The 144,179-nt window shown below is 38.7% G+C and overlaps 4 protein-coding genes and 2 long non-coding RNA genes across 7 annotated transcripts; 2 read left to right on the forward strand and 4 right to left on the reverse strand.

Annotated features, from left to right (window-relative positions):
- Nucleotides 1-1,039: 1,039 nt before the first annotated feature.
- On the forward strand, nucleotides 1,040-25,931 carry DIPK1C (divergent protein kinase domain 1C). The gene is made up of 4 exons (XM_081950130.1): nucleotides 1,040-2,280; nucleotides 13,633-14,307; nucleotides 21,077-21,241; nucleotides 24,162-25,931. The coding sequence occupies exons 1-4, from the start codon at nucleotides 2,092-2,094 to the stop codon at nucleotides 24,414-24,416; spliced, it is 1,284 nt and encodes a 427-aa protein (XP_081806256.1). The 5' UTR covers nucleotides 1,040-2,091; the 3' UTR covers nucleotides 24,417-25,931.
- A 35,684-nt stretch (nucleotides 25,932-61,615) lies between these two features.
- On the reverse strand, nucleotides 61,616-90,760 carry LOC309392259 (uncharacterized protein C18orf63; the record flags this gene model as incomplete). Its single annotated transcript, XM_081953302.1, has 13 exons — nucleotides 61,616-62,675; nucleotides 66,056-66,834; nucleotides 66,941-67,019; nucleotides 68,820-69,003; nucleotides 70,777-70,853; nucleotides 70,958-71,054; nucleotides 72,165-72,274; nucleotides 73,481-73,557; nucleotides 74,096-74,137; nucleotides 76,179-76,290; nucleotides 86,434-86,490; nucleotides 88,850-88,928; nucleotides 90,627-90,760. 13 exons carry the CDS (start codon nucleotides 90,758-90,760, stop codon nucleotides 62,616-62,618), a joined length of 1,887 nt encoding a protein of 628 aa, XP_081809428.1. The 3' UTR covers nucleotides 61,616-62,615.
- A 5,862-nt stretch (nucleotides 90,761-96,622) lies between these two features.
- Nucleotides 96,623-115,995, forward strand: CYB5A (cytochrome b5 type A). Of its 2 annotated transcripts, XM_081951559.1 has the most exons (5): nucleotides 96,623-96,903; nucleotides 110,270-110,398; nucleotides 111,699-111,728; nucleotides 114,070-114,101; nucleotides 115,255-115,995. In XM_081951559.1, exons 1-5 carry the CDS (start codon nucleotides 96,754-96,756, stop codon nucleotides 115,331-115,333), a joined length of 420 nt encoding a protein of 139 aa, XP_081807685.1. In that variant the 5' UTR covers nucleotides 96,623-96,753; the 3' UTR covers nucleotides 115,334-115,995. The 2 variants fall into 2 exon arrangements, with proteins under 2 accessions (XP_081807685.1, XP_081807686.1); XM_081951560.1 differs by lacking the exon at nucleotides 111,699-111,728.
- Nucleotides 100,669-102,352, reverse strand: LOC309391861. The gene is made up of 2 exons (XR_014175346.1): nucleotides 102,086-102,352; nucleotides 100,669-101,324 (listed from the first exon to the last, which is right to left on the reverse strand). It is a non-coding gene; the product is annotated as an uncharacterized lncRNA (long non-coding RNA).
- LOC309391276 lies at nucleotides 115,750-120,463 on the reverse strand. Its single transcript, XR_014175252.1, has 2 exons — nucleotides 118,400-120,463; nucleotides 115,750-116,861 (listed from the first exon to the last, which is right to left on the reverse strand). It is a non-coding gene; the product is annotated as an uncharacterized lncRNA (long non-coding RNA).
- A 13,109-nt stretch (nucleotides 120,464-133,572) lies between these two features.
- On the reverse strand, nucleotides 133,573-140,216 carry TIMM21 (translocase of inner mitochondrial membrane 21). The gene is made up of 6 exons (XM_081950274.1): nucleotides 139,864-140,216; nucleotides 137,041-137,103; nucleotides 136,842-136,939; nucleotides 136,105-136,178; nucleotides 134,477-134,582; nucleotides 133,573-134,084 (listed from the first exon to the last, which is right to left on the reverse strand). The coding sequence occupies exons 1-6, from the start codon at nucleotides 140,150-140,152 to the stop codon at nucleotides 133,992-133,994; spliced, it is 723 nt and encodes a 240-aa protein (XP_081806400.1). The 5' UTR covers nucleotides 140,153-140,216; the 3' UTR covers nucleotides 133,573-133,991.
- Nucleotides 140,217-144,179: the final 3,963 nt, after the last annotated feature.

Raw genomic sequence — 144,179 nt, forward strand, 5'->3', positions numbered from 1 at the left:
TAACTCATTTGTCATGCACCTAATTTTCTAGTCTCATTATTTTAAGGGTATTCAAATAAAAGTTCTAGTAATTTTGTGGCTGTTTTGGTGAAGATCATTTCAATATCTGCTATGTTTTTATCAAATGGGACATTTCTTTTTTTAAAAAAAAACGTTTTATTGGTTTTTTTAAAATTTTACAAGGAAAAAGGTAGTGGATAAATACAAATTTTGATGGTTGCAATGTGTGCAAATGGGACATTTCTTAAGGGCTGGGTAGCGCACTTTTGAAAGGAAACTAAAAGCAGATATATGCAAGAGTAATACATTATTCAACTTATTAGTTATTTATTTTAATTTCCCAAATCATATCACTCAAATAAGAAAGCTGTGGTAGCTCAAGATAGTATCCCCTACTCCCTCCCCAAAAAATACAGACAAGTGAGGCTACTCTAAGGTTTTTGTTATGAAGCCAGTTTTAGGAATACATGGCTTTTTTCAGAGCAATGGGAACAACAGCTCCCGGCCACATCAATGGAAAAAGCAACATCTAAAGCAGAGGTGTTCAACCTTGGCAACTCCAGCCAGCCATTGGGCATGCTGTCTGGAGAATTCTGGGAGTTGAGGTCCACAAGTCTTAAAGTTGCCAAGTTTGGGGACCCCCCTAGCCGAACACCACGAAGGGGAAGGCTGTTCCCATAATATATGACATACAAGGCACCTGTCAGGGCTTTTCTTCCCTGAGGTGTGATCAGTCCATTTGTTTATTCATTATATTGGTCAACTAATGTGCAGGAACTGCTTTGAAGGAGAATGCATTGACAAGCTAGCTGGGGTCCTTAAAAGCAAGCCTATGAAACTGCAGCTAACTAACCTCTGTTTGAGAGGCAGTGTGGTATAGTGGTTAAGGTGCTGGACTGGAAGCCACCACTGGAAACGGGGCTGAATGACTTTCAGCCAATTACTTTCTCTGAGTCATAGACAGGGAAGTGGGATATTTCTACCAGCTCACATTAGACAGAGATGGTCTAATTATAGTCTGTGATCTTCAGTGACAAGTCCTTCATCTTGCTTTGGATTATTTCAGGTTGATGAGAAAAAATTACATGTTTGTGTAGGTGCACTAAGAGAGTCCTTACAGGTAGTATCTACACTAAAATACAGACAGTCCTTACTTGGCAACCACTTGTTCAGTTTGCCATTCAAAGTTATGACAGAAAAGACTCCACAAGAATTCAGGATTTAGCCATTTCAGGATCATTTAACTTTAACCCATTGTCAGCATAGCTTGCTGGAGAATTCTGGGAGTTGAAGTCCACAAGTCTTAAAGTTGCCAAGTTTGTGGAGCCCTGCTTTTACATTGATATAGGATCCAGCGAGAAGAACCTCAACTCGCAATACAAAAGGCAGAGCAGTGATCCCGTTTCTTTCAGATACACATCGGGATGTCTGTTTAACGAAACCAAGGCACATTTGGCCGCTAATTTAAAGAGAAGCCGCCCGCCCTACCGGACGCGCAGGTCGGACGCGTCTCTTTAAAGGGGTCGCTCAGCCGGTCTGAATTCCCAGAGGCAGATCTGCCTTCCTTCTCTCTCCCCCCCTCCCCCAGCAATCTTCCCCGGCACGTGAAAACTTTGTCGGGCGAGAGGAGCCGCCGGAGAAAAAACTGTCCGAGAGCCGCAGCAGACAAAAGGAGGAGGAGGAGAGGAGGCACGACGTGGCTGGGACTGGAGAAGAAGGCTGCGTTTTCCCCGAGCCCTCCCAGGTCTCCACCGCGGCGGCTCGCCGGCACTGCACGTCGTGGGCGACTGGAGCCGCAGGGAGTGGAACCTCGCAGGCAGGCGGGCGTTCGCCCGGGAAATGTGCGAGCGTCCGCCGTCCGCGGCTCCGGCTCTTGCCCCTTCGGGGACGTCGGTTTGCAGGCAGCCGAACTGCAGACTTTCGCCTTTTGCTCCGAGTGATCCGAGGGGCGCCTTCACAAGCGGCTGGGAATCCGACCGAGGTGGGCTGATGGATGCCGGCTGCTGCTGCTGCTGCTGCTGCTGCTGCTGCTACCGGTGTCGAGGCGCGGGTTAAAGCGAGAAGCTCGAGCGACTGTCGTCGGTGCGAAGGATGCCCGGGTTGAAGCGGCTGCTGAGAGCCAGGCTGGGCTGCCGCCGCCGCCCCGCCGCGCAGTGCCTCTTCTGGGGAGCGTGCTGGGCGGCAGGGGGCGGCCTCTTCGCCTTCTTCTTCTTGGCGCACGGGGGCGTCTTCTCCGGCCGGTGCACGGACGAGCAGAGTCGCCGGATCCTGGCCAAGCTGGTAGGTGGCAGCAACGGGAGTGGCGGGTGCTGGCCACCAAATGGGGCCGGTGACCTTTAAGGGCTGCCCTGGCAAAGGACGCCGCCTAGAACCAGCTGTTCTCCAGCTGTTCAGGGCCACCGAGATGCGCCTTAAAGATCATCCCCCAGCGACTTGCATTGGCAATGGGTCCTTCCCTCCCCCCCCCCCGAGTTCGGTGAGAAATTACTCACCAGATGGGAGAATCATTTTCTGAGGCAGTAACACAGGTTGTTAAATAAGGGGGAACCCCAACGACTGGCCTCCAGAAGTTGTGGGGGGCTCCAACACTGGAGGATTGGACCGCCATTTGTCTGGCATGGCGCAGGGTCTCCTCCTTGAGCACGGGGTTGGACTAGATGACCACCAAGGCCCCTTCCAACTCTGTTGTTCTGTAAGGGTGTTCTGCTTGAGCACGGAGTTGGACTAGATGAGCTCTGAGTTTCAAGCTGGTAAAGGCTGAAATATACTGTAACTGGGAAAGTCTGGACTGAAGTTTTCATTCAACCATGCAGTTCATTCTCTTAATTCTCTTAATATTTGTAGCTCAGGTTTGACATGAGGAGTCCTTCGGGTTCTCTGAGCTTGCTTGTTCTCTTGCAGATGTTTCATTACCCAAACTAGGTAGCATCATCAATGCTCGCAAGGAGTGTAGTTTGCTGTGAGTTTATATTCTCATGGCCACCAACACTGACAGTATATAAATTGACAGCAAACTACACTCCTTATTAGCACTGATGATGTTACCTAGTTTGGATAATGCGATTGCTGCAAGAAATAAAGCAAGCTCAGAAGCACCACTGATCCTTCAGTTCATTCACTCCATAGCCATCCTTAATTCTGAACCCAGAGCACTTTACTGGATTGATGTGAAATTGAAATAGGGAAATGGTTTGACAGTCATATGTCCTTCCATGAGAATTAGACATGACAAAAATGATAATGCATTAAATAAATGACACATATTGCATTAATTGAGTGCTGCTGCATAGTCTAAATCAGGGGTGTCCAATCTTGACAACTTTAAGACTTGTGGACTTCAGCTCCCAGAATTCCCCATCTTGGCTGGGCATTTTGGGAGTTGACATTCACGCATCTAGCTGGGGAATTCTGGGAGCTGAAGTCCACAAGTCTTAAAGTTGCCACGGTTGGACACCTGGGTCTAAATAACTGTTCTTGGATAAGGATATTTAGGATATCTGAATAGGATAAGGTATGCAGCATGACAAGAATGGGGTGGGGCTCGTGTGGATTTTCTCCATGGAAAACTCCGACCCAGAGCTATTAACTCTAAGAGGTAGGGTGTTAATTCTACAGTTAAGAAAGGTTATGGGCAGAAATGTATATTCATCAGCATTGCAAGAGAAATGAAGACGACAGAACTATCAGGGATGGCAAAATTAACTTGTTTGTTTAGAGAAGAATTGAAGCCATTTGCGTAAAAACGAAAAAGTGATATTGTGTTCTATGATTCTTATGATTAGACAGGGTAGATTATAGAAAGAAAAGCTATACAAACTAACTTTAGAGAAAGAGCTTAAAATATATTTGTACTTACAACTGATGTGTAAAATATTGGAAGTCTTCTTTATATATATTTTTTACGGTATCTTTTCTTGCACTTTCTGCTTTCTTTTTCTTTTTTCTTCCTTATTTTATATTAGTTTGCCGTAGCTTTTTATCTACTTGTTCAAAAGTTTTAATAAAAATTATGTTAAAAGCAATTGCATTATTAGTGATCAGAAACCCCTTATGGACTTTTTGCTTAAGGGTTGCTTATGGAAACAAGGAAATTATGATGTAACCTTAGAGGGCAAAATATAAATGTAACTGCTGCTAAGAAGATTGGAAGCTACTTCTTTCTTACTATTTTTTTTTCTTTTCCCTATTTCTTCTGCTTTATTTCTTTTTCGCGTTCTTTTCTTTATTCTTCTCTTCAATTCAAAATGTCTTTTGTTTTTGTTCTGTTGGAAAATAGACATTTTGTAAATCATATTGAGGACTGGGTTAGAGAGAGCTTATACATTTGATAATGAGATAAAATATTGATAATAAGTCAGTAAGATAGGTAGTCCTCATTTAACAACTGGTCATGTAGTGACTGTTAAGTTATGACAATCCTCCAAAAATGAACTGATTAACTGATTACAAAGTTATTGTGATGGGTACACATCTTCATGGTCACATGATCGCATTGTGTGTGCTTGGTAACTGGCTTGCATTTATGGCTGTGTGAAGCATCCCATGGTGACATGACCATAATTTTCAGCATTTTTTGCTAGTTTCCAGCATTTATTTCTGGTTTCCGGCAAAACCGTCCATTGCATATAATGGATTTGTTTAACAACCACTGTGTTTGTTTAATGACTGCAGCATTCTTTAATGATCATGGCATTCACTTAATGATCGTCACGATAAAGGTTGTAAAATCGGGTGCAGTCATGTGATGATCTGCTTAACGACTGCCACAACTTACAACCATAATTACATTATCGAGCGCTTCCTTTAATCATTTAATTGTTTAAAAATCCAAACCTTGTGCAGTGGCTCTCTCACTACTTTGAGCTCAACCCTGTAGCAGTGGTGGGTTCTGGATCCCTGTGCAACTGGTACAGTGCAACGGGGTCCGGCGTCCACCACATGAACGCGTGCAGCGCATGCATGCATCCTTCTTGCGACGCTCCAGCTGCTTGGCGGAGTGTCGCTCAGTCGCCGTGTGCTCCGTGCGAAGAAGCGCAGAAGAGCTCAAATACAGATAAGGAACTCGGGCGGGTGGGCCCTCTGGAGCACCATACCGGAATGGTTCCCGGTACTCCGGGCAGGCACCGATACGCCCGTACTGGGGCACACCACCTGCAACCCACCACTGCCCCGTAGCCAGCGGAAAAGTTGAACCCTTTTTCACTGCTTTTGTTTTTTTTAAAAAAAAAAAAGTCAGACTTGTGTTGCCAGAAAGAAGGCATGTGCATATTAAAACAAATACAACAGGTTCCAATAAATGGCTCTCTACTATCTGCTTCCTCTGCTTTATGGTATGCAGGTCCTTCCCCTCCACTCCAGTCTGCCAAATGTAACTGATTACTTTTTCACAATGCTAAATGGTGACCCAAATACGATCAGGAATGAATCTTTTGAGCAGAGGCTGGCTAAGAACTCCCGAAAGCTTGATGCTCTGAATAGGAGGCTTGTGAATATATTGCCATGAAAAGAGACAAGGACTGTAGTCCATGCTGATGAAGTTTTGCCTGGATTTTGAAAGGAAAAGGGGAGAGGAAGGAAAGGAGTCAGGCTGCTGATTAAGGACTGAAAAGCCTTTGCCAGTATGATGACATTTTTAGCCTTCTAAGCCAGGGGTCTCCAACCTTGGCAACTTTAATCCTGGCGGACTTCAACTCCCAGAATTCCCCAGCCAGCAAAGGAATTCTGCGAGTTGAAGTCCACCAGGTTTAGAGTTGCCAAGGTTGGAGATCCCTGCTTAGTGTCAATTAAACAAATCAGAATACTCAGCTGATGGATCATACTGATAAAACTTACTCAAACAGACAAGAATTTACATTTCCTAACGGGATGTAAAATCCACTTTGGATGTAGATAAAAGGATGGCTTTCAGTGCACTTATTTTCCTTTTTTAACTGTAATCTATTTCAATGAGATATATCAGATTTGTGGCAATAGAATAATTTGGTAACTGTGGAGATGGAACGGGTTCCATTTCTGTGTTGTGATAAAAGAAGCAAGATTGTTCTGTATTATCTATAATACATCATGATATAATATACGGCAACATAGTGATAAAGTCAAAAAGTTATTCCATTATTTCTGTTTCTTTCCACACTGAATTATTTTGTTCCTAAACAGGATGTTAAAATGAATGTTAAATTGAATTTGCTGGATCGGTTATACCCATAATTTATTACACTCGTATGCCACCTGACTCTCAATGACTCTGGATAGCTCACAACAATCAAAGAAATTACAATAAAAGCAATAAAAGATGGGAAGCATGACGGTCCAGATGAGGGGGGGGGGGCTCACTCTCCCTCACCAGAGGCCTGGGTGAAGAGCCAGATCTTCACAGATCTTTTAAACAACAGTAGAGTTGGGGGTGGGATTGTCATCTAGATCTGTAGGAAACCTTTTCCAGAGGTACTCATTGCTAAGGAGAAGGTGCACTTTTGGGATCCTGAGAGATCACATTGTTTAATCAAAGGAACTTGGAGTATGCCATGAACCAAATTGGCTAGGCAGATATTATGGGAGATGGGTGGTCCCTCAAGTAACCAGGCCATGGACCTTTGCCACTGTAAACATTTTTATCAGTAAAATGTTATCTGCTCACAATTGTTCCATTACACATTCCCCCAAAATAAAATTATGTTAAAGTCATGTGTTGTTGTTCATCTGAGGTTGTATTTAGATGGGTAAAATGAGGACCCAAATTGTTGGGGGCAATATGCTAACTCTGTAAACCACTTAGAGAGGACTGTAAAGTACTGTGAAGTGGTATATAAGTCTAAGTGCTATTTCTATTTATCTAATTTTAAGAACTGCAAGAGTGTTAAGGTGTAAAGTCAAGTAGCTTTGTTTCTTGTTTTCTTCATCAAATGGAAAACTAACTTTAAGAGATATAATTCTGTTATGGTAACTACCAATTGATGACTATAAATGTTCCCTGTGTGATACATAACAAATGACAGCAAATAGTATGCTGTGGCAGCAGCTTTGCTGATTTTGTGGAAATGGAACAACATTGATGATGTTACCTAGTTGGGTATTGAAACATTTGCAAGAAAACAATCTAGAGCACCAAGGACCCCCAGTTCAACCCTGAGTTATAAATACCTTTTTTCTATTGGCAACAGTACTGCATATTTTTCTTCTGACAGGCAGATGGGAAATTTTGAAAGTTCTGAGATACTGTATGGGATATTTGCCATTTCCCACAGAGCTGCATTATTATCCCCAATGGATTTGGAGCGATTGGGCCTGATTTGAGAATTGCATTTTGCATTCATCCTTGAGCCTGCCTCTGTACTGATTTTCGAAGGAGAAAAGTTATTTATGCTTATCCAAAAGCCAGATAAGATGGTACTCTGCTTGGGTTTAAGCCAGTTGTTTTATTGCCCTTGAAGAAACCAAATTGTCTTTATAAGCGAACATTATAATTTTAGTAATTTCTTTTTTTTTTGTAAAAAGTTTTTATTGGTTTTAAAACATTTATGGAAAAAGGGTGATAGGGTACATAAAAAAAATTGGTAGCTCCCATGTTAGTAGTAGAAATCCCCCCAATTGTCACATTTCTACAATTTTAAAAATAACATATAAAGGATAAGCATATACAGAATTCTTACTTTATATCAGCCATATGTTCAATCCTCTCTTTCTTTGTCACTTTCTAGTATATCAACAATTACAATACTGAAAAACCAGTACCTTTGGATTCACAGCTCTAGCACCACTTCCTATTGATTTATGCACCAATCCACAACTCCCATGCCCTTTCAAAGGCTTTTGGGACTACTTCAGAACAAGGGCTTAGAAAGTATATCCGTATCTTTTTTTTTTTTTTGTAAAAAGTTTTATTGGTTTTAAAAACGTTTATGGGAAAAGGGTAATAGGGTACATAGAAAATTTTAGTAGCTTCCATGTTGGCAGTAGACCCCCCCCCCCAATCTCACACTTTTACAATTTTAAAAATAACATGTAAATGATAGCATAAACAGAATTCTTACTTTGTGCCAACAACATGTTCAATCAACTCTTCCTTTGTCACTTTCTAGTATATCAACAATTGCAATAATATTTCAGATGTTTTGTGACCTGAGCCTTTTCGATATTGCTCCCTCCTCCCTGCCTCCAGGTGGAGCCATGCTCCCCCCCTTCCCCATGTCTTGTACATTGCTGCCTTTCCCCCCACCTCCGCTATCTTCATCGTCTGGGAGAGAAAAATGTTTTTTAAGAAAGGCCTCTGCCTCGTCCACCGTCTTAATTCTGACTCGGCTTCCCTCCCAGAAAATCAGCAAACCTTCTGGCAATAACCATCTAAACCAAATTCCGCTATTATATAATTTCTTTGATAAGGAAGAAAATTTTTTCTCTTTTTTTCTCTAATCTTTTTTGGAATTTGCTTTAGAATGGTAATTTCTTTATCTTGATATTTTAAAGGTCCCTCCCTTTGGGCCCCTAGCACCTCATCTCTCGTGGTCCTCCTGAGGAATTTAACATGTACCTCTCTTGGGACATTATGGGTTCTGGCATATGCTGAATTAATTCTATAAACCAGGTCCATGTCCGACCACATCTGCTCTTTATTTCTTTTAAGGTATTCTGCTAAAATTGTGCTCATAATATCATTAAGGTCTTCATTTTCTGTCTCTGGTAGATTCTGGAACCTGAGAAAAAAAGACATTCTTTCAAATTCTATTTTGGTCATAAAATTTTCCAATTCTAAATTCAGCTTTCGGACCTCCTTAATCTTCTCCTCCATCCCGGCTGCCCCTTCCTCCAGCACCACAATTTTCTGTTTATTTTCTGTTGTATTATGTTGTACCCCTCTGAGTTCGTCTTTGAGGTCTGCCACTTCTTTCCTCAGTTCGTTTTGACCTCTCATAATTTCCTGAAACATTTCTTTGACAGATAATTCTTTTGAACTCTCTCCAGCCACTTCTTTTTGTAGCAATGAAGTAATCTTTGGCTGCTGGGTACTTGGACTGGAAGCAGCTGAGACAGGAGCCGAAAGTGACTTGCCCGTTGGAGGTTTCTTAGGTCCCATTGTCTAAATTCAGAAACGGTAAATCTTTGACAAAGAAAATGGGGTCGCTGGAGTGCGCAGCCGGGGCAATCCAAGGTGGCAGGCGAATCCGAAAGTAAAAAGTTAGTTCTCCTTCACTGTTCCAACACACAGAGGTACACCAGGAAGGGAAAAACCAAGTTTCCTCCTGATCAACTGGGACTTGGAAGGCAGAGAATAGATGGGGACAGGGCCAATCAGAGGTGGTATTTATCGGTTGCCTGAACTACTCAAAATTTCTGCTACTGTTTCTCCAGAACTGGTCAGAACTGGCTGAATACCATTTCTGGAACTCACCTTCCCCCAAAGTTGAAAAAGTTGTTTCATAATTTTCTATTAATTAACTTTTGACTTACTTCGAGTAAGTCAAAAGGACTTACGAGGAAGATACTAGCAGAACTCCTCTTCATATAATACTACCCGTATTTTTCGGAGTATAAGACACACCTTTTTTCCTCAAAAAAGAGGCTGAAAATCTGGGTGCGTCTTATACATCGAATACAGCATTTTTTGCCTCCTGAAGCCCTGCCCCTTCACCAAAATGGCCGTGCATACCCTTATGGAGGCTTTCAGAAAGCTCCTGGGGGCTGGGGAGGGCAGAAATGAGCAAAAGGCAGGCTGTGTCCCCCCCCCAGTCCCCAGCAGCATTCTATAAGCCTCCATAATGCTATGCATTTGCTCATTTTTGCCCCCCCCCCACAGGAGCACTCTTCAAGCCCCTCCCCAAGGTATTCATGCCTTTAAAAAAACGGGCCCGTTTTCGCGAAAAACGGGCCGTTTTGGGGAGGTTTGCAAACTTTTTTTTCCCTTTGTAAAGCTCTTTAACTGATTGATGAGAATTACATTGATCAAGTGCTGTGCCAGCAGAAACAAAGTCTTAGGTGCTGCAGATTGTCAGCGATTTCCTTCTCCAGCACATGGATAAATACACCTGGAAACATCTACCTACTGTATCTCTCTCTCTCTCCCTCTCTCTCTCTCTCTCTCTCTCTCTCTCTCTCTCCCTACCTACCTACCTACCTACTCTCTCTCTCTCCCTAACTACCTATTGTATTTCTCTCTCTCCATCTACCTACCTACCTACTCTCTCTATCCCTACCTATCTACTGAATTTCTCTCTCTGTCTCTTTCTATTTCTCTCTCTCTCTCTAGCCCTCTACCTACCTACCTACACTGTCTCTCCCCCCTACCTACCTACTGTATTTCTCTCTCTCTCTCTCTCTCTCTCTCTCTCTCTCTCTCTCTCTCTCTCTCTCTCTCTCTCTCTCTCTCTCTCTCTCTCTCTCATCTATATATGTGTGTGTGTGTGTGTGTGTGTTGTATTTGTGCTGATAAATAAATAAAGGGAGACTAGTATAGATCTATTTCAAGCTATTTAGCTCTCATCAGCTAGCCATACCCTTACTGGGATTTGAACCTGGGCTGTATTACATATTAGGCAGATACATTAGCCACTAAGCCACAGGCTCTCCTCCTTATCAGCTGAGCCAGGGAAATAGGTATGTATTTGTGTTACAACCCCTGGTATGCCCAAATATGGGAGGGAGCTCACTACTCCCCCTTTCTGTCCTTCGGCTCATTACAGAAGACCATCCAGGCAGAAAACCATATTTTTATTTTTAATGTTGCCTTTTTATATTTGTGTTGTATTCGTGCTGATAAATAAATAAAGTGAGCTCCCTCCCATATTTGGGCATACCAGGGGTTGTAACACAAATACATACATACATACATACATACATACATACATACATACATACATACATACATACGTGTGTGTGTGTGTGTGTGTGTGTGTTTTGTAATTATGCTGATAAATAAATAAATACAACACAAACATAGCAAAGGCAACATTAAAAATAAAAATATGGTTTTCTGCCTGGATGGTCTTCTGTAATGAGCCGAAGGACAGAAAGGGGGAGTAGTGAGCTCCCTCCCATATTTGGGCATACCAGGGGTTGTAACACAAATACTCTGAAAAATATGGTACTTGCATGAATGTATATCTTCATGCAAAATCAAGGTTATTATATAGATACAATTTTAGAATGCTTGCGTGATGTAAATATGAAACTTTTAAACTTTAGATGTTATAAAAATTTTCCTTTTGAAGTGTTTTAATATGTACATTATTTTCCTTTATTGCACTATGCTTTATTAAGCCATTTTTTAAAAATCTGTGTGCTACATTATTCACAACCTTTGGATCTGGTTACAGGGTTTCCAGACCTTTCAACTTATTTGACTCTAGAGAGTGGTGAGGTATGTGGATTTGTTCTTGGAATAATCTGGGGTCATGTCTTCCAATTTGCATACTTCGGAAAATGCACTTAAGTAGTGTATTTTCAGATAGTTTACAGCCCATTTACAGATAGTTCCATCTGTAAATGGGCTGGAGAAGTTTGAAAAGGTCTGGGAAGGGTTATATAGAAAATATTCCAGAAATGTATAGAAAAGCCTGATACTCCTTTGGAAATGTTGACTGAAAGTAAAAAAGGAAGGTCAGAGAAAAACAGGGAGGAAGTTGGTATAAGGTCTCTATCTGACTGTTTAGTTTTTGGCATCTTCTTAGTGTCTCCTTCGGAGGTGTGCCCATAATAAACTTTTGCAGCTGCATTTTCTCGAAGGACTGAATGGATGTGGTTATACAGGCTACCTATGCCTATTTAGAAATGAAAGGATGGAAACAATTATGAGTGGAAGAAGGGACCGGCAGGGGAAATCCTCTTTGTTTCTTCCATGCATTTGAAATGACCACATAACTACAGACTTTCAATCTCCTTTTAAGCTTTGCAATCATGAATTATGGAATATATAAACCGCACAAATATATTCAGCTTCCATTCCCTTTGTTCAGGAATGTGAAGTTAGCTTAATAATGCAGTAAAGAAAGAGGCTGGTGCTGTGATCTAAACTTTTTTTTAATCATTGGTTTCTGCATTTACTGGGCTTTGTAACCTATAGTAGATTGAATGCCGTGTTTTATATGGAACAAACACTAATGGTAGCTCACACTCACTTTTTATCATGTGAAATTTGTATTGAATGTCATGAAATAATTAGAATTGTGTTCCCTGACTTTTATGACTTCAACTTCATCCCACTGAGCATCTTCGCCAGTGGTGGGTTTCAAAATTTTTTAGAACCTCTTCTGTAGGTGTGGCCTGCTTTGTGGGAGTGGCTTGCCAGTCATGTGACCAGGTGGGAGTGACTTGCCGGCCATGTGACTGGATGGGCATGGCCAACTTGTAAAATGTGGTGAAACTCACTTAACAACGCTCTTTCTTAGCAACCAAACTCTGGCATTTGAAACACACAAGTCTTAAAGCTGTCAGGTTACAAGACCTTTGCCCCCCCTAACCCTTTAGAAAAAAAAAAACCCCAGGGGTGTTCAAACTTGACAGCCTTAAGACTTGTGGACTTCAGCTCCCAGAATTCCTCCTCTCGCTCTTCATCTTGATGATGTGCGGACGGGCAGGGGGAGGGAGCTGGAACCAATTCTAAATAGCACGGTAGATTTGTGGAACCTCGTCTATAGAAGAGGTTAGAACTGGCAGGAACCCACCCCTGATCTTCGCACAATATTAGGTAACCAGCATCCACTGCTCTGGATAGAAGAATGTTGGATTGCAACATACCTCTTTGGAGTTAATCGAGATTCAACAATATCTAGAAGGCCACATCTTGCCCTTATTTTCATTCATGTCTTACTAATATTTATATATTAAATCACTGGTTTTCAACATCATGTACCCAAAAGGGATACATTTTAACAATTTTAAATATGATGAAAATATGTTTCTGAAGAGGTTGTTTTAGTTTATTCCCCCTATGGGATTTGAACTCTTAATTACATGGTGATTAGCTAAGAGGCCAGCTCTAAGCTACAGAGGTCTAGAACTGGTCTTTCACCATGGGACAGAGAAGCAACTAAAGTTACGATTTACTGTAAAACGGACATGGTTATAATCAGGGGTGGTTTGCACTTACCTTCCTTACGGTTCGCAAATGTGTGTGTGTGCACACGCTAACTTTGCTCGAATGCACCCCATCCATGCATGCATCTGGCCTTCTGCGCATATGCTTTGCTAAAAAAAAAGTCCCTAACTAGGATGAAATAGAGCCAGGTGGGTGGGCTGGCGCATAAACGATTTCCGCTACCGGTTCGGGCGAACTGGTCCAATCCGGTAGAATACCACCTCTGGTTATAATTTACCATGAGAAACAACTTATTATTTACTGTGGGCAAAGCTTGTTATCACAGCACTAGCCTTAAATGAGGCAACCATAGCTTTCTATGCTTATTTCTTTTATAGTTATTTCATAGTTTTCTTGCTTATTGCTCAGCCAGTTTTTCAGAACAGGCAAACAGAAAGGGTTTAAAATATGCATCATTTGGCCCCATCATCTTGTTTGCATTTTTGCTTCCTATAGGATGAAAAATATACTTTCAAGATAAGAATCAATGATTTTCAAAGTGCTTGGAAATTTTTACTTTCCTATCATTAGCCTTTTGTTGTTTGTTTCCTTCCATTTTTCTGCAGTGTTTTGACTACGGGACGGGCATGTTGACTGGGGATCTTTGTGAAGACTTATGTGTGGCCCAGACTTTGACCTATAAACGCTGCCTTTATTATGACCAGGGGAAGAAGGTCATACAAGCTGACTGGAGAGGCCGCCCTGTGATCCTAAAATCAAAAAACGAAATATTCTCTAGCTACCGTGGTCTTGGCTTTTTGGAAGAAATGGAATCACAGGAAATTCCGGAAACAGAGCTGCTTCTGATGGTTGCCTTGGAAGTCAAGAACACTTTGGGTTTGGAACTTCCTAACAAAACTGTGGGACCTTTGTGGAAGAAAAGAGGCCCACATTGGAAAGCACAGCTGGCTAGTTTGTGGTCTTTACTCCAACAGGAAGAGTACATTTATTTTAGTGTTTTGCAGGACATCAGTAAACACGTTCTAAGGGTTATCGGTTCTTGTGGCCACTTTTATGCGGTGGAATATCTGACAGCTGGACACGCCTGGCACAGTACCCTTTTCTCCGTGGAAGATGCTGTTGGTGCTTCCCTCTCTGGGATTAAACACAAGGCCAAAGCCATAATCCAAATTGCAATCAGCTTTTTGGATATGGTGAATCATTTTGACAACGACTTTTCTTATCCTCTTCATCTCTGTGATATTAAGCCAGAAAATTTTGCCATCCGGAATGATCTGACGGTAAGTTAGGACCCAACTTTTCAGAATTTATTGTCATACTAAAGTTGTGAGTACCAGTGGGTTGACTGGGTATCTTTGTGAAGACTTATGCGTGGCACAGACTTTGACCTGTATTATGATCAGGATAATAAGGTCATTTAACAAGGAAATCTTGTTAATTGTTAAATCTCTTTGTTGGGAGCAAGGCAACAGTTTTCTAGATATTGCCAGCGTAATATATTAGACCAGACTATGAAATTTTGCTATTTAAAACTCTGCCCTTTACATTTGTGCTGTTCTAATATTCTGCATTTGTTAAGAGTCTCTTTTCCTATGTGCTGTTCTACAGTGTCAGCAAGAATTTTCTTGAATATATAAGCTATTTGCAAAAAATACTGATGGCAGGTTGAATAAGTAGAAGCTATGCAAAAATGTTGATCTGCTTCTGTTTCAGATTGCAAGAGACCAGACTTGCCTTCTACCTGAATATCTGACCACACTTATTCTTCTCCTTGCCCCCACTACACCAAACACACACTTTCAGCCTTACATAGTCATTAAAGTTTCTGACTGGGTTCCCACCGTACCTATATATGTTTTTACTTATATTTTCAAAATGCATAAGTATTTCGAATAGAAGCTATCACCTTGTGCAAAGGTAATACTGGTTTGGTTTTATAAGAAATAATTATTTGGAGCTCCAACATCAGAAGTATGTAATTATGAAAGTGAAAAAGAGTGAAGGTTCTCACTTATAGATTCCATCTCCTTGGAGATAGAAATCTCAGTCTCCAACATTTTCCAAAGGTATTATAAATGTATAGCCTGGATGGCAATTGGGGAATGTGTGTTATAGTCACATTCCTACAGGTGACAGGGGCTGAAGCCTGCCTAGTAGGGATGGATAATGCTAGTGTTAATTCCACAAATGGATGAAATCAAAATCAAGAGTGGATGAAGGCACTGACTCTTCTTTTTCCTCATTTATTTGTTCTGTAACAAAACATTTTTTTACATGCACTGATCCATTTTCACAAATATTAGCCACCTCTCCATTAATTGTGGATAACAGCAAAGTGGTTGAGATTGCTTCCTTTTCTCGTGCTGTTTCCCATTCTACCTTTTTCACACCCACACAATCAGGCAAATACACATACAAAAAAGAATGGAGATAAACCCATTAGTGTATCTCCATTCTGACACTTTCCATCGATCAATACGTAAGATTGATACAATCTCCTTTGCCTCATTCCTATACGTTCATACTTTCATCCATTCATACAGGATTCATACATTAATGTTTAATCCACATCTCCTCTTTTGGCCAGCATACCAGGAAAGGTAAATGAAATACCAGGAAGCAGGAAAATTCAGTAGAGTTTGGTATTTGCTGAGGGCCACCCTGGAGGCAAAACCAGGAAACTGCCCTCCTGTGCCAGAGATGAGTGGGAGAGATTTGTTTTCTATTGCATTTCCTAACAGTCTTGAAATACACTGAGTAGTTAGTAGGAAAGCTTGTTATTGATTTAACCCATCAAGAGCTTTTGGGGAAGGTGGAATAGATATTCAACTGAGTTCTGATCTCAGCATTAGTTTTATAAGGACTGAAAGGTCTATAAAAGTGCTTTCAAGTCATGTTTTCAACTTTAAGAAAATGAATTTATTTTTGTGGTGTGAAAGCTAGCACAGCTGCGATCAGAATCGGTATTTATTTATAGCAATAGCACTTAGACTTATATACCGCTTCACAGTGCTTACAGCCCTCTCTAAACGGTTTACAGAGTCAGCATATTGCTGAGTCCTCATTTTACCAACCTCAGAAGGATGGAAGGCTGAGTCAACTTTGAGCCTGGTGAGACTCGAAATGCCAAACTACTGGCGATCGGAAGTCAGCCCAATTAGCCTATTCTAACTACTGCGCCACCACGGCTCAGGTACCTATCCAGGTAGTCCTTGACCTATGACTGGTTGCTCAATGACTAGCTGAAGTTACAACAGACCCTCAAAAGCTACTGATGATCATTTTGAAGATGGCCATACAGCAGCTCCTCCCTTGACAGTATTTGGGGTATTTGGCCAGTTCACTTTTATGGCTTTTTTCACCATCCTGCAGCCATGTGTTTGCTCTTTATGATGGTGGGGTTTTTTTGGCCAATTTCTGGCATTGACTTCCAGTAAGGGGTCCTTGGTGCTGTCTGAGCTTGGGTAAAGAAACATCTGCAAGAAAACATCTGCAAGAAAAGCTCCGAGAGCATCAAGGACCTTTTATTCCAATCCTGAGCTATATCATCCTTTATTAGTTTACTTCCAGTTTTCGGCAAAAATGAGAAAAATTAATTCTCTTAATGACCATTGGAAAAAAAATGTTGAAAAATCGGCTCAAGTTACATGATGCTTGATACCTATTTGCAGCAACTTACGGCTGTCATTCTGAGCTCAATTACAATTATAAGTCAAGGATTACCTATATAGAATTCCACACTGGAAAGCCCGATGCTAAGGTGACTTAAAGGCATAGAGATAATTCGATTTTCTATTTCTTAGCCCATAAGACAGTCTGAATTATTAAGTGGTGAACAGATTAATTTTCTTGGATTAATTATGCTTAGATGTTTATTCAAATTCAGCACAATCATTGCAGAATGCCCTTTTATGCATGCAGGACTCTTTCCAGCTGACTGGAAGACATTAGCTCCTGCCACTGTCGGCACTGCTAGCCATTGCTCAACGTCATAGACACACAGTGCTGACTCGGCTGCAATAGCATTGGTTTTCATCTCACTTGTTAATCATGCATATCTATCCAAGCAACACATGTGCAACTGCAATGCAATATGGCAATAGTGACTTACTTCAAGAGAAGAATCAAGTCCTCCCCAAAGTTTGAAATGATCAGATTTTACAGTTCATTGCAAATACTAGAAAAGAGGTACCGAGAGTAAGTGCACAAAATGACTGCGGAAGGTGGAAGAAGAGAAAGAAAATACAGTAAAACTTCAGCTTAACCAGAGTTCCACTTTGCAGACTTCAGATGCAAAGGAGAAAATCTCTACTTCACCTCTTGGAAATAATTGACAAGATTTTATGTCCAAAGAGGTGTAGGTGAAACAATTGAATTTGTCTTTTATGTACTAAGATCATTTGTACTAACTGGCATGATTTGTTTATTGAGATCTTCATGTAAATTGATGCAAATAAGGTAATCTGTGTCAGTTGCATAATGACACAATGCAAATAATGTAGGCCACAAATAACATATTTGGGGATGTATTGAACATTAAAAGACACCTCTCACTCAAGTTATTCTATTTAATAGAAAATGTATGTATTATTATTCCCACTAGTATTAAAAGTATATCTAATTCCACTTAGTAACCGGAATTCTCCAGGCACGGGCAAGTTACAGTGCTAGTTAAAACATTAAATGATTCTGTGCATATAATCCAAGCAAAATTGTACTGTAGTGTAATCACACAATACATTTAATGAATAGTGCAAGAGACCAAAAATGCCTTTCTTTTAAAATTAAACCAAATGGAAAGTGATAGAAATGTCAGAGAGAACAGGAATGTCTTTGACTCATTGGGAGGTGCGTGGCATTCATATCAATTTAATTTATTGTTGTTGCTGTTGGTGTTATTAATTGCTTGGTGTCAAAATGATACTGAGGTAGAGGATGAAATAACAGATTTAAAAAAAAAAACAATCCCTGTACTGGCATTTGGGATAGGGAAGAGCAAAATAAGTCATTTTCAGATTTTAAAAAAAGAAAGTAGGAAAATGCATGGGATTTGACTGGGGAAGAAGAATCTGAGAAAGAAATGACAATCTGCCTGGCATTTTGAATAGTCAAATTCCTATTCATATTTTTTGTTGAGGGCTTCCTGTAATTTTGTTCCAAACGCTGCCCTGAGAGGAGACTCTGACCAATCTGCCAGTTTTGCTAATACAAATTAATGAAGTGGCCAGCACATGATACCAAGAGAGAGAGAAAGGTTATTTTATTAATGCTGCCTATAATTGCTTTTTGAATACGAAAGAAATCTCTGTGAAGCTTCTGAGTTACAGCTTAGCCTTCTCTTAATATTTGGACCACAATCTAAATGTGGCCCGCTTACTTGCTTGCATTCCAATAAATATATGAAACAAAAGGCAATGAACCGGAAATGTTTTCCATTAGAAGTTCTTAATGAAAGAGAAACTCAAAAGAACTTGCAAACATAAGAGGCGATGTCAAGAATTACGATATTCTTGATAGTGCCTGCATCAACCTGTGAAAAGCCCAGGACTGTTTTCAAAGAAGGGAAGGGAATGGGAATCTGTAGTTTCTCTTGGAGTTCAGGAAAATTAGAAGAAAGTTTCAAATTCAGAAATATCACCCTGTCACTCGGACTAATGTAATTTTATATCTGTTTTCTTCATCTGCTGTCTGTCTTTTTCTTTTTTTGACATGGATCATTGAAAGGCACAAATTCACAGAGTACGTCATTTAAAAATAAATATGAATCGGCTTTGGAATTATTTTTAATCACATGGAGGGCTGGAAATGATTGAAATGCAATAAATATGGGAAACCAGCAATATTTGGAAAAGCCTCAGTCAGGCTTTATTTTTAAAGCTCTCCTTGGCCTTATTCATACAACATGCTTAACTGGATCAGTGGAGAAAGTGAATCAATATGTTGCTGGAACTTCCAGAAGAGGTGAAATGATCTCATCAACTAATTTCTAGGGCAGTCATTTGCAAACATTGTATTTCCATGACTCTCTGAAATGATAAAAGTGTTTGTGTGACCTCTCCTGCCATGGCTAAAACCCACGATTTCATTGGTGTTAGGGATGAGCGAGTCTTTTTTGGGAGAAAAAAAAAGAGCAACAAAAGACTGACATGGCTGTCCTGGGTTATGTGCTGCCAGTGAATAATACCAGGAAAAGAGACAGCCCATTTTCCAACTTCCGTTTTGCATGTTGGGCTGTTTTTCGCCCTCCAGAGGGCAAATAAACAGCCCAACACGCAAAACGGAAGCTCGGGAATGGACTTCCCTGAAGCCTCCAGAGGGTAAAAAAACAGCCCAAAGTGCAAACCGGAAGTCCGTTCCTGAACTTCCGGTTTGTGTGTTGGGCTGCTTTTCGGCTTCAGGAGGCTTCCCTGAAACCTCCAGAGGGCAAAAAACAGCTGAAAACCATGGTCAAAATCAGCTGACCAGTGCGTGCATGCGCACCAGAGCTGACAGGGCAATGACTTACGTGCCCTCAGAAAAGGCTCCATGTGCCACCTGTGGCACACGTGCCATAGGTTCACCATCATGGCATTAGAAGCTGTGATTATGTTTTATAGTTTAATCTGTTATAGGTCACAAACAAATCCTGTTTAATCAAACCATGATTTAAGAAGGCGTGAAGAATAAGAATAATACTTTGGATCAAGGATAAGAAATTCAAATTAGCTTGAGAATTCTCTAGTCTAGAACCTAACGTGAAAGGTATTGTTCATCAGTGGCTAGATTCAAATTGAGTAATTGTATAAACGAGGTTGTGTCCTATAGATTAACATTAAGTCCACAACCCAGTTGCATCCTTCAGATCCTCAAATAAGTCCTATTGGATTCGGATGTGCAGCCATATGGGCACTGAGCTTCCAATTCTGAGCCTTAGCCCAACACTTTCAAGTACAGGTAGTCCTTGATTTTCAACACTTCATTTAATGACTGTTCAAAGTTACTGTGGCAATGAAAAAAGTGACAGTTTTTCATACTTATGACCATTGCAGATCATGTGATCCAAATTCAGATGATTGGCAAAAGACTCATCTTGTATTTATGAGAGCTGCTGTGTCCCGGGAATCTCGTGATCTTTACGACCTTCTGGCAAGCAAAGTCAATGGGGAAGCCAGATTCACTTAACAACTGTGTTAGTAACTTAACAACCGCAGTGATTCATTTAACAGCCATGGCAAGAAAAGCCCTAAAATGAGATTCACTTAACAAGAGAAGTCGTAAAACGAGGCAAAACTCACATAACAAATGTTTCATTTAGCAACAGAAATGTTGGGCTCAATTGTCATAAGTCGAGGGCTCCCTGGAGTCAAAATTTTGTCTTTTTCAGTACTGAAGCTGATTGAATGGAGAAAACCTCCAGAGTTCATCAGCAACTTTTAACTCATTCTGACCATTGCATTTACTGGGTATCCATCAAACAAAGAAATACTTTTTTAAAAAAAATGTGGGTTGCAATAGGATGCTCGTGGTTTCATCCAGTTCTGGAAAATAGTGGGACAATTTAAAAAGGGTACCCAGGAATCTCTGTATGAAAAGGTGAGTTCTATCACTGAGAAGGGATATGCTGGTCCTTTTGCAAAAGTACCTAAAAGTACTTTTATTTCATTGATGAAATAAAAGAAGGATATGCCTTTCAGTGGCATTTGCAGCAAGTTCTGACAAAATGATAACAAGTGCACTTGGCTGTCAATACACGAATTCAGGTGGTGAATTTCCGCACATTTGTCAGTGTCTTCTCCCCAGCTGCAGAAGCCCAGCGTGTCCTTAAAGAATTGTAATAATTGCAAGGCTCACATTTTCTCCACGATTTCCAAGGAAAGCTTACATTTTCTTTTATAGAGTAGTCAGTTTGCGTTTCAGAGGTAGTGAGCAACACAGGTCTCGTGTGTTCTTTCTCATTTTCTCTTGAATTTATCCTGCATTGCTTTCTCTCAGAACTCAGAATGTCCTAAAACCGTATGGGGGTTTTGACGCAAGAGTAAATCAGCCTAAATGCATTTGCTCTCATTGCAGGTGGTTGCCATTGATGTAGACATGGCCTTTTTTGAACCTAAAATGAGAGACATCCTCGAACAAAACTGCTCAGGAGATGAAGACTGCGTTTTTTTCGATTGCTTTTCCAAATGCGATCTGAAGAATGGAAAATGTGGAGCAGAAAGAGCCAACACTAACCTTCAGGTGAGAGGCTAAGTAGAAATATTGTTATTCAAGTGGCTGTGTGCCTCTGCTTTAAAATTCTAATTACTGTACTGATTAAAACAAATGTATCCATGACACATACACCACGATAATTACGAGGTGCGTGAAGTCCCAAGTAGTGACTTCAAGATATAGCTATAAATGAGCCCAGAGACACCGGCCACAGACAGATCATGCAGTGTCATATCATGTCATACTTTTTAGGGAAGGCAACAGGTTCTGTTAGTATTCTAGACTCTGCAGTGACATCTGTACTGTCAACATCTGGTGTAGCATCCCTCCACCACAGAGCCAGTGGTAGAGAATGATGCCGAACACAGAGCAAGGCATTTCATAATGCGATAACATCATATAACTTGGCAAGTTGTTCTAAAGTAGTGTTTCTCAACCTTGACCGCTTTAAGATGTGTGGACTTCAACTCCCAGAATTCCATGCTGGCCAAGGAATTCTAGGAGTTGAAGTCCACATATCGTAAAGCTGCCAAGGTTGAGAAACACTGTCCCAGATATTACAATATGGAAGAAGAAGAATTTGCCACAGGAGCAGAGCTGGTGTTCAGCAGCTTCTGACCAGTTCTGGAGAACCGGTAGTGGAGATTTTGAGTAGTTAGAGAACCGGTATAAATACCACCTCTGACTGGCCCTGTCCCCATCTATTCTCTGCCTCCCTGATCAGGAAGAAATGGGGATTTTGCAGTAACCTTTGCCTAAAGTGGGGAGGGAATGGAGATTTTACAGTATCCTTCCCATGCCACACCTACCAAGCCATGCCATGCTCACCAAGCCATGTCCACAGAACCGGTAGTGAAAAAAAATTGAATCCCACCACTGCACAGGAGTGATGTTAGAAGCATTTCCCCAAAAGGGTAAAACATACACTCTTAATAAGGAGTCAGACTATGTGTATGTGGTAAAAATTGGCCGTTGCTACTATTGCTTGCGAATACTACTATGACTATGCACAGTATTTGCATAGGTAAAACAACAGCAATTTATGTCCATAATACTGAATTTGAATACTGTTCAAATACAAAAGAGCTAGAGCAGGGGTCTCCAATCTTGGTCACTTTAAGACTTGTGGACTTCAATTCACAGAGCCAACATATCTGGCTGAGGAACTCTGAGAGTTGAAGTCCACAAGTCTTAAAGTTGCCAAGGTTTGAGAGCCCTGAACTACAGGACTTTATTATCACGTAACTTATTCTAACTTCCAGTTCTTATATTGTATAACTGGTTGCTGTGTTTTTCTTCTGTGAATGGACTCACTTCATATGGAGTTGTTGCTCTGAATGGTTGATGGTCAAAATGGTTCTCTGTCTCCCATTTTACAATCAGTGTAAAGGTCAAATATATTAATCTGATCGTGTTCTTATTCATTTTATTGGAAACCATTTCTATGCTTTCCTCAGAGCAATTCTTGAAGTTGGATTAAGTGTTTACCCAAGAGAGGAGTAGGCAGAATAAAATTTTATTGAGTTTTTATTCCTATGGTTGGGTAGAGAACTGTTTTTACTGCTTTGTGCATCACCCAGGGTTAGAATTACAATATGGGCAGCTATATGAGTCTTTTAAAATAAATGATAAATAAAACAGTGGGGAAATTTGTTAGCAGTCAGAAGAGAGGAAAGACATAAAGCATAACCTGCCTCTAGTGCAGAGCGATGCAAACTTAGATGCCACAAATCAGACTTTTGGGCCAGATGGGATGTGTATGAGTTTGCATTGATTTATTTAATGAAAAATGGGCTGGGGAACTCTTCTGCCTGGGGATAAATTTTTGTCTCTGGGTCTCATCAGGGGGCATTATAACATCAACATTGGACCCAACAGATTTTGAACGTTTTGGTCTAGGAGAGGGGGGGAGTTAAAAAGTGTCCTTAAGTCTCCACAGCAGGGGTGAAATCCTCCCTGTTTGGCCTGGTTTAGCCTGGTTAGGCTAAACAGGTAGGGACGATTGTCGTTGGTTCTGTAAACCACTGGTAAAAAACAAAGCTTTCGAGGATCGCGCGGATCGGCTGTGAGCCACGCGATTGTTGGAAGCTTCCCCCACCCCCACTTTTTAAAGAATTTTTTTCCTGCCTATTCACCCAAACCAGCAGGAAAAAATGCTTTAAAAAGTGGGGGAAAGGATCCATGACAATCAGCTATGCTGTGCGATCGTGGGAACCTTCCCCCCTCCACTTTTTAAAGAATTTTTTTACTACCTATTTGCTTGAACCGGCATTTTTAAAAATGGAAAAACGGCATAGCTGAACCTTTCCCCCCACTTCTTAAAGCATTTTTTACTACCAGTTTGGGTGAATAGATAGTAAAAAAAATGCTTTAAAAATTAAAAAAAAGTTGCCCATGCCCACCCATTCACATGAAACCCCTCCCCCAGCAAGCCACGCCCAGAGAACTGGTGGCAAACAAATTTACATTTCACCACTGCTCCACAGCTTTAAGGTGCCCATGAAACCTCCAAGTCCCCAGTAAAGCAAAACAAAAAAAACAAAAAACCCCAAACCCTGAGACTGATCACATTGGCCACCAATGGGGCAGGGAGCCACAACCAAATCCTTGGGTGGAGGGCTGGTTGCTGCTTATTCCCTTTGCCACACAGTGCATAGATTTTTCTCTGCCCAAGCAGAGTGAGTCACTTGTATAAAAATTTCTCTGAGCCAAGATCTCATTACAGAATGGCCCTGCCATGGTCTGTGTAGTGTTTATGTGTCAGATTTTTATTTTATAGCCCTTATTGTGAAGCTCTTTGAGCCATATAGAGCCAATGGGAATTTAGCAGCATAGGAGCCTTAATAAATAAATAAAAAAACACATCCATAAATTACAAAGTGCAACAGGACTGAACAACTCATGTGATTCTTCAGTACAAGACTCTGTTTTCCTTCTTTTTCAATAGGTCATCTGTGATAAAGTATTTCGCCCCTGGTTCACTCCAAACCTCGGAGGATCAGCCGTTTCCTTTCCCATGCAGCTGCAGTTACAGGAGGCTGTGCATGATTGTGCACAACCAAGGATCAAGGATATTTCCAACATCCAGAGCAATTCTGCAAATTCTCTTTCTCAGCTGTACTACTTGCTCCAAGTCAGTCAAAAGGAACTTCAGAAATCTAGTCTAGCACATTCATCAGTTATGGTTACCCAGGAAACATAGCTTTTTTTCTCATTGCTGTTGCTGAATTAAATTATTTTGTACTTATTTTTTATTTTACTATATTTTGGAAACCACAACTGAGCTTGTTGTGTGTGTGTGTATACATACAACACACACACGCGCGCACACACACACACACACGAATGGGATGAATGAATGAATGAAATCCTGATTTAACAGACTTACATTCAGTAGACTTTGGACACAGTGGACCAAATTTCTATTTGGACAGTTCCCCTGAAATAACAGAAGTCTATTGCACATAGATTTGTTTGCTTTAATTTACACGAATTTTATCCTAATTTTTATGATGCAACACTTTATGTCATTTGCATAATGATGTCATTATGTAAGTGATGCCAATCACTGTGAAGATGTACTTTTGTATCTATCAGGCATTGGGAGGAACAAATATATCCTCCTTTCCTCAAATGGTCATTAAATTGAGGTTTAGCTGTATTAATTCTTTCTGAAATGGGGAAAGCAGTAATATCAGCCAAACTAATACAAGACTCAATCATTTGCATTTCAAAGTGTTTTAAGGGAGGAGAAAAATAGAACATCTTAGTAATTTAATTTTACTTCTAAAATGAATAGTTGGGGGAATGGCTGGGTGTTTAATAAACATTTTTAATGAAGATCTTTGCAAAGATAGTGGATCATATTTTAACTAAACAGCTGTTTTTAAATAAATTTATCAGTTACAGCCTCCTTGTTGCTCATAATTAGGTCAAATTATTTTATATTAACCAAGTTTATTGATGGAAGTGGAATAGAGAATAAATGCAATGTCATATTGTTGTTATATCTGGACCCGCAAGTTATGTTCTCTTGAGTGATGCTGTAACACTGATGGAATTAACTAGCAATTTATGAAGGACAAATGCATATATTTGACACTGTTTATTAGATTGTAATCCAAGGATAGCTTTAAATCAGGACCGACTTTTTTATGGCTGCAGACTCTTACGGTTAACAGGATGGCATGACATTGGTTGGGACCAAAACTCAGTGCTAATACCCAATGATAAAACACTGGATTTTCTCTCTAACATCCCTGCCAATTTCTTATTTTCTTCAACATCATCGTTCTTTCCCAGTTTGCAGGCTATAACTGAAATAACAGCAGAAATCTGACAAATCTTTTTCAAGTGGTTTTTAAAATTAACTCCTGTGATGAAGTTGGATCCTCCTTATTCATGATTCTCCCACTTATATTTTTCCTCTTATTTGAACCCATTCCTTTTTGGAATTGCATATTCCACAAAAGCAATGTCCACCCAATGTGTTAAACTACAGTGTGACTGAATTGAATGAATTGCAAATAGCAGGGTTGACATATCCCGGAAATTAAAAACCATCATTAAAAGAGCAACTAGAAAGACATCCGCAAGGATGCAAACCACATTTTAACTTTATTCTGTTGCCCTAAAATCTACAGTTTGCAGATGACCAAAAGGAGGGACAATGGAAATTATATTGGAGAAAGTGTAACCGTGAAATATTCACTTAGAGCAGGGGTGTCAACTCAAGGCCCGTGTGCCGGATCCATCCTGCAGGATGCTTGAATCCGTCCTCCGGGACTGGCCTGGAAGCATCAAAGGACCGGCCTCTGGTGCCTCTATTGGCTAAAATGAGCTGGGTGCTACACACACACTCTCTGTGCCTCGTTTTCACACTCCATGGCCTCCTGCAGCACTCGGGCCAAAACCGGACAGAAAACAGGTGAAAAAATGGGCAACAAAGTGCTGCAGGAGGTCATGGAGGGTGAAAATGAGGCGCAGGGGGGCCTTGCATGGAACCCTGTGCCCTGTTTTGTCCTGCCCCGCCCCCCCAGCCTGCAGAGGAGAACTACAATGCCCTCAAAGAAATCCAGTTTAACACCCTTGACTTAAAGGATTGTGTCAGCAAAATGAACTGCAGCTTGATACCTATCTTTCAGACTAATTGTAACTGCTTTCTTGCTTCACAGCAGTTTTTCACAGATCTGGGCTGCAAAAGTCCTGATGATCAATAGAGACCATTGAGAATGTTTGTCTAGTTTTTGCATCCCTAATCTGATAGCTCTGTTAAGGAATGCTGAAGATGAATCAACCCAGACTCCATAGTATGCTACTATCTTTCATTTTTGGCATGGCACCACCATGTGGTATATTGACCATATATGCAGTATATTGATAATAAGGATGGTGAAGCATCATTGCTCCTCTGCTCTTCTTGTGTCCACATCTTGTGACCCTCTTTGTCACCCAAAGCTTTTCTGGGTAAGGATGGATCAGAGAACCTTTTGTAGAGGCGTGTGGAAAACATTTCCCAACATTGTCGATGAAATTGCTCAGATTCATTCTCCAATCAACACTGGGTTTGTTGCAGATCTGATGGAGAAGACTTGGGAGGAGCCTTGGGAATGGTATGAACCTACTGGACCTGTGGAAGTGGACTAGGTCCTTAGGGCTGTGAGCCCAGCCATCTGGTGTATAGATCCATGTGCTTCCTTGTTGACTAAAGTGGGGGAAATCTACTCACAATCGCTCTTGCCCTAGTCACCTTCCTCTTGGATTTCCATAATGCGCTCTACAAGGGGCTGCTCTTGAAGAGTATCTGGAAACTTCACCAGATGCAAATTACAGTAGTGGGAGCAATTATACAGTAAGAGCAGTAAAATTACACCTCTGCTTCATTAGTTGCCAGTCTACTTCTACATCCAATTCAAGGTGCTTGTTTTGATCTTAAAAGCCTTTCCTGGCATGGGGACCGCTTTTCTTTGAATGCACCTGCTCACCCTGTCAGATCTGGCATAGAAGCCATGCCATGGGTCCATCTGCCAGGGATTTATATCTGGCGGGCCAAGGAGGTGGACCTTCTCTCCCAATGCACCTGCCTTATGGGATTCTATCGACCAGAAATAAAATTAACTCCCTCTCAACAAATCCCCCAAGATCTGGTTTTCTTATAAGGAATGGTCATCTCCTCTTGTTTATGTGCCTTTTTATAGTTATTATTTTTTAAAAGTGTGACTCTTAGATGTATTTTTTAATTAAGTGTTGTACATTGCCCAAAGTCCCTTTCATGTAAGATGGGCAGCTACACAAATATGATAAATAAATGAAGAAATGATAAGATTGGATTATGGTTCTGTGCCTGAAGCAACTTGGACTTTTAGCAGCTCTGAAGGAAGGTACACCATACTTTTTTTTTAAAAAAGAAACTGTTTACAACACAGACTGTCCTATTAAGAGAGGGGGAAGGGCATGATGGGATTCTGATCACTATCTTACAATCGAAATAAACATAATTCACGATGACTGACCCCAGAGGTTTGGTTGTAATTTATTGCAGTTGTAAGTTGATTCACCATGTGAGTGCACTCAATTTTATGACCATTTTTATGAGAGCCATTAAGCAAATCATGCTAGTGAATCTGACTCTAATCCAAAGGGGTTGTGTGGCAAAAAGTCACACAATATAATTACCATAATTTTCAGAGTATAAGACCCACCAAGATTTTGAAGAGGCAAATTTAAAAAATAAAGTTTTGCACTCCATAGACCTCCAAAAACAGGCTGTTTTTCGTGAAAATGGTCCGTTTTTTGTCAAAAAAAAGGGAATGAATAGCCTTTAGGAGGCTTGTAGAGTGCTCCTGGAAGCTAGGGAGGGAGCAAAAATGAGCACAAACCAGCCCGTTTTTCATGAAAACTGGCCCGTTTTTTGTCAAAAAAGGGCATACATAGCCTTTAGGAGGCGGGGGGGGGGGGAAATGAGCAAAAAACAGCTTTTGCCCCCGCTCATTTCTGCCTTCCCCAGCCCCCAGGAGCACCCTGGAAGCCGCCTACAAGCTATGCACAGCCATTTTGGTGAAGGGGGCAAGGTTTCAGGAGGCAAAAAATGCTGTATTCAGTGTATAAGACGCACCCAGATTTTCACTTATAGTCTGAAATATACAGTATGTGACCTTGCAACTGGTTGTAAATGCGAGTCAGTCACCAAAGAAGCATGAAATGCAATCACATGGCTGTGGAGGGTGTGTGTGTCTTACAGCCATAATTTCAAGGATGAGTCATAAGTAACTTTTAAGTCTATTTTAACTTTGAATGGCCGTTAAGTGAGTGGTCGTAAGTCAAGGTCTACCTGTACAGGTAGTCCTCGACTTAAATTGAGCCCAAAATTTCTGGTTGCTAAGTAAGACATTTATTAAGTGAGCTTTGCCCCCTTTTTATGACCTTTCTTGCCACATTTGTTAAATGAATCACTGCAGATGTTAAATTAGTAATATGGTTGTTAAGTGATTCTGGCTTCCCCATTGACTTTCCTTGCAAGAAGGTCAGAAAAGGTGATCCACCTGATCCCGGGACACTTCAACTGTCATAAATATGAGTTAGTTGACAAGTGTCTGAATTTTGATCACATGACCACAGGAATGCTGCAATGGTCATAAGTGTGAAAAATAGTCACAAGTCATTTTTCAGTTCCATTATAACTTCAAATGGTTCCTAAATGAATCGTTGTAAGTCAAGGACTACCTGTGTGTCACAAAACATGCTTCACCTAGTTCAGGAGTGTCAAACTCATATTGTCACGGCAGCATCACTTGATACATCGGGACTTTTTGCCCCCCTTCGCTAAGCTGGGCGCGGGTGTGGCCAGCGTGTGACGCATCTGACCCATGGGCCATGAGTTTGACAGCTCTGACCTGGTTACTGGGTTAGCCTGTTTGGTGGGGTTTGTATCATGCTTTGATATGCAAACAAAACTCAAGTACTTTCAGATAAATATGGACAGGATTGCAGCAGTGGTGAAATTCAATTTTTTTACTACCGGTTCTGTGGGTGTGGCTTGGTGGGTGTGGCAGGGGAAGGATACTGCAAAATCTCCATTCTCACCCCATTCCTGGGGGAAGAATATTGCAAAATCTCCATTCCCATCCAATTCTGGGACCAGCCAGAGGTGGTATTTGCTGGTTCTCCGAACTACTCAAAATTTCCGCTACCGGTTCTCCAGAACCTGTCAAAACCTGCTGGATTTCACCCCTGGATTGCAGCCTGAAAAAAAAATACTTAAGTCAAGTGGAGCTTCCTTTTTTTCTTTCCATAACATCATCATAAATGAAATGAAACAAATGTTTTTTTTTTCCCTAGTTCCGAAGCTTTAAACCAAACTTTTAAAAGAGCAAATGATAGTTCTGTGCCATTACTTAGGAGGCTGCAATCCTAGCTGATTTATCTGTAAGTCAAAATGAGATATATTTATGAGGACATAGGCAATAAAAATACTGGAACATGTTTTCCTCCTTGCTTCATCGTAAGTAAAAGCTTAGAATACCTTCCTTGGATAACTGTCTATGGCAAAGTGAATGAATAATGTGCATTTCAAAGAAAAGGAGTGGAAATCATTAATAATGTTCTGAAATATACTTAATGTTGTTTACAGATGATCCAATGAAACTTTGAAAAAAGTATGGCTGGTGAGAGATCCACTTTGACACGAAGGGTAAAGATGCTGAATTAAAAAGTGAGCAATCATAAATTCTAGTCCTGCCGTAGATACAAAGCCAACTGGATGACCCTGGGCCAGTCATTCTCTCTCTGCACTAGGAAGGTGACAATGGCAAACCACTCCTGAAATTGTTGCCAAGGAAACCGCAGGGTTTTGTCAAGGCATTTGCAAGAGTCACAGTTGACTTGACAACAACAATAAAGTTATTTGCAAACAAATAAAAATTGCCAGTTATGTTTAGTCTGCTGTCGGCTATCATGTTATCATAGCTCAGAAATAAAAGTGTTACACCTTACATTTTTTAATAGTAAGTTTAAGTTTAAAAGGTTGTATACAGTCTGATTTGAGAAAACAAAACCCCAGAATTTTCTGTTGCTAACCTATTGCCTAATGGAAAATTAACAAGCGACTGCAGGCACCTCGGGGGCACATTTGGCTGAGGAAAGGACATTTATCACACTTTTCACACAGTTGGAATTATTTCTTGAAATGGGATTAGTTTCCCTGGCACTGCACCCATTTTTGGGCAAAGAAAGACCTAATAGCTGCCAGAACTAGGTTCTGAGCCAGATTCACACTCTCCCGTTTCTTTCTGCTAAAGAAAAAATGAGCTGAAATATCCCAAATAATATAGTGTTGAGGTTCTAACTTCCTTAAATGATGTCCTACCTTCCTCTCATCTTCTTTAATCTCTGAAGGTGAGGATAATGAATTAATTCAAGGGGCCGAACTGTTAGAGGTCTTTACCTCCCTTGGACTTTGAGCACACTGTAACTACAGTTACTAGAATTCAGTGTTATCGTTTTTTCCATTTCAAATTGGAAAACACATCAATCATAAGTTTAAGTGCCCTCCCCCTTTAATTTTTTTTAAATTTTCCTCATTTTATTCTCCAAATCCTAGCTTTTGTATCATCACCTCACCTACTTGTGATCCTTGGCCCTTTCAGAAGCCTTACATGTGGCTTCTGAAAAGTTGCCTTCCTTCCTTTCTCCATTCATTCATTTTCTAGAGTCACCCATCTTGGTCAAGGACTTTGGGTGGCTTACCATTCAAAACATATATTACAATGAAAGTACTAAAAATATTTTAAAACAATAAAAACAGTAGACACATCCAAAATACATAGTAATCTAGACACATGGTCAGTTTGCATAGCAGCCAGGAAACAGGATCCTTAATACATTCAGCACCCTAGGCTCAGGGACCTCATAGCCAGGCTTTTCAGATCTTACAAAAGATTAACCCTGGGAGTTGAAGTCCACAAGTCTTAAAGTTCCCAGGTTTGGACACCCCTGGGTTAATAGATTTGGGGCCATTCCAATCTTTGAAGAGACAATGTTCCATAGATCAGGGGCTACTGCAAAAAAGGGCTGTCTTCTACTCCCTGCCAGCCAACACTTTTTGGCTGACAGGATCTCTAACATGTCCATGCTGTTAGAACTGGTTGGATCAGTAGCAGAGGTGAGTTTCACAGAAATCTACCACCGATTCACCACACATGCGCACACTCTCTTTGTGAACATGGGTTCCTTCTGTGTATGTGTGCAGCCTTCCGTGTGTGTGCTTTGCTCACGCACGCTATTTGCACGCATCTGCGCGGTTTTGAAAACGTGGCTACATAGGACGTCATAGAGCCAGGACAGTTGGATCACCACTATTGGTTTGCTCAAACCAGTCCAAGCCAGCTGAATATCACCTCTGATCAATAGAGACTCTTGGAAAAAGTTGATCCCACAGGTATTCTAGTCTCAAGCATGTTGGCCTTTAAAGGAAACCACCAATACTTTGAATCGCACCCAGAAACAAATCGGTAACCAATGAAGGTCGCACAGAAGTAGTGTTACATCTGCTGTATATCTGGCATAAAGTTTTGTGCAAACCCAGGCAACTGTAATTTATTCAATAACTCGGGTTTAGCTCTATGGCATATAGAACTAATATCAAAGTAAGTCAACAATCCTTTATCTCACTATAATCCCTTAGAAAGTTTCAGGCTTGAGCCAGCAATGGTCAGATTTTTTTCCCCAGATCATAGAAGCTGTATAAATATGAATTAGAGGAGATGCCCAGCTAGGAGTGGAGTGGAGGGAACTGGTAGAGAAGAATGTCCACACTTTATTTTTAACATCCAAGGCTATCCATTTCCTTGTTTTCTGTTCCTGCTATCTCGTCAGGCCAGAGCCAATTTTTTTTTCCTTCTCCGCTTGAGTTTTCCTATGCATGTGTTTACCTCTGCTAATACAACAGCTGTGGCTTTTCAGATGAAGCATGAAGAAATCAATTGCATTTCTCAAAAGAAAAAATCCCAGGCTATTTCCCTATTACAGTAGGTCCCACTCAGATGTATACAGAGTTACTGATGAACCAATTGTGGAAATACAGTTGTATCTTTGGGAACAAATAATCAGATTTGGGCATCAAGCTGTAAACAAAGCAGAGGTGGGTCTCTGCCAGTTTGCCCTGGATTAAGCAAACTGGTAGTGGTGGGGGCAGGAGGCTTCACTCATCTGCCTGGACACTTTTGTGCAAGCATGCACGCGTGAGCGAACCAGTAGTAAAATAAATTGAAACCCACCACTGAAACAAAGGTAAGTCCTTCCATTTCTTGCAGGGAATGACTTCACATGGTGGGACTGGCTGTCCTTTTACATCTGGTCTGCCAGTTATTTATTGTGCAGAGAATATATTTTTTAAAAATTATTTTTAGGGAATTTTTATTTTTTTATTGTTTATAAAATATATTTACTACAAGAAATGTTATTCCTTTTTGCAAATGTTTTCTTTGTGATGCAATATGTTGCTTTTAAATGCTCAGACCAGGCTTATGTGTCTCAAAGTGGCTGCTTTTCTATGGGCAGGCCAGGTTGGTGCAAGGCATCTTTGCCAGATTTAGTGTGTTTCACACTGGTTGTTTAGGTAATTCTGAGGTGGTTGCTGGTTCTGTGAGCTTCCTGGCACTGTCCTTTATAATTTCCCACAATGCCTTGATGGTTTTTATTCCAGTGGCTTTGTCTTTCCTGTCTTAGGGTTAGGGAAAAAAACTGGTTTCATTTGAAGTCTTTGGGGGAGGGGGATTCTTATTTTTTGGTGTTTCCCTGACACTGTCATAGTTTGTGTGGGTGTGGGTGTGTAATGTCCCTATCTACACATTAATAATGATCAAGAACTAATAATATTTCCTTATACATTTTAGTGACCTTTCTTTCATAATTGGTGTTTTCTTTCATACTTTTAGATTTCTAATTTCTGTTTCTGTTAGTTAGCAATTGCTAAAATAAATCCCACGTGAAAAAATATTCAAAGCCTTCTTGATTTTAATTGTCAAATTATTTATTCCTGCACATTGTAATATTTATTCATTTTCATATCTCTGTTTTTCCACTGTTGTGCAAACACAATTCCAGCAGCTGCTAACATGTGTAAAATTAAATATATATTGTACTCCCTTTCAAATAGCCAACAAAATATTTCTGGTTTTAATTCCATATCTTGCTTTACCATTGCTTCTAACCATTAACTTCTGAATAGCTACTTGGATCGACCTAAGTGGTGTGCAGAAGACCGGCAAGCCAGTGATCTTTCCTCTGTAAGTAGCTGTCTTTATTGCTGGGTGTGCTCTGTGCTGGGTTCATCCTTGAGATAGTAAAGTGCAAGCAATTAAAGTCTTGCTTCCTGTGTCTCTCCTTTGTGCAGGTTATTGGAGCAAGGTGGTGAGGTGGAGGTGCAGAAGACCAGCAAGGCAGTAATCTTCCCTCTGTAAGTAGCTGTCTATTGTTTTGTGTGCTGGTTTCATCCCAATGCAGTGCATGCAATGGAAGAGTTCATTTCTGTGTCTCTTCTTTGTGCAGCCCAGTCAGTGATACTGAAGACTGGCAAGAACAGTCATCTTCCTTCTGTAAGTAGTACTTTTATTGTTTTTGTACTTATTTTAATCTTATTGTAGTTCATCCATTGAGGCAAAGAATTCAGTGACATCATCTTGGCCACTCCAACCCAGTCACATGACTGCCATGCCATTCCCACCCAGTCACATGGCCAGCAAGCCACTCCCACCCAGTCACATGGCTGGCAAGCCACTCCCACCCGGTCACATGGCCGGCAAGCCACTCCCACCCAGTCACATGGCCGGCAAGCCACTTTCACAAAGCAGGCCACACCCACAGAGTAGGTTCCAAAATTTTTTGAAAACCACCACTGCCTCCTCCCCACACTTATCTCATTTGGATGCACATAAGTGGATTACGCAACCTGATCTTGTTGCAAAATCCCACCCACGTTATTTTCATAATTACTGGGTTGCTGAAGTTCCATAGTTGACATTTAAAATCTGAGTGATTGGCAGGAGAAAACAATGCTCGTCTAAAACTAATGTGATTTTTGATAGCAGGGAATCATTGTTGTGGCTGAAGAAAACAGCCTTTTTTTTGAAAGAAAAGATGTTTCAAATCAGAGTATGTATATCATTATTGTCCTCCAAAATGAGCTTATGTGACATCTTTCTGAATAATAGCCCACTCTTAATATGAAAGCTGTCAAAAGATTGGCTGAAAGACTTTTGTTCAATTCCCCTGGGATTAATCATTTCTTATGCTCCCTTGCTCTCACACAGCTGTATAAAATATGACATTCATTCCCCATAAATTTAATTTCCTCTCAAGTGGCTTTTGATTTGTTTCCTTTTGAAAGGAAAAATATGGCAAACTCACAGCTTCCTTTGTTATGGGATTGTTAAAACCAATTCGTATTTGATGATTGAGGATAGGCTTGCTTCCTACATTGACACTGTAGACACCAAGGACACAAAGACATGTAAAGAACACCCATACCTTGCATTGTGCTATCCTCAGCCAGGTTGGGTCAGAGGTTCCTTTAGATCAGAGGTCTTCAAACTTGGCAACTTTAAGACTTGTGCACTTCAACTCCCAGAATTCTTCAGCTGGCTGGAGAATTCTGGGAGTTGAAGTCCACAAGTTGCCAGGTTTGGGAACCTCTGCTTTAGATTCAGAAGCAATGAAAGCACCAGTATGAGTACCTAAGGCAGGGGTGTCAAACTCATGTCATCGTCACATGATGTATCACGATTCCCTTCCCTTTGGCCAGCGCATGACATATCTGGCTCTCAGGCCACAAGTTTGGCAGCCCTAACCTCAAGCTTTATTTCAAGGCAGCAAAAGAATATAATATAAAATAGCAATTAAAGAATATTAAAGAAAACAATAACTAAAACAAAGATCTCACATCCCTTCTATCAGTCAGGAAACCCCAAAGAAATGATTGCTGGTAGACCACTTCAAAGCCAGCAAATATGCACCATCTACCCAGTTAGGGTGCATTGGAGTGCATTTCTATCAGGGAGTTGCTCAGCCCGTGTCCAAATGAAGGCAGCGATGCTCACATGAACTTGTAGTTTTATATAAATGTATTTCACATCTATATTGCAGCAAATAAGATAGTCAGGAGCATCACAGAACATACAGGGCACATGGAAGCAAAAAAGGGGAGAAGCAGTGGTGGGTTCCTACCAGTTTGGACCACTTCAGCTGAACCGGTAGTGGTTTGGCGGCCTGGGACGCTGGAACCGGCAGCAACCCAGGTCTGCCACGCCCACAACCCAGTTCTCCAGGCAGTGCCATCTGTTCGCCTGAACTGGTAGTAAAAAAAATGCTACCAGTTTTTGGCAAACCAGTTTTTTCGACAATCAGCTGTGTCGTGCAATTTATAAATCCTGCTTTCTAGCTAATTTAAATTGTGCCCCCTTGCTGTTCAAGTCACCTTTGTAGGCGCGCTCAGTAGCAGGTTCCACCCACCTGTCCCGATGTCATTTTGATGCACTGCGCATGCTACTTACATTGCTACTGAACTGGTAGCAAAGGTAAGTGGATTTCAACCCTGGCTTTACAATAAAAGTAGTATTGAACTATTGGCATTGGTTTCATAGCCTGATTTACTTTGAAAGACTGATGCGCATGGAAGCTTCTGACTAGCTAAGACTGGCTCTGAACTATAATTAAGCATCCTGTTTTCAAAGGTCTCATCCCACTGGAGTTTGCCAAGGACAAGAAGGATAAGTCTATCTTGCAGTTAGAATGCTTCACCTATTCCTGGCTAGAACGAGAGTTCAGGATTAAGAAGCATTTCTTTATATTAGTTAGTGATAAGATTATGGAGCAGTTGTTTTCTAAAATTGTTGGATTGAAATGAGGACGATTACCCTACACTACACGTCTCCTACCAAGCCCAGAGAAAAACAAAACCTAACCCAAATATCACTATATTTCTTCACACATTGCCTTTTATTATTCTATTCTTCAATATAGATTAATGAGTGGTGTTTTCATCAGAACTAATGAAAACAGCATTTCTTCAGAACTCTTTATTATGCATAGTGTTACAGAAATAAGAATGTTTAATCCTACTTTGGGTCAAATATTTAAACTGTGACATTTCAGAGTCGAAATCTGTCCCAAGAGGAAAATTATGCACTTGAAAGGGAAGACTAAGTGTTAGGTGCCAATCATAAGAGTTAAATGATTTCCTTCCCTGTCCTGAAACATTAAATAAAATGATTGCAAGAATATTCAGTCTGGTTCTTTCCCAGTCATGTAAAAGATATGGTAGTCTATTTTTACACAGCTAAAGGATCTGCAGGTGGGACATGTATGGCTGGTATCAGCATTTGCCAACATTTAGGCTGTTACTGTTGCCTGAGCTCCCCAGTACAACTTTCTGGTGATGACAGTTATGCCTCTTGTGCTTGCCTACAGCTTTGGCACCTAGATCTATGAAAGAGGAATGCCACTGTCCCTTTAAATTTTGCACAATAACCCAGGTGATGTAAAAAGGTATTAAATGGCCTTCTTTCAAACACCTCCAGCCAGAGCAGCTGGAGGTATTTGAAAATATAAGATGTTCCATTTCTCACCCACTTACAGTATATATACTGTACTTACCGTATACAGTGTACAATTTGTTCATTCCGCGTACTTTTATTCTCACTCAAGTTTAAGTTTCAGAATTGTTTTTAATTGGTGGGAAAATGCAACTGGGAAGAAAAAAAATCCTGCATGAATTGATTTGCACTTTTCTGCATGCTGGTGCTATATTTTCTTACTGTATTTAAAGCTAAGCCCACTAACCTAGATAACTTGTAAGTAACACATTTTGAATGCATGGATCTGCCTGCTTTATATTTAGTTGGTCCTTGTCCATTCCCTTACTGGTATCAGAGTTAAAACACTCCTGCCTAGCTCAGTGGAAGCCCCAGGAAAACCCCACAGCTTCTGCCAAAACAGAAAACAGATTCCAACTGATTCTGTAGCCAATCATGACATATCACCAGCAGTATTTAAAGTCCAGCCAGAAAACAGAACTCACATGCAATTAATGCTGATGTATTTTGATATTTGGTGAGCATATTTGCAAGGACACAAAATAGCCTTATTATGAAATATAAAATTAAACTTCTAAAATCATTATGTGCTTTTAACAAGCAAATCTGGTTTTCAGATTTATAGCCTGATCCAAGATAAGTCACTGTAATTAGGAAAAGGGGAAAAGAGAAGAAGGAAGACAGTTCTGTCCACAAAAGATATAATGAAAACATGGCAAACTGGAAGTGGCAATAGGGGACGGGAATTAGAGGAAAATAAGAGAGATGAAAGTGGAAGGATAAGAGTGAATACAAATGGGAAAAGTTGGTTTGCAAAATTCCAATTATTTCAAAGGGACTTTCTCAAAGATTGTATGTGCCTAATACAGTGTTTCTCAAACTTGGCAGCTTTAAGATGTCTGGAGTTGAACTTCCAGAATTTCCCAGTTGGCATGCTTGCTAATATATGCAATTAGACTGGAGAACATGCCTGAAGAGCTGCATCACGACATACCTGCAAAGATATTGTACCTCTCAGTGGAAAGCCTCTTACTTTGTATTTGAAATATAATTTCATTTTTCATAAAGTAAGATGATGAAATATAGAGAAGCTAGATCTCCTGTACAATATACAATCTAATGCAAGATCCTAACTGGAATCTCTGAAAGATTAAGATCCGGATAGATAATAAGTCCTAGTATTTCTTTTCCTGCATGAGGAAACTATGGGATGTTGGTGGATCACAAAGAAGGTTGTGCTGGCACAGCAAAAATAGCAGTACCAGCCATGTTTGCTTATTGTTGTTGTTAATTGCGAAGTCTTGTCCAACCTATCGCAACCCCATGGACAACGTTCCTCCAGGCCTTCCTGTTCTCTACCATCTTCTGGAGTCCATTTAAGCTCACGCCGACTGCTTCGGTGACTCCATCCAGCCACCTCATTCTTTGTCGTCCCATTCTTCTTTTGCCCTCAATCTTTCCCAGCATAAGGCTCTTCTCCAGTGAGTCCTTCCTTCTCATTAGGTGGCCAACGTATTTGAATTTCATCTTCAGGATCTGGCCTCCTAAAGAACAGTCAGGGTTGATCTCCTCTAGGACTGACCGGTTTGCAGTCCAAGGGACTCGCAGGAGTCTTCTCTGGCACCATAGTTCAAAGGCCTCAATTCTTTGGCACTCAGCCTTTCTTATGGTCCAACTTTCACAGCCATACATTGCAACTGGGAAAACCATAGCTTTGACTATACACACTTTTGTTGGCAGGTTGATGTCTCTGCTTTTTAGTATGCTGTCTAGATTTGCCATAGCTTTCCTCCCTAGGAGCAAGCATCTTTTAATTTCTTGGCTGTAGTCCCCATCTGTGGTGATCTTGGAGTCCAAGAAAATAAAATATGTTACTACCTCCATTTCTTCCCCATTTATTTGCTAGGAATTGAGAGATCCGGATGCTTATACCTGTAGCATATATTTCCAGAGCCTGCCTAAATTCCCACCTTTTGATGGTGCTCAGCTTGCCCACCTTGAAGTTCCCAAAGAATAGTGAAAATGGTGTTCTTGAAAAGGCAGAATCAAGTATCAATGTACAAATTTGACTGATGACCTTAGTTGCTCAAAACACAGTGCATTACATACGGTATATCTAGATGTGTTGGTGTCACCTTCCAGCAGCATCTTAGAGATCTTTTGGGCATGAAAAGTGTTATGTGGATTTCCCTTCCCACATGCTGCAAGATGAATGACAATAGTCTTAACAACCCACCCCTTTTCTCTCCATGAAATTAGCTTGTATAATTCTCCCAGCTTTGGTGGTTCATTATATCACCTCCTCGTTTTAGAAGTGTTCTAAAAATTGATGGATTAAATATTGTGTTATTCAATGTCTGAATTCTAAATGTGACAATATTTTTTGTTACATACTGTGTTTTCTTCATATCTTCCTCCTATGAACTGAAATAATTCCTAGCTTCTGGAACAAATCATTAGGTTAAAGAAAAATGCATCTCTTTGACAAGTCTAAAAGCAGCAGTTATTTAAGGGAACTGATTTAGCATAAATGTATGTGTCCATGGAAAGGATCTACACAATTTGTTCTGAACTAAAAGGACATGGTGGCTCGGTGGCTCAGACGCTGAGCTTGTCGATCAGAAAGGTCAGCAGTTCGGCGGTTCGAATCCTTAGTGCCATGTAACAGAGTGTGCTCCAGTTACTTGTCCCAGCTTCTGTCAACCTAGCATTTCAAAAGCATGTAAAAATGCAAGAAGAAAAATAGGGACCACCTTTGGTGGGAAGGTAACAGTTTTGTGTGTGCCTTTGGCATTTAGTCATGCCAGCCACATGACCACAGAGACCTCTTCAGACAGTGCTGGCTCTTTGGTTTTGAAACAGAGATAAGCACCACTCCCTAGAGTCGAGAACGACTAGCACATATATGCAAGGGGAACCTTTACCTAAATGGTCTTTTGTTTATCCTTAGTTCTCTGGTTGTTTAAAAATGATTCTACTCAAGTCCATTGTGTTTAGGCTTAGGTCTACAAAAGGTTTAAAATCTTGTTTAGGAGATATAAGTAGAATGGCCTGATCAATGTATTTTAGCCAACATACCTGTTTGCTCTTACAGCCATATCAAGTCTAATATCTCTTTACATCCTCTTTAACTAACCTTTAACCAAACTCCTCCTGCAAATGTTCTATGAAGGGCCAAGGGTCTGCAATTTCTTGTCACTTCTCTATTGTGTTCTCTAGGATTTGTGTATGATTGTCTGTGCAAGAATATGTACAGTACATCTATAGTTTATTTACTTATTTTTGCTTTTTATGCCATAGGACTCACCACTGTTAATGAAAAGAATAATGTAATTAGAATGGGGGGGAGGGGGGGCGTGATGACTCAGTAGTTAAAGATTGAGTTTGTCAGCTAGAAAGCTGAGTGTCAGACCCGTGTGCTGTGCGGTGGGGTGAGCTCCCATTACTTGCTCCAGCTCCTGCCCACCTAGCAACTTGAAAACATACAAATGCAAGTAGATAAATAGGTACCATGTTGGTGGAAAGATAACAGTGTTCTGTGAGCCTCAGTGTATAATCATGCTGGCCATAACCATGAAAAATGTCATCAGACAATGCAGCCTTGGCTAAGAAACAGAGATGAGCACTAACCCCTAGAGTCGGACACACTTGGACAGGGGAAACTCTCACCCTAACCATAACCTTTACCTTTAATTAGTATGCATTTAACCTTGAAAGAAGAACTCAGTGAAAATTACATAAACACTATTTCCCCATTATCAGCAGTTAATACCTGCTGAGATTTCAGTGGCACATCTAAAATAAAACTCTTGTTAGACAACTTATCTGTCAAAAGAGGTATCTGTGATACTCAGTAAGATAATACTGCTACTACTTTTAACAATTAACGACAAGAGCTGAAATTTCAGTAAGGAAATTCCTGTTTCATAGCTCAAATTCCAACAGGATAATCCTCAAAAGTAAATGCCACTGAATATAATGGTGTGAACCCTCTAGATAAGTAGACTAGGCTTGCAGTCTTAAACCTTTTAAGCTACACTTCAATTTTCGTACCTATATCAGAACACTGGATTGTTTCCATGCATGGATATGTTTCTTAAATCAGAATGATTAATTTCCATTAATCTTACTGAAGTTAATTGGCCTTTGACTTGCACATACAAATCAGCTTAGCATTGAAGTGTAACTCCATGTGCAATCCAGAAGTTTTATAATCAATTGAAGAAATGCCATTCAGTTGAATTGTATGTAGATGACATCCTTAAACATTAATTAACGAGTTTCAAAAGTTTTCTACCCCTCCCCTATCCCTGCCTCCAGCTTCTCTAAAAAGTGTTTGAAAGAAATAACCAGATCACTTTGTACTTGAAAAAGACTCCAAAGGGCTTTTCTCTCTCTCTCTCTCTCTCTTCAGAATGAGGACATTAAACAATGTTTCTTTGAAAATTATATATATATTTTAAAATAGCACTTTGTAGTGTAGAAAGCCCTTCTGTAACACTTATAGCATGTATTCTCTAAGTATCTCTGTTATTTGTAGGAAATGAAGGAGCCCAAGGCCACCCAGGTTTACTTCATGACTTGGCAAGGATTTGGATGTAATGGAATTTATTTTTGTAGGAAACCACAAGAATTTCAAGATCATCTCCCTCCCTCCCTCCCTCCCTCCCTCCTTCTCTCTCTCTCTCTCTCTCTCTCTCTCTCTCTCTCTCTCTGTCTCTGTCTCTCTCTCTGTCTCTCTCTCTCTTTCCATCTATGTGTGCATTCTTATCAGAGTTACAAGATGAATATTATGCATTTAATCTCAGGCTTCAAAAGGATCTCAAACAGAGCCCACTGGTTACACAATTCATTCTGGTGTGAAGATGTAAGCTACCAACAGTGTTAGGAAAAAAAAGCAGCAATAAATTGAATAGATCTTCATGAACCAATTAACACAATAACACTAGGCATGGCAAAATATTTGGACAACCAATTGTACAGTTTTTAGCTTCAGGCCCAGCGGTGGGATTCACTTACCTTCCCTACCAGTTAAACAATGTCAGCATGCGCATTACACACCTGCGCAGTGCTCGCCGCACATTATGTCGAGGTGGGTGGGCAAAGCCTCGCACAGCCGCTAGTACCGGTTCGTCCGAACCGGAGAGAACCGGCTGAATACCACCTCTGCTCAGGCCATAGCAGCTTCTTCGAAGACTTGGATAGCTCATATCTTTTTTTTAAAGTGGCTTCTGGATTACAATTTTTAATATGACAGAAAGATAAAGAAGCATAATGTGAATGATATTATTTGCATTTAATATAGTGTGGCTGTATTACTATTATCCTTCTTATCTTTTATACTATCTTCTCCTATCGGTATTTTATGATTATATTACTTTCTTTTTTGTATATACCTTGAGATCTTATGCACCAGAGACAAATTCCTTGTGTGTCCAATCACACTTTGCCAATAAAGTATTCTATTCTATTGAAATTATTTAAATATTTTTAAATTATTATCATTTCCATATTCAAATTCCATTCATTTTTGGAACGCATCCTTCAGCATGTCATTCAAAGCCCTTGGCTTTAAAAAAGATTATGTGCCCTCCCCCAAGTTAAATGAAAATGGCATCCTTCCAATTTCACTCTATTCTGCACTCTTTCGCCTTTTGAGCCAGTCCACAATCTTGTGATTTATGAAGTTAAAAGTCATAGACTTGTAAATGTAGAAGCAATATTGAAGCTATCTCATCCAATAACCAATGTAAGAGATTCAGAGTGAGAACATCTTCAGACGATGACTGTTCAGATTCTGGCTGATTCCCAGCACTGGTAGCAGTAGTGAACTACTCTTACCATTAGAGTTGTAGGAAGTTAGTACCCACCCCTCTCCTATAAGAATGAAATATTCTAGGAAATATTTAAAAAGCAGAATATTATACCTCCCTGGATGAGAAAAGGAGAAACATGCTCTTGGAAAGCAGCCCCCACCTTTGCGAATAGCCCCAGAAAGGCTTGGCCAGCTTATCTACAACACAAAATACCTTCACCCTCAGGACATAATAGGATTAGCCCTCTACCCATCTCACCACACGACACCTGAGAAGATTACATCACCCATCAAGATTCAATCAAGCCTGGGACTCAAGACAACCTACAGTTACCCCTGCATGCCCCATGGGAGTCTGACAACCAATCAGGATACATTTCTTTCCACAGGAACAGGAAGCAAGTTCAAAGCCCAACAGAGGGTATAAATCTCTCTCACACATACCCATGTGTTCATTTTGCCCAGGACCTCAAACCATGTGGTCATGTACACCATTAAACCATCTTCCCAAATAGCCTCCATGTTACCAGTGTCTTTCTCCCCACTTGGAACCGAACCCAGATAGACATTTCTCCAATAGAGTCATTTTCCCCAAAGTTCTAGCAAAATTAACTCTTATTGGTGGAGAAGAAATCCATGTATGTAAACTTGTGCAAACACCCATATTGCTTCATTTATTTCAGTTCCTATACCTACCCACCCCTGTAATTCCAGTGCTCCACATTACCATATTTCTACTAATCCCTTTAGATGCACTCCAATTACAAGGCCAAAGCTATATTATATTTTCCAAAGTACTTGTTGTGGTTGTTTTTTTATACCCAACAATAACAAGAGGGAAAGAAGGAAGCATCATGTGGTCTAAAACACAGCAGGAGCCAATTGTTTCTCTGGCTTTCTCTAACTCATGCATTTAAGCAAACAAAAGACCCATAAATCATCGCCAAGTGTGGTTGCCAAGACACCGCATACCCTCTGTTTGGCCTACTTGCCATGCTGAAAAGCAATGCCATCACAATCTCTGCATAGACTGATGAAACCTTGCTGTGGGGAAGCCTCTAGCCAGACAAGCTCTGCTTGTGCTGATCCTCAAAATCTAATATAAAACAGACATTGATTTTATTGTGGCATTTCTCTCCATAAAGTTCTTGCTGAACTGTTACTGTTTATTAAGGAAAAAATAATAATAAAAAGGATTTTGCTATTAAATGCTAACAAAGGCTGTTACTTATTTTATACCAGCAGTTTTCAATGGCAATGTGATTACTGTGCAATAAAGGCCAAAGACAACTTTTAAACACCAATATGAAAGGAATGCATAACTTTTTGAAGCAATAAATCTCTGAAAACCTCTATTTTCTTTCTATTGTTTTCTCTGGCTCCTTTCCATGTCTTTGAATCATTTACTCTGACAGCTCCCACGTTGGCCATTTTAAAAGATTTTTCTCTCTCTTTTTCTAATAAGCCTCAAATCTTTCACACGGCATCTTTCAGGTAACATACACCTTAGCAGAATCAATTTAGAGCTTCTTGTTGTAAATAAAAAGAGAGGCAAATGTGGTTTGTGTTACTATAAGTTGCCTGCTGCTCTTGCTCTTCAGTCTTTATTTGGCCCAATAAGATATATTTCCATCAGTGTCTCCAAATAAGTTCCAAACTATCTGGAGGATACTAAATTAGAAAAGGGATCAATTGATCATTAACAGGTTAAGAAATCAGAGCATCTAGATGCATGCATTTGACCTTAAAGAAATGTGAAATTCTGCTAACAAAAGATATGGTAGTATATCTAAGGCTTGCTAAGTATCTGTGGCCTGAGAATGTAACATTGTTTTCTAAACAAAAGTTCAGAGAAAACCAGAAAATTAGGAGCTGGATGGCTTGATGTCTCTTGCAAGTAGTGGGGGAAAAGCTCATAAAAATCCACTTGCTGAGTGAGCAACTGTAAGGCACAATTTGAGTAATAAGTTCAACCAAATCTATTATTTCTCAACTTCAGCAACTTTAAGCTGTGTAGACTTCAACTTCCAGGGTTCTCCAGCATGGAATGACATCTACACAGCTTAGAGTTGCTGAGGTTGAGAAGACTGACACTGTCAATGGCCTCTTTATTAATGGGTCTGCCAGTACACAGGCAAAACAAATGAGTCAAAAGTCACTGTTTTTGAGAATCCAGAGTCCCTACTTACTCTCTTAGGGAAAGTGCATGGTATCAAGTGAGTACTGATAAGGCTTGATTGCATCAATGCCGCTTCCTGATTAGCAGACAACAGGAGCTTGAGTACAATCAGTATTTGGGAAGTGTGTTCTATGCTACTAGATCTTATTGAATTTTTTTAACTTACACTATTGAAGGAGCAAAGTGATCAAATTAATAATGGCTACTTGTTTTGTTATGAATTGCTTATGCTACTATATATGTGTTAGTGATCAGACCAATATTTACTGTTTGCTTCTGATATGATATTCTGCTAGAAATGATTTGTTAGGAATTGAGCTTTGTTATTGGCTTTTGCTTATATTATTGTATACTGTCAGAAATTAGTTGTTAGGAATTAATTCTAGCTTAGCAAATTGTAGCATAGATAATGGTTGGCATTAGTGTAAAGCTTGTTATCTCACGTCTGTATCTTGCTTTGGTATTTTTGCTTCAAAGCTAGGTACATCCTTCAAAATATAAAGGAAACCATTACCCAGGAATATCAGGCCCCATAGATAAAGAAACCAGAGTAGGGAGTTTCCTGCCTCACAAATAGTACCACAGCAGGGAGTTACCTGAAAGCATTCTGCTGAATAAACAATAACCCTAACCCTAACACACACACCCCTCACACACAGAGGGCTATATGCTCCATAGATAAGTGAGACAGAGAGGGGGGGTGGGCTGGACAAAGAAATCTTTAAAGATAAAGATCCACGTTGGTAACAAACCTTTGTCTCTGATTGGGTAAACTTTGTCTCTAACGGGGTAAAAATGGGTATTATACTCTGGGCTACTCTTGCAGAGGTGTGGCTATTCCTTACATGCTTTTTGCCTGTGTGTTTTGAAAATAGTTTCACGCAGATTCTTTTTGCTTTGGCCAAAATAAAAAGCTGATACTTTTGCAAGCCTCGTATTGAGTCTCACTCTCTTTGGTATCTCAGTGGCTTGGGAAATACCTGGGACCTTACATAATTATTTTTTTTTCTTGGAGTGTTGATTGGGCTAGTTTGGAATGCAAAAATCTGGACAATCACTAGATGACAGTCTGTAGTGCAGAAATGTGTAACTCTTGGTCACCATCTACTGAATGTTTGGAGTTTTGCGATCCGGCTGCAGTAGCTTAAGGTTTGAATACTACCCCAGGTTTGACTAAGTTTGGGTATTTTTGCAAGATAAGTGATTGTTGAGGGTATTTTAGTTCAAAATGAACTTGGGCTGTTCTGAGCACATTTTAAAATCTTCTTGCCAAGCGGCCTGACCTGGTTATCCTACTACAAATTGACTCACCATGACTTTATTATTATTGCCAAGTATGCTGACTTTTTGCAAAAATCATACATACAGTAATGTTTGAACTTCCAGTGTACCACAGTTTACTTATGTTTCATTGATTTCAGGGGGTTTAAACTAAGTATGATTAAATCTGAATCCACTCCAATTTCTTTATTGGCTGTCAGCCTTAATAACTAACCCTACTATGATGGATTTGGCCCTGTTTCAATTTTTTTCCTTACAGAAATTTATTACTTTTTCTTGCTGTCTTCTCAAAATGCTATATTGAAAAATATTCTAATAATAAATCAATTTCAATTGAATCATGATTTAATTTCGCTGCATCATGCCTGTGATATTGCCTTTAAAGATAATAAAATGATTTTGGGAATCATGAATGTTCACAGCAAAGACTTATCTTGGAAGAATTACATATTACCTAATGAAAGAGTATTTTTTTTTTACAGTCAATGCATCCTTTGACATTTTGGATCATGTGACCAGGAATACTACCTCGTGTCTGAGATTGTGATCATTGGGTAAAATAAATTGCTAATATATTCTGCTTCATTAAAAGGATGAGCCAAAACTGCCTTAAGCTATTTGAAATAAGCATCTTTCTCTGACTTATGACTATTGGAGGAACATGTAAAAATATAGGAGAAGACATTCCAGTAGTGCTGACCCCCAGGGATAGAGAGTCAACATTTGCAAAATGACAAGCACGGTATTACAATCGAGGTCTTCTTCCTTGCATGAACATATAAAAAGAGTGGGACTTCAATCATAATGACATTGGCATTGACCTTCCCCTCTGGATGCCCACAGGGTTTTCTAACCCCTAGAATTCATCACAAGGGCAGTCACATTAGGTCATCTCTACTTAACAATATAAATTTTTATTTTAGCAAGCTTCTGGAATTTTAATTGGTTTGTTTGCTGAAATCACTTAGTGTCATGAGTATCATTTTTGTTTACATTAAAGTTATTAATTCTTGCATTTGAACTGATTAAATCTTATTCTTCTGTTACAATTCTGTATGTTATTTTTTTCAGCTCACTTGGATTAGTTTGGGATGGAATGGAAGGAACTAAATTATAGAAATAGAAAAATTACATGTTCATACTGTGTCACTTATAGGAATCTTATTATTAGAATGATGTGGTTCTCATCTTCAAAAAAAAAAAGGGGGGGGGCAGACTTAGGAAACCGCAGACCAATCAGCCTAACATAATACCTGGGAAGATACTGGAAAAAAATAATTAAAAAATAGATCTGTGAACATCTAGAAACAAATAAAGTTATAAGTAGTAGCCAGCATGAGTTTGTAACAAACAGATCATGCCAAGCCAATCTTATTTCATTCTTTGACAAAGGGACTAAATTAGTAGACCAGCAGAATGTTGTGGTTATTGTATATTTGTATATATCAGCAAGGCATTTGACAAAGTAGACCACAGCCTACCGTGTTTCCCTGAAAATAAGAGAGGGTCTTATTTTCTTTTGACACCCCCCAAATAAGCATTTGGCCTTATTTTTGGGGAGGTCTTATTATTTTTGAGGTGCAGCCATGAGCTGAGCATGGTCACCTCATGGCTGCTGCTGTGTTGCAATATTTTGGGGAAGGGCTTATTTTAGTGCATGTGCTCAAAAGCCCAATTGGACTTATTATCTGGGGACGGCTTATTTGGGGGGAAATAGGGTACTTCTTGGTAAGCTAAAAAAATATGGGATAGACAGCATCATCACAGGATGGATTTGTAACTGGCTGACAAACTGTACTCTACGAGTAGTCCTTAATGGCACTACAACTACATGGAGGGAAATAAGCATCTGGTACCACAAGGATTTATCTTAGGCCCAGTACTTTTCAATATCTTCATAAATGACTTAGATGAGGGAATAGAAGGGGAACTCATCAAATTTGCAGATGATACTAAGTTGTCAGGAATAGCCAACACCCCAGAAAATAAGCTCAGGATCTTGGCAGACTTGAACAATGGGCCCTATCCAACAAAATGAAATTTAATGTGGAGAAAAGTAAGATTATACACCTGGCCAGGAAAAGCCATAGGTGCAAGTACGGATTAGGTGAAATCTGGCTCAAAAACAGTAACTGTGAGAGACCTTGGAGTCTTAGGGGACAATCACTTAAACATGAATCAGTAGTGTGTGGCAGCAGCCAAAAAAACCCTAATGCAATCCTTGGTTGTATAAACAGAGGCATAGAATCAAAATCATGTGAAGTATTAATATTGCTTTATCAAGCCTTAGTAAGACCACACCTGGAATACTACATCCAGTTTTGGTCACCTCATTACAAAAAAGATGTTGAAACTTTAGAAAAAGTGCAAAGAAGAACAGCTAAGATGGTTAAAGACCTGGAGACTAAAACACATGAAGAATGGTTGCAGGATTTGGGTTTGGCAAGTCTAGAAAAAAGAAAGACTAGCGGGGACATGATAGCAGTATTCCAGTATTTGAGAGGTTGCCACAAAGTGGAGAGGCTCAATTTATTTTTCAAAGTACCAGAGAGCAAGAAACAATGGATGGAAACTAATCAAGGAGAGAGCCAACCTGGAATTGAGGAGAAACTTCCTAACAGTGAGGACAATTAACCAGTGGAACAGCTTGCCTTCAGAAGTTGTGGGTGCTTCATCACTGGGGGTCTTTAAGAAGACACTGGACAGTCACTTGTCTGAAATGGTATAGGATCTCCTGCTTGAGTAGGGGGCTATGATCTTTACTGTACCTTAACCCTGCATATAAATATAATTTACCTTGTACATGTGCGCATATTCATATATACACAGGCACAACACACACACACACACACACACACACACCTTATCCCAATGGGAAGACATAAAATATTGCTGTTTGGAGTGAAATACTTGTGTGGAAAGTTATCACCGAACCCTCTCCCAGAAAAATGAAATATCTTAGGAAATATTGAAAAGGCAGAATATTTCTCTGGATGTGAAAAGGGAGAAACATTTTAAAGACAGAATAGCTCCCTGCAGCTTCCTGCCCCCACTCACTTTGTCAGTGGGCCTTTAAGAAGGCCAAGCCAGTCCCTTTACATAATAAAGACTTCTCCCCTTCAGCTCCAGGGGGATGGGATTAAGGCATGATAATATTGGCCCTTTACCCAACTCACCACATGGCATCTGAGAACTCAACCAAACCTGGATTTAAAACACAGCCTAGAGAGTTTCCCCTGCATGGCCCCATGGAAGTGTGACAACCAATCAGAATATAAGATCAAGATCAAAGGCCAGAGAGGGCATAACACCAGGGACTCAGTATCTCAGTCCTTCCTTCTCTTCTTCTCTCCAACATTGAAGCATGTGATCACCTTTTCTGTTCAGGACTCAAGCCATGTGGTCCTGTCCACCATTAAACCATCTTTCCAAGCAGCCTCCATGTCTCCAGTCTCTTTTTCCCTACTTGGAGCCGAACCCAGAAGGACATTTCTTTCAACACTTGCCAAAATATCTTAGTCTGGTCAGGACTATTTTAAGAAGACCCACCTTAAAGGATAGAATTAGCTTAAACAGGAAATTTGGATATGCCTTCTATCATGCTTGCATTAGTTTAAAGGTTATTGGTTCAGACAAATGGAATTAAATTGCACGCTGATAAATATTAATGCTTGCTAATGCTAGAAGTATTTATATTCATTACCAATTGACCTTTTCACAATAATGTTGAGTTTTTTTTCTCTTTTTTCTTCTTGACTATGTATCTTGCTTTCCTCCCTAATAATAACTTTTGGATATTGCAAAAGAGGCTTCAGCAGCCGAGTGAATTCATTACTAACAAACCTGGATTCATTTTTCATTTTAAGCTCCTCTGGCACTCATCACTGTTGAAGCAGTATTCAAAAACTGACATGCTTACTCTTCATCTGTCCTCTTCCAACCAATCATTCAGTTATAAAGAAAAATTAGGTTGCTAGACCCGTACTTCTGGTTTAAGCAATTACAGATAGCATCAGGATGAAAATATATCCACATTTCAACAAAGTCCCAATCCTATGTGAGCTTGCCTGCAAATAAGTTCTGAGTAGTGACAGTCAAAATGATTGAGGGAACTGTTGGCAGGACACAGTCCAAGGGTCTAGGAATCATAGGTAGGGTATCAGATAGATTCAGTGTGAGAATTTTGGCAGGCAAAAGTCCATATTTTGAGATGCACATTCCAGAATGTTTTATGAACCAATAATGGCTCTTAAGTATAGCCCTTGCCAGAAATTTTTCAGTCTTGCAAGACAAAAATTAGCTCATCAGAGTTGTCCAAAAGAAGAACAACCAGGAACATAAGCACCATCTGTATTGTGAGGTTACATTAAAGAAGAATCTTGCGGGACAGAAATCATGTTTTACTTTCCTCTTTTTTTTAGTCTCTGGAAAACTAGGAAAAGTACCTTTTCCTCCACTTGTGGATTGAGCTGCCTTTTATCAAATTGCTGCCTAGGCTGCAGATATTCCTCCTGTCTCCCAAGTTCATTCTCATATACCATTACAGTTTAAAGATCTGGAAAGGGGTCATATTGGAGAAGGTCCATCTGTGTGGTCTCCAATAATCATCACTAATGTAATGACATATAATCAATCACTCATTGGAGTTCTGGTTTTAGGTAAGGACTGGGGTAGATGGGACCCCAGGACAGAGGGGGGGAGGATGCATCACTTGCTTTTCTCCTATCCTTAATATAGCCGTAACAAATGAGGGGCAGGGGAAGATGGAAAATAAATACAGTAAATGTTTTGATACAGCACAGCATAAGGCAGGCACTTCTTCTAAATCAACAGTGGCAATTATATTAGGTTCATCAGATTTAGACTGTAATGCTCTAGATCAGTGGTCCCCAACCTTTTTATTGCTGCAGACCGGTCAACGTTTGATAATTTTACCGCAGCCCGCTGAGGGGTGGCGTTGATTGTTTATATTTTAGATTGTTTTGATTTAATAATTTTAATTTAATTGTATTTAAACATGCCTTCAAAATAAAATACAGTTACACCAAAAAAGGAATATAAAGTGATTTAACATTTTAATTCACTAGAACGCTAAATCAATGAGAACCCTGAGCTTGTTTCTTTGCAACGAGACGGTTCCATCTGGGGGTAATAGGAGACAATGATACCCGAAGTGTGTTGCTTATGCTAATTTGTGGGTTAAATTTGAGCAAACACAATATACACGTACACCAAGCACTGTTAAACATGAGAAAGTACCGGTGAACAGAGAGAAGAGCGCCCCGATATCACGATATTTTGCACATGTGCGGTATTGGTGCAGCTTTAGGTGACGTATCTCAGCTCCCGGTTAACCTCTCGTCCATGGAAAGTCAAACAAACCCGAGAGAAATACACCACAGTAAATAAAATGGAAATAATTTAATGTTCCTTGGGTACCATTTGATCCACGGACTGGTTCCGGTCCGTGGCCCAGGGCTTGGGGACCACTGCTCTAGATGACTAGGAGATGGTAGTAAAGAGACTACCACTACCAGTAGTGCTGCCACTACTGGTCTTCTAAAGTTTTGCAACCCATGTGGCATGTGGCAACTTTGAAGTGTATATAAAGAGGGGAAATCAAATATTCTAGACATGGGCAGGAACAATTTATATGATATTTAAATGTTAGGCTTCTCTTTGAGAATTTGTTTTTATTTATTTGTGTCCTGCCTTTATTATTTCTACAAATAAGGTAGAAAATATATCCGATATACCTACAATATCCCCACAATTATAACTTTGCGAGGTGGGGTGGGGGAAAAAGAGAGAGAGAGAGGGAAGGAGGGAGGGAGACTGGCTCAAGGTCATCCAACCAACTTTCATGGGTAAGGTGGGACTAGAATTCAGTCTCCCACTTTCTAGCCTGGTGCTTAACTATTAGACCAGCATGATTATCCTGGATAATATTAATGCAAAATGCAAAAAGCATACTGACACTAATTTTCTCCCTTTCACAGAAATCCATATGCATTAATTACTTCTGATAGTAAAATCCTTCTGAGAATAACTCACAGAGGATACAAAAAGAGGTAAAACAGATGGTGATTCATGAAACAAAGAGGAAAGAAGTATTGGTCAAGAAAACTGCAGTAAAAAGGCGTAACTGTTCCATAGCTCAGCTCACAAGCTACTTAACAGATATTTGATTTTTTCAGTGTACTAAATTACTTTATGAATTAAGCTTCCAGAATCTTCAATAAAAGGGCCAAATAAAAGTAATTTCTTCACTGGAAGTTGAAATATCATGTTTATTGAAACTACACCAAGAACAGCTGGTACCATGTCCCCTCAGATTCATTAAAGACCCTGAACAGTTAGCAGAAAAAATGATTTTAGAGAATTAATATTCTTAGGGAGAAGTTTGGTAAACTCTATTGGCTCCTATTGTTGCTTGAATTAATTGAAGAGGGCATGTGATTTCATTTGGAATATGCACATGTTTACTCATCCCTGAATGTCTTTTTTTTAATATGCATGGGGATCAAATAAGCAATACATTTTGAGAATTATTTAAATTGATATAAATCCTGAAAAGTAGACATTATTTATTTTACTTACCTTCTGGAATATTTCTCTACTTTCTAAGGCAGAGTCCTCCCAAATAAGCTCACAGAATTAAAGCAATGCCATTTGTAAAGACTAGGAGTTGAATTGTTATAATATATTTAACAGATCAACAGTCTTTGACACATTGCAGATCCTGAAATCAAAACATCTGTAGAATCAATTTATAGCTAAATGTGGGAAAATGTATATTTCTTCAGAAAAAACAAAAGTCCACAACTAGGAGACAATCTGATAAACCAGATTTCTGGGGTGATTGCATGATTACTAATGGATCTAAAATCTAAATATATAAAAATGGCTGTGTGGTGTATGTTCTAGCATAACTCTGGAACGCTTCTACGTAGCAATTTCAATGAAAATTGGTAACAGATGACTTACCTTCTGGAAACAAATACTGTGGGGATAAGACACCCCTAAAACTCCTTGGGGTGTATGTGTTCTGTTAAGTTACAGTCTATTGTCCATTAAAATGGCTTGTACTGTACTGCCGTAAAATGGCTTCTACTATACAGAGCAGTGAGGTTGCCATGGTAATGGCATCACAGTACTCCATAAGGGGGGGGGGTGTCCCTCTGGTAAGTGGGAAAATACAACATTAGAAATTACGTTTGGTCTGGACATTTCCCCCCTATAAATAAATACCCGGGCAACACCGGGTTATTGGCTAGTATGAGCTCTAAAGGCAGCCATATCTAGTCTCCTGGAGGGGAAGCAGCTATGAGTTTGGTAGAGAACGTTGTGTGTCCTGATATCACACCAGGTGAGTCATAAGAAGGTGTAGTCCACCATGAAGTGCCAATTGCACGATTGTCTACAAAACCTAGGGAATGCTGATCTTGCTCTGCCACCAGTGTCTAATGGTGGGGCCAGAAAAGAAGAATACCAGATGCAATATGCGTATAATGTTCCAAACAAAATGATTTTCACATTAATTAGCAACAAATTGAAATTTTTGAACTAGTGTGTTCAAAAACAGGACTTATAGTGAAGAGTGCAATAATTTATACTGGATACTAATGGAAGATAAATAATAGTGATAGATTTGCTTTTCAGAAATAAAGTCTTACATGCTGAATTAACTGATGTTTTTTCAAAAATTCTGAATCTGGAAAAACTCCCAGTCGACATGATTTACTTTTTAGTGAGTTCAATCCCCATACACACACACACACACACACACACACACACACTGGTATCTATCAAATATTGTCTGATACACAGAGCATCTGATTTTTTTTTCACTGAGCTGCCAAACTAGCTTAAACCATTTAATTAAGAAAATAAACAATATTAATAATTAAAATTGTTATAAATATTTTATTCTTTCTTTATGCAATAAGAAATAATGATTGATGAGCTCTGTCTTTGTCTTCAGTGTAAGAGGGAAATGGCTTTGCACATTATATTAAAAAGGAAGCTTTACTATTGTGCTGAGAACTCACTTTAATATGTTGCATTAAGCATTCATAATCGCTTCAAATGACATAAACTTTGGCTCAGTTTTCCCTCGAGCAACATTAGGAACTATGCAATAGAGAAACAGTTCTCTATTGTATTTTAGGATGTCATCTATTTTAAGAGGCTTCGGAATAAATATGTGATATTAAAAAGTACATTTTGAAAGTACATTTGTCCATATCAAAGTTCAGTTCCCCCTTTTTAATGTTGTTTGATTTAGCAATTAATAGTAGATATTTCAATTCATTTCTAGCAGAAATATCAATTAGTGGGTCCTAGCTAAGCCTTGAGAAGGGAGCATCTAAAGCAGGGATTCCCAAAAGTTGTGGTATTTTGATCTAATAAAATTACAAGTTGCATGATACACCACCACCACCATCACACTACCCCATAATAGAAATACTGGATGCCATATTGGAAGTCACCAGCTGGCACAGTCCTAATAAATTTATGAGAATCCCTTTCTCAAAGAAAGAATGTACAGGGAAGACATAGTCTCTATACAGAGACAGAAAAATTCAGGGCAACTCCAATTTTCCATGTTGTGTTAATTTAAATTTGCATATAAGTTGATCTTCCCAGTAATGGTGTACATGTGACATACCTGAAGGATCCTTGCTTTTACAAAAGGCATGACCAAAACTGCAATCCCAATCTCCCTATCTCTGTGGGATTCAAGAAGCTCAAAATTACAAAAGAAAAAGTTTTGCTATTGAAGGGGCAAGACAGAAAATCAGCTTGACTATCCATTAGGGACAGTAACATGACAGAGGGACCAAGGCAGGGGTGGGTAGAAATGTTTAGGTAAGGTAAAAGTTCCCCTCACACATATGTGCTGGTTGTTCCCGACTCTAGGGGGCGGTGCTCATCTCTGTTTCAAAGCCGAAGAGCCAGCACTGTCCGAAGACGTCTCCATGTTCATATGGCCAGCATGACTAAATGCCGAAGGCGCACGGAACACTGTTACCTTCCCACCAAAGTGGTCCCTATTTTCTACTTGCATTTTTAGGTGCTTTGGAACTGCTAGGTTGGCAGAAGCTGGAACAAGTAATGGGAGCTCACTCTATTACACGGCGCTAGGGATTTGAACCGCCAAACTGCCAACCTTTCTGATCAACAAGCTCAGCGTCTTAGCCACTGAGCCACTGTGTCCCATACAAGAAATGTTTATGCAGACATAAAAACATATCATATCTTCATTATGTGGTGACAGGATAATGGTGATAAGAATAGTAATAAATACTAATTAAATTATATGTACATAATAAATAATGATGAAGAAATATGGATCATGGAGACAAATCCATGCAAATTAATTTACAAATTGGTGCAGCTGGTGCATATTCCTCAAAACTAATGGAGCGGAGACATTTTGTAACCACTTCCACCACCCCTCCCTCCTTTATCCAAGTTCCCTTATTATATTTGTCTTCTGTGCATTTGTATCCTCCTTTCTGGAAATTACTGGCAGAGAGATTACTCTGTCAAAGAAAAACCAAGCAAGCAGAGTCCCAGCGCCTCTCACTCTTAGATTTGAGTTTTATCACAGGGTCATCAGGATGTTGCCAGAATTTGTTCCTCTGAGTAAGCTGGGTTTGTAAGATGTGACTATGTATAGTTTTGTCCTTGGACTCAGTATGCTTTAGCCTCTTCATCATTTTTTTTCTGTGGATCATTGCTGATCTCTGCAAGTGCATGTAGAGAGATGGAGAAGAATACAGTATATCCCTGCTCTCTCAGTTGTGTCAGCCTAAAATTTGTTTACAATCTCTGCATATTTCAAAATCCCTTCCCTATAGTATAATACACCATAGGAGACACAATCATTTTGTGAAAATGTAGAGCTGTTCTTGACAATGAATATATTTTTGCGCTTAAAAAACCTATTCTGGGTTACTTTCTAAATGGTATTTTAACTGCATTTTCTCCTGTTGTGGTTCCTATCTTTATTGTACAATTTCATGTGAATTTAATGACTAAAAACCTGCCCTTTTCTCTGGATGTTGTTTACAGGGTATAATATATAAGGAATATTATATGTACTGTATATTTTAGATAGTACAAAGTCAATACAAACAAAGAAAAAAGCATATAAAGCCTGACTTCTGGATTGTTTTCCCCAACTATTTTACTAGGAATGCAGTTTTTTTCTGCTGCATATCGCATTACTCTGTGCATTTCTGTTCTCTCTTCATTTTGGACTCTCACTGGTGTCTTTATCCTGTAGTCTTCAGAGTTATCCTGCTGCCAGATGCAGACTGACAGACAGAATTCTGAACATCATCAGACACATTTCTTTCCAACTTTCCATTTGGTTGGAAAGAATAATAAGCCCAGGAAAGCATGTTGAGCATTGCTTTGGGCATTTTTTCTTTAATAAAATTTCTGCTTTAGAGTAGCCCACTCTAGGGAATTTGGAAAAGAATTATTCCTTGAATGATATTGACCTGTCCCATGGGAATCTAACCTATTTTCAAACTGATTTCTTTTGGCCACCTTCTCCCCATTTGATTGCATTTAATTTCAGTTTTGGAGGTTTATCCCACTGACAGGTGGATAAAGGTCTGAACCTTAAAGTGGGGTGTTTTTTTGGGGGGGGCAATCTCCAGTGGAAAGAGGTGTTGCACTACAAGTTTTGCCCTTATTGTTTGTGCATGTTCATAATAAAGGAGTAGATATGTTTGATGAGGAAATATATTTTCAGCATTCTTCCCCCATCTTACCGTTCTACAGTACATGAGGAGTTTTTCCAAACTTCTTACATAGTTTATCTACTTAACACATTAAAGCATAAATGAACTGTTCTTTTTTCTGCTCTGAATAAAATACAATGTATTAGGTGATGTATGACATTGTACCTTGTGAATTTAGCATAAATATCCATTGAAATAATGGAAGTTCTTACAATATTTGATGTTTCGGTTCAACTGGAAAAACCCAGGGCTCTTTTCAAGAGTTGTTTTTTTTTTAGAAAAGACCAATGGGTGGTCCAATAGAGCTAATGACAAAGCATTGCTGAAAACTGAACAGTCCTTTGCTACTTAAAATAAGCCTGCCTACCTAATAAGCAGTGTTCTTTAAATATCATTCTTCTTCCAGGAAAGGTAAAGTAGTGATGACTGAACTATTCTTTAAAACAGCATGTAACCCTAATAGGGGAACCCTAGCAGAAAACATAAAGTGTAGTACCTTTTTCCAGGTCTTCAAATACTGTGTTTTCCGACAGCCTTTTTATTAGGCTGGAAAAAAATGGCTAATGGATCAAGGCTGTCTCTCTCACACACATCCCCCACACACTTTTTCTAATTACCAAGGCAGAGAGAATGGGGCAATTTCTGTTTTATTTAATAATTGAATTGAATAAAGTACCCCAATCTACCACATACTTGCCTTTTTAAAGATATTTGATATAGCCTTGAAGGTCTGTTTTTCTAGGATTAATGGAGCAAATGCATTCCACCTAACATTGTTTGGAAATGTGCCCACATGTTTTCAATTATTGTAGTGCACTGGCTTCCTCCCTCCACATTCTGAAATTTATTGGTCATCTTATTCTTAAATATCTCAGCAGCAGATATTGACATCAGTCCAATCAGATAAGTTTTTATCAATAAGGCAAAGCATGGTATCTAGATACAGTATAGTATAGCAAAGCATAGCACAGTAAAGGTAACACATGCCCTCCAGCATAATCCTATTCAAAATAAAGAGCAACTAAATTGAATGGAGTTCTCATGAATAAATGTACAGACTTTAAGAAACTAATTACCAAATTCAACTTGAAACATGATTATATTAAGATTCCACTGCAGAGTCTACGTAAGTAAGAAAAAAGGTCATATCTTCAGAAGCCTATTCTTTATACAACATTTCTTCTTATTTTTTTAGCATTTTGGAACATACTGCATTAGAAACATGAACTTCAAAATAGGGGGAAATAGTTGTGAATTTCAACTGTAATATTAAGAAGAAAATTTCTGGGATTTTTTAAAAATCCAGACTCTTAACATTTCTTCTGAGCTTAGGAAAGGATATTTTATTGCTGATTTGGAATAGTGGAGAACTGAATCCATACAGAGGGGATTTTGAGACATGACCTTCAATAGCAGTTATCTATCGTAAACCAAATTGGGATCATTTCTCTGTATGTGATGCAGACTAGAAGAAGAGGATTTAGTAGCACTCTTGTCTTATAGCAAATCAATTTCTCTTTGTTTGTTAAGTCAGCTTTTCAATTCCATGTGCATGTTTAAAAAATGTTACAAATACAATGCAGGAGATTTGTTGGGCAGTGATATTAAACTATTATGATTTCTATTCATCTGCTTAAAACATGAAGAATCAGGATGACCTCTGGAATCACTGTATGCTTTTAAATTTCTACGACAAGAGATCAGCATTATGGCAGGCAAAATGTCCTTATAATTCATTTCTTTTTTTGTATTTGGATTCATAACTTTTAAGAAATTCTGTGGAAAATATCTCTATCAGAAAATTTAGAGGAACATTAAAGAGCCGCTTGATGAGCCCAACCATATGGCAATTCATATAGCCAAAATACTTTTTAGACAATCTCTTAAGAGTTGTATCTTTTCTGAACTATTCTTTTCCAGAGGAAGATTCAGAGTGACTTGAACAGGATGTACGGAAGGCTAAGATTACCTGTTGTTAAGAACATACCTTTGGATCATTCAACTATTATTATTACGGAAACTATTTATTTTAAGAATGACCACCTTCAGGTCAGCATTTAATATATAACTGACTTAAAATCATGTCATTGAAATGATCTGTGATATCTGATTGGAATAAACTAAATGATTTTAATAATAGTAATGATAATAGTAATAATTTAATATCCATCATTTACTTCAGGATGGCTATCCTTGAACTAAAGAATGCTAAAATGCTGAGACTCTTTTATGGATCCTTTTAATCACATTGAAGATATTAATTTAATAATGGCAGTATTTATTTGCTACATTTCTATAATGTCTTATTCCCATCGGACTCATGACAAAATGTTTCTATTATCACTGACACTGCCTTTTTTTGACATTATCACTCTTTTGTCTTTTGCTGTCTTATGGTTTCACTACAATTCATTCACATCTCAGTGTATTATTTAAGATTTTGTAAATTGTGCAATCCATAAATTAAATCTCTATATATACAGCATCAATATATACAGTATACAATTTTGAGATCTGCTATAAACATGTATGTAATACAGTAAATCTGCTGTAGTGTACAGTATATACACATGCATCCCCAGAGAGAGAGGAGGTGGGGAGGAATCAGGAAAAGAGTGAGCTAAAAGACAGGATATAAATGAGAATAAAGAAATGAATTAGCTAGCTAGCTAATTGACATGCTGAGCGGGAATTCTGGAAGTTGCAGATCTAATGCTTCAACAAAATGCTAGGATGGAGAAAACAGACATAGGTCAATATCCCCAATACAGTACAATGAAGTTACCTCAAATTTTAATATAAGGTACCGTACAATTATATGTGCAGATATTACTTCGTATTAAAATCTATCTTTAGGGAAAACTAACATGTTTAGGAAGAGCCTCAGCTTGTCCAAACACAATGTTCTGTATAACTGTAAAAGTCAAAAATCTGTAAATTTATCTTGGAATATAAATCCTTTTCAACTCAGTAAGGCTTGTTCAAAGTACACATGTATAAGATTATATTTGCATGCAGAATATCCTGACAAATTATTCTCACTTTACCTATTATAAAGCCTTTAAATTAAACAACTTATGCTAATCAATATTCAAATATGATTTACAATAAAGCATGATTACAATTTTTTGATTCATACACCAAAGAATCAAGATGCATATTCTTTAAACCAATCAACACAAGCTAAGCTGTATATCAATACAATTATGGTATTTAGTATAATTTTAAAGTACCTTAGTCTCTCCTGCATTATAAATGCATTTCTTGCAGAAACTGTTCAAAATTTTGTTTCAAGATCGACACATTCAAAGTGGGCATCTTGTCTATTTCAGTGCCAAGGAATATAAGTACATGCCAAAATAGGGTGGACTTGAATTTAGGCCACTATTGCTATTTTAAAGCTGTATTTTACCTTAGTCTATTTAGTAAAAAATGGATCTTAATATGCAAAACTGTACTTGCTTTGTATTGTGAAATATGACTTATAACAATGGACACTACAGTCCTCAGTTAATGAAGGCAATTGGAACTGGAATTTCTGTTGCTAAGTGACACAGTCATAAAGTCATTTAGCAATAGCAGTTCCAGCACTTCCAGGTGGTTGTTGCTAAGAAATTCCACACCGCATAAAGTGAGGTGATCACGTGGTCACCATTCAGCACCGTCCTAAGTTTGAATACACACTAAAAAAACCTGGTAATTAAATTAGGTTTCCCTCTACATAGTTATCATTTTATAACTATTACATATGTATAACTTCTTTGAATAACCTCTTGAATAACCTCTTGGTGAAAAGAGTAAGGTTCTACATTTAGGCAACAAAAATGAAATGCACAGGTACAGTATAGGTGGTACCTTGTTCAACAGTAGTAACTGTGAAAGGGATCTTGGAGTCCTAGTGGACAACCATTTAAACATGAGCCAGCAATGTGCAGCAGCTGCCAAAAAAGCCAACACAGTTCTAAGCTACATAAACAGAGGGATAGAATCAAGATCATGTGAAGTGTTAATACCACTTTATAATGCCTTGGTAAGGCCACACTTGGAAAACTGCATTCAGTTTTGGTCACCACGATGTAGAAAAGATGTGGAGACTCTAGAAAGAGTGCAGAGAAGAGCAACAAAGATGATTAGGGGACTGGAGACTAAAACATATGAGGAACGGTTGCAGGAACTGGGTATGTCTAGTTTAATAGAAAGAAGGACTGGGGAGACATGATAGCAGTGTTCCAATATCTCAGGGGTTGGCCACAAAAAAGAGGGAGTCAAACTATTTTCCAAGCCACCTGAGGGTAGAACAAGAAGCAATGGGTGGAAACTAATCAAGGAGAGAAGCAACTTAGAACTGAGGAGAAACTTCCTGACAGTTAGAACAATTAATCAGTGGAACAGCTTGCCTCCAGAAGTTGTGAATGCTCCAACACTGGATGTTTTTAAGAAGATATTGGATAACCATTTTTCTGAAGTGGTGTAGGGTTTCCTGCCTAGGCAGGGGGTTGGACTAGAAGACCTTCAAGGTCCCGTCCAACTCTGCTATTGTATTGTATTGTATTGTATTGTATATTATAGATGCACATTGCACATTTATGATCATATACCAATCAAAATTAGGAATTGCATACTGATACAGAAAGGAAAATACACAAGAATGTTCTTTTATTTCTTTTCAGAGGAACAAATCAACTACAATAATTATGTAACAACTTTTGAAAGCAGTGTGTATTTTGATTTATAATCACATAAATATATTGTTTTGTCTGTAGAAGAGAAGTATGATTTTTTTTACAGGACAGAGGAAATATGAAATGAAATCTTCAAAAATTAATTAAAACAGTCTGAATGATAACTTTTAAAGGAAGTATTAAGAATTAAATTCATGTTTTTAACAAAACTTTATGTTTTAAACAACAGCAAGACCAAAAACACTATTTCAAAACACTTTTGTTAAGTGAACAAATATTGGAGGTATTTTTTAAAATCCCATTAGGAAATAGTAAATAAACCACAATTCATGACATGTACGGACAATTGAATATATGCTTTAGAGTGAAAGTGGAAAACTCTTGTTGCACCTGCAGTCCTTCACTTTTTCCTGTCATTGCTGCCTTAGGTTGGAGTTGGCAGATGACCAATATGTTTACAATTTTATTACAATTGTAATTCCTGGTTTAAATTGAATGATAAGCCAGGATTTGATAAAATAAACTACAATCCTATTTCATTCTTCCTCTTAATGCAGAGAATTAAAATTGTATATCTGCACCAAGCACTTCATGGTTTTTTTTTCTGCTGGGATGTAGAACTAAACTATAGTTAGCATTGCATCTGAATAATAGCAGTCTGTTTGGTCATACTAAATATACATTCAGGACATAAGAACTATACTGGAGGTTATTGCCTTACTGTTTCCATTATTTTCAATGCAAATATTTCATAAGCATGTGTATTACCGTATTTGCTCAGAGAATATCCGTTATTGGCAGCTTCGAAATTTAATCAGTAATTTTAATTTACACATAGAATAACTATGTTGTATGAGTTGGATTCTATGCATGAATTGGAGACTTATTTGTCTGTTTGAATGTGTATGGTTTCTTGACTGCTGTGGGAAAGAAATTGGAACTTGGCCATTTTCTAATCATAAATTATTCAATCATGAAACAGGAAAAGCACAATATGAATTAAATACTTCAAGTCTTAAATGAAAACACCACCACCACCCTTTCATGGCATAGTTTTCGCAAACCTGCTGTTTATTTTCTCTTTTGCATTTTTTTTTCTACTTTGATGATTTACTGGTTCTTGATTTTTTAGGTTTTGCATAGCTTCGTTCTTTTTCCTGTCAATACAATATATTAAGCATTAAAGTAAATTATATTTAAGAAATTAAAGAAACCAAAATTGCTATCCCAAATGTTATCTCTGTCTACTACTAATTTATGTTAAATGTATATATATGATTTTCCAATAATTGTTGGCTGGTTACCATTCATTTGTCTATCAAAAGGTATGATTTAAAAAGTAATCAAAGTATCCAGTACATCTTAGGCATAAAACTAAATGTTTTATTATCAACAACCATGTAGCTAAAATAAAAGATGAATAAGCAGTGAAATGGGTTTTGGGTATTTCCAAATTTATGTAGGGGGATCCTTATACTATACTAACAAATCAATACTTAGTAGTCTTAAAGAATATCAGGTACATTTCTTGTTACCTTAAGATAAGATTTATTCAAAAATATTTTATAATGTTCGTCAAAGAAAGTTTAAAAGGATATGGCTATGAATTTCATTAGGCTGATAGTGAGGCACATTTGCTCATGTGATATGAACCTGGTGTACTGTCATCCCATTTGATTTATGTACGCCAAAATAGTTTTGGGAAGAGTAATATGATTTAAAGATGTGGATGTCATGATGAATTATAAACCAAAAAAATGGATTTTATCCCTATTTAAATCTCTGAATTTATTGAGCAAAAAAGAAGAGTGGAAAGACAATAAAGAAAAGACTGTGCTGACCCAGATTTACAAAACTGGATTGATATTCTTCTTCTTATGAGCTGGCTCTTTATTCGTGTAATGGAAAGTCTGATCAACATTATTTTCTGTGCTCAAGGCTTAATGCTATATTTAAAAACTTAGTGTTTTTTTTTAAAAAAATCCTTTTTGTTGCTTGTGTCTAACCCCTCCTTTTTGGATATAAATAAAAAAACCACAAAATCAGAATATGGAACAGAGAATGCGAATATGAATATTTGTGAACAAATATTTATAAAAGCTGTACAGCTATTTTTCAATTAGTCTTGTTTTAATCTATTTTATTCGTTACTATGCATAATAATATTCACCCTGGACCGGCTGCTCCAAAATGATGTGGTTGCTTTTCTTGGGACAATAGCTTAGTAAAAGATTTTGAGACTTATTTTTGCAAAATTATTTTCTGGACCTACTTCTTTCAGGCTTTCTCTCAGGGTATGAGGCTGAGACTTCTTTGTTTATCTCAAAAGATGACCTATATAGAAGGAATGTAATTCTGCTAGTTCTATTCGACATGTTGGCATCTTTTGCTACAGTCAAACATGATAACTTGAGCTGTGTTGGGCTTTGGGGTAATTATTTTGCAGTGGCCCTGGTCTTTCTTATTGGGACTTGACAAAAAGGTGGTGCTGGGGGTGGGGGGGACGACAATGATTCAATATCTAGGCCAGTAATTAATACTATTCCACAGATTCTTGTCTGTTATATTAGCATTTACATGGAACTTCCAGGGATGGTCACCCATAATTCTAGAATGGGATGCCATCAATATACCAATAAGACCTAACTCTGCTACTCCATACTCTCTAATTTGAAGGGACCAATCCGTACCATTGAGCACTACCTAATTTGAATAATGGGGCTGGAAAGCAATTTGAAATTTAATGCATAGGTGGTCCCTGGGTAAGGAGAAAGCTGAATTTCCAAAACGAGATGTCTCCCCTTCACTGAACTGTGAGATTGTGGGTGGTAACTGTGATGTGGGGCATGTCTTATACAATTATGCTTCCTGTGCCAGATGAAGTAAAGTGACAGTTAACTATCACTTTATCTTGTTTACAGCCTTCTTGATGAATGCAACTGCTTTATCGCTCTCTCTTTCTGGGTCTTTATTATTAATCTTACATTTCTATAGCTTTTTAAAAAAATGTAGACTTCAATTCAGTATGAAACAGCATGTTAACATTATTTTACAAATAGTTTTATAAACAAAATTTAGAATATCAATGACTTGCCAATATCAATCTAAAATGGTTATATGTGCTTTTAAATATATTTGATGTTTACACTGAAATTCAGAGAAGTATGTATAATATTCACCATTATATAGTTAAATGAATTATTGTGGTCATTCCTTTCTTACGCAACATGAAATAGTTTCCTTAGGATCAGCAACAGAAGTCCAGAGAGCTATTTGCCATCCCCAGATTCTATAACTGGGATGGATTACAAATGTTTTGAACAATCCTGCAGCTGTTTATCATCCTGGTTGATGCTGATCAGACTGAAATATCTACAGTTTTACATTCCTAGCTTAAAATATTCAATTCGACAACCAGTATCCTAAATACTGGATATCAGCCATTAGATTGCATATTCATATCAGTATCAATTCATATGATGTTGATTTTCAAACAAACAAAAGATATTCCTAACAACCACTTTCTCTGTTTCTGTTTGTCTCTATATAAGACAATAGAAACTCAGAGAAAAATTTGGAAAAGTTGATGATTTTTCCAAGTTAGTTCCTAGGCCTGAAATTGATTCTGAATGTTAAAAGGTTTTAAGTTGCTTTGAACTTTTTTTCTTTGAAAGATTGATAATGGAAATAAATGTATCCTAAAATTAAAAAGAAGTGTACAGCATGTTATAATATTTTAAATTAGCTTTTGTGAGAAACATACAAATTTCAAAGGTTATATCAACTAATATTTTCTGCCATCTAATGTCATATAGTTCCTATTAACTATTCTTATTAAAGTCAGTTTCTAAGATTTATTCATTTGTAACCTATAAAAGGAACTTCATGAAAGGTAACAAAGAGTTAATTTTATATTGTGTTATTGCACACATCAATACTTTTAATTTAAGAAGCTCAGAGATTCTCATGATATACAGGCCAGGAGGTTTTCTATCCTGGTGCTCACTGCCAATGCATTATCAATATCTGGTTCAGAGCAATGTTTAAAGAAAAATCAATACATAACTTTTCTGTATAACTCAAATACTCCCTTTTTATGACCCTGTAATCCCTTAATTTGGGATAGAGTCAGGGCGACTGGATGGAGCTGAGTGCTTACTGGCCAGATGCCCTTCCTGATGCCATGTGGCGTTCCCATATTTCTTTGCATTCTAGGGGAGAAACATCTGCTGCTATCTAGGATTGAACTTTCAACCTTCCGAGTGGAAGGCGAGAGTTTTCACCATTAGGCCACCATGCCCACTCTCTGTATATCTCAGATCTGATCTGATTAATTGACTTGATACATATAGACCACATAGTTTCATATGAAAAAGCAATAGTCCAATTTTTGGTTAATCATGAGGAGTAACATACTAAAAGTATATACATGGAACTCAGCAGTCACATGCTTGCTTTTTACTACTAATTGTGTAAATCAGTATTATGAAAAGTTCTTGGACTGCCATGTTATGGACATCTATATTATTTACTATACCTGCAGATGAAGGCTTGAGGTCTCAATGATGTCTTGATAGGACACTGATTCTTTCCAATCTCTTTTTCTTTTGGATTTATTGGATATTGTCAGACCTTCAAATCCTGAACTGGTTAATCTGTAAGCATTTGTTTTTGTTTCCTTCATTGGATTTTGTATCCGATTCTGAAATACTCTGAGAGCTCCTTCAGCTATTTCATTAGTTTTCTTCGACCTCAGAAGATTTTGACCAGCACTGAGATGTGCAGGTTTATTCGAAAGCTGACAGATGCTTGCTGTGTGATGCTTTGATTGGTTCTCAGCAGATATCGAAGAAAAATATAGCTTTGTAGCTTTGGTTTTACTGGAATGTTTCGTTAAAACTGTTCCATTAAGTAAAGGGAAGTTTAATGGATACCCAACATCTTTATTTTCTTCTTTTAATAGACATTTGTTAGCTCTAACATTTTTTCTCAGCTTCTGAGAAACGCTTTTATTTATAACATTTTGAAATGATGTATCAGGTAGTGATTTGTTAATCTGATCTGCATTTGGACTGAATACATTTGATTTAGAAATTGCATGATCTGCTACTAGTTTTGGTAAATCTTTTGAAACATTTTTCCTTTTCTTTTCATGGATTCTTTTAGTGAACTGCCTATCCCCTTGCAATAATTTTCCTTTGAAAATGGGTATGATCCTCTTGGCGTCATTTGATTTCAACGTTGAACCAGAATTTTCTGATGTTTTCCACTGTTGTCCAATATTTTTTTTGTTTCCTACTCCAGCATGCTCATCATCTGCAGAAGTGTGTAGTATTTAAAGAAAATATCAGTTTTCAGACGGTTGACCTTAAGCTCCACCTTGTGGCTATTATTTATATTACATGCTTAAAGTTTGAAATACCTTTCTTTGGAACTACTTGAGTCAAAGGTACCTTGCAGTTCCTTCCTACAATAAGGTTGGCTGGTTTAGAGTTTACTTTCTAAAACACAGGAACCAAATAGAACAATTTTAATCACATTATACAACACTAATTGATTTTATATATGATTGTAAATATTTTGGAATTAACAATTATGAATGAGTAATGCAATACCAGAAAATGAATAGGAAATGTAATTTTCTAGATATTAGTAGCACATAAAATACTAGAATCTTCTCATAAAAATTGACCCTAGATGCTGCAATGGTCGTACCTTCAGGCACAGGTCCAAAATCCCTTCTTTCAAAACTGGTGTAATTTCAAATGATCGCTGAATTAATGGTGGGAAGTCAAGGACTATCTATAATTCATTCTAGCTTCACTGAATTTGCTGTATCAGCACTTTTCACTACAAAGTTATATTACCAAAAGTAAGATATAGAGGAATTTTGACATAACACCTGGAAGCTATATCACAGAAAACATATTTTCTAAGATGAATTACCTTGTTTCCACTATATAATAAAGATACTACTGTTAAGCATTTCTGAATAAGATAACAGAGTAAATTAAACCCCTTTAGCCTTGTTCAGATTGAATGCATTGATGTTTTCATTTCAGGTTTCAGCACAGATCAGGTATATAGCTATTACCTGACCGGGCATGATACAGCATTTGTTTTCATAGTAAAGATGGGACAAGATACCATCTACATACTGACAGCACCTTCAGTATCAATTCCATTGTTCATCACTGCTTGGTGTGGTGAATTTCTTCCAGAAGTATCTAGAATTCTTTGTTAACTATGGCCAGATGGGAAGCTTCCCTTCCTCCCTGGAAGATTGTCATGTAAAATGATGTAATCAAATTCCACCTCTCATCCAGAAAATGTCAGGTGTAGAGAGCTTGTTTTTACTTTTGTGCCAGAAACAGTACTCATTGCCTTTGAACTAAAAAAATTGAAGAGAGGCATAATGTGCCTTCAATTACTAGCCAAAGACAGTACAGATGCTTAAATGCTTCTTTTCGTGCTTCCAACTTTCTTTTTTCTTTCTTTTCCATTACTGTAACATGGTGAGAATATTATTTTATTTTTAAGTGTTTGAACATCACTGAAAAAATATATTAGGCAATGTATGCATTCTAAATAACTAAATCAACAGCAAGAGCCATCTTGGTTTACTATATTTCATATTTACACAATACAGATTTTAAAAATGGATGGAAAATAAAGTATAAGCACAAACCTTTAGACAAAGCCCTTATGTAAAACCTCAGAGCCACATCTATAGAGAACAGGCAATGCTAAGCTGCAATATGATCAACAGCTAATAGGTACAAGAAAACCCAACTGATTTAAGATACAATTCAACTGCAATTTTTAGAAATTACTGAGTATCTAGCCTTGTTATAGAACATCTCAAAATACCAATAAGCAGTTTTGTCAGCTCTTTTCCCCCTTATTTCTATTATTCATTTATATTAGACTTGTGGCTGATTGCTATCAAATAATAATATTGGTACAAATCTCCATCTGGAAGTAATTAGTGCATAATTCTACAAGGAAGCATTTTTATTTATTCTGGAGGTTTCTATAGAAAAATAAGTGGCATAGTAATCAGAATTTGCATTTAGCTAGTCCTTAAGGAATCATTTTAGCTATTTATAGATATACCAGTTACATCACTGTGTCTGCTCTACGTGTTTACTACCACACTTTAGCTGCCTTCTAAATTATCATAATAAAGCATTAGAAAAGATATATTGAGAAAAGTGAAGATAATTGACTATTTCAATGTTTAATCAAGTATATGCCAATAAATGATACACACACACACACATTCACATATACAATATTACCTGAACAGATGCCATTATAAAATTGTTTGTAGTACACATTGCTTTCTGTGTCACCTTAAAAGGAAATCCACATATGTGAGGAATGGCAGCATTCAGATCAGTAACAAAAGAATTTAAAATAGCTCCTAAATCTGCTCTAGGAAAGTACTGTATGGGCTGACTTCTGATGCAACTGGAAGGATATCTGAATCAGTATTAAGGAATGAAATAAATAATTTGACAAATTGATATTAAAAAGCATCAGACACAATTTCTTGAACAATAGGATTCATTAAAGTCATGACAGTGAGTAAAATCTGCTACAAGTACTTTCTGCACATTATCTGATGGTAAAGAAGATGCAGTGAAATCAGTAAACAGAAGTAGAATGACTGTGGCACAAGGAAGCAAATATGGTATCAATAGTTATAGGTGCCTTGGGAAAGATCCTAAAACATCTGAAGCACCAATTGAATATCATCAACGATGATAAAGTCACCATCAATCAATTGCCAAGGACAGCTTTACTTGAAATAGCTTACATCCTGCAGTGATACCTTTAGTATAATTAAACAACATATCCCTAATCTAGGTTTTTAGGAAGGACTTGCTAGGTGGACAGAAATGCCAAATGTAATCTAAACTTCTGGCTAACTGTGCAACTGCTCATAATAATGGCAAATCATTAGATATAGGTGAGGTGGGATATGAAATAGGGGTGGGTTTCAAATTTTTTTACTACTGGTTCAATGGATGTGGCTAGATGGGGGGCATGTGACTGAGTGGGCATGACCAACTTGAGGCCACTCACGCACACTTAGCAACATGACCCCCCTAACCAAGCTATGCCCACCGAAACGATGGCAAAAAGTTTTTTTTGGGGGGGGGGCTCCAGCCTCGCCAGAGGTAAGGGAGGGCCTGCAAACTAACCAGTAAAAAAAAAAAAAATTTGTCCTCTGCAGGCTTCAACACGGCTGGAGGAAAGCAAAAATGCCCCCATTTTTGCAAAAAAATGGGCAGAAAACGGGCCACATTTTGCAAAAACAGAGGCATTTTGCCTCCCTGCAGCCCTGCTGAAGCCTGCAGAATGCTTCTGGAAGCTGGGGGAAGGCAAAAAACACCTCCATTTTGCAAAAAACGGCCCCTCTCTGGGACTGGCATGCGCACACCATTAAAAAAGGGGAAAATTACATTCTTTCAATGAAGATTGTTCTGCGCATGTGCAGAAAAGAAAATAAAGATGGTGGTGCTCAGGATAGAACCGGTATGGTCAAGTGTCCCTCCGAGTTACTACCTATTCAGCCAAACCGGTCCGAACTGGTAGGAACCCACCTTTGGTATGAAACCTTGTCAGAGTTAAGCCAAAGTTAATTGTTTGCCTTCAGACTTGTATATTCTAAACCAGGGGTGTCAAACTCACATCATCACGGCATTGTCACGTGATGTATTGGGACTTTCCCCCCTTTGCTAAACCGGGAACGGCCATGGCCAGTGTGTGACGCATCCAGTGTGCGGTCTGCGAGCTTGATAGCCCTGCTCTAAACAAACTTTGAAGCCTTTTGCAGAATTTTCCAGTTAATTTAAAACTGACCATGATGCAGAAAGTTGGAAGAAATAAATAAATGGATGGTATTTATACTTCGCTACCTTCTGAAGAAAAATGGCTGCAGATGGGTTTCTATATACAAAAACACAAAATGCAGAGAATTTACAATTATAGCACAGAATTCTGCTTTAGGAAACTCAGTTTATATTGGGGAAAAATGGAATACGCATTGATTTATTTTACATTTATCTCATAAATGAGAAATGACTATGACTACAAATGTTTATTTTTCATGCGGTAAGAGACAAATATTTATTTAACTTTACAGCAAATATCCAGTAAGAGAGTATTTTAATAGCATATTTTAATATTATAATCTTGGCTCATGTTCCTAAGAAGGCCCCACAAACAAATACAACATATAAAGGATATGTAAAGAATTGCTCTCCTATTAGTTTAAAATAAATGCTGAAGTACATCTGTGAATCCTCTGGCAGAAGGTAGCCATACTAAAGATAAAATATATGCATAAGATAATACATAGCAATAATTTTGTCAATTAATTTATTATTTATCAATGAATGGTAAAAAAAAATCATAAGTATACCCTTACCAGATTTTCCCAATGTAACTGTAAATCACTGTATGAATGAAATGGAGAATCAGGTGGAATTAAATGACTGATACTCATTATCTGACCCATTTTCATACTGGCAGAGATACAAAAAGATCATTGGAAAATTAGTATTAATCGGTAGAAACCATAATTATGTAACACATATTTTAAACTAGGTTAAAAATGTGGGCTTCTATTACCCTAAAATAAGCTAAGAAATTGAATTTGTCACATTCTATATCTTATTTAATGCAATATACCGGTAGATATAAGGAGGAAAAGTAGACACAGAATAAAATATATAGAAATAGAAAGTTGTAAAGATAAAATGATATACATAGATTCATACATATATACATAGTTTATTTTTATAAATCAGCATTTAGCACCTGAAAAGAGTAGACACATCTGGATTTAAACAATCCAAAAGCCTAAAGTAAAAGTTAAAAGGGACACCAAATTCTATAAACAGTTGGGCATCATAATTTACTAGATTACTGCAAATGTTCTGGCTAATTAAGAGTTATGAGATACGGGATTGAGACTGCTTGCGTGAAAAATTCCATAAAAGAGGAATGATCTGTTATTCAAATATGTCTATAAAGATGTACCATAAAATAACAAAGTGACTATTTCCACTTCACCAATCCAATAAAGCAGAAACGTGGCTCAAGTGATATACAAACATCTGCCCCTCATTAGTATTACACATAGAACTAATAAAAAAGTCCTATTGTAATATCACATTGGAAATGAAGTTGGTAGAGGCAAGGCTGTTAAAAACCAAACCTGCCTATAGTTGACTGGAACCCTTTTGTAATTCCCAAATATGTTGCTTGACTGTTGTTCTGGCATTTTTAAAATCCAAAGAAATAAACCATACAACTAGATTTTTTTCTGTACGGTAGCCTCACTCACAGATGCCAACTTGTCATTTAGAATTAAGTATAAAGAACTAAAGATTATACTGAGTTTTCAAAAAGCCTGTTCAAATTTAAAGAAGATATTTGCTTTGTTATGTTACTACTCAAAGTAGTTTTTTTAAAATTTGTATTAAAAATAGTCTAAATATTCATGAAATTCTGAGAATGAAAAACTTTTCTTAGTGGCTCCTATCACTAATATCTTTACTGTAATAAAAATATATTGTAGGAAAAGTTTCGTTCCTCTTAATACAATACCTTGTAAAATATGAAAAACATACCTTGGTAAAACATAACACCAATTACTTAAAATAGAACCTTCTGAAATGACTGCAGTAGTATCATTGTTAAAATTCTTTATGATGTTTGTTGAAATATCAAAATCTTCAAGCTAAAATAGAAAAAAAATCAATACAGCAATTTTTGAAAGGTTAAGTATAAAAGTATAAAATGTAAAGTAATGTATGTTAAAATAATATTGCACAAAAACTTTCATTAAAAGCTTTAGTTATTACAATACATTTGTAACTGAAATTACTAAATCCCTTCATAAAATCATGCTATAAAATTAAGGGATACCTAATTGTTTAATACAAAGCAGTCATTTAAATCCTTTCAGACTTTGAAATTATTCTCAGTATGGATCTGTGATTTATAATTTACTGCAATAATACACATATCAAAATAAATTACAGCATTAAAAGAAAAATGAATGTTTTTAAATTAAACTACCCATTTTCTTTCTAATGAGTTTAAAATAACCAGTAAACCCTGATTGCAGTCATCATCAGAAATATACCTATAGATTGTATTGTTGGTTTTTTCTTTTCTTTTTTCTTTTCTTTTCTTTTTTGGTCCCTTCAAGTCAGTGTTGACTCTTGGAATATGCCTGAATTAGCAGTTTTTGTGGCAAGATTTCAGAGGTGGTTTGCCATGCCTGTTTACAATGACTGAGAATGAGTTACTGGCCCAAGGTCATCCAGCTGGCTTTGGGCTTAAAGTAAGACTAGAACTCACACTCTCCTGATTTCTGGACTGATGCCATAAACTTTACACCTAATTAGCTCTCTCAATACATGGATACATTTATTTAAAATTTCAGTGATATATCAGAAATCACCAATACAATTCTTCAGTAAGATGAAAATTATGCCTGATAATTTTTGTATGCATCTAAGAGATGTAAATATATATTAAAATACTTGTTTTCTTGGCAAATATTCACCCAATAATGTAATTATTAAAGAAAAAATGTATATGTATATATATATATATATATATACATATATATATATATATATATATATTTATATATATATATATATATATATATATATATATATATATATATATATATATATATATATATATATATATATATATATATATATATATATATATATATATATATATATATATATTCTTTAAACCACAAGAATATATATAGTTTGGAGAAAAGAAGAGAGACAGAAATTAAAAAGTGAGATGAACTGCTTAATAATTATTGATTGTTTTATTCTGTAAAAGAATCTTAAGTAGCCCTAGATACACAAGCACCCATAAAATGCAAATGTAAAAAGTTACATTATTTCTGTACCTCAGGTATTGGTGAACATATTCTGCATATTTCCACACTGATGCAAAGTTGAGTTTCAGATACACTAATATCCACAACTGAAATAAAATTCATAATGTCCAATATACAGCATTTTCATACATCCCTTACGTACCTTATGCAATCATATATTTTCCCCATAAGTGCATAAGACAAAAACTATACTGAATTCTAAAACAGGACTGACCAAGTGACTTAACAATCGATGTGTCCATATAGTTTAAGCAAAATCAAAAATTTTACTTTTTAATAATTTTAATCATTTTAATTTAATAATTTTAATAATTGCTTGTGGTTGCTTACATCTTTAAATATTGCTAAACAGGAATAGTACCAACAGGTAAACAAAGCAGTGGTATAGGCCTGCATTATTTGCTTGCATGGTGATTCTCAGTCTTGATTTCAATCATAAAACGTTTTGATAAATAAATTTATATGCCTAACAGTTGCTCAACTGATAATCTCTGTGGGTTATATCTGATATACCATTGATTTTCTTCATTCTTGTTTTTTCTAACCCAGGGTATGTAAAAAATATATCTAAGGTAATTCCAGATCTTTAAGAGTAAGAAAAATATTGATTCATAGTGTACTTACCAACTGCATTTTGCTTTCCCATTTGTGATAAAAAATTTCTGCCTTAAAAATATGAAAGTGCTTTATTATAACTCACAGTTAAAACTATACCAAAGCAATGAATGAGGAAAATATGTTTATATTTTGTTATACATTGTTTATGTAGTGTCTGCTTCACAACACATTCCTTATATATAAAAAAGGAATGTATTATTTGATAAATGGCCACAGGGAGAGAAGCGTGATTGGCTCTGGGTAGTAGTTAACTCTTCCTTGGGAGAGACAATGGTCCCATCAGTTCTTAAAGAGGCTTAAAGATCCTTCCCTTTGGCCTCCAGCCTCCCTTCTTGACTCCAACTAAAGCTTGGAGTCAAAGTCCATTAACTAAGATGACATGGTCTGGTCTTCCTGCATTCTGATCCAAGTTGTATGCCAAGGACCTCTTCTTGACTCGGCCTCCAATCTACTGGAGGAAGTGGAAGCTTCTCATGAATGGCCATAAAAAATTCCTAGGGAAGATGTAGGAACTAAGATAGTGGTCTCAATTACCTGATGGTTCCTGGCAAAACAACAACTACATCACTGCTCCCGAACTTTCTTTTTATAAGCTCTAAATGTACCATCCTCAAATACATGGCATAAACTAATTCAGCAATATTGAGTCAGATAACCTAATTAGAGATTTAGGTTGCAATTTCAAGAGGAAAGTGCAGATTTTAATAGTATCCAAACATATTTGGATTGGATTGGATTTGGATTTATATGCCGCCCTTCTCCCAAAGGACTCAGGGCGGCGTACAACATTAAAAACACATATCACAAAAGTTAAAAGGAAATTAGATAAGTATCCAAAAAACAAACCCAATTAATATAACGATAACATTATAAAAATTAGATAAAATTAACAGGTCAGGCCGGCTTGCTGGAAAACCCAACTTTTTAGGGAGCGTCGGAAGGACCGGCGGGGATTATGCAAAGTTCCGGGGGCAGCTCATTCCAGAGGGAAGGCGCTCCCACAGAGAAGGCTCTCCCCCTGGGGGTCACCAGCTGACACTGTCTGGCCAAGGGCACCCTGAGGCGGCCAACTCTGTGGGATCGTACTGGATGGTGGGAGGCTACTGGTGGCAGTAGGTGGTCTCGCAGGTACCCTGGGCCTAAGCCATGGAGCGCTTTAAAGGTCATAAATAGTACCTTGAATCGCACCCGGAAAACGACCGGCAACCAGTGCAGGCTGTCTAAAAGGGGTGTAACATGGGAGCACCTAAGTACCCCCATGATAACCCACGCGGCTGCATTCTGGACCAGCTGAAGCCTCCGGGTGCTCTTCAAGGATAGCCCCATGTAGAGAGTGTTGCAGTAGTCCAGGCGAGAAAGGACGAGGGCATGAGTGACTGTGCATAGAGATCCTGATCCAGGAAGGGACGCAACTGACATACTAGGTGAACCAGGTGAATATTTGAGTTGACCATAACTCCGTACAAAGCAATATTATGTATTACTCACATACAAATAAAATATTTCAGTTTTGAGGACTTTTCAGATATTATAAAGAATTGGAGGTAGAAGTGGCTGATCTTAAAATTATACAGGCCTATGATCATGTGACCATATTTTGAGTGATCACCGAGCAACCCACATTTATAGCCATTAGCAGTGTCCCATTGACATTTCTGATATGGACTGTACACCGCCCCGAGTCCCTTTCGGGAGAGGGGGCAGTCTAAAAGCGCTAAGAAATAAATAAAATAAATAAATAAATTAGATCATGATTTATGATGCTTTTGCTGGTGTTTACTTATCATTTCTGACAAAAATAACATGCACAGGGAACAATACATTCATTTAATAACTATGGTGTTCACTTAACGGTTGCCACTATAAAGGACATAAAATTGGCATAGTCACTTGATAAACCACCATAATGACCATCATGACTTACGATCATAATTGCAGGACCAATTACCATTGTAAGTTGAGGACTACCTGTAGTCAGATTTACTGAACAATATTGTAACAACTATAGCTAATAATAAATATATGCATCATGCAGAAAATATTTAACACTATAAAAACATTTTCACTATTAGAAGTTCGAAATAATTACCTTGTATCAACAAGTGACCAGCTTGGTTCCAGTTAGGGGCAAGTTTGGCTCTAAGAGTATAAGAAAGGCAGACTTGAAAGATAGTTGAGGTAACTCTTTCTGGCATTCCTACCTAATAAATAAAACACATTGTATTGTATTTTCTCTTTGTAAACATTTCCTCCTTATGAAATTGAATATTATTATTATGGAATACCTTACATTTAATCAAATGTAATCCAACTAGCAGAGCAGAATGTATTCTCCAATGGTTGAGAGTCAAACATAATAACCATGTTACTGCTTTTTGTTCAGTAAATAATCCTTACAGGATAATTTAGTCTGATAGCATGCTGGTTGTTCCACTGAGACTGTATTTTGCATTCGTGATTAACAAGATAGGAATAGACTTAAGTTAGGGTTGCATTGGGAGCAAAGGTTAAATCCTCTCTTCCACTCTACTGGTCTCAATCAATATTATTCTCCTGTCATAGTAATTATATACTAAGCAAAAATGTATTTAGACTAACCTTCAGGCAGAGATTGTTCTAGTCTTATAACCTGCTTCACTGATTTTAATACCTATATAGAATATTTCTGAAAAAGGCATTTGCAAATCAGTTCCTGTACAGATTGTTTATTTAGGTCCAACTTAATGCAGCTAATGTACTAATGATATGGTGATTACAAATCAGGTACTGAATGTTACGAATGATAGGAATTGTATTACTGTTCTTAAAAAGTAAGTAAATACACACATGAAGTAAAGAAGTATGTTAATTCATAGAAGATTGTTGGTACACCTGTTGTATTTTCTATTTTCTATTGATACATCTACAAAGGCCCTAGTCTGCCCTGGCAAGCCTGCAAAATTATAACAATGGCAGCAATGCTATCACTGTAAAAGATACAAGATAGTATCTGATTATCAAGCCATAAAATGATCCAGAAATGGATATAAAATTTATGCAAACCAGTATAATCACTTATCTGTCAAGAAGAAAGATACATGAAATATAGAAAAATCATATGAAACCATCAGAAAGCCTGTTGTTCCACATTTGTTTGTAAAACTACTTACATTCAGAATCAATTAAAAATAATTCAAACAATGTTTAAAATAACAACAAATGAATGATTATAATGGAAATGCTGAAAACTAAGGAAAGAAATATAGTGCTGCTATTCATTTTCAATCATATAAACTTACATATTTATTGAAAAGCGTATTTATGTCTATTTTCCCTAAACCCATTTAGTAAACATATTTACTATTCCATATTTCCAGGAACAAAGCTAAGTGTAAGAGTTACAGCTATTTGCTCAGTAAAATCCAAAGATCCCATGATAACCGGTAGGTAGAACCAAAAGATCCATGAACAAAATAAATATATAACATCAGTAAAATACCCTGTTTCCCCCAAAATAAGACCTGCCCGGATAATAAGCCCAATCGGGCTTTTGAGCGCATGCACTAAAATAAGCCCTCCCCTGAAAATAAGCCCTCCCTGAGAATATTGCAACACAGCAGCAGCCATGAGGTGACCACCCTCGCCGCCTCCTGCACCTCAAAAATAATAAGACTTCCCCCAAAATAAGGCCAAGTGCTTATTTCAGGGGTCAAAAGAAAATAAGACCCTGTTTTATTTTCAGGGAGACACGGTATATGAACAATGGTGTTGTTGTTTTACTCTTGTATCCATATAGTCACATTGTCAGTAAAGATATTGAAGAATTGGTTGAGAAGAAAATTAGAATCCTCACCCCCTCTTTTCCTGCAGCCAAAATTAGGAACATTGTTGTGGCTAGCTGAACATGGAACACCATCCCCCCACTTCCCCCCACCCCACCCCCACCTATTCTATCCAAATCAGAACAAGCAAAAAAGAAAAAAAATGTTTAATAAATAATATGAATTCACTCCAGTGCCTCAGTATATTTTACAGAGAAATAAATTGCAGGCATGCAGGCATGACAGCCAAAAGATTATTATCAAGCTATCTAACCATTCATGCAAATCTGAATTCAGATTGAAATATATAACCTTATAGTTAAAACAATTACTTTTGAGTTATATGTCAAGTAAAAGAACCTTTATTACACTTTTAGCTAATTATCATCCTAACCTTAATTTCTGGTAGACAGAGGCAAACATATACCTTACATTTAAAACAATTACTTTGAGTTATATGCCAAGTAAATGAACCTTTGTTACATTTTAGCTGATTATCATCCTAACCTTAATTTCTGGTAGACAGAGGCAAGGCAGATATACCCAAAGTGGATGGTAAAAAGGAGCTAGGGCACTTACATTAAAAAAAAAGTTCAAACATTTACAGATACATAACACAAAACCTATACATGTACACATATATTGAAACACACACTGAGACAGATTAACAAAGTCACTGACCCAAGCATTTATCAGGAGGCAAAGGATATTCTTCTTAGTGCAAATAATTGGGATACTAGCAAATATCCTGAGAGATTACAGGCACTGTCATAAGAGGGCATGGCACCATTCAGCTTAATTTGGACATTGAGCTAGCATTTTTCCAAAAGAGCATAAACCTTCATTCAGAAATAGCTTGATTGAGAGGTTACAGGCATGGAGGACAGGTATTGCAACATGCTAGATGATCCTCACAATCTCTGTGTTACCTGCATCCTGTCACTATTCGTTGCATGTGCCAGACTCATGTTTTTAAAAAGCAGCCTGATTAACCAATCATAGGTGCAGAACATTTCAGCATCTGCAACTTGTCACTTGCAGCGCTTGAAAGACAGCTAAAGCTCACATTCCAGACACTTGCCTACACTTGCCTAGCTTGTCCCATCACATACTTGTTTTTCTGGTAAGGAGAGAAGACTCAGTGGGAGGGAAAATAAAGCCAAGAGAATCCATTAAATGTTTTTCATGGCTTGAGCTACATTACAACTGATAAGGATGGCACCATTTCCCAGCCTTGCTATTAATGGAGAATAGAGCTCAACAATCAGGGTAGTACAATTTATGTCAGGCTACTTCTATGCAGATTCCATGACTGGAGGAATGAACATAAACAGAACATTAAAAACTATAAAATCAAAAACATATAGCAGTCTCATATGGTGACCATGATTTGGGAGCCAAAGATGAACACAAAATACCACTTACTAGAAAGCAAATTGTTGAAATTGTCCCCCACTTCCTTTAGACTTTCAGGATGCTCTCTACCATCTTAACTTACTTACAGGTAGTCCTCGAGTTATGACTATAATGGAACCTGCCCATTATGGCGGTAAGTGCACATGGCCATATTTTACAACCTTTTTTGTGGTAGCTGCTAAGTGACTGCCGTGGTCATAAAACTAACCAATGGTTTGATATGGAACTGGTTTTTCCTAAAACAAGAAGTAGCTGCTGGTTTCTGGCAAAACTGTAATAAAACATGGTTATGTGACCGCAACATGCTGCAAATGATCATAAATATAGCCCACTGCCCATGTGTGGTCATATGACTGTGGGGAGGTGGCAACCATCGGAACTTTGAATCTGAGTCATAAGTAGACCTCAAGTTGGATTGAAGAGAAAGGGATTACAAGAGAGTAAGCAGGCACACAATAGGAAATACACTGAGCTATTTGTACAGTTCACTCATGGCTCCCAGCCCCAAGTGCACTCTTTTAAAAGTGTATTCCCCATCTTACTTTCTTGTAATTCCTTCTTTAAAAAAATGATATACACATTTTCTACCACAATTGGAAGAAAAACATGCATATTGGGGATGGGAGTCGGAGGCACCGTTTTGCGGTGGTTCGGCTCCTACCTCTCCGACCGGAAGCAATGTGTGTTGACAGGGGGGCAGAGGTCGTCCCTGAGGCCACTCACTTGTGGAGTGCCACAGGGGTCGGTCCTCTCGCCTCTCCTGTTCAACGCATATGTGAAGCCGCTGGGTGAGATCATCCGTGGTTTTGGGGTTGAGTACCACCTGTATGCTGATGATACTCAGCTGTACATTTCAACCCCAAACCACCCCAACGAGGCTGTCGAAGTGATGTCCCGGTGTTTGGAAGCCGTCGGGGTCTGGATGGGGGACAACAGACTCAAACTCAACCCCTCCAAGACCGAGTGGCTGTGGGTACCGGCACCTCGATTCAGTCAGCTGACACCATCGCTGGCCATAGGGGGCGAACAACTGTCCCCTGTGGAGCGGGCGCGCAATTTGGGCGTCCTCCTTGATGCCCGGCTGTCAATGGAGGACCATGTGGCAGCCGTGGCAAGGGGGGCGTTCCACCAGGTTCGCCTGGTGCGCCAATTGCGCCCCCTACTGGACCGGAGTGCCCTGCGCACGGTCACTCATGCACTGGTGACGTCTCGCCTGGACTACTGCAATGCCCTCTACATGGGGCTTCCCTTGGGACGCATCCGGAGACTGCAGTTAGTTCAGAACGCAGCTGCGCGGGTTATCATGGGGAGTACACGTTACTCCCACGTAACACCTCTCCCGCGCGAGCTGCACTGGCTACCTGTGGCCTTTCGGGTGCGTTTCAAGGTATTGATTACCATCTTTAAAGCGCTCCATGGCATAGGACCTAGTTATCTGCAGGATCGCATCCTACCACACACGTCCCTGCGACCTATCCGCTCACACAGGGAGGGACTCCTTCTGGTGCCGTCCGCTAGGCAATGCCAGCGGGCGACACCTAGGAGTAGGCCCTTCTCTGTGATGGGCCCAACCCTCTGGAATGACCTCCCCCCTGATATTCGAACTACCACCGACCTCCGTTCCTTCCGTCAAAAATTAAAGACTCACCTATTTCAATCAGCTGGCCTGGCACTCTCTTAGTTTTACCTCCTGGGGATATATTTTAATTGGGTTTGGGTATTTTAATTGGGGATGTTTTTAGGGTTTTTATGGTATATTTATTTCTTGTACAGCCTTATCTCCTCCACCCAAATGTATTTAACTGTTTTATATTATTGTATTTTCATCTGCATTTGACTGTACACCGCCCCGAGTCCCTTTTTGGGAGAGGGGGCGGTTTAGAAATCCAAGAAATAAATAAATATTATTATTTTCTGATTGATCCATTAGGCCTTGACACATATTTTTATTCATGAAGCATAAAATTACCACTGCATTTATGTATGTCACCAAATTTACAGTAAAACAATCTTGGTCAACATCTATAGAGTGTATGGCCTAAGATATATATATATTTAGTTTATCATGGATACTCTTGTGCAAAGATCAACCTGACTGCATAGAAAAGTAAAAGTACTCTGCAAGGTTTGACTCAGTTATAAAGGCTCAATAATATTTTTGCTACTTTATCATTACAACTTATTAGCATAGTTTAAAAAGAAAGGTCCACTTTGATCCTATAGTTCAGGATTGGATAATTTATGGCCATGGACCATATAATATCTCGAGCACCCCATTTCCAACCCTCTCTACCAGCATACCTGCAATGGCCAATTTTCAGGAACACAGTTTCAGGCCATCTTTAAAAGCTTAGGTAATATTTTAAGGATAATAATAATAATAAACTTTTATTTCTAGACCGCACCCTTTCCTAGGCAGGACTCGGGGCGGTGTACAGTCATGTTAAAACCATATACAAATACATAGACATGAACGTAGACGTAGACATGGACGTAGATGGAGGAGGAAAAATATACTGTGGTTTACCCCTCGTGGAAATGTGCCCGCCAGGTTATCGAGCATTTCACCAGCCTCGGGCCCAGGGAAGGGGCGGTGGGGTAGCAGTGATTATCCGGGAAGACTTAGAGCCGAGAGAGTTCACTGTGCCACAGACATCCGGGTGTGAGTCCCTTGTCGTGAGATGGGGCCCAGGGAGGCAGTTGGGCCTGCTGATAGTATACCTGGCTCCTCGCTATACGTCAGCGGCCCTGCCTGAACTCCTCGAGCTGATCTCATCGGTGGCGGTTGAGACCCCCAAACTGTTAGTGATGGGGGATTTTAATCTGCCGTCGATGGGAGAAGCGTCTGAGGGGGTTCGGGAGTTCATGGCTTCCATGACAACCATGGACCTGACCCAGTTAATTCAGGGCCCTACTCACGAGGGAGGCCACACGCTGGACCTTGTCTTTGTCTCTGGCCAATGGACGAGTGATCTGGGAATAGGGGATCTAGCTATTATTCCCCTGTCATGGTCGGATCACTCACTTCTCCGGCTTGACTTCCCTGGTGCTACCCCCCACCGCGAGGAGGCGGAACCGGAAGGCATTAGATGGTTCCGCCCCAAGCGCCTGATGGAACCAGATAGGTTCCAGACGGAGCTTGGGCCACCTCCTGTGGATCTGACCCGCCCTCGAGTAGAGGACCTGGTAGACGCATGGAACAGTGCAACTACCGGGGCCCTAGACCGGGTGGCGCCTTTGCGGCCTCTCCTGCGGCGACGAACCACCCTGGCCCCTTGGTTTACTGAGGAGCTAAGGGTGATGAAACGCCACAAGAGACGCCTAGAGAGTCGTTGGAGATCCTCCCGTTCCGAATTTGACCGAGCACAGGCACGAGCCTATTTGAGGACGTACCTTGTGGCACTAAGAGCGGCCAAACGTCAATATTGTGCCGCTCTTATTGCGTCCGCAGATAACCGCCCTGCCGCCCTGTTTCGGGTGACTCGCTCCCTCTTGTTTGAGAGACCGCGGGAAGCCCCTTTACAGGGCAGAGCAGAGGAGTTTGGGAAATATCTACAGGACAAAGTCGCTCAAATCCGGATGGGATGGGCCCCTTTCAGTGGTCCATCCCATCCGGATGGGATGGGCCCCTTTCAGTGGTCCAGTAGAGACGCCCGTGGCGAGTCTTGAGGGACCGCTTTGGGAGGAGTTTGACTCGGTTGCCATCGAGGATTTGGACAGGTTGCGTGGACGTCTGCGACCCACCACATGTTTATTGGACCCGTGTCCCTCCTGGCTTGTACTGGCATCCTGGGAGGTTACGCGCGACTGGCTCCTGGGCCTAGTGAACGCCTCGTTGGGTGAGGGATCTCTACCGGCCGCCTTGAAAGAGGCGGTGGTGAGGCCCCTGCTCAAGAAGCCTTCCCTGGACCCAACGGACGTAGCCAATTATCGTCCTGTCTCCAACCTTCCTTTTTTAGCGAAGGTTGTAGAGAATGTGGTGGTACAGCAGTTCCCACGTCACCTGGAGGAAAATGATTATCTAGACCCGCGCCAGTCCGGCTTCCGACCCGGGCACAGCACGGAGACGGCCTTGGTCGCATTGGTTGATGATCTCTGGAGGGCCAGAGATAGGGGTTGTTCCTCTATCCTGGTCCTATTAGATCTCTCGGCGGCGTTCGATACCATCGACCATGGTATCCTGTTGCACCGGCTAGAGGGGCTGGGAGTCAGGGGCACCGTTTTACGGTGGTTTGGCTCCTACCTCTCTGACCGGACGCAACGTGTGTTGGCAGGGGAGCAGAGTTCGACCCGGAGGTCACTCACATGTGGAGTGCCACAGGGATCGGTGCTCTCGCCTCTCCTGTTCAACACATACATGAAACCGCTGGGCGAGATCATCCGTGGCTTTGGGGTGGGATATCATCTGTATGCTGATGATACTCAGCTATACATTTCCACCCCGAACCACCCCAATGAGGCCGTCGAAATGATGTCCCGGTGTTTGGAGGCCGTACGGGTCTGGATGGATGGCAACCGACTAAAACTCAACCCTTCCAAGACGGAGTGGCTGTGGCTTCCGGCCCCCCGGTTCAACCAGGTGCTTCCATCTCTGGCCATTGGGGGCGTGCAACTAGCCCCCATGGAACAGGTGCGCAATTTGGGCGTCCTCCTAGATGCCCGGCTGTCCATGGATGACCATGTAACAGCCGTGGCTAGGGGGGCGTTCCATCAGGTCCGCCTGATGCGCCAATTGCGCCCCTTATTGGACCGGGATGCCCTACGCACAGTCACCCATGCGCTAGTGACGTCTCGCCTGGACTACTGCAATGCTCTCTACATGGGGCTTCCCTTGAGATGGACTCGGAGACTACAGTTGGTCCAGAACGCGGCCGCGCGGGTGATTATGGGGAGGTCTAGATACTCCCCTGTAACACCTCTCCTGCGCGAGCTGCACTGGCTTCCTGTGGTCTACCGAGTGCGTTTCAAGGTTTTGATTATGATCTTTAAAGCGCTTCATGGCATAGGACCTAGTTACATGCAGGATCGCATCCTGCCCCACACATCCCTACGACCAATTCGCTCACACAGAGAGGGAGTTCTCCGGGTGCCGTCCGCCAAACAGTGTCGGGGGGCGACATCCAGGAGCAGAGCCTTCTCTGTGATGGGCCCAGCCCTGTGGAATGACCTCCCCCGTGACATCAGGATTATTTCCGATCTCCGCTCCTTCCGTGTACAGTTGAAGACCCACCTCTTTCAATCATCCGGCCTGGCTCAACCGTAATCTTTTCATATTCCTCCTGACTGTCTTTTTTAAATTTTAAATTTTTATTGTATATTGGGTTTTTTATTAGACGGGGCATGTTAATGGTTTTAATTTGTCTTAATGTTTTAATCTATTACCTCCTCCGTGCATGTATGTCCTTGTATATATGTATGTTTATATATGTCTTAATGTACGCCGCCCCGAGTCCTGCCCGGAAAGGGAGCGGCTAATAAATCCAAATTTATTATTATTATTTATTATTATTATTATTATATGTACAATTCTTAGTTAAAATACAGATACAATTAAAATTCCCTTAAAAAAATTCCCCAATAAAATGTTTGCCAGGAGGTGGAAGATGGAACTATCAATCGGCTAAGCAAATACATATATCAATTATGGAACTATCAATCGGCTAAGCAATACCATATACAAATACATAGACATGAACATAGACGTAGACGTAGACATGGACGTAGACGGAGGAGGAAAAATATACTGTACAATTCTTAGTTAAAATACAGATACAATTAAAATTCCCTTTAAAAAATTCCCCAATAAAATGTTTGCCAGGAGGTGGAAGATGGAACTATCAATCGGCTAAGCCAGCTAGTCGGAACAGGTGAGTCTTGAGCTTCTGTCGGAAGGAGCGGAGGTCATTAGTAGTTCTAATATCGGGAGGGAGGTCCTGATATTAGAAGGAGGAGGTCATTAGTAGTTAATATCGGGAGGGAGGTCCCGATGTCGGAAGGAGTGGAGGTCATTAGTAGTTCTAATATCGGGAGGGAGGTCATTCCAGAGGGTTGGGCCCATCACAGAGAAGGCTCTACTCCTAGGCATCACCCGCTGGCACTGCTTGGCGGATGGCACCTGGAGGAGTCCCTCTCTGTGAGAGCGGATAGGTCGTAGAGATGTATGAGGTGAGATGCAGTCCCGCAGGTAACTAGGTCCCATGCCATGGAGCGCTTTGAAGATAGTAACCAACACCTTGAAACGCACCCGAAAAACCACAGGCAGCCAGTGCAGCTCGTGCAGGAATGGTGTTATATGGGAGTATCTTGATCCTCCCATGATAACCCGCGCGGCCGCATTCTGAACTATGATGAGAATAGTAGTGTTTTCCATAGGCTCCCCACTCCTTTTTAATGGTTATTCCTCCCCTCAAAGGCATAACACCTTTGGCCAAACTCCTTACAGTGACATAATTACATTATATCTATAGTAGGTTGGGAGACTAATTTGGAATCCCTGCACATCAGATCTGCCACCACTTATATCTACTTTCCATAATTTGGTCAGCTTCCAAATATTTAGATTTCATTCCTACAATTGTCCAGTTAGCGTGTCAATTGCTAAAAAATCTGGGAGATGAAGTTCATACAGAAAATATTGCCAAGTTTGTAGAAGAATATTTTATAAATAATATAACATTAGTAGAGTGTATGAATTGTACTGAATTAAATGTCCATATCATAATGTCATAAAAATGAAATTTAAATATCTAAAACTCAAATACAATAAACAAGCATTCAATTTTTTCAAATTTTAGTAAATAAAATGTAATTTTCCAACCTGTAGCAATATACACGCCAGTGGTGGGTTCCTACCTCTTTGGACTGGTTTGGCCGAACTGGTAGTAGTTTGGCGGCCTGGGTTGCTGGAACCGGCAGTGACCCAGGCCTGCCATGCCCCCAAACTGGTTCTCCAGGGGGCGCCATAGGTGCCACCATCTTATTTTTCACTTCTGCGCATGCGCATAACATTCCGTGCATGCACGTGCAGTGCACATCAAGCACACCCATGAGCGAACTGGCAGTTCCACCCCTGATACATGCATCTTGTATGCAGAAAAACAACCAGAATAAATAATGTTCATCACTTACTGTAGCTCCATGTTTATCTATATAAGCTTGAAATGTTCCTGATTTGTAAAAGGGTATCTAAAACAAGCAAAAAATAAGTTACAACATATATATTCCTTTTAAAACTTTTTTGTATTTTACTTGTTCTTTGAATAAATCCTTCTGAAACATGAATCCTTTAGGAAATACAATTGAAAGGCACTTTTTCTACTATAGGGCAGGCCCTTGGCAGTTTTCATTTAGATTTTCTTAAATAGAAGAAACTCATTTAATACTACTGTTAACATGTCAAACATTGAAACCAAATGTAAAATCACTGAGCATTTAGTCTGAAAAAGAACTTCTATAAAGTATGTAAGAAATCAATAGAGACAAATCAGAGGTTCTGATATATAAATTTGAAAATATAGCCTTTAATAACAGGAAAATAGGGAGGAACTATTGAATAAATAAGTTGACTGATGCAAAGTTGTGATAAGATTCAGGGCACATTCACATAGAAGAGATTTCACTACCCCCCACCTCATTTGTCTGTCATAAGCCAACCACTGAAGGCAACCTTATATGATTTGAATTTTAATTTGCTTCAGAACTCTGTGACCAACAGAGCTATTTAAAAAAGTGGAACTCAAACACTGGTTCCAACCCTTTAACTACCACAGCCTCAGAAATTAAAAAAAAACCCTCTTAAATGAAAAACCATAGTACATAAATGAAAAAAAAATAGTTTGCCTTTGGACCTTTGAACGGACATTAAGTATGTATACTTCCGTTTCTAATTACTTTTGGAAATTGCTGCTTAACTGCTTTTCAGCTATTCGAAACATTTGGATCATGTCTGATTGTACCTGATGAGTTTTTTAAAATCCTTTTTAAGTTTCAACTACAAGTTTAACAACTTAACTTTTTAAAACAGCAAACGAACAGTAAAAAGGCAATTAAAACTTTGATTTTAGAAATTTCTGAATAGTTAAGGGTACCAATATTACCCTTGTACCCTAAATTTAATTTTGGAATTAATTATAAAGAATTCTTCCCATAGAAAAATGCTTTTGTTTTGATTTTTTTTAAAAACAGAAGATTTAAACAATTTGACTCTAGTCTAGAGGGAGTCAAAGATTACAATTAAAGGACAACACAAAGTCCACCAGTAATTACAGAATGATGCAAAATATTTTAACATTGGACATAATGAAGGATATTTTTAAAAAAATTGACTCTGGTGTTAAGTGATATCTGCCTGCCTGAAATTTTGTCTAAAATATGCTATGGAGGGAGAACACATTTGGTTTTACAAAACAGTTTGTTAAAGTTTAGAAGAAACTCATGAGAAAGAACAAAGAAAAAATGAAGATATCAAGTTCTACAACATTATTTGAATGGACACAGACTAATATGGTTAGAAGAAATGAAAGGAATATAAAGTTGGTTTATCTGATCAAAGTTAAAATAGATTTTATTTTTTCTGCTAACCCTTAATAGACTTTTGCTGGCATCAAGACTGAAATAAGAATGCTTTGTGGATTTGTTTATAGCTGGATGGAATATGGGAAGAAAAGCTCATCTGTTGTATTTTAAGAGGAAGTGATAAGTTGCTAAAATTGTCTTTATTTATTGTGAGAATAGATGAGGTCACTTCTTTATTTATTTCTTTTCTTTACCTTTACTATAGTCTTATTTTCTTTTTCTCTTTCTCTATTTTCCTTTCTTTTTTGCAGCTTTGGTTCTTTTCCTCTTTTTTCAAGTTTGTATTAGTTTTTACTGTATAATCTTATAAAGTATAATTAGTACAGTAATATTAAGATTATAATCTTAATATCATTACTATAAAAAGAATAATGCAATTTTTAGATGAAATCAAACCTAACATTAACAGGGATTATGAAATCAATCAGAAGCATTAAGATTGGGTTTCATGACAAAGTTAGACATATTCTTTCCTTAATATGTTAAATTGCAGCAGAAGTTGAGCAAAATGTTTCTGCAATCAGCATTTGAGAAATAAAACCAACATAAAATCAATCTACCCAGTCATTTTGTTCACTAACGGAGAACAAGATGAAATTCAAGAGACATGTAACACACAAGGGAGAGGAAGACTAAAAGGGCAGATGAAGAACAAAAATAGTATTGTTTGCTATTGATGAATAAAGAAAAACAAAAGGCTGATCAGGGGTATTTTATAATAGATAAAATATGTTATGATCAATATTGTTAAGTTCTTAGATCCCTTTTTATCACTTTAGTATAAATTGAGGTGAGAAATACATTTCTGCTTGCCTTCAGTAGGCTAAAAGGGGAAAAATGCTTTTTGAAATAAAGCACTCTATGTGAGACATATGTGAGTATGTGAGAACTTCCTATTGACTTTAAATTTTTAAACTGCATAAACTGAAACTCTTATTATTTTAAATTAGTAACATTAAGTATTTCTGACCGTCATAATCACTGAAATTTGATTCAGTGTTCCAGGAACAGGCGAAGAAATTATACCTTGACACAGCAGCAGGAGTTGCCTAAGTAAAATATTAAAAGCTTGTCACTAATCTTAATAATTATATACTTTTAATTAAGATTTGTATATAAGGCACGGAACCCTCAACAGATTCCTTTAAAATTTAACATTTTTTTTCTTTGACAACAGAGGGAAGTAATAAAAATAAACAGATAATCATACAAACAGTAATATATTAAATTTACTAGTTACTAATTTACCATTAAACTAATTTTTCTTTTTCTTGACCCTACTAAGTTTGGAATGCTTCCACAAGCATTAAAATTAATGGCCCTTGGCCTGTCAAATTAATAATCTCAATGATAGCATTCCGTCCTCAAAGTTTTATCTCCGAAAGGAAAAAATACTACGCCCCTTTAGTAGAGTTTAAAAAAAACTTTAACAGCTTAAATATCTTCTAATAATGAAAGCAAACATCATGAGACATAGAAAATAAGCAAGAGTAAAAAAAAATGTTCCAATGAACTCTGCTGTTCTCATTATTCTACCATGTTCAACCTTCATATTCAATATTCAGCTTCTATAAGAGGTCACACAGAAAAAGGAAAGGAAATAAAGCAATGCCATTTTCCAGTGTCTTTACTATAATTGGCCATTTAACAGTCTATATAGCTCGCCAAAATGATTTTTAATATAATGGAATATCAGCCATCCCCCAAATATAAAAATCCTGACGTAGGATTGTATGTAAATTTTACTGGTCCAGTTCTAAAACAAATTACACCAGCAAACTGAATAACAAAAATTGATGAAAAGCTGATTATTCTATTGAAAGTAGAATTTGAATAACATTTACAATGTGACACTGTGAGTTTGATACCCATGAAGTAGACTGTTAAAATATGAACCGTATTTAAGTATGCAATGAATGGTTACAGTTTGAGATACAACTACTATGTTATGCTTCTAATGCAACTTAACATTGACAGAAATAAGAGTCATTCCTTATTTAATTATAACAGCTGTTCATTTTAAGGGTGGTTTACCAACAGCAATAAATGCAGTAAAAGTACAAAAACTCCCCACACCACCCCTACCCCCCTTTAACAACAACTTTATTGGCTTTGGTCTCACTCTACTTCAGTGCTTGTGTAAAAACCAGCTTTTCAAGGCTTCTCAGGACAGTGATGGCGAATCTTTTGCGCTTGGTTTGTCAAGTATTTATCAAATGCCTAACTTCACTCTGCTGGCTTGTCTCACCCATACACGTATCCCAAACAAAAGAGAAACATTTCTTTTAAAAATTATATTAATTAAAAACACGCCAATGATGTGTGGTACTATGTATTATATAAAGAAATGTCCAATCATTACAAAAATAAAATATATGTAAAACAAACTCATTTTTGGAGAGTTTAGAGGCCGCACAAGAGTACACCCCATTTTCATGTGGCTTCCACAGCATCACCCCCATAACAGAAAGGGGCAGGCTTTAAAAAAAGTTATTTTCAAGTGTTGGTGAATCTGGTGGGTCATCCAAACATCATGGCATGTCACCTTTGACACATGGGTCATAGTTTCACCATCACTGGTCTGCCTGCCATCTGGTAGATGCCTGTCAGATTTCAGGAAGAAGGGTGTAATTAAGTAAGATTCTGTGCTGACAATGCTTTTAATCAAAGTATGGTAAACATAAGCAATGTGTCATCCTCTATTTTACAATTTTTTTAAAAAAAACTGAATCTATTATGAATTTTACTTGCACATCTTCCATTGTTCTGTTCTAATTTCAGTTGCTGCCAGTTGAGAACTCAATGTAATCTTCACAGCATAAAGCTTCTGCAGGTCAGGCAGACTGCTGAAAAACAGTGACTGACGTCTAACATCATTCATTTTGTTTTGCTAACCATGAGAAAGTAATCAAATCTGTAATATAAAAATGTGATTATAAAAAGATGTAAAGATATGATACAATTCAAACTATTAGAAAGTTATTTTTAATGTCATTCTCTTTGATAGTGAAGTTGGATGTTTGAGTGTACCGTATTCCCCCGAAAATACGACATGTCCTCATAATACATCCATGCCACATTTTTCTGGTGGGCAAAAAATATAAGCCCCCCCCCCGCATATAAGCCCCCTGGACAACCCCCCACCTCCGGCTAGGCAGAGCGCCGCTCACCAACCCAGTAGTATCCCGAAGGTGCCAAGCTGCGGGAACCTGGGGAAGCAAAGGTGATCGCATTGTTTGGCACCTTCGGGATACTGCTAGGTTGGTGAGCAGTGCTGTGCCCAGCTGAAGAGGGGGGTTGCTGGGCGGCTGCTCTCTTGCAAGTGGGTTCCCAAAGAGCGGGGCACAGCCTCATGGGCAAATGGCTGTGTTGCGCTGTCGCAGCAGCGCAACACAACAGCCATGAAGCAACCATGCTCACGAGCAGCCACCCGGCAAACCCCCTTTGCAGCCGGGCACAGCGCCATTCACTGACCTAGGGGTATCGCCAAGCCACGTGAGCGCCTGTTCGCCGCTGCCTGGCTCCCACAGCTTGGCACCTTCCAAATGCCAGTGAATGGCACTCTGCATGGCTGGAGAGGGGGGTTGCCCGAGCGGCTGTTCTGCTCTTGCTCACCCACCTCCCAGCCTCACGATGCATGGCCCAGCTCTCATTACGGAGCCAGGGCACTTCCGCCGCCACCATCCCAGCCTGGCTTTTTTCACGGCTTCCAACCCAAGTCTTTCGGCAGTGGCCGCTCTGGGCGCATGCTCTATGGCAGCTGGTCCACAACCAACTGGGCGTGCGCCCAGAGAAGCCACTGCCGAAAGACTCGGGTTGGAAGCTGCAGAAAAAGCCAGGCTGGGATGGAGGTGCCAGCGGAGATGCCCTGGCTCCGTAATGAGAGCTGGGCCATGCATTGTGAGGCTGGGAGGCGGGTGAGCGAGAGTGGAACAGCCGCTCGTGCAACCCCCGTCTCCAGCCGTGCAGAGCGCCATTCACTGGCATTTGGAAGACGCGATACCCCTAGGTCAGTGAATGGCACTGTGCCCAGCTGCAAAGGAGTTTGCCGGATGGCTGCTTGTGAGCGTGGTCGCTTCATGGCTGTTGTGTTGCCCTACTGCGACAGTGCAACACAGTCATTCGCCCATGAGGCTGTGCCCGGCTCTTTGGGAGCCCTCTCGCAGGAGAGCAGCCGCCCGGCAACCCCAAAACAATAAACCCTCCTCCCATAATAAAGCCCAAGCCATATTTTGTAGGTAAAAAGAAAATAAGACCCTGTTGTATTTTCGAGAAAACACAGTAGTACTTATCAATATGAAACATGGTGTTCTAAGCATAAGATGTCCATATATCTGGAACATACATATAATTGTATTAACTTCCCTCTTTAAACTTGGAAGGTTATTTCGATGAATTGAAATAAATTATCCCAAATGCTACTTTCTTTTCCTTCTCCCCAGAATGACCCATCAGCATATAACACAGAAATGCAACACCAATTTACTGTTTTCTTCATTTCTATTACTTTCAAAATAAAACTATTCAAGATACTTGTCCAAATTCGCTGAGTCCTTGTAAGGATATTCTTATAATGTAAATAAATTATGGCATTTGAATGCATTCTCACTTGAATGTCACTATGAAATATAATTATGAAGAATACTTTGTCACTGTACTTTTGAGAATTTTAAATAAAATGAAAGTAAGTGTAAATGTTCTATCTTCAATTAATCAGTCAAACCAAATCAAAATCAGATCAAAATATTCTTATTTTATTCTATGCCTAAATTGGATCATTTTAATAAATTCCTTTAGTACTTCAGTATATGACATTTTGAAATTATTTGCAAATGGCTCAAAGTATATTTTAACTATTCAGAAGCAAGTCCTATTCTTCAACTCATAAAGCTAGTACTAATGGTAACCCATTGATTTGGTTGTGGGAAGCCAGCAGGAGGTTGCCTTGCTTAATGACCATTGTGGTTAACAATGGTAACTGGGCCTGCAGGGACTGCTGTTGCTAAGCGATGCCATCATAGTTTATAACAGTGACACTAAGCGATGGAAATTCCAATCTCAATTCCTGTTGTAAGTCACGGTCTACCAGTACTGTGTAGGTATAAGTAGTCTTCACTTAACAATCACAATTGGTACCAGCAACTGCATCACATGCAACATGGTTGTTAAGTGAGACATCATATGATTCTTTCGGTTCTATGACATCAGTTCTGCTGTGGTTATTAAGCATCACATGACTCCGAGTTGCAATTTTACTGCTGGCTTCTTCATTGACTCTGCTTGTTGAAAGCCAGTTGTAAACATGCAAATGGTTGTAAATTCCCCCAGGTTCTGGAAAGGACTGGTTTTTCAATTACAGAAATGCGTTAGGGCCTCTTCAGAAACAAAAGTCTTCAGGGTATAACTGATTAAGATCCTATAATTTCAGGCAGTAGTGCAATTGGCTGGAAAGTACTAATCATTTAATTAAGGTCACAAAGCTGAGTTTGTTAACTTGCCCAACACTTATTAGGGAAGTACTGCACCAAGGACAAAGGATGCTCAGGAAGAGATAGCAAGTTAGATATCTGAAAAGCTGAACAATATTTGATCATGCCAGCTGGATGGAGAACATGAGGACAAATAAAAAATAAATAAACAACTTCTGTTGAAGTTGCTACATTTATGACTATCATTTTCAGTCGTAAGTTCCATCTGTAGATCTTACCACACAGATTTTAAAAACTGAAGCAAAGTTTATTTGACTCTGTTAAAATAATTATTTCATCTAAAAAGTTAACAAAATACGTAGAACGTCAGAAACAATCTTTGTTTCTCAGAAGTGTGAGAGAAAAACGTGATGAAAAGCACTCATTCTTTTTCTTCTCTCTCTCTCTCTCTCTCTCTCTCTCTCTCCAAACAATGAGTATTACAAAATGTGGTAACCTTAGAACTGCTAATTTAGAGTTGTTTTAACTTTTTTTTTGTCTTCAGGCCTAAACCTGACAGCCTGGGAAAACCTGAAGAACAGGGAACTAAGCCACATAGCTTTTGCTTCTCTTCCTACAAGATAAGCTGGGAGCCTTTTCTTCAAAATACATTTGTTGATCAGAGGAACACTAAGTACCGGTAATGAATAGTTGTTTAATATGGCTGAATCACCATAGGTATAATAGGAACCTCTTTCTGCTTAAAAACACAATTTTTAATGCTGAAAAAAGATGGTTACTTTTGGGAACTTGTCACATAAATAAATATTTCCCACTAAGTAAGTGCCTAAATAGCCTAGTTTGACTAGAAGGACATGTTCTGCATGGAGTTTGTGAAATCCATTTAAAGATTATATCAAGTTGATGGATGAGTCACAACTGCCTGAAAGTCATGATAGGAAAATTGCCACTGAAGAACAATATCAATTAGGAATCGGAGAAAGTTATTGTACCGTATTTCCAGCTCCAAAAGCGCTGGGGGAAAATATGCACACAAGAAACGGATTATCTTTTTAAAAAACGCGGGAAAATGTCGTGAGGCGAAAGAAAGGGCTACGCCTGGGATGGCGCACAATGGAGGTGAGCAATGAAGACAGAGGCAGGAGTGAAAGACAAAGGCTCAGAGAAGGAGAAAACCACGCGGGGAAAGTCATCGATTTGACTTTCTGACTAAAAAAAAACAACCCGTGAGCTTCTATCTGTTACAGATCTTAACTCTTCCTTTCTCCGCATTCTTTTTGTTTCCTTGCACTTCAGGTTTTCAGGTTTTTCTGTTATGGCCCGAGGCTCTCAAAGAGAGAGGAAAAGTACGCACGGATAGGAATGGCGATTTAGCAAAACCGAATGTATGGCAATGTATGTATATATTTAGAAAAAGTATCTGTGGTGCAATTCAGTGCCACGTACAAATGGGTAAGAGGTCAGCACTGACTTGTAACGCAGCTCCGGATTCCGCTGAGCTGCCGGTCCAAAGTTCACCAGCACGTGATAACCTTCGGTCTTGGGGCAGCCTCGGGGCACGACAGAGCTGGGCACGGAAAGCGGAATTACGCAACCTTTTCCCTTCTGATTTGTATAGGGGAAAACGTCCCAGCCTTTTAAAAAGATCTTAAATCTGATTTTGACTGTACAGAAGATTACATAATTGCTGTCGAACTGCTGGACAGGCGGTTTTAGAGCCACAAGGAAATAAATATAAGGCGCCTCTGTAAAAACTCAAACATTTTTTTAAAATTTCTGTAATCTCTGACTGATAGGACAGTTAACCATTCAGAAATTTATTTTGAACTTTGTTCCCTAATATACTGCCCAACTATAGAAGATTGGGGTTTTTTTTCCTCTGAGAAATCGGAACAGCTATTTTTGATATTCACATGTCTACTTCGACAATCCACTAATTTTTCAGCTTGATTGCATTATCAGGATTTCAGAAAACTCTGTGGCACATATAAAATGGATAATTCTAGTTCAATACTGCACGTGTGTGTCCTATGCAGTTCAAATAAAGGACTAAACAAAGTTATGTATTTTGCAAAAAAAATGTAACTACACACGAGCAGACACTTTTAGCTCTGTTAATTGTTTTAAAATGTCATAAATTTGTCCCCAAAAGTTTGAAACTGTAAACTTTCTGCTGTCCCACAATGAAGTTACACTGAATTTACCATTCAGGTTTTATAAATGGGTTTTCTCAACCCATTTCATTCACCTAGTCCATCAAAAAAAGTGGAATTGATATTGGAAACATTCAAAATATCAAGTGAAACCAGATTTTGCATTTTTTTTGCCTTTTATTTTTTCTTGTCCCTGATTTATTACTCTTGAATTCTGTTATCTGAGAATTTGCTGCTTTAAAAATTGTATTTGAGAAGATATTAAACCCATTACTGTATTAGTCTTTGTGCTGTAATAGTTCCTCCACATTTCAACATTACTACTTACATTGCAATAAAGTATCAGGAAAGATTGGTTTAAACAAATTAACGTTTAGCCATGAAAACTCTGGCCATGGTGAGATATTTGTCATATAAATGATGGTGTTGGAAAGCATCATGTTGTAAGCTGTCCAGTCTCTTGTTAACGAGATGGGAATCATATAAATTTAATAAGTAAATAAATATAGAGATAACAATAAGGTGTTTTTATGCCACCACGAGTGTTCAACCTAGACACAAAGGTTTTAGTGATGTATGAGAAAGGATCTGTCGGTTTAGAATAAAACTACACATTTACATAAACTTTGAACAACCAAATTATACCCAACTAGAAATAACACAAAGAATCCCACATCTCAGCAAAAAATTACTTTATTAGCGATAATCTTTTGTGGATAATGCAGCTGGCTTTGGATATACTTTAATATACCATAAATGCTCATTAAACAATCAGTATTATATCAAACGTGCAAAAAAAATTGCAACACTAGAAAACAATTTAACAATGCCATTCGATAACAAATAAGCAGTTTGTGTCCCACAGTCGAAGTAATATTTGTAGTACAATTTATAATTCGCATCCCCGTGTTCCGTTTTCTGTGCCATCTGTCTGTTTGTGTATTTTCAAGATTTTATCTCTATACTACTTTCGTCAATTGCTCCTCCCTGGCGTAAGAAAGCAAGAGTTTCTTGGAACCTCAGAGCGTTGATTCAGAAAACCAACCCAGCCTCAGCAGTCAGTCAACCAATAAGAAGCCTACAAAGGCTATTTCCCCGCCCCCATTTCTCCCCGCCCCTCAAGCAGAGGGCGGTGCGTGCAGTTTAAGGGTTGCTTACGTAAATACTTTATCTGCGCTTGCGTGAGGTGAGAAGCTCATAGGTCACTGCGCATTTCTGTTCTGCCGCTCTGCTTCGCCTCGAAGTCTGAGTTTGCGTTACAAAAGGCGAAAAGTGGACCGAACCAAGCGGCGATGACGAAGTCCAGCGACGACAAGACCGAGAAAGAACCGTGGCGGGGTTGCTATTACACGCTCGAGGAAGTCCAGAAACACAATCATAGCCAGAGTACTTGGATTATTATACACCGTCGTATATACGATCTCTCGAAGTTTTTAGAAGAAGTGAGTATATATAAGAGCTGGAAAACGAGGAGAAGGGATTAGGAGAGAGGATGGCTGGCCGCTATTGTGTGCTGCTAAAGTTGCAGGAAAGAATTAACGGTGGAACTGATTAGGTTTGGAAGGTTTTCAAGATTCTGCATGGTTACTGAAAAGTGGTGCTCGCGAAGAATTGTGCTTTGCCTGGACCAGGGTTCAAACTGACATAACCTTTCCCTTCAGTTGGGAAGTGGTGGCTGCTTTAAGTACATCAAGGTGCTTGCGCTGTAAAAAAACAACAACAGTATTTTTAAAACAACAGATTATATTGTTTATTTGAAATTAAAATTGGATATTTGTGGAATAAAAGTGATAATTACAGAAAGAACCAGTTTGATACAATTTAGAAAAACAATATTGCTAAGGTTCTAGGATTGGCTATGATGAAATGAAATCCTTTGTTTGCTGCCATTAAGTAATGCACCTTTCACCTACCAGATCTTCATAAAGTAATGGTTGAGCAATGTGTTTCTTGTAATGGAAGATTAAAGACAAGTCATCATTTTGCAGTAATACATGCATAGACAAGCATGTGATTTTTAATAATTATAGCAGAGAGATAGTGGAAGATGGAGATTGAGAAAATGATAATTGTGATTATGAATCTAAAATGCATAAAAAACTCAGGCTGGACAAAACATACTTATTTGTTCACAAGTTTGAGATTAGATATATGGTAGCTATCAAGCTGTTTCATTCTGCTGAAATGTATTTGCCTATGTGTGAATATCTGCAGTATAACATGCAAATATGTTATTTTTGTTTATGCTACCTACCCAGCATTAATTACAAGGTTAAGCTATATTTGTTGGGTAAGTAGAGGAAATGAATATAGACCCTCCTCTTTTTACCTGGTGTGAACTATTGCATTTGTTAGATCTAAAACTTGTTCATATACTCTTCAAGCTATCAAATTGCAATACAAATATACATATTTAAAATGTGTAAGATTAATAAGCCAGTGGGATTATATATGTTGCTTATCTAATAGTTAATACATAGAAACCTACACAGTTGCTAACATATTTCAAATCTAATCATGGCCAAATAGATTTCACAGTAGAGAAAGGATTATCTCATTTGCTTTTATCTTGGACTGCGTGTATATAACAGGACCGTGATGGCGAACCTATGGCACGTGTGCCACAGGTGGCATGCATTAGCCATTTCTGAGGGCACATGAGCTGCTTTTCGGTCTTGATTTTTGGCCTTGATTTTTGGCCATTTTTCGGAAGTTCAGGAGCAGACTTCCTGTTTGCACATTGGGCTGTTTTTCGCCCTCCAGAGGGAGAAAAACTGCCCAACGCACGAACCAGAAGTTCGAGTACGGACTTCAGTTTTGGGCGTTGGGCTGTTTTTCGCCCTCCGGTGGCTTCAGGGAAGGGCAAAAAACGGCCCAACGGACAACCCGGAAGTCTGTTCCTGAACTTCCGGTTTGAGTGTTGGGCCCTTTTTTGCCTTCTTTGGGCTTCTAGAAAGCCTCTGGAGCCTGGGGAGGGTGAAAAACAGGCCTTCCGGAAGTTGGAAAACGGGCCATTTCTGGCTCCTGGGGGCGCAGGGGAGGTCATTTTCACCCTCCCTAGGCTCAGAACATAGAAATGCATGCTGAGATGGATCAATTTAATAGCATTGCTAAGAAAGAATGGAATAATCTTGTTTCAAAGACCGTAGCATTGACATCATGTATTGTAAATTCACAGCTACGTATATCAGTTTATATGGGATGGCCAACTTATTACAAGTAGTCCTCAACAATTGAGCCCAAAATTTATGTTGCTAAGTGAGACGTTTGTTAAGTGAGGTTTGCCCCATTTTAAGACCTTTCCATAGTTGTTAAGTAAATCATTGCAGTTAAGTTAGTAAAACAGTTGTTAACTGAATCTGGCTTCTCCCTTGACTTTGCCTCTCAGAAGGTCCCAAAAGGTGATCGCGTAACCCCAAAATGCTCCCACTGTCAAAGATATGAACCAGTTACCAAGCATCTGAATTTTCATCCTGTGTCCATGGGTATGCTGGAACGGTCATAAGTGTGAAAAACAGTCATAAGTCATTTTTTTCAGTGCTGTTGTAACTTTAAATGGTCACTAAGTGAAGTTGTAAGTCAAGGACTACCTGTATGCCAGACTTATGTTGTGAGCAGTGCTAATATACTGAAAATCTTCCACACAAATTCTAGGTACAATAGAATTATCAGCATCTATGGAAGCTGTTGGCATATCTATTTATGTGCAGATTTCCATTAGATTTTTTGTTGTTAGATAGTTGCCAAAGAGAAATGTTCACCTTTGAAATCTCTGTTATTTGGTATAAGATATGTAGGGAAAAGGTTGGGACAAGCTGGGTGAATTTGAGGAAAAGTTATACAGAACTGGATTGAACTGGATGCCATCTTGCTGGCTTTTAGATCCTGTCATACAATATTATACCTTTGGCCTTTCAAAGTAATCATCAGTAGGTCAAGGATAAAAATTCAATATAATTTTAATGCACAGTAACTGCAAGTAAAATAAAATTATGTTAAATGCATTTAAATATGTTTAATCCCCAATGTGTTTAATCATTTGCTCCTTTTGTCATATTAAAATTCACAATGTTACAATAATTTTGAAGAACTTTCAAGGTTGCATCCTCCTAGAACAGGGGTGTCAAATTGGATTTCTTCGAGGGCCGGATCAGCATTGTAGTTCTCCACAGGCTGGCCAGGGGAGTGGGCGAAGCCAGGACAGATGCCTCCTGTAGTACCCTGTTGGCCAAAATGAGGCACTGGGGGGGGGGCGCAGTGCCCCATTTTGACTGCCAGAAGCACCACGGGCCGGTTTTTTGCTATTTCCAGGATGGCCCCGAGGTCCAGATTTAAGCATCCCACGGGCCTTGAGTTTGACACTCCTATACCTATGGCTTATACTGCATATACATTAGCAAGTCTCTCAAGAAAAAACCTTTTTTGCATTTAAATCTGGGATTTTTATTCTTGGTTATAAATCTTGCCTTCTCCTTTGGATTATATTTCAGAACCTATAAATCCGAGGAACAATATGAAATCCCTAACTGGATTCTAGGATTGGGTTGAAGGCACACTTTAATTCATTGGTTATTTGAAAGCATTTTTTCTTGGGGGGGACGGGACTGCTATGAATCACTATGAAGTTAGCAGTATATAAATGCCAATAAAGAAACCAACAGTTAATGATACATTTGTAGACTGGTTCTAATCTCCATTGTTCCTTGATTTTTATTTAATATATTATCTGAGCTCCGCCTTTGTAGTTTCTTTAATAACTTATGGTAAGCAGTTCATTAAGGCAACTGATGAAGAGAAAACACTTCAATTCTTGGATGAGTACAGCAGGTCTTTGCTGTTTATTTTAGGCTTTTCCAGAGCCCCAGAGAAAGATACTGGTGCTTTAAGGGATCCATTCTTCAGAATTAATGTAATTCTTCAAAATAATAGCTCTCTTTCTAGGCTGATGTAGAAGTGTTAAAGTCAGGAGTTTTCAAATAAGATATCCTGCTCCAGTGTGAGGATCAAAGCATTTCTCTTAAATCATTTCTAAAGAGTGTACTGCATTGCAAACCATGTCTTGAAGCTGGAATGCACAAGTGTTTTTAGTCCAAAGGTTGCATTTGGTTCTTGAGTTAATGGCTGCATGTGAGGGTGGCCTGAGAAAATGTAATCTTTGATTCAAACCACAACTTAGTTTCCAAATCTTTTTGAACTTACTTTTGGAGTTGTTTTTTTTTTGAGGGGGGGAGGAGACAGTTGCAAAATGCAGTCTTTGAACTTGGTGTCAGCTTTTTTTCTGAACAAAATGTTAAGAGTTGGCTTTCTAATCTTTCAAGGTTGGGAGAAACTTCCAAATTCTTTCCAAGGCTGGGGAGCTCTGGCAGTTGTCCTACGTATATTGAACCAGAGAAGGCTGGTTCAGATAGGGTCAGATAGATTCCATATTTCTTACTGCTTTTAACAACCATTTATCATGACCAATAATTGTACAACTTTCTAGTGTAGTATGGAATGAATGGATAGCTCATGTGTGCATTAATTTTGAAAACATAGTTTATCCTATGAAGAAAAATACTTTGCTATCTCGAAGTATATGGAGTGAGTGATTTTGAATTCCAGAGCACAGCATGTAGAACATATTTTGAGTAACCAATTTCATTGTATTTAAGTACAACGACAATAAAGATTATACTTATACTTAATTGTATTTTTATTCTGCAGGAAGTTAAACCCCACCCCTCTTCTAGAAAAATGAAATATCCTGGGAAATATGGAAAAGGCAGAATATTATGATTCCCTGGATGAGAAATGGAAAAACATGTTTTTAGGCAGGAATCACTCTTAATAGCCCCCACATTTGTCAATGGGCAATTAAAAAAGCCTGAGCTAGTCTACTCTACACAATACAGGTAGGATTAGCCTTCTATAGAAACTCACCACAGGGCACCTGGGAAGAAGCAATGCTCAACCAAACTTGGACTCAAAGCGCAACCTAAAGAGTTGCCCCTGCATGGCCCCATGGGACTCTGACAACCAATCAGAATACAAGATCAAGATCAAAGGCCAGAGAGGGCATAAAGCCAGGAACCTTCAGCATCTCGCTCTCTTTTCTTCTTCACTCAACATCTTGAAGCATATGATCACATTTTCTGTTCAGGACCACAAATCATATGGTCCTGTCCACCATTAAACCATCTTTCTAAGCAGCTTCCATGTTTCCAATGTCTTTTTCTCCACTTGGAACTGAACCCAGAAGGACATTTCTTCCAACAATTCTTTGTGAGAATTTACAATTTGGCTGTTTTTAATGACTTACTTTTCCCCCCCTGGAACATAAAGTTACGCCATAGCTCTTACTAGATACTTTGCCTTATTGGAATCAATGCATTGGTAGTACAGCTTGGGAAAGCTGGTATATAGTTAATCCTAAAGGAGGACAAAATTCCCTTGTAAACTTAATTATTTCCACTTGGGTTTCTAAATTTAGCCCCAGCAATTTCCATCTAAAGCAGGGGTGTCAATCTCAAAGCCCGCAGGCCTCATCCAGCCCACAATATGGTCAGATCTGGCCCATGGGGCCGTTCCTGGTCTACTCAATGCAAAGAGGAGAGATTGGACCAACGTAGCTTTGGCCTGTTCTACTCAATGCAAATAGGAAACATGACAGCAGTGTATCAGTTGGTTACAAAAGGCTTCCGTGCGTCTCTTCCACAGTCATCAAACATAATTCATATTAACTCAAGTATATTAACTCAAATATTTATACATATTACCATCATCATACCTCCATTTACATTTGACTATAATTGTTTAAACGTCCTTCATCATAAAATATACCAAGATTTAATACATAACCACATACTAGCATTTCATTTACTATTTCTAAAATCCTCCAATAACACTGAATCTTTATGTCCTATTCTAGCTAAACATTCATAATATTCAATAACAAAATTTTCTAATCTTTCTTTCCAAATCATTATTTGCAATTTACATCCAATTTCCTTATGTTGTACCCATGCCTATATATCTTATTATCATTATCCCTCCTTTATTTAACTATATCCTGTATCATAACATTTCCCCCCAATATTCAAAACTTAATTATATCTAACTTAGTTCTTTTTAAAAAAAATTAATCTTTATATATAATCCAAGGGGGTTTCTAATCTTCCTTTCATGGGTACCATTCAATATTCATATCCCATTATTGCTTATCATGACACTACACATTGTATACATTATTATCATTTTTAATTATTTGTTTAACTATATCTGTTATCACTAAATTTCACTAAGTTTAGCTAGTTTTAAGTTATACTCTTCCATCTATCAACCTGTATCTTTCCAGTAACAAAACAGTCTCATATCTTCTGCTGTTTGAGGTGTCAGTCCTCTTATCTTCTCTTTAATCAACTTTGTATGGACTCCTCTTAGCAACTCTTTGCTTATAAAATCTCTCATGTAATTTCGATGCCCTTCTTCTGTTTCCTTATCCGCTTATATTTAATTGTCAGTGGTGTTATCAAAACTATTGCTAATAAAATTTCTCTTTAGATGCATAAATTCTTTTATTTTTTCTTCTTCTGTATCTTGCCATCTGAAGTAAGTTTCCCCTCCATTTAATTCCTCTTTCAATATTCCACTTTTTCCATTTTCAGACACAAACCAATCACCATAAATATCAGGAGTTTTAGTTTTTTTATATTCATTTTCCTAACTGCCACTTTATCCATTTGATAAACAACTTTTAACTTCTCTGTCATATTTTGCTGTTAATTATACTAAATCATCCAACTTCTCAATCCTCTCACGTGTATTTGATAATTTCTGTATTTCTGAGAATATCTTTTGCAGAACTAAAGCCTCTTTCTCCTGCTGAAATTGCGCCATTGTTTTCAACTAATAAACACTGCTATTCTAGCTTAGAAGTTTTTAGCAAAGATTAGACTTCAATTCACAATAATCATTGCATCTTCACCTCTCTCTGGTTAGAAGTACCTCAAAGGAACATCTGTGTGCTTTTCTTCTTATCGCTCTCTGTAAACAAGCAGTAAGACCTTGAAGTGCCGAGCTGAGATAATCAGTGAGAGAAAGTAAAGTGTTTTATTTCCAATACACAAAATTCTAGCTTCCAAAGTAGCAATGCTATTGTTACAATGTTGCAAAGTTTTTTAAATGTCTTTTTTGTATTTCAAATTGAAAAGAAAGTCCAATTCTTAAATGAGTTAGAAAAACACCCACAGTAATGAAAGAGGAGAATTTTGAACCATAGGTTACAAAGAGTAATGGGGGAAAAAAAGAAAATAGAAGAAAGCTTAGTCCGTTTGTTTTAAAGATCTTACATAAATTCCATCCTGAAGATAGCATTCAAAAAAGAAAGAAAGAAAGAAACATAACCCCCTGTCAAAAAACATTCCACATTTAATTCCGCCGCTTATTTTTTTGTTTTCCAATTTGAATTTATTTTAATAAATAAAATTTATTTTTATAGGCAGTCACTCTTAAAACAGTAAAATTTCCTCACCAGCTAGAAACACTTTCTCTTTCCATATCCTTCCGTTTTGGAGCTGCTCCAACTTTGTCAGCCAAATGGCTGGATTTTTTGTCACCAGCTTGAAGACTTTCTCTTGGATCAATCAGGGACTTTGTGATGTCCCTGAGATCAGCAAGACGTATTCTTCCTGTTCACCATCTCTGTGGGACGGTTTAGGTCCATTTGGACTACCCAGTGGCAAAAGTGTCGACTGCGATCTCAGAGCATTGAGATTGCACGTTGTATCGTCGCGACTTCGGCTCCTCCTACTACTAACTTGATATTACATTCAATGTAACAGCACAGTACATGTTTACCTTTTACTTGTAGAGCAAAATATTACATAATTGGATTAATTTCAGATCCGTTAACAAACGGGGTTTTTTTTCTAAAAAAATAAAGTCTCTGTCTAAGAAAATTGCATAGGGAGCAAATAAGTCCTTAGTTTATTTTCTCTGGCTTGTAGTAGCTTGTGTTTATTATTAATGCAGTAGCTGCTACAAAACTATGTTAAACTATTCAGCGTTTGGCATCCATGACTCTTGGTTCTGAAATGTTTAAGTAAACTTCAGTAGACTAAGGTTGTTGGTTTTTTTAAAATTCAGTTGGTTAAGAGTGAATATTAACACATTGGGCTGTTTTTTATCCTTAACACTGTTGCTTCATTTTTTTGAGTGTTTCATTATCTGAACTGATTCAAGGGCAGAATTTGCCTCTCATATTTGCATGTCAGTCTTGTGTAACTTCTTTGGATGCACTTCCTTAACCTTTTTTGAATTGGTCACTAGGCATAACCTTTAATCTGTACATTTTTGCTTAGTCATTGTGCATAAGCTTTTTATACTTTCTAAGCCTGAATGTTTTGTTTCGGGGAAAAAATAACATTTGAAAATTCACTTATTTTAATTACTGTTAGCAACACAATTTTTTTTAAGATTTTATGCAATATTTTATTTATTAAATTTATGAAGCTGCCCATCTCACCAAAAGTGACTATGGGCAGTATACATCAAAACTAAATCAATAAATAAATGCATAAAACTAGTTATCAATTACAAAGAGCATTAAAAAGCTTTAAGAACAACAAAAACAAGGTACGTTGTTATGGATGTGAAGTACTGTTAATTCTTTGACCAGAACAGTTTGAAATATCTATGTTGGGAGATTTTCTATACTTGAAAGTTGAATTAGGGCAATATTCAGAACCGAATAGTTTTCTGATAGGCAAAGATTGCACTAAACATTTGGAGAGGGCAATACAAGTGGGGTTTCATGAGAGATGAGAGGCTTTTAACTATGATATATACAGAGGTCTTATGCTACACTTTGTTTGTTTTCGCATTTAAGAACTACCCATCTCCCTGAAAGAGTTCTCATCTGTATCCCATCTTTGATCGTCCACTCCTAGATTGACATTGGTGAGATCTCACATGGCTTTGCTTATGACAGCTATCCTCCTGACATGTCCTGATATATACTCCTGCATTTTCCATCATTGTGGCCATTGTTCATGCAGGCTCAGATTCATTGGAGCAGAAGGAAGGCTATAATTCAGGTAAACAATTAATATACCATATTTTTTGGAATATAAGACGCACCTTTTTCTCTCAAAAAAGAGGGTGAAAATCTGGTGCGTCTTATACACTGAATACAGCATTTTTGGCCTACTGAAACCCCACCTCCTTTGCAAAAATGGACATGCAGAGGGTTTGGGAGGCTTGCAAAGTGTTCGTGGGGGCTTGGGAGGGCATAAATGAACAAAAACGAGCCGTTTTTGCCCCCCTTCAGCTGCCAGGAGCACTCTACAAGCCTCCCAAACCCTCTGCATGCCCCACTTTTTTTTCAAAAAACAGCCCATTTTTGTAAAAAAAACAGGCTATTTTTTGCTCATTTTTGCCCCCCGGCCCCCAGGAGCACTCTACAAGCCTCCCAAAGCTCTGCATCCCCCCCCCCCTTTTTTTGTGTGTGCTAAAAATGAGATGTGCAGAGCATTTGGGGGGCATGCAGAGTGCAAAAACTTTTTTAAAAAAATTACCTCTTCAAAATCATGGTGTGTCTTATACTCCAAAAGTATAGTCCAAAAATACGGTAGTTTAGGAATTGTCCTCTAGGTGTCTCTTATGATCTAGAAAAATACAATGCAACAGTAGACATCACTAGGCAGGGACAGTCCCATAAACCTGGTCCCAGACCATGAAGGGCTTAAATTGTAGCCTGGAGCACAGAGGTACAGAGCAGAGGTGTCATCTAAAATTGTCCTCCCACTGCGTTTTGCACCAGCTGAAGCTTTCAAATACTCTTCAAGGGCAACCCCATGTAGAGCACATTGTAGTAATCCAGTTGGGAACTGACTTAAGCCATGAGTTATTGTGATCTGAGTACAATGCAAAACTGCAAAGGCTTTAAACAGGAGCCATGAGTCTGGGAAGACTCCCAGATAATTCACAGGATCTGTGTGTGACAGTGCAAACTTTTTTATAACAGGAGATGGAAGGTCCTCAGAAGCAGGGGATCCTGAAATCAGGTGCCACTTGGTCTCACTATGGTTGAGCTGGAGCTGTTGGTCTCCATTCATGCTAGTGCATAGGGAGCGTCTTGCTCCATCCAGGGCCTCTGTGTACCAACCAGGATCTATATATTTGTACCCTTCTTCTGTAAAAGATGCCTGTTATGGAAAAATGCCCAGGATGCTCGATTGCAAAAGAACTCTTCTAGCCAGGATAATCTTTTATTTATCAAGCTTCTTTCGCAGAAGACCCGGGATGATGCACAAATAGAAGCCTAGGTGAGGCACAAGAGAAACCCCTGCATTGGCACAAGAAGCCTCTAACTTGTACAGCAGCGTAAGGGGCAAGGCTGGACAGTAGAGAAAGGTGGTGGCGGGGGTGGGGATGGGGTTGGAGGAGCACCCAAAAGGGTATAGATGGGGAGGAGATAGGCAGGTGAGTGGCATTCAAGAAAAAGCAAATTCCAACTTTACTGAGGGTCTGAGCTGGAAGAGACTAAGCAGGGAATGACTTGGATCAGGGTGGGTCTAACAACCAAGGGGATTTGATTAACAACAGCAATGGGGACTGCCGGGATTTTGATCAGTAAGCAATGTAGTTAACATGTCATTGTCCTCTATAACTGTATTGTTTAGTACTGAAATTCCAATCTGAATTATGGCTAATTGAGGATTACCTGTACTATGCACTTGACTGTTTTTCCATAAAGAAAGGGGACTTTGTTCCCAGATGCTTCTGTAATGCTCGTATAGAAAAACAACAAGCAAGCCAGCTGGTGAAATTAGACTGTGATGGAATGTAGATATCATGTGTTAGTTATAATTTTAAGCTGTCTTTCTTTCGTTCGGCTTAATTTCCTTGTTTTCACACAGTTTAATATGCTTTTTTGCCTTGCTCTCTTGACTTTGTAGCTGGGTTACCATTGTTGATATCTCTGCCCTAAGAAACTAATTCTTAATTCTTACATACAGCAACAACTCAAATATATTTATACAAAATAAGAAAATAATTCCTACCCTGAGCTAATAGCCGCCCATTTATACTGCAGATATACATTTGCTGAGCCAAGACAGGTTTTTCTTCTTCTTCTGTTGAGCTTTTATGAACATGTAATTTTGATTTCCTCCCAGGAATATTATCAGCAAATGCATTTTTGATGAATGCTGGAAACAGACAGTGGATCATGCTGTGAGAGTTGCTTAATAATTTCTCTGTGAATATTTTAACTACATTTTATTTTATGAATTATTTTATTTACACTTTATATCAGGCTGACTTTGAAGACCCCTGGAAAATACTGTTGACCCACAGGGTAACATCTATTTGTTTGCTGGTACAGGTCAGCTTGAGAATGTAAATTTTGTGGGTGTTAATATTTCTCTATGTGGCTTGATACTGAGATACTTGCAGGATGATCTTCAGGTGTAGTTTGGGGCCAGCTAACTAATATGTGATAGGAAACATTTGTTAATAAGAGATTGCTAATTTACTTCTCTCTGAAATAAAGGAGACAGAAGCACACAGAAACTGCTTTTCTATTACTTTGCCCCTGCTCTAGAATAACTTCACCCTGAAAATTTTATCAGCTTCCACATTGCTAATTTTCTGCAAATTATTAAAAACAGAATTATTCAATAGAGCACTAGGAATATGAAGTATTGTGATTGATTTTATTTGCTTTGTAATTGCTTATGTATTAACTGCTGTCTGCTTATCTTCATTTTATCTGTGTATTATGGAGGTTTTATTATGTTGACTTATCTTGTTGTTACTTTTATTTATGGGACTGTGGAGATTTTATTCTGTTGTTTATGGATTAATTGCAAACCACCAAGATTCTCCTTAATTGCAGTGGACATAAATTGAATGAATAAATCTGGAGACTAAATAATGGCTGGGTTAAATGGGCATTTAACTTTAATTATAGGAGTTGTAATACTGTGGTTGTGTATTACAACTATGAAAAAAGATCAAAGTTGATTAGTGAACAGGAAAAAATAAAGTTTGTTTTCAGAAGGTCCAGAAGGTATCCGCATGGTGCTCAAGAAACAACTTACATCTAAATACTAGTAAGACAAAGGAGATGGTGCTAGATTTCAGGAAGCACAGAGAGGAACCTGCCCCACTGTATATCGAGGGGGGCTGTGTGGAGAGGGTTTCCTCTTTTAAATTCTTGGGAGTGCTTATTAGTTAAAATCTCACCTGGAAAAACAATATGTCTCTGGTGATTGGAAAGGCCCAACAGAGACTTCATTTCCTTAGAGTCCTGCAAAAAAATCAGGTGGAACAACAGTTGATGACCTCTTTCTATCGGTCCACCATAGAAAGTGTCCTCACATATTGCATTACAGTATGGTATGCTGGTTTAACAGCTGCGGACAGGAAGGCACTACAGAGAGTGATCAATTCGGCACAAGAAACCATTGGTTGCCCTCTGACACCACTGGATGACATCGCCAGATCTCGCTGCTTTAGCAGAGTAAGGAAGATACTCAGAGATGATTCACACCCTGGTCAGTGTCTCTTTGCACTTCTACCATCAGACAGAAGACATCAAAGTATAGCCAACTGAACAAACAGGTTTAAAGATAGTTTCTATCCTTGGGCTGTGAGACTTTTAAATACAACCACAAACACTCCATGCACACGCTAGTTTTTTTTCTTTTTCTTTCTTTTTTTGTTTCTGTTATAATTTTGGACCAGTGAGATTAAAACGAATTTCATTGTATTTAAGTACAATGACAATAAAGATTATACTTATACTTAGATTGTACATTAAAAATACTAGAATGCTAAATTATGCTCGAAATAGGTCAGTTTGCCTAGTGCATGTTACAGCAAAGTTTATTGATTCTAGTATGTATGTATGTATGTATGTATGTATGTATGTATGTATGTATGTGTGTGTGTTACAACCCCTGGTATGCCTAAATATGGGAGGAAGGTCACTACTCCCTCTTTCTGTCCTTCGGCTCATCACAGAAGACCATGCAGGCAGAAAACCATATTTTTATTTTTAATGTTGCCTTTTTATATTTGTGTTGTATTTGTACTGATAAATAAATAAAGGGAGACTAGTATAGATCTATTTCAAGCTAATTAGCTCTCATCAGCTAGCCATACCCTTACTGGGATTTGAACCTGGGCTGTATTATATGTTAGGCAGGAGTCTTAGCCACTAAACCACAGGCTCGCCTCCTTATCAGTTGAGCCAGGGAAATAGGTATGTATTTGTGTTACAACCCCTGGTATGCCTAAATATGGGAGGAAGGTCACTACTCCCTCTTTCTGTCCTTCGGCTCATCACAGAAGACCATGCAGGCAGAAAGCCATATTTTTATTATTAATGTTGCCTTTTTATATTTGTGCTCTATTTGTACTGATAAATAAAAAGGCAACATTAAAAATAAAAATATGGTTTTCTGCCTGCATGGTCTTCTGTGATGAGCCGAAGGACAGAAAGAGGGAGTAGTGACCTTCCTCCCATATTTAGGCATACCAGGGGTTGTAACACAAATACATACCTATTTCCCTGGCTCAACTGATAAGGAGGCGAGCCTGTGGCTTAGTGGCTAAGACTCCTGCCTAACATATAATACAGCCCAGGTTCAAATCCCAGTAAGGGTATGGCTAGCTGATGAGAGCTAATTAGCTCGAAATAGATCTATACTAGTCTCCCTTTATTTATTTATCAGTACAAATACAACACACACACACACACACCACACACACACACACACACACACACACATTGAAATCTTCATGCTTTCTTCTATTTAACAGCATCCTGGTGGAGAAGAAGTCCTAAGGGAACAAGCAGGCGGAGATGCAACAGAAAGTTTTGAAGATGTTGGACATTCTACAGATGCCCGGACATTGTCAGAAACATTTATTATAGGGGAGCTTCATCCAGTAAGTATAAAAAGCATGGATATTCATATTCTTATACAGATAGTCCTTGACTTAAAACAGTTCAATTAGTGACTGTTCAGGTTTACAGTGGCACTGAGAAAAGCAACATGACCATTTTTCAGATTTATGACTTTGCATGACCATGTGATCAAAATTCAGGCACTTGGCACCTGATTCATAGGCATGGTAGTTGCAGTGCCCCGGGGTCAGGTGATCACCTTTTGCAACCTTCTGACAAGCAAAGTCAGTGGGGAGGCCATATTCACTTAACAACCGTGTTACTAACTTAACAATTGCAGGGATTCACTGAACAACCGTGGCAAGAAAGATTGAAAAATTCACTTAAGAATTGTATTGCTTAGCAACAGTAATTTTGGGCTCTGTTGTTGTAAGTTGAGGACTACCTGTAGTTTTCATGTTTCAATAAAAGTTACTAAGTTAAAATTGTTGAAAACATTCTTCTGTAACCCAGATTCTTCTAGATATTTTTGTACTACCCAGTCACTATATAGCCTGTTATCAGGAATTACAATCATTGTTCAAAGGATTTTGCTGGATGCAAAAACTGGCACAATTGGATAATGCATTTTACCTAAAGTGCAATAATTGAAGTGTTATATTTTATGACGTATTTCTATATTGTACTTTTATATTCAAAATATATTATGAAATATTATAAATTCAAATAACAGAGCAACCTGACACGGGGGGGGGACATTATTAATGAGCAACGTCTTTCTATTGCTAATGCTATGTTAGGTTTATTAATCCTTTGGTTCAATACTGTGGTCTGTGTATTTCAAAATTGCAGGGCTCCCCCATGAAAATGTAAATAAAATTATTAATTAACTTACATAAAACAGATGTATATTTTGATTTCTCATTCTACATTCTTTGTAAATGGGCCCTCCTGCTGATTAATGGTTCTCTCTGGAAAAGTACAGCTTTAGTATATACACAGCCCTTGCCTTATTCTGTACGGGAATTAATATTAACAGCCTCTATTAAAATGATAACTCAGCACTTTACCTTCCAAAATAATATCTGTTCCTGCTGCTTTTGCTATTGGAAAGGCAGTAAAAAATGTGCAGAATTTATATTTCATCATGATTTTGTACATTTTAATTCTTTCAATACCACCTTGCATTAGCTGTGTTATACTATGTTCAATTCTGTGCTATAAATACTTGCCTAATTTTTTTTTAAGGAAAGATAATGATTTATCTCTTGAAGAGATAACCAAGAGTGATTTATGAATGGATTAGATATCTAACAAAATAAAATGTTTTATATCTTTCAGGATGATTGGGAAAAAGTTGAAAAACCAACGGTAAACATTTCTCTTTCAAATTTCAAATCCCATTTCATCATAACATTTTCAATAAATACTAAATACAACTATGGCTACATTTTCTTATAGGAATTTCAGATTTTGGCAAGGTTGATACAGCAACCTTGCCAAATAGCAGCCCAGTCAAATATTTTCTAATGTAATATCTCTTTATTTCACTTTTTGGGAGGGTTGGGTTTGGGGGTGGAATGCACAAAAGTTTAAGTAGGAGCTTTCTATACATTGAGGAGGGCTGTTCATTATAGTGGTGAAATTATTTCCAAGAGTTTAAGTGAAGATCAATACTTGAACAAATATTCTTTAATGAATTCTGTAGAGTAGTCAGAGGAACATGGTGGCTCAGTGGCTAAGACGCTGAGCTTGTCGATCAGAAAGGTTGGCATTTTGGCGGTTTGAATCCCTAGCGCCCTGTAACAGGGTGAGCTTCCCGTTACTTGTCCCAGCTTCTGCCAACCTAGCAGTTCGAAAGCATGTAAAAATGCAAGTAGAAAAATAGAAACCACCTTTGGTGGGAAAGTAACAGCTTTACGTGCGCCTTAGGCATTTTGTCATGCCAGCCTCATGACCACGGAAATGTCTTCAGACAGCGCTGGTTCTTCGGCTTTGAAACGGAGATAAGCACCGCCCCCTAGAGTCGGGAATGACTAGCACATATGTGCAAGGCGAACCTTTACCTTTATAGGATAGTCACTAGATTGTTAATCAGTACGTATAGGTTAACATTGTCTCAGTGAATCAGTCTTGTATTACCTGATGGTGTAGACTTAATTACAATTGGTCTATTAGCTAATAGCCTCATTATTCCTTGAGGAATAAAGATTATACCATGAATCATTTATTTGGAGGTATTACGGATAGAACCCTAAACTTTATAAATGCAGAATATTTTTTTGATTCCTGGTAACTGCCTGGACTGGTCCCTGCAGTCCCTGCTGATGTTTCTCAGAAATGGCTTGTCCTTGTCTGCTTAAGGACAAGAGGAAGTGACTGATCCAAGGTCACCCAGCTGGATTTGGGCTTAATTCACAGTTTCCTGGTTTCTGTACTTCTCTAAACTTTGCAGAGGTAATACTGTCAAAGCTATTTCCTCCCCTAAATTATACCAGGTACATTATTAGACTAGGTAGACTGTTTCAGTAAAAATTAGTCAAAGCCAGCTGCCCATTGGACTATATACTCTTTTGGAGTTAGCAATGTTGAGCAAAGTGTAAAAAATAAAATGTGCATATTAAGGTATATTTACTGAATCTTATTCAGGTAAGGTTAAATTAACAACAACAGAACTTGTCTCAGAAAAAGTGCTTGGGTAAATGTCAGAAAAGTGAGCTCTGACCTGGCAAAAAGGTTTGAGGAAGGAAGCTGTTAACTCCAGATAATCAAAAATAATAGCGATAAATAGCAATAACTGCATTTGATGGAAGTATTATCAAATTAGCTTTTTCATAATATACAAAATTCAAAAATTCTTCTATCCAGTCCGTGTAATGAAAAATATATTAATAATTGATCTGTTAGCAAACAGCATATATCAGCAATCCATTCTTGCAATTAGATATTGATTGATGTTGTATGATTAACTTGGCGAGTCGGTGTCTATGAAGAATCATAATTCCTTATGCCTTAATAAAACCAAAAAATACTCATCAGTTGAAAATTGAGATTTCAAACCAAAATATGGTAATATTGGGCATGTTCAAATTATTTGAATTAATGTAAACATTTGCCAGTTTTCAGCAGTAAAGTAATCATCAGTCAATACTGAGTAGTCTTCAAGATGTTCATCTATACTAAAATAAATATTTTTTTTAATCTACGTTTTTTGAGCAAAAATGAGTGGTTATTTTGGTTGGTTGATTCCCTGTGAATGCTTAAACTTCGTAATAAAAGTTAGATAATTGATCTTTATTGGCAAGCATTCTTTGTAGCAGCTTTTTCCATTATGAAGGAAAATGTAATGTACATGTAGTGCTTAATGTTAATCATTTATCTAACTCAACAGACAGTTTCATGTATTTAGCAACCAAATTGAATGTTTGTAGAATTGTGTGACCAATTTCATGGGTAAAAATGCTCCAAATGGAACTCCTAAAAACACAAATAATTAATTTGGATCCCATTTAAAATGCTGTACAATTCAGTGAATTGGAATTCTAATAATTCTAACTAATAGGGAGCACCAATATTTAATGATATCTGAAAATAGGTAGGACAAGATACAAGAGTAAACTTGGGGTAATTTGAAAAATGAGGTATTTTTCTATTAAGAAGGAGAAACTTAGAAATCATTTAAGATCTGTAACTAAATGTCTTTGTCTTTCAGAGCCATTATGTTACCAATGTTGAATCTAACAGGTACACTTTTTATTCAATTTATAATTCGATAGTACTGTGTTCTAATATTTTTTATAATCTAGCATGAGTTCTATTAACAATAGATTGATTTTTGCTAACAGTTACTATAACTGGGATTTGTCTATAATAATTTGTGTGTAATAATTTATCTTAATTCCTTAAGTATGAATGCTTTTATTATGTAAGTAAGTTAGTTCCCATGATTTATCCTGTATATCATATCCTCTTCAAGTAAGATGTATCATCATATTCGGAAAACTAGGAAGGATACTTAAAGCTAGTATGCTTTAAGTATCCTTTATGGCTGGGGTCCAGGGATTAATATTGATCATTCCTCCTGAAGCTTTCACTAATCCTTTTGGGATCTCCTATATATGTTGGATATGTTTTGAGAGGTATACACTTGTAAGAGTACAAAGGAATTTATTGGGCTTGTATCTTCCTGAACAGCTCAGATTGTTAAACAGAAGACATCTCTTGAGTTGGATTATATCTAAGAATACTTTTGTGGTCACTTTTAAGTAAAAAAACAGAACTGTTATTATTTTGCATTTCATTTCCACCCGTGGTATAGTTCAACTCAAGAAATCTGCCTTTTCTTGGGACACACACAGTCTTAATTATGTTTACTCAGTCATTGTTGTGTAAAGCATTTATTTTACTACCAAGCAGATTGCCTCACTGCTTGCCTAACCATGTGGTAGGAAGGTAATTTATTCTGTGTTCAGAATCCTTTATTGAAAATACATGTAGTCCTTGCTTAACTACTGCAATTGGGCCCATAATTTGGGTTGTAAGTCATTGCAGTCATTAAGCAGGTCACTGTGTGATCTGTCTTGATTTTATGACTGTTTTATGACCATTGTAAAATAAATCATCAGGGTCATTAAGTGAACACCTGATCATTAAGTAAATCCAGTTAAGCAATGACCATGGTATTCTGCAGTCATAAAGTGAACTTTAGGTCAACCACTTGAAATGTGGAAGGGAGTGTGGCAGTTGCAACTTGTTTTGAGCCTATTGTAACTTAAAATGGTCATTAATCAACCAGTGGTTAAATGAGGACAACCTGCAAATGAATATATCTTCTGAAACATTTCATCACTAGTGGGTATAGTATAAAAATAATGTTTTGGGTTTTGTTTTTTTCCAGTTCATGGTCCAACTGGTTGATTCCAGCAATAGCAGCTATCATTGTGGCCCTTATGTATCGCCTCTACATGTCGGAGTAAACCCGGTAGTAAGAAATAATAATGGGACACTCTGTTTTGGGCAAGAAAATGAAATATATACCTAGGGGCGCCACATCAGGACATCATCTTAAAACCAACTTTAAAGAAGTGCATTCCTCTTTATATCAGAATTAAATTGTTTTAATACCATCCTACATAATGCTGCCTTTTTCCATTTTGTTTTTAAATGCTAATATTTTTTTTCTTTTATATCTTCATGTCTATCGTTTAATCGCATGTTGCTAAAATGCTGCTCTTAAAATTAAGAACACTGACATAGTCTTCAGTTTCTTACTATTTAAAATTTGTCTGATTCTTTCTAATGAATTCTTTAGGCTTCTTTTACAAAAATAAGTTCGATGGAAGTTTATGTCTGCAAATTTTTCCATCTTTGTCATCACTTATACTCTGATGTATTTTCTTTGTTGTATAACTGTATAATTTTTAAAGAGTTTTCAGTATGAAAATGATAAACACTCAAAATAATTTCAGTTTTGTTAATAATATTGCTGTGGATCCAAATATTTCATTGTGTAAAACAAAATACTAATTATCCTTAAATGATTTGAGATAGGGAGGATTTATAATAGGCATAAAATCTTCAGTGGTCTTCATTGTTTATGTAAGATCTATTGAACTTCAGAAGAAAAAAAAGAAAACAATGTCAGATAGAGGTAAATATATACGTTAAGCAGTAGGTCATAGGGAACATTAATCAAGAGCAAATCTAGATCTAAATAACTTCATCTTAAAATGCTTATATACTATGCTGTATGGTTCTTGGCTGTATTATGGACCATTGATTTATTAAATTGTTGTACAGGTATGAAACAGCAGGATAATGTCCCTTCAAAAACTTGTATAAGAAATAAAGCATTTTCTTGTGTCTGTATACAAAGAAAAAAAAGTACCAATGATTCCATATTATTTGTGTTGCCATCAAGAAGTTTGGAAAGTCTGTTGTTACCCTAGGTATGGATTTCAGTTATCTGCTTAAACATACTATGTTGTTAGAGTTCATATATTTATGTAACTCATGATATGTAAGATGTTCCTATAAGATTTGCATGCCTTGTAGAATTCAATAATTCAGCAAATACCTAATTTCTAGCACCTATTCATGCTCCCTTGGTAAAATATTATAATTATATTACAAAAAAATTGACACTTATCCTAGGCCCATTTCCCATTTGCATGTTAACTCAGTTTAGCCCACATCCCCGAATTACTTTTCTCAATGGCTTCATGTATGTGTTAAAGAGCATGGGTGACAAAATGGATTCCTGAAGGATTCCATGGATTCCTGGAGGACACACCATGTCACCCAACCACAATGAGACAGAAGAATACTTCCGAAGACCATGTTTTGGAAGTAGCCTTCTTAGTAGGAGTAGAATCACCATTTTACAGTATCCCCATAACCAAGCATTGACGCTCTATGCAAGAGGTAACCATGGTTGATAGTATCAAAAGACTCTGGGAGATCCAGGAGAACCAAAAGAGTCATATTCTCCCCATCTTTTTCTTGCTACAGGTTATCCCAGTGATTCCCAAAGTGTGCGCCGCGGCTCCCTGGGGAGCCGCGCTACCGTCATAAGGGTGCCGCGAAATATTCAATTAATACCTGCGCCGGGCGCCCGCTTCCCTCCCTCCTCTCGGGCTTTGGAGGGAAGCTTCTGCAAAAGCCCGGGCATGACAAGTCTCCCAGGCTGAAATTTGCCGAGCTGTACGCGCGCGCCTGTTTTCCACGGTGTGGAGCAGCGGCGAGATTCTGGGCGGCGAGCGATGATTCCGGGGGGCATCAGTGGGGGGGGGCAGGGTCCCCCTCGCGTTCCTCATCTTCCCGGATGGCCCCTGGAATCATCGCTCGCCGCACAGAATCTCGCCGCTGCTCCACGCCGTGGAAAACAGGCGCGTGCGCACAGCTCGGCAAATTAAAGCCTGGGAGACTTGTTGCCACTCGCCTTTGCAGAAGCTTCCCTCCGAAGCGTTCCGAGGGAGGGCTGTAAACTTCCCTCCGAAGTCTTGGGAAGTTCTGAGGAGCCCCCCAAGGCAAAACGCCGCTGCCAGGTAGCTAAAAGTACGTCTCTGATTCGTCTCTGTCAGTCTCTCTCTCATTCCCTCTCTCACTCCCTCTCTCTGTTCCTCTCTCTGTCTGTCTGTCTGTCTCACTCACACACACACACACTGTGGTGACCACAGTGTGTGTGTGTGTGAGTGAGACAGACAGACAGAGAGAGGAACAGAGAGAGGGAGTGAGGGAGGGAATCAGAGAGAGACTGACAGACAGACAGACACACAGAGAGAGAGAGAGGGGGGGAGGGGGGGAGAGAAAGATAGACACAGAGACACACACAGAGTGAGTGATTAAGTGAATGAGTGAGAGACAGACACACCCACATACACAGAGTGACAGAGAGAGAGGAAGGGAGGGGAGAGAGACAGAGGGAGAGACAGAGACACACACACACACACACAGAGTGAGTGAGAGACAGACAGACACACACACACACACACACACAGAGTGACAGAGATGGGGGAAGGAGGAGAGAGAGACAAAGAGCCAGAGAGAGAGAAAGAAAAAGAAAAAAAGAAAGAAAGTGAGAGAGAGAGATGAAAGAAAGAAAGAAAAACAACATATGACCACAATTGAGCCCAAAATTTTGGTTGCTAAGCAAGAGCGGCTCTCCAAATAAATTTCAATCGTGGTTTTGGCGAGATTTGGTTCAGTTGAAAAAAAAGGTTGCCCACCACTGGGCTAGTGTGGTGGTTAAGTTACTTTTCAAAAGCTATTTTTCTGATCCAAGATTTGAGAAGTTGTGCAGTGAACAACAAGCCCATCCATCCCATTAATAATTTTAAATCATTAAACGATGTTCAATAAATTGTGAATTTAAAGCTCGTGTTTAATTTATTTTTCAATTAACCTAACCTTAACGAACTAAAAAGTAGATTTCCAAATCCTTAAAAAGTCAAAAATTAAAAAAAATCGGATGTACCTATTAAGGGAGCTGCGGAAAAAATCCGAAGTGTTATGGGAGCCGCAAACCGAAAAAGATTGGGAACCTCTGGGTTATCCCATGGGGTGACCAAGATGATTTCTGTTCTATAATATCCCTAAAACTGAATTAACATGGATCTAGAAAATCATACAATAGAGCCTTGAGTTGATCATTAGAATAGATTATAATTAACCAAATATAAATTATATTAGGCTTTGAAAATGACAAATGATTATATTGGTCTGTTCTTCTAAAGGCTGGTAAAATTGTTTTGAAACAACAGTTGGAAGGAACCTTGGAGGTCTTCTAGTCCAATCTCCTGGTCAAGCAAAAGATCCTATACCATTTCAGACAAATGGTTGTCTAATCTGTCCTTAAAAATCTCCAGTAATCGAACACCACAACTTCTTAAGGGAAGCCGTTCCACTGTTTAATAGTTCTTACTGTCAGGAAATTTCTCCTTACTTCTAGGTTGGTTCTCTCCTTGATTAGTTTCTATCCATTGCTTCTTGTCTTACCTTCAGATCCTTTGAAGACTAGGTTCTCTTCTTTGTGGCTCTCCCTTATGTATTGGAACATTGCTATGATGTCACCCTAGTCTTCCTTTTTATTAAACTAGATATACTCAAGTTCTTCATGTGCTTTAGCCACCAGTTACCTAATCATCTTGTTGCTCTTCTCGGCACTCTATAGTTTCAACATCTTTTATGAATTAAGGGAAATACATGTGTCCTAGGATAATGTTGCAGGATCCAATATGGTTCGGTCACTGGGGCCAGAGGTTTTGTCTTCCGAGCTTTTGGACTCCTGCTGGAGCCTATCCTCAGGGAACCTTTCTCTACTGGAGCCTATCATTTATCTGAAAGCTCAGAAGATTAATCCTATGATCCAGGCGACCAACCCAGATTGGATTCAACAATTTTTTTTATATTGTGGCAACCAAAACTGGATACAATATCAAGTGTGGTCTTACTAAGGCATTATAAAGTGGTACTAACACTTCACGTGATCTTGATTCTATCCCTCTATTAATGTAGCCAAGGACTGCATTGGCTTTTTTGGTGGCTACAGCACATTCCTGGCTCATATTTAAGTGATTGTCCCCTGACACTAGGACAAATGAAAGTTATTGACAGTTTTAAAAATGAGTAAAAATTGATACAAACTAAAATTAAGTAAGAAGGAAAAAAGGAATAAATGAGAAAACTAAAGTGCAAAAAGAAAAAAAAAATGGATGAAAACTAGAATAGAAATGGTATCTGATCTTTGCAGTAGTTATAAGTTATAAGTACAATTGTAGATTTCTTTCTTTAAAGTTGTATCATGATCCTTCTTTCTATAATCTGTCCTATGTAATTGTCAAAACAATAGCACATGCTCATTTCCCCCCTTTTTAAAGCAAAACGTCCATAAGGAGTTTCCAGTCATCAATAAACATATTTTCTCTAATCAAAATGGTCAATTTGACCATCTCAGCAAGTTCTGTTATCTTCACCAACTATTCCTGCAATATGCTTGCCAAATCTTTCCATCTTTCTGCATAAAATAACCTTGCTCTAGTTATATATAAAAACAAAGTTCCATGAAATTGTATTTTAAAAAGCTTTAAGCAATATTAAAAATGTAATTCATGACAGTAGGAATTGCTTATTTCATTGTTCTGTATAATTCAATATACTTTAATTGTCGCTAGCAAATGTTCTAAAAATTTGAGTTTATAATGACCATAATTTTTATGAAAGTATCCATGAATTTGTTATCTTGGGCAACAAAAAGATATCTGGATTTTTTAAATTGCAATTTGTAGGACTAAAAGTTAAACAACAGTGATGGAAGGAAAATGTTTTTCTATAAAACTAGATTTAAATTATTGGATACTTTCCTTCTTTTAAAATACAGACATACTTGGTTTATTTTACGGTTTGATAATGCTATGAACTGACAACTTTTCAAGTATTATAATGTCATCATGTAATATCATGACTGCTCTTGCTACTTACAGGTTACTTTTTCTTTCTGAAAATTAAAGGTGTTATTAATTCTGCTAGAATATTGCTAATGAGAGTCTGTGTATGACTGTGGCAGGATACAACTGTGATACTGTATATAAATAAAAGAAATACCATTGCTGAAGTTGACAATTCATACCGTGTTTCCCCGAAAATACAACCCACCCCGAAAATAAGACCAATCCTAATTTGGGGGGGGGGGTTCTAATATATGCCATACTCCAAAAATAAGCCCTAGTCAAGGGGGTGGGCATGGCCAGCACAGAAGGGACCCCTTCCCTGGTTAGTGCTTGGCTACTCAGCCCCTTAACCGTGGCCCGCAGATCAGCTGAGCCAGCTGAATTGCAGGCAATACTGTTTGAAAGAGTTTCCTCTCCGGCATTTCTCTTTCTCTCACACACAGACTTCGATGAGAAACGGCGGAAGGCAACCAGGCAAGGGGACTGACCCTCCCCTGCTTCCAGTTCGGCGCCTGCTCAGAGTGGTGCCCCAAGGCCCGGCCTCTGTGAATGACCCCTGCTTGGCCAAACATGAGGGCAGGAGTGGTACCATGCTGCGGCCCCTGGTGGTGTGGTCCGCCGGTGGCGTGCAGAGCTCACAGCAGAGTCGGACAGCAAGGAGATTCGGGAGAAACATGGGCCAGTCCTGGAGTCTGGGGAAGGCTCGGACGAGGGCTCTGCATCGGAGTAGCGGGGGGCTGGGCAGGGTCATCTGGGAGTTATGTGTTGCCCTCGGAGCCTCCAGAGTCAGACAGCAGCAAGGCAGAAGAACAGGTTCCCCCTATTCCCAGTGCGTGCATGCGCAGAACTGCCAGAAGGCAACAGTTAAAACAGAAGGAACAACAGAAGGTTTGGAAGTGATTGGCCCCTCCCATAGGACATAAAGGAGGAGCAAAGGCACATGAGCCTTTGCAGGAAGCAACTTGGTTCATGCTGGTTAGTTTACCTTCTGAAAATACGTTTGGATTCTTTGCTCTGTGTAGCCTTGCCAAGCTAATTGCCAATTAAGTCTTTGGCAGCGTTTTCAAAGAAGATAAAGGTGGGTGCTTATCAGCCTTATCCTGAAGGACTTTGGCAGCCTACTGTAGAACTCTTTACTACTATTTGGAACTCATTACAGGCTGTGAATGAATAATTCACAGCCTTTAAAATAAAAAGAGGGTTTTTGGACTCAATTGCATGCATTTTAATGTATCAGGAAGCCTAGGTCAGAAAACCTGCACGCTTAGCTCCCGTTCTCAAACCTGGTGCTCTCCGCAAGCAAAGACAGGTAGGACAGCAGCTGGAAATGATGAGGCTTTTCATCTCGTCCCCGAAGGAAGGAAGAAGGAGGGAAAGGGAAAGTGAGTGCTCGAGGGCTGCCTCGTTGCTGGCTGCTCCCTGGGTTTTCTCGCAGGAATCCAGCATGGCAAGAAGGGTCATTGCGGTCGCAGGCAAGCAGGTGGTGGGATGGAGAGGGTGGGGCCAGTGGGCTTGCTGCCTCATGTATGTGTAAAAAAAATAAGACCACCCCGAAAATAAGTGCTTATTTTGGGGCTTAAAAGAAGCTCTATTTTTCAGGAAATATGGTGTTGCTTTGCCGTACCCAAATACATTTTAATATGCCAAATACATAAATGGATGACTACACAAATGGATGTATATGTTTTATTTGCTACTTTATATTCTATACTTTCTGAAATAACTTGACAAGAAAGTTGACTACATAAAGCATAACCCCATTAAACATGCAGTAATGGGATAAAAACATTCCAAGAAGAAACAGGCAATCTCTATTTTGTCTATTTTCTTTGGGAGTTACAGTTCTTTGGGAACACATTTGAATAGAATCAACTTGGAAAAGGCAACAGCATTTTTATTATAGTCACGAGTAAGTTTTAGGTAAATTTTCAACATTTGTTTTGCATGTATAGCTCAATTATTTCCTGCCTAAGGTATAATATTACTTGGATGTATGAATATGTTCACAGTTCATTACCCCCTTTAAAAAAATGCAGCTGCAGTACTGTAATTTGGTTTTCAATTTTTGGATGCTCTTTAAACACTTTTTCCAAAACTTAAGAATGAGATGAGATAGAACAGAGATGTGGCCCTACTTTCCAGTTTGCTAGAAACTAGGGCCATTCTAGCCTGAATGCAAACTAGGTTCTAGTTTGCATTCAGGCTAGAAAAGTACTGTGGAGCTCATCAAAATGTATACTTAATGTGCAACACTTCAAAGTCATATGAAGCTTGAAAACACTTAATGATAAAAGAATATGCAATCTCAAAAGCAGAAAGTTCTTTTTTACTGAACTCTAGATAGACTTTTAACAATATTTGCAAATGTGTCTTGGCAATAATTGCAGAATAAGATTATTCATTCTCTGGTGAAAAGAGAAACAGCCTAATAATAGCCTCACATCAAAAAAGGGATTTCACTTCTTAAAAGAATAGTATTAACTGAGAAATTGGTTTTTAAATGTAAGTAAGAGAGTATATTAATAATAGATTCATTTATTGTTAAGAACATTTCTGTCCTACAAATGACTAGATGCTTGGGCACTTGATAAGGAAGATAATTGAATATCACCAGGTCCTAACTGGTTAGATTTGCTTGAATAATATGCTTGCAGTACAATGGAGATCAAGGTAACCTGAAGCCATGATATTTTGAAATACAACTCTCATAATTCCTTGTCACTGCTTGAGCAATGTACTGGAAAACTCCCACATTTAATTCATTTAATTTCTCTGCTGATTGCATAATTGTAATTTTACAAGTATTTCTTATAAGTGCTTAGTTTAGCTGCATTAATTAGATTAAACTCCACAGCAAAATACACTTGTCCTTCAAAGCAGCAATTTCATAAGGGGTTAGTTTCTACTAAAATCCCCTGTGTCCTGTAAACTCATGATCAAGAACACAGTATCAAGAGTTCAGAGTTAGAGAAAATTTGCAGCCTGATCCAAAAGTCTTATAACTAACTAATCAAGCTGAAATACCAGCTAGATGAAGCATCTCTAAGAATACTTGTCAAAATTACAATTATGCAATCATCAGAGAAATGAATTAAAAGTGGGAGTTTCTCAGTACATTGGTCCAACATCAGCTTTCAGAATCTGAATTAAGATGACTGGAGTTGCAACCGTTTCAGAAGCTTCATTTTCAATCTAGAAAACCAAGGAATTTTTTTTTTAATTCCCTTGATACTGGCATGGCAGCTGGTCAGTCTCTAATGCCTTCCTTAAGATAATAAATTTGGAATAATTGAACCTGGTGATAGAGTATACTAGACGTCCTCTATAGAGTGTGTGATATTTTGAAAGCATGTGATTTGAATAAAATTGCTTTCGTATAGGGTTCTTTGTCATTCTATGCCGACATGATTTTTTAAACTAATTTTAGTAGTACAAAGCAACACCTTTCATAATAGCAGGCTTTTATGTAGGAAAAGAAAGGATGGAAATGGAGCAGATGGCAAGAAAAGGATATTGTGTTTCAAGAATAACCAAGAAGAAAAACTGAGGTGAAACAGATCTACCCGGATGAGGGCAAAGGTAGTCCTTGATTTAGGACCAGAATTGGAATTTCCATTATTTGATTGTTAAATGAATTGTGACCAATTTTATGGTGTTTTTTTTTTTTTTTGCTACTGCTAAGTGAATAATTGCATTATTAAGCAAATATGCATCCCCTCACCCCCCCTTGACCTTGCTGTGGGAAGGCCTCAACTTGTGATCGTATGACCCCTGGATGCGACAACTGTGGTAAATATATGCCGGTTGCCAAGTGCCCGAATTTTGATCGCATGACCAAACATCAGAAGTGTGAGGACTGAACATAAGTCACTTTTTTCAGTGCTGTTGTGACTTCAAATGGTCTCTAAATGTTTGTATATTGAGGATTTACTTCTAATGGAGGTATCCAGGGCTACGTATTGGTTTTGTGTCACTGACCCAGGCATTTTGTCTGTGACAAGTTCTTGAAATTCAAGAGTGTTTACCAAGCCAACTTCCCCAGCTGGGCACCTTCATCCATGCTCCTCCTCAGCCATATAATTGTATGCTGAAGTTGGCATTATTTACCTATGTTTTCTCCTTACAAGAATCTTATGAAATAAGGTAGTCTTGAGATAATGGTGGTGTTGTGTATTAAGACTTCACTCCAGTCCACTATTGGAGCGGGAGGAGAGATTCATTCTGATTGGCTGTCCGTCTGACAGCTGACTATAAAAGGAGCTGTCAGATGGGGAATCAGCTGTTGCTGAGCGGTCACTGTTAGTTGAGCTGTTAGAACTAATAAAGAGTTAGCTAAACATTATCCTGTCTTGCCTCAGTTCTTCCACCCTCTGTTCCTGGAACAGAATAGGTGGTTTATGGTGTTAATGACTTCATAGGAGGAAAAAGCATTTTTCTGCTCAAGAAGCATCTTTCCCTTTTTGGAGTAAGCATGAGATACTTTTGCAGTAGTATCTATCAGACTTATTTTCCCCACAACTACAACCTCTGAAGTGGGTTGGGTTGAAAGATAGGGGTGGTCCAAAGTCACCCTGACGCCTTTCATGGCTAAACAGGCATTTGAACTCCAGGTCTCTTGCTTTCTAGCCTGGTGCCTTAACTACTAGAGTTAAAACTGGCTCTCATGTTTCCTGTCAGAACAGAATAAATCAGGGGTGTCAAACTCCTGATTTCATTGAGGGCTGCTTCAGGATTGTGTTTGACCTCAGAGAGCTAAAAGGGTGCGCAGGGGGGGCATGGCTGGGTGTGTGTGGCCATGGCCATGGTGTGCATGACATACAAACTGCTAGTGAAACTCTGAGCTCCATTTTTGCGGGTTGCAGAAGGCCGTCATGGCTAAAAACTGGGCACAGGGGACTGCGCACGGCCCCCCAAGCTCCATTTTCACTAGCAGAGGCACCGCGGGCCGGTCCTTTGCTGTTTCCAGGCCAGCTCCACGGGTCAGATCTAAACACTCCACAGGTTGAATCCAGTCTGCGGGCCTTGAGTTTGACACCCCTGGAATAAATGGTTAAACTTTAATGTAAATTCCGCAATTGCTTTCTTTTATACCAGTTCGCTTTTCTTATCTGCAGCTATAAAAACAATTTGCTGCTGTCTGTACACCTTAACAACAGGTGGTTCATAGCTTCACAATTCTGGCTCTTTTCGACAATTTATCCATCTGCCGCCACAACTTCCCAGCTTGATTTTACTTTATTTACTGCCACCTGGGCATTATGTCTTTTTTGTGCAAATGCGATTAAAACCAAAGACGGTGAGAGATGCAGACTTGAGGGCAGGGAAGTAGTGGTTCTTCATCTGAAAGAAGAAAAGCAGAAATTGTGAAATAAGAGTAATCTGAAATGAATGCATCTCTGCTTGTTTTCATATATTCCCCAACCACCTCTAAGCATATCCATTTTATACAGAGACACATTTTCTAAAAAAAAAAAACCCTGACAGAGACAAAACTGCATAGGACTGACAGGAATAGTAGTCAAACTATTCAAAAACAAAGGGCGTGGCTCCAATCATGTTATTGCATACATCATCCTTACATTTCACTGACATACCATGGGCATTGGGACATATTTGCAGGAAAAAACAGGATAATTTCAAAGACAAGATGGTAGAACTGATATACTCTTCCATTTGAAAAGTGCAGGGTCATTTAGCAGGGGTTGAAATGCTGTTTCATTTTTTACAATGCACAATATTTACATTTCATTTTTCCTAGTTTTTATGCATAATTATTTTATTTTTGCTGTGGGGGAGGCTTTTGTGTTTGCCAAGGTTATACTGGAAGTTGGGGAACTCAAACTCCCCAAAGCCTTAGGCTAAGGGTGTCAAACTCGATTTCATTGAGGCCACATCAGGGTTGTGTTTGACCTCAGGGGGGTGGGGTGGGTGTGGCCAGAGTGGGCACGGCCTGCTCGATGTCACTTCGGAGGCGCCTGTGGTGGCCCAAGGGCTCTGCGGGCAAAATCAGGCTCCCGAGTACCATTTTCGCTGGCAGAGGGATGCAGGAGGCCATCGCAGCTGGAAATGGAGCTTGGGAGCTGGCAGAGGCATCGCAGGCCAGTCCTTCGCTGTTTCCAGGACGGCCCCAAGGGCCAGATCTAAGCACCTCACAGGTCGGATCCAGTCCACGGGTCGTGAGTTTGATACCCCTGCCTTAGGCAGTAGAGACAATGATAACGAGTGATGGGAAATGCTGCTTATCCTTGGAGGGATACAGATTAATTCCTTACATGGGACTGCAAGGAGATAATGATATTAGTTGTTAGCTGTTGCAAGTGCTGATTTTCCCAGACGACTTCATCAACCTTAATGCTTGTTGCTTCCATTAATTTCTAAATACTTTCCAGTTAAATGGGATGTTGTGTAAACACCTGTATTGCTTTATATTGTGTTGGAACAGGTGTGCATTAAAATACATAAATGATTATTTCCTCATTAACTTACAGAATGTATTTGATTAAAGTAACAGGGCTGAGGCTCCTGGGAATTTTTTTCAATCTGAAATTTAAAAAAACACACCAAATATTTCCCTGCATTGTTAAATACTTATATTGCTTTTTCATTGTAATATCAGTTATAATTAAAATACTTTAATTTTAAATGGAACGCTGAGGATTGTATTTTCTCCCATTACATTTAACTTGGTATATTAATTTGGCTCACCCACTTAACAGTTTCAAAACCAATGTCATCCTATTCTAAGATCCAGTTGAAGGATGTTCTATCGCATAGTTTCTTAGCCTTTGCAATTTTAAGCTGTGTGGACTTCCACTCTCAGGGGAATTCTGGGAGTTGAAGTCCACACAGCTTAAAAATTGCTGGAGTTGAAAAACATGTTCCATTATATACAAAGAAGTACAGGCCTATAATGCATGAATGCAATTTTTCCCAATCCACGTTCTCTGGCCATTAAACTGAATCCTGTTATGCCTACTCATCCTAATATTAGGACTATTTGATTTATACCCAATCTTTCTTTGCAACTGTTGGAAGAAATGTCCATCTGGGTTCAGTTCAAAGTGGGGGAAAAGGCACTGGAAACATGGACACTGCTTGGAAAGATGGTTTAATGATGGACAGGATCACATGACTTGAGCTCCTGAACAGAAAAGGGCAGAGATGCTGAGTCCCTGGGTTTTATGCCCTCTCTTGGGCTCTACCTTAAGAGCTTCCTGTTCCTGTCCAAGAAATGTATCCCATTGGCTGTCAGACTCCCAGGGGGCGGGGGTCTTAGCTAACTTTGTAGGCTGTCCTGAGAGCCAAGCTTGTTTGAGCCTTGCTGGTGTAATCTTCCCAGGTGCCATGTGGTGAGTTTCTGTTTGCTAGATGGGTCCTCCTGAAGGCAGATCTTTGTTATGTAGAATGGCTCAGACCTTAATGGCCCATTGACAAAGGTGGAGACTTAAGTTTCTGCTTTTCTGAGATTCTACTTCTCTTTTAGGGGAAATATTCTGCCTTTTTAGTATATCCTAAAATATTTCATTTTTCTAGGAGAGGGTTGAGTTTTAACTGCCAACACAACCAAGATCAAAACAGCTAAACAAATGTAGATATTAAATTAAAATCTAATTTATGTGCCTCCTGTCCTGTCCAATTGAGCTAACTGTTCTTAGCATTTAGAAAGGCCTCAAAATAATTTTTAAAAAAAAGATTTATTAATTTATTTATTGCTAGATTAATTTTAGCTTTATACTCGGTTGTAACCATTGGAAAACTTTGGAACACAATGGCAATCACATATGCATAGATCACATAAATACAAGTTGTCAACTCTAGTTTGTCTTCAAGAGTGTATGAATGCTCCCAAAAATCATTAAAAGGTTCAAGTAATTTGACTGAATACTGATGCATAGATACCTGAAGAATCTGTTTCTAACTAGCCAACTTAAGAGACTGATGATTGTGTCAAAACACACTTCTTCATAATAGGTTTGCTTGAACGATAAATAAAATTAACTAAGGTAGTATCCTCGAAGAGTTGTTATGATGAATCTCCATATGTAAGTGTCTCCAGGCGAAGTGTTGAAATTCATCCTAAATGAAAGACCAAAAGTATGTGATGGACTTTCCATACTAGGACATCTGACAGCCCATCACCATGCCCTTCTTGTAAAAAGTAAGGTGCTATAAAATTGTGGTAGAAACAGTGAAATATGTTTTCGTGCTGAAATGGCTTCTATCAATCAAATGGCTGAAAACGGGCGAATGGAGACAGGCTAGGCCATGCTTTTTGTTACTACTAAGATTTATTTTATTTCTTTTTCTGGCAGCTATCATGAATCTTGAGAGAATCTGGCCTAGATTACAATGAGGATAAAATGAACGGGTGCTGAAGGTGCAACTAAGTGCAGCTTGTATTGATGGGAAAGCTGCGGATTTGGATGCAGTTCAATGCAGTTGTAATTGAATGTTTCCAACCATTTGTTTTATTTGCCATCCCTGCCAATCAATTAAGATTTGGATGGTGTGCAATGAATCAGACAATAACAAAATTCAGAAATGCAGTGAATTTATTGATTGAAAAACTCGATTTCATTGAAGACCACATCAAGGTTGTGCTTGATCTCAGAGGGGCAGGGTGGGTGGGGCAGGGGGTGTGGCCACCATGACATCACTCATCTCGGGGACGCCTGTGGTGTCCCGAGCACTTTGCTAGAGAAAACAGGTTTCTGAGCCCTGTTTTCAGCTGCTACGGCCTCCTGAAGCAGTCTGCCAGCAAAAATTGGGTTTTGCCCCCCCCCCCCCGCTGCATGCAGTTTAACAACTGTGTTACCAACAACTGCAGTGATTCACTAAACAACTGTGGTAAGGAAGATCATAAAAGTAAAGGCTCCCCTCCCATATGTGCTAGTCATTCCTAACTCTAGGGGGCAGTGCTCATCTCTGTTTCAAAGCCCAAGAGCCAGCGCTGTCTGAAGACATCTCCGTGGTCATGTGGCTGGCATGACTAAATGCTGAAGGTGCACAGAAAGCTGTTACCTTCCCGCCAAAGGTGGTTCCTATTTTTTCTATTTCCTTTCGAACTGCTAGGTTGGTAGAAGCTGGGACAATAACGGGAGCTCACTCCATTACATGGCACTAGGGATTTGAACTGCCGACCTTTGTGATGGACAAGCTCAGTGTCTTAGTCACTGCCCCATTGTATGATTTTCTAAGGAAAATCATACAATGGGGCAAAGCTCATTGTGCTTGGCAATGGATATTTTGGGCTCAACTATAGCCATAAGTCGAGGACTACCACTATATGACCTCCTTGTCTCCATGTACAATACAGGAAACTGTAATCCCTTTGTTCAGTGACCGCTCAAAATTATGGCTGCGCCGAAGAAGTGGATATCCAAATTGTCCTCACATTTCCAGCCGTTGTATATAAAATTGATATGGTTGCTTTGGGTGCCCAGATCATGATTATAATGTCTCAGAGGACTATATCACATTATTACCATTTTCATCCCACAAACAAAGCCAATGGGGAAACCAGCAGAGAATGTTGCAAGTCCAGTAAATTGTTCTTGCCACATTTTCTCCCTAGGAACTGCTCGTGTGTGAGATCCCAGGGATAATGTTTGGCCTTTGATCTACTTTGTTAATCTAGCTTTGAATCTGGAAGTATACTAGAATCACTGAAATTAAAGAGCTTTGCCTTTCATATGTATTTTCAAATATCTGCTATCTCACAAGTACAGAACAACCACAGTAGCTAGCATATAGGTTTTGAATTTGGCTTTACCTTCTAAATAAATATATAAGAAAATCAAAATATACCAAAGCTGTGATCCTAGGAAAAAGTTATTACTCAAGCCAGAATTCTCAAAAGCATGAAAATATTTATTGTATGGCCTCTGGCTGCAATTTTGTAAAGCATTAGTCTGAAGAAATAAGCTTTAAGTGTCCCCGACCACACATAGTAATCTAGATGAGAATCGTGGAATGTTTTTTTAAAATAACTTTTCAAATGATTTGCTTTTTACTTTATGCTATCTAGACTCACGCTTTGCGAGATGGGCAGCTCTATAAATTTGATAGACAAATCATATCTTTAAATCCTATCTTTACTCTAGCTGAGTGTAAAAATACATTGGTTAGCCAGTATTTCATGAAATCAAGAGATAAAAATATAACCTTCCATCCCTCGACTCACAACATAATCACAACAAACTTAAATATGAAAAGCTGCTGCTTCTTATTCTGTCAGAATACTTTATGAGCAGGAATTTGATAGAAAAATGCCCCATTCCCCCACCCCCCACATTATTTAGGTAGACTTAGTTAGATAAGTAAATGTCACATTGTTTTCTGGATAGAAACAAACTGATCTGAGATTCATCCACATTGCCACTTTAAGTATATTATGTTCCTTCTATTCACTAATCCAAAGCAAACTTAATCCAGCGCTAACCCACAAAGAAGCATTTATTCATGGTTCTCGACATAGCAAATTATAGTACAATGCTGAATACCACCTCTCACTGCACTTCCACGTGAAGTCTGTGCTGCTTGCACATTTGCCTCAGTTCTGTTGAAATGTTAAAACTGTTCTCTCTTTCCAAAAGCTGAGCTGATTTTTCCTTTTGGCTTACCTATGGTGCAAGAGGAATTGCCCTAAAAATGGGTTTCAGCTGGAAACCTCAGACCTGGGCAAAGTTGGGGGACATCTATTTCCTTTCAGAAGAAACGCTTGCATTGCCTCTCCTCCTGGCTCCAGAGTTTCTTTTGTCTGCAGAAGAATGCTTGCTTGACAGCTTCACATCTCCTCCATAGTTGAGTATCCTCTTTCTCTGAAAAGCTGGCACCAGTCAGAGCATAGAATGAGTGCCAGATTGGAAGATGGGGAGAGACCTGGTCCATAGAATTGCCATGAGTTAGGCACACCTGAATAGATAGTCTCTGACAATAGCCGAGCTGCAATCAAAGCCTTCAACAATGAATTGCCAGAAATAAAAGTGTTCAGAGATCACTTTGGAAAGATAAGGAAATAAAAATGGTGGTTAACATCACAATGCCTTTTGGCAGTCCCATTGAATGCAAAATTTAGTGGAGCTGAATATTTCATCTCTTCAATGCTAAGTAAATACCATGTCTTCTAAGATTTTTTTAACATTAAAATTACAAATCCATTAGCCAATGGATTTGTTCAATGGATACAAATGCATTAGTCACTTAAAAATGTGTATTTGTTATTGATGCTTGTTACTCTTCCAATTAACATTTTTGAGAATTGTGCAGTCTTTTTTAATAAAACACAGCTGCTGCTTTTTAAAAAAACGTATGTGTGTATGCACATGTGTGAGAGAAATGGATGCCAATAAAATAGAACTAATTAATTCTATTGTGATGTGTTTCTTGGCAACCAATTTAGTAATGAAATCATATCCTGCAATTATATTACATCATATATTAGTAGAATTAGGAATACATACTGAAGTGGCAGGTTTTCTCACTTTATGAATGAATAAAACTACATTAACTCCAAACCTTTGAAATGGTGTTTTGTTTTTATAGCTTGGCATTATGTTTCAGTTCAAAATGGGTTCCATTTTGCTATACAGATGTAAACAAGGAAATAAAAATCCCAAAACAATGCCAGACAGCATATTTTATAGAGCTTTATATTTCACAAAATGCTGGGAGTTTTAAGGAAGCAGTTTTTAGTGTGTGCCTCTTTCTGAAATTTTTCTCCTTATCCAAAAGCATCATTGACTTTTTTTTCCAATCTAGGTGATTTTGCAAGAGGCAAGGAAAGAAAAGATGTGCAAGAAAAAAAACCCTAACACGAAATAAACCTCCAGCTTAGGAGAAAGACTGTTTCTGCAAACATATCTATTCTCTACTAGACAGGTTTCCACTGTTCCATGTGCTGCTCTGTCCACAACAACCAGTCTAGGCAATCTATAAACACATTTTCAGCTTACTTGTTTATGATCTCCTTTGTGGCTGGTTACATTTTAGGATTAAGAGTTATTGTTCTCAAAGTGGTCAGTGGGCAAAATTACATTCTGAATCAGTATTTGATTTTGCAGAGCACTTCATTTAAAAAAAATGTTTTTCCTACAGTTATGTAGACTACTTGAAAATTAGAAACTTATTGTATATCTCAAATTGGGCCTCAGATTTCAGCATGTGAAATTATATTCCTTATTCCTGTCCATGAAGTCAATAGGCATACTGAAGCTTAAAAAAACCATTTGCTGAGACTTGACACTGCTTAACTGTGTTTTGTTAAATTGTGTTAAATTCTCTTTGCAACTAGCAAGCTGCCTTGAGACTTTGGGGTGGAGGGGAGGAGGGAACGGGACACAGGGCTTTTAAATGTGGTCAGAGTGCCATATTGCAAACAAAATCAGAAAAAATATGCCAGGTGCTAAATTTCTAATTATCTAATGTGAAAGTACAAGCCTTCCTTCCCTTCTCCCTCCTCCCATATTTTTCAAACATTTACACATTTTTCTAAATTTCGAACAATGCAATGACTGAGGCATACATTAACTGCGTAAGGAAGATCTACATGTAAATAAACTATGGAAAAGGATGTTAGAAAAAAATTAATTGGTGCAATTTCCCTTAAAACCACCAGATGGCAACATTCTTTACCTTCAATGAAGCCAAGTAAGTATGCTAAAAACTGTATAGATATAATATAGGAGATTATAATCTAATAACCAAGATTATATTATTTCCAATCTAATCTTGGAAGATCTTAGAATATGAGAGACTTTGTTACAGCTTAACAGAAAGTTGGAATGACTATAATGGAACAGCAGGATGCTATTCTCTTAGTTCTACCTAAATATCAACACGACTGACCCAAGAGAAAATCCTTCACCCCAAGCTAGTTTTATGCTATCATTATAGTTAGTAATCATCACTGTCACGTTACATAGGGTAAATACTGTTGTCTAGATAGATATTGACCTTTTGTATGATAGCTGATTTGAGAGGATCATTCATATTCCTGATGAAGATTCAATAAATGAAAGACCATGGCCAAAGATGCAATTGAAGATGGTGCCATTTCACTATTGGCTACTTTTCTGGAATATGCAAAAAAATTAATAGTATGCTAATTTCAATCTAACTCCTCCCAAGAAACAAAATCAAACCAGAAATTATTGAGTGGAGATTCTATTATAAAGTATTTTGCTACTTAATATTCTAAATTAAATGTTTGAGGGGCAAAATACATTATCATTTTCATGTGTACACAAACTCTATTAAAACGAATGCTATTTTATACATTTTAGATCTTGTTTATTGTAACTTTGATATGAAATCCAAGTTTAGACAGAAATATTCATTTCACAAATTTAGAAGTTTATGGATGTTTGCTTCTTGGATTGCATATACATAAAAACTAATTCACTTATTTACAATATTTGATGAATCACACATTTGCTGCAGTGAGGACTTCCTGCCAATTTTGTATAAAAATAACAAAATTATTTGCATTTCTATTACTTTTATAATTCTCTATTTCCAATATTTATGCAAATTCATTATATATAGTTCCACTGGTTCCACTGAATTACGTTGACAGTCTGTAAGGATGCGGTGTGCCTTATTACCTTTTTCATATTTATTATTCTGCAGTTCATTGCATATTATCAATGAGTATCCCAGCAATGGAAGACTTTTTTAAATCATTCTGCTATCTATTGTCTTCAACAATTATCATTCTTCTCGGGTAGCTATCAATATCCACAAATATATAACGATATTCATATTTTCCACTTTCAGGATTCTGTTAAAAAAGAAGGGTAATTTCTGTTAAAATAGAAGAAAGAGAAGATGTGAGTAATTTAAGTATTAAATCAGAGATGTGGAAATAAATTTGACCTAAAGGCTGAATCCTACCTGTCATAAAAGTCAGATTATCTGAGTTTGGGATTTCAGGGGCTGAAAGGCTAAAATCCTGGTCACTCATAGTGCTTTTATAAAAAAAGAAATAGTTCTCACATTCCCTATCTTCTCCTTTAAGGTAAACCTACTCTAACACATGATGATGTCATGTCCCAGCTTATATGGTATGCAACTCTGAGGAACAGCTTGAGGTTGCCACTTACACTTCTAAAAACTGGAGGCTTTCCATGTCAGGATTAAATTACGGTCTATATTTTATTGGAGTTTTTGTACCTCTTTGACTTCAAGATGAACAGTTCCTTGTTTTCCTTTTTCAGATCCCTCAATGTAGAATTTTAGACGCATGTGTTTCAATCCATCTTTTACAAACTCAATATGGCTGATGAAAAGCACAAAAGAAATATTTTTCCAACTTAAGAAAACAATTCTTCAAACCGTACATGTGCAATTTTTGGATAAAAATTTGAATATGGCATTTTTTGTCTTAATTTAAATAAACTGATAAATAGACCTGCCAGGCAATCTTCCATGTCTTCACACTGAAAATGACATTCATTGCCCTTCAGCTATACTATAACACATGTTTGATTGCACTATTGGAATGTCGCAAACCTGGAGCTGTCTTTCAATGTGACACACGTTTAAGATTTAAGGTATCTAGAAAATTGCTTACCTAGTCATTATATAAATCCTATATACATAACTTACATTCTAAAGTACTTAAGGCAAAAATTGCATTATTGAAAACAATATGCTTAAAGAGAAAGATTGAGTCTTTACATTGGGTCTTAGGCCATACCAAAGTGCAAAGTTCCAGAAACAAATTATTACTAAAATTTGATAAAAGAAATTTAAAATGACATTTGATAAAATACAGTTTAAAATGGAATTGGAATAAAATACGATTTAAAGAGAAAGAAAAACAAACCCAGATTTCTACACTGAAAAAAGGAAACAAAATCTGATTTTTCAGTTCCAAAATGGTTTTCTGCAAGATTCTAATAGTAGTAGTAATAATATATAGAAATGAAGTTATTTCATTTATTTTAGGCAGTGGAAATCCACAAATTCAGTATGCCCTTTCTCTTCTATTCAATGTTAAGATTCACTTAATAACTGCATTATTAATTTAACAACTGCAGTGATTCACTTTGTTAAGGATGTAACCCTAGGCTTGGCTTGCCAATGTATATAAGCTATGATTACTTTACTGTTACTTTAAATGATTCAGAGATGTAATTGGCTTGTTACCTCAAGCAGCTATAAGAGGGAGCCAGAATGGCTGCTCTCTCTCTGTTTTGTTAGAAGCTGGTCAGGTGTATTTTGAGGTATTGTGGTTTGCTACTGTTAGCTACTTTGTGTGTTAAACTGAGAATATAGATAACTGACTGACTGAACCGTGTATGACTTGGACTGTTAACCGAACTCTGAATACTTCTATATTTCTACATAGTAAACTACTATATTTTTATACTATTCAGCGTCTCTGTATGCTGGTTTGTGCGTGTTATTCCATATCACTCTCATTTCGCTTCTCTGCATACTTGCTCTTCTAACGGGGAGCTCAATTACTTAGCAACTTAACAAATGTGGCAAGTAAAAGTCGTAAAATGGGACAAAACTCACAAATTTCTCACTTCATATCAGCATCAGTTGACATGGACAACAATTAATACAAGACAAATGCTTGTATACTTGCTAAGAAATTATCCTAAGAAATTAATTGTTATTAATTACTATTGCATTCGTTAGGAGTAAATTTAGGTTAGGCTAAATTACTACTTTTCAAGTGAACTACAAGAAAAATCAAGTGAGCTGAATAATGTAAAAACAAGATCAAAGACAGTAATAACCAGAAAATAACATTTAATAGAAATATTAAGGGTTCCATTAATAGATACCTGACCAACTGTCTTCTCCCACGGCGTGTAGCTTCACCATAGCCTTTTATGGGTTCACCAAAAATTCCTATTACCTAAATAGTTACAAGAAAACAACATGTATAGTGATCCACTTTCTATCCAGGACTAATGAGTAGTTTCATCAGAATAACTACTAATGCTGTATAATCTCCCATCAGACGTAATTTATATCTTTCTGCTATACTGATTTCAAAATTTTAGTAAAATGAGGACATGCTTCTTTGGGAAAAGAGCTTCATGTGCTTTTTAGTTGGCCTAACATTACCTGCCATTGCAATTACATAATTTCTGCGGTCTCCCCTCTGTAATTTTTTAAATATAAAATTTGGATTTCCTTGCATTTGATGCTGAACGATTTAATTAGCCATGTTGGAATTTATGAAGAATACTGAAAATGTCAATTCATGAAAAAAAGTACAGTGGAACAGTTGGCACAGATAACTCTTTCTACAACCTGTGGATCATTTTAGATAGATTAGGTATAACTGATATGTTGTGAAAATGCTATGATGTAATGTTTCTGGTATGGTAGAAGAAGAATGGCCAATCCTACTTTCAGATGTTGGAGAATCAGTTATCTTTAAGAAAACTATCTTTCACGTGATGATGAGCAAACCAAGTTTCATTGATTCTGAGGATCAAAGTTTTTTTAAAAAAAAATTAAGAGCATTTTCCCCTATAATCAGTATCTTTTTCATTGAAATTTGGAAACTAACCTCAGGGTGAGCTCTGCATTTCTCCAAGGCGTCTCCATAGATTTTACTGGGACTGGAAGAAGAGAATAATTCCTTAAAAATCACATAGAATAACCCACCTGAAGGAGAATAAAACCAGATGCCAATGAATCAAAGAGTCTTCTAAAAAGTCATTAGTAAAGCACTTGTAAACTAGAATTTTTTCCCCTGTTTCAATCACCTGTCACACCGATCCCGATGATTACCACTATTAAGTAAGTGAAGTCTCTTCCTGCTTCTTTCACTGAAAGAGAAAAAAAGAGAAGAAAACAACAAACAAGATAGCTGTAAAGTACCAGATAAAAAAGTGCAGTGTCTAAAATTAATGCCTCTTAGAGCTTCCTGAGAATCATATGTTAATAGCTTTTATCTTGCGAACAGTAAGAAAAGCATTAAAACTGTTAATTCTATCACACATATGTGTAGAATGTTACTTCTACAGCTGTTTCATTCTCCGTGTCTTTAAGAATTTAATGTAGCCTTGCTATTGAACTAAGGGCCAGGAAGAGCTTTCTGTTCACAAGAATGTTAAGAATATATCGGTTTGGATGGATTTTTGATCAGGAACTTTCTATGGTTGTTTAATTTTGATTTGTGGATACAGTTTTTGGTTAATTTGTTATATAGAAAGGATTTTGTTGTTCCACTAATGGGGGCAACAAAATCTTTTGGATTAGTCAAATCTTTTGATTGAATCTCTGCCAATGTCTATTTTCTCCCTTTACTTTAAATTACTGACTAGCATGGCAGAGACAAGATGGATATGAAAACACTTATTCCAGAACAAAGATAACAGTTCTAAAAACAGCAGAGGTAAATCATTATTACCATGATTTTTTTCCTTTATTCTTTAAAAATCCACACGGCTTGGCTCATGTTTTTGACTAATTGAAAAAGATTCAACTGTTGTGTTTTTCACTTCATAAATACACTAAGCTAAATCTGACCATCAAAATGTTTCTTGAGCTTGTGTATTTAGAGAGCTATGCTATTACAAGTCATAGACCAGCTAAAAACAAAAAGAAAGCAAAGTATGTGACAGCAATAAAAACCAGAATAAAATCCAATAAATATAAAACTGGAATAGTCAAGGTGAGATGTATTTTACAAATAGTAAAACACATATAAAGGAGAATATTTGTAGCTCAGGGTTAAGATGAAGGATCCTTGGTGCTTTCTGAGCTTGCTTGTTTTCCTGCAAATGTTTCATTACCCAAACTAGATAACATCATCTCTGATGTTACTAACTAGCACTGATGATGTTACCTAGTAAGTGTAATGAAATGTTTTTAAGAACACGAGCAAGCTCAGAGAGCACCAAGGACCCCTCAGTAAAGTATATATATTATAAATAGTATAACAGTTAACTTTATGCCAAGAAATACTGCTTAATTAGGAAGAAATAATTTTTATTTGTTGAGAATTAATCTGTATCTCAATTCCAAGTCATTGGATTCTGCATGGCCCTGAATTCCAGTTGTTGCTATTTTGAATATAAGGTTGGCAATATGCTTGCTGTGCACAAGACAGCTGATTTGGCATTCATTACTGAGGCCTGGGTGTCAAATCTGACAATGGCCATGCTCCCAGAGAAGGAGAATGTGGGTGGCAATTATTATCTGGCCAACTTTGATTTTCACAGGTTTTCTTTGGCACATATTGGATGTGAGACTCTCTGGTCAATACTGGATTTGACACTATTGTACCAAGCTTGCCTGCTGTGTAATGAGATTCTTGTCTGAACCGCCGGACTCTGATGGTAGCTTAGCAGCAGAGTTGCCGAGGTTAACAGTTCTTGGTGACTTCAAACTGTCCCAGATGCCATAAAGACTGAGGCAGTTCAGGAATTCATGGCTACTATGGCCACACAGACTTGACCCAAGTCATGAAGGCTCCATGGGAGGTGTTAGATCTGTTTTTTGTCTCTAGGCAATTGTAACATGATGTGGTAGTCGAGGACATTATCACCAGTTTTCATGGTCTGTTTTTTTTAGTTTGCTTATGTTGCCCTCCCCATTAGGAAGACAAGATTTATTAGCATTCTGCCCCAAACACCAATTTGATTGCGACCTTAGCCTTGAGTTGGGATGGGACAACAGCCTTGGGTGGCATTGCTTCTACGAAATCTCTCATTATGTGCTGAACCTGGAATGTTGCTTGCTTTTTAGAGGAGCTCTGTGAGATGAAATACTGGAAGAGATGGCTCAAGTGCCACTGGAGAATGACAAAGAATGAGGCCAATTGAACATAGGCTCATCCCTAGCCTAAAAATGAGTTAACTTTAAATTGTCCTTTGCACTAGGATAAAACTACTATGCCTCTCCTAATTCTGTCACCATCCAAAAGCCACATCCAAGTCTGTTAAGCTGCTTTCCCATTGCTCCGATAATAAATCAGGTGCCCAAGGTGACTTGAAATAGACAGATAGTGCAGACAGTAAATTTTGTCTTCTGCCAAACATTCAACTTAGGAATGGAAACAGGCCTTATGCCTGCCAAGGTATTTTACCTTTGGCCCTCAAAGTATTGCTTACCTACCTTCCAGCCAGCATAATGGCTGAACTACAAATGCCAGCAAAATGAAGAACACCAATATTTCTATTTCTGCAAAACCTGACTGGCTGGGAGATCCCTGTCTCTTTCCCACAGTTTGCTGCAACCACGTGAGGCCCTCCGGAATTGCTTAAGGTTCATTCCTGCAATTAGCATATTTGGCCCTGCAGGCTGAGATTGTAAGACTATATTAAATAGGCCAAGGAGATTTTTTCCCAAGGAAGCAGGCAAATGTTTACCCTTCAACTGTTGAAATCTCCAAAGTCAAAGGCCATTGTCCATAGCAAGAGACTCTAGATCCCCTTTCCTAAAACGTTTGGTGGGCCGCGTTTTTCCTTCATGCAGAGTAACAAAGAGAGATTCGGAAGCACGGAAGGCTGCAGCGTTTTAGAGAAAGTTTTACAATCCTGAGTGTTTTAATCAGTGGAAGCAATGTCTCTCTCCCTCCTTACCTTTTTGAGCAGCTGAGGGTGAAACGTCTCCTTTTTTACTTTGCACAGGCACCTGCGTGCTCCTGTTCTCCGATTTTTCGGATGTCAGTCCACCCGGGAGGACCCATAGGCTTCGCTTTATGACATCGTAGCCTACCTCAGGACTCAAGACATGACTGAGTCCTTGCCCTACTCTGGTCCATGCCCAAGTGTTTAGAAATGCTGTCCTATGTCGTGCAAGTGCCTGCTTCACCGCAGATCTCAGTAGCTGGTCACTACAGCAAACTCCTCGCACAAAAATGGAAAGCATTATGATTTACTAGCTGTTTCTGCCCCTCAAGACCCAGCTTGCTGCCCCAGCAGTATATGGCTAGTGTAGGAATTAAGAACTGTCTCCTTTAAGAAACTGCCTCCTGGGAAATGTAGGCAGAGACTGCCTTAATGGGAAATGTAGTTCCATGACATGTGATCACATCTGTGTCTCTGATTGGCTACTGGGGCATTCTGCCTGTGTGCAAAGCCGGTCAGTTTAAATGCCTGAACTGAACACTGAACTGTAAGTTTTGCTAGTAAGAATGCCTGATAATAAACTTGATCTGAGTGAGATTCCTAAGCGTGGAGTTAACTGCATGCCCTGAGCAAGCCTACAACGCTCGAGGCAGAACAGTAAAAATATGTTATTTTGAGCTCCTCTCGAGTAAAAAGGACGATGAAGTTGAATCCCAAACTCTGTTTGCATTTTAACTGAGAACAGCTGCTGGGATTCCCCCCCCCCCCTTGGAGCAAAGAGAAACATCCCGTTTCAGTGAGAAAGGCTGATTAACTCTCCTGAGATGAAGGACTTTGTTGTGATTAAGAAAATGTGCTAAAAGGGGGCCAAGAGTTGCATGAGAAAAACAGCCTCTAATCTGCTCTGAAAAGCCTGTTTTTGTTTGTGGGAGAATGTTTACAGGCTGGAGTCTGGATTCTCCTCTGGTGTACTGAGAAAGCAGATCCTGCAGAGTTAGAAAAGCATGTTTCCTCTCTCTCCCTGTTTGAAAGCAAGATCGACTTTGTTTCCGTTTAATTGAGCTCCAGGAGAGGGGACCCAGGAATCGCATGATAAAGCAGACCCCCCCTTCCCAACCTATTCTGTCCAATCTGCTGTTGTTAAGGTCAAACACATGTGGCTTGGAAGCAAGCAGCAGCCTACCAAAGAAAGAAAAACCTGTTTCAATAAATCAAAGCAAATTCCAAGCCTTACTCTTTAAGTGGTTGTAAAAGCCTCATGGAAAAATCTCAATGGAAACGGAATTTGAATAAGTAAGAGGTCAGCTAGCCTAGATCCCACCTCCCAAGTCCTTTGAACTTTATTGGTAAGTTGTCTTGGCAACAAGGGGCAATAAAGAGGCCCCAACCACCCCAACATCAGCTTACTTTGTGTGTGCAAAGCCATCTGGGAGTCAAATGGCCACAAGGCAGATGCAGTCCAGCTGAAGGGCCTGCAAGTTACGATCTTGTTGTTTTGTGACTATTGCTTATGAATTATTGGAAAAAGGCAAACTCCTTAGGAGGCAACAAGCTATCAAGGTGCAACACAGGTTCTGAGCCCGGGTAAAGACCCTTAGGAATTCCAAAACTGGAGTTAGCTTTATAACGTCAACAAGGAAAAAAACCAGTTACTCCAAACATTAGTCACAAACAGCGCCCTCTGGCGGCTTCTCTACAAACTGCAGTCCAGTATTTCAAGCCAACGCATGCAACACACCCTAGTGGCCGAGAAGTGGACTGCGCCTGCATCTACACACTCTTGCAACACACCCTGGTGGCCGACAAGTGGATTGTGTCTGCATCTACACAGTCTTGCAACACACCCTAGTGGCCGACAAGCGAACTGCACCTGCATCTATACAGTCTTGGAGTCTTAGTGGACAACCATTTAAATATGAGCCAGTAGGGTGCAGCAGCTGCCAAAAAAGCCAACACACTTCTAGGCTGCATCAACAGAGGGATAGAATCGGACTTCCGGTTCCGGCGGCTGATGGCGACGGGTAACTTGTTGCTTGCTCCGGCTCCCCGGTAGGCTTCCCCACTTCTTGGGGGGCACAGGACGCCCCGCAGAGGCGTCCTGCCGGAGGGGCGGCATCGCAGGGGATCCCTGCATCGGCAGCGGCCGGCGGGAGGTCCCCCGTTCGCCCAAGGCACCGGGGAGCAGATCGGAGGACGCGTGGGCGTCTTCGCCGAGAGGCTGTTCGGAGTAAAAAAAGAAAGCTGAAGGATGCGGCGGCGGAGCGGTGAGGTGTAGACTCCCTTCATTCCTATTACCAACTTTAAAATCTGTCAGCTGTGCAAATTTGAACTTTTGGCTTGATTTGGAGAGGTGCGGCTGGAGGGGAGGGGGATTTCCCCCCCCCCCCCTTGGACAAGGGGCTGGAAACAAGTGAGCTCTCAGCCCCAAGGGAAGGAGGAGGGGGAGAGCCAAACCAAAGATGTCACACCCCTACTAAATGGATTTTCAGATTTAAACTTTTAAGTTTTAAGACAATGAGATCTGGAAGCCCTGGGAACTTTGAACTTTGAAAACTTTATTTGTTGCCTCAATATCCGAAGTTGGCAGGGCAAGATGGCACACTTCCGTTGTCTTCATGAAATGTGAATCTTGACTCCACCTTTTAGCTTCAGGCTTCCGGTCTTTGTCTCCGTGCTACCTGGATAATTCTCTTGTGGATTGTTTGCTTCTGAACCTCCTGGAGTGAAAAACGACTGCTCTTTTGCCAGGGTGATTAGAAAACTCCCCTGTGCCTGGACTCTCTGTCTCCTGGACTCTCTTGGCTGTTCTATCCCTCTGACTGATCCTTCTTTATACTGACTGGACTCTTTACTTTATAAACAATGACATCTAAAAGACCACCTCCTGGAAAGTCAGGCTTTGCTGCCTCTGCCCCAACATCTGCAACTTCCAGTCCTAGCACACAATCAACGTTAACAGCCTTCAAGCAACCTAAATCTACGGACCTGGAGTTTCATCAAATGTTTCAACAACTTCTACAGGGACAAGAGGAAATAAAGAGACAATTGAAGGAGATGAAAGAAGAAATTAAAGAGAACCAGGATAAAATTAATAAGAACTCACAGAGACTGGATCTTTTGGAAGATGGGGCGGCTGAGATGAAGGGGGGGGATAGAGGGTGTGCAGAGGGGAAACAAAGAACTTGACACCCAACAAATGAAAATAGAGTTTGAGAGAATGTCTTTTTATCTTAGATTTCAGAACGTGATGGAGACAGATGATGAAAACATAAGGGACATCATGACAACCATTTTGGCTGAGTATATTCAGAAGGAAAAACAACAGATGGGGTGGGAAATAGACCTGGCCTATAGAGTGAACTCAGCGTATGCTAGAACACACAATGTCCCCAGGGAGGTACACATTAAATTTCTTAGGAAAAGCACAAGAGATGAAATCCTGAATGCACAAAGGGGGCAAGCCTTGACATACAAAGATAAGGAGATAACCATTCTGAAACAGATCCCCAAGAAAGTGAGGGAGAAAAGAAAATCTTATTCGCAATTGGCGAATAAACTATACCAGAAGGGGGGTGTGGTTTCGATGGTTACTGCCTGAAGGTATGCTAATATTCTGGGAGGAGACAAGAGTTAGAATTAATACACCCATAGAGGCGCAGGCCTTTATGGAAAAAAATAAACTACTCCTAGAAAAACCAGAAGACACTTCAGTAGATATACAAGACACGGGAGGGGCCGGAGCACTGCCAACTGGGGGAGATGGGGCGACATCAAGAAAGCTCAGATCACACAAATGAGTAAGAAAATCCACGTGATATAAACTGACCGAAATTACCAATTGAACTTACCACACTGACTATATGCTATTATGTAATATTTGAACTTTATGCAAATGTATACTATGAGTCTGGAGGGGGGGGTGCACCTACCGCATTTCACGGCTGCCAAAATTTGTAATCTTTCCCATACCTTTTCCCTTTGTAAAATATTAAAAAACCAATAAAACTTTGTTTAAAAAAAACAAAACAGAGGGATAGAATCAAGATCACATGAAGTGTTAATACCACTTTATAATGCCTTGGTAAGGCCACACTTGGAATACTGCATTCAGTTTTGATCACCACGATGTAGAAAAGATGTGGAGACTCTAGAAAGAGTACAAAGAAGAGCAACAAAGATGATTGGGGACTAGAGACTAAAACATATGAAGAATGGTTGCAGGAACTGGGTATGTCTAGTTTAATAGAAAGAAGGACTAGGGGAGACATGATAGCAGTGTTCCAATAGCTCAGGTGTTGCCACAAAGAAGAGGGAGTCAAACTATTTTC

Source organism: Natrix helvetica (assembly GCF_964273705.1).
Source record: "Natrix helvetica genome assembly, chromosome: 4".
Taxonomy (NCBI): domain Eukaryota; kingdom Metazoa; phylum Chordata; class Lepidosauria; order Squamata; family Natricidae; genus Natrix; species Natrix helvetica.

Excerpts from the sequence above, each read along its gene's own strand:
- TIMM21 (XM_081950274.1), bottom strand. The coding sequence starts at position 140,152 with ATGCTTTCCATTTTTGTGCGAGGAGTTTGCTGTAGTGACCAGCTACTG. Across the intron at positions 134,583-136,104 it reads GGGAGAAGACAGTTGGTCAG|CCATATTGAGTTTGTAAAAG; the intron begins GTATCTATTAAT and ends GCTTTTCATCAG. Across the intron at positions 134,085-134,476 it reads TTCATCTTGAAGTCAAAGAG|AATCCTGAAAGTGGAAAATA; the intron begins GTACAAAAACTC and ends CTTTTTTAACAG.
- CYB5A (XM_081951559.1), top strand. The coding sequence starts at position 96,754 with ATGACGAAGTCCAGCGACGACAAGACCGAGAAAGAACCGTGGCGGGGT. Across the intron at positions 110,399-111,698 it reads TTATAGGGGAGCTTCATCCA|GATGATTGGGAAAAAGTTGA; the intron begins GTAAGTATAAAA and ends TATATCTTTCAG. Across the intron at positions 114,102-115,254 it reads ACCAATGTTGAATCTAACAG|TTCATGGTCCAACTGGTTGA; the intron begins GTACACTTTTTA and ends GTTTTTTTCCAG.
- DIPK1C (XM_081950130.1), top strand. The coding sequence starts at position 2,092 with ATGCCCGGGTTGAAGCGGCTGCTGAGAGCCAGGCTGGGCTGCCGCCGC. Across the intron at positions 14,308-21,076 it reads CCATCCGGAATGATCTGACG|GTGGTTGCCATTGATGTAGA; the intron begins GTAAGTTAGGAC and ends CTCTCATTGCAG. Across the intron at positions 21,242-24,161 it reads GAGCCAACACTAACCTTCAG|GTCATCTGTGATAAAGTATT; the intron begins GTGAGAGGCTAA and ends CTTTTTCAATAG.